This window comes from Equus caballus, chromosome 9 (genome assembly GCF_041296265.1).
Source record: "Equus caballus isolate H_3958 breed thoroughbred chromosome 9, TB-T2T, whole genome shotgun sequence".
NCBI lineage: Eukaryota > Metazoa > Chordata > Mammalia > Perissodactyla > Equidae > Equus > Equus caballus.
This window is the reverse complement of record NC_091692.1, coordinates 57,551,126-57,695,304: the sequence shown is the minus strand read 5'-3', so window position 1 is coordinate 57,695,304 and position 144,179 is coordinate 57,551,126.

The window sequence follows — 144,179 nt, the reverse complement described above, 5'->3', positions numbered from 1 at the left end:
GAACAGAGCATTTCTCTTTAAATCGTTATCTACTCCTCTTCATTCATTCTTTTGACTCTTAGGACATTCTCATATATCTTGGTGTATTTTGAGCAAGGCTTGGGACTCAATTGTGTCTTCTACTCCCAGCTTTCTCACTGCCCTAAAGAGGCCTGGCAAAGCTCATTTTCTCTGCAAGGTGGTGTCTATTTGCCTGTCTAAATAGGGGAGGGGCAGGAAGGGTTATTGATAGCATGGGAGCTTGTCAAGCTTTATTTGATTGCTTTAAGCATTGAGTAAAGGGGATCAACATTTGGAAATCTTGGAGTCAGCTACCCTAAAAGAGGAAAAGGGCTTTACAATTGGGTGAGTGTGAGTGAAACCTGTATGTTTCATGTGTTTTTTTCCTTAGACATGTAGGTGTCAGTTGTGAGTTCCAAACCTGCCACTTTTGTCCTGACCGCACGCAAGGCTGTGCCGTGGTGCTCTCATAACTTCGATGCCTATTTCCTCTCTGTGATGTTTCCTGTTTAGATCTTTCTCCTCCAACTCCCCATGTATCTAAAAACAGAAGTTAAAGTACTTTTTGTCTCTAAATTCCTCCCAAACTCAATCTTCTCTCTAAGGCATAAGTTACTGTGCAATTTCTAGGATCACAAAAGCATCTTAAAATAAGCTAGAAATTGGTCATGGTGATACTAGATTGTGTTCCAGGCATGGCAGATCCTGTTTCATCCTTTGCCTGAGTATCTACTAAACATAAACAACCAAACATGGAGATGATGTATGCAATTGTGGAAAACGTGGAAAATATAAAGAATGCAGAACAGGATAATCACTCTCAACTCCCACTCTCCATTTCCATCCCCCCTCCATCACAATGATAGATATGCATTTCAGCTTATTACTTTTAGTAGTTTTTTCCCTCTACTTTTACACGTAGCAGAGACCATTCTGTATTTTGCATTCTGATTTTTTTTATTTGTTATATAATGCTCATTTCCACATGCCATCTAAACTCCCTACTAACATAATTTTAAAGGATGCATAATATTCCATCATAAGAATTACACTATAATTTACTCAAGTCTCTCCCAAATATTGATAGTTTTGTTTTCTTTTCCTTTGCAATTATGAAGAATGTAGTAGTGAATGGGTTTGTGCATAATTTCTTGCCTGATTCTTAGGATTCTTGAATACTTTGCCCCATTTTTAACATAACCCCACAGCTCATTAGGAGAGTCCAGTCCTCTTGGTGGACACTCACTTCTGGCAGCTCATTCCAGGGAAAATACTTTGCCAAGGGAGTAGTAAATAGAATACTATATTTTGGTGCAAGAGTCTTGCTTTCAAAAAGAGGTAAGATTCTGAGAGTTTGGTAAGTGAGGAGAAGGTCCTAATTACTTTTTAGAGGAGGTTTACTCTTGTTCAGCTGGAGAAGTTCCGGTATGACATATGTGCAAACGCGTTTTGGTGGCATGGCACAGCTGGAGAGGAACGAGTGCTTTGGTGACACAGGTCAAGTTTACTCGACACTATGATGTTTTAATGCAGGGTGATGCCAGTTCAATTAAATGCCTCAGAACAACAGTGCATTTTGCAAGGCAGTTGTTTGACAAACAAAACAAAATAAATGTTTTCTACTTTTGAAAACAATGCCTACAAATAAATCAGATACTACGTAAAACAAACCAGCAGCAAAATAAAATGTATTAGAAAAACCAAGAGAGAAGCTTCTGCATAAGGGCATCGCTAACCACCCATTATTCCCTTAGCCATAACTGCCTACTTTAGGTTTTCTGTGAAATTAGTGTATTTTACTGCAACGTTAAAAATTATATATGCATTTACAGAACTCGGGAAAACATCAATAGCTAAGAATAAAAGGCCATGTTCTTTCATGTGATAAAATACTGGACAGTATTTTGATTTGCGTAGCTGACGCCTTTAAATAGTGGCATGTTTCTACTATTCAGTCCAACCTCACTCTCTCTTCCTGTGAATGTCAGAGCCAGGTGTATTTGGAAGCTAAATGGAGGAAGAGAAATGAGTTACTGCTTTTGCTCTTTCTGATTATTAAATTAAGACGGTCACTTATCACATTTTAGGGGAATGTTTCCTTCCCTCTCGATGCCAAAGAGCTCCCTTAGTGTAACTTCTGTTCAGGCCGCCAAGCCTAGTTATGAATTTTGTTAACTGACTTGGTTGATGGTTGAGTAAAACCGCATCCAGCAGGCGAGCAAGGGGAGGACTGCTTCGTTCTTGAATTGCTTTTGTGTGAAAATCTGGGATGATCAATGGATTCCACAGCTCGATGAGAAGGTTTGGTATTCAAAGCAGTCTCTGGGTCTCTTAGAGGTCCTGCCCTGGCACTCTAACTCTGGCTGGAAGAAGAGAGGGTGATGACTTAGGATGACCAACACTTCAGTTTGGCTGTGGCCCAAAAAATAGCTAGTCGAGAGGCATAGTTCCAAAATCAGAGGATGTAGTTTGATTTCCCACAACACCAGGGAAAACTCCAATTTACCTATCTGGAGCAACGTCTGGCCTAACCTCAGAGCCAAGAGAAGAGAGAAGCCTGAGTTCTTTGAAGATGAGAGTCACATCTTCTTTGTGTCCATCTGTCCTTTGGCACTTAGCACCATGCTTTGTATACAGTAGTTGGTCACTGAACATTTGTTGAATGAATCATCAAACAAATAATTAGGATCACGTATTAGAAACTGAAACATACTAAAGGAGCCAAGTCTTGTGGCAAGTCTAGGAGCATGTATTTTTGCCCTGTAGTACGTGAGGCCATAGGACACTGGGGTGAAGGAATCATAAGGGCTCCCTGTGTATCGTGGTTTCAGATCTGCCAAGCAGCAGACAGAGTGGGTGACTTGTTTTGAAGTAGGTTCTGAGGAGGGGACTGGGCAGAAGGTGGCCACCTGGTCTGTAATGAATTCTCACCAAGCAGGGCCTACTATAAACAGGAATGTTTTAAAATAGCAGGATGATAATGTGAGGGATTCCACAAATGGTCACTTCTCTCTCGAGTTCTCTCTTCTTAAATGGGTTATGAAGTAATGCTCTTGTCTATGCACTTTCCTTTCATTTTGAACTTCCCATCTCAGCCCGAGCAAGAATTTTGCAAGCTTTGAAATATGTCAGCATAAAATAAGCTTTGAGACAGCTTGAAAAATGTAAGATTCATAATGGACTCCACTAAAAATATGGTGTGTTAAAAAAACAAACCAGGCTCGATCTTCCTCACTTGGAAAAACAATCAGATGGAACTTGAGCTATCACCATCCTTTTATAGATTCCTGCATTACAAGGAGTCAAGCATTTCTCAATTAAAGCAGGCATATTTGTGATGTTCCTTTCAACCACTTGCCCAATGACCTCTGTGACCTCTTCAAGTTCTACTTGACATTCTTCAAGGTTCTAACAGAGGCTACCTATTCCATGAAGCCTTCCAGACTACTCCTCACATGACAACCTATCCATCTGATTTTCCTCCCAGCTGTGTATTGGCTTGTATTATTCTCTGATTGGTTCATCAGTATTTTTCCCCATCTTCCTAACAGACAAGGTCCTTTGTGGTAGGCCGAAGTCTTTTACTTAATATGTTAGCACAACAAAAGTTTATTTCTTATTCATGCAAATGCCGATGCTGTTTGCAAGGGCAGGTAGGTGGGGGGCAGGGGGAGGTTGGAGAGCTTTCCTTGGAATTTAGGCTTCCTCCATTTTGTGACAGAACTTTTTCAAGTGGGACCTTTCAAGATCATTGCAGCATGAGGGAGAGTGTGGAGGTGGTTGCCAGCTCTTAAGTGCCTCAGCCTGGAAGTCACACACAACGTCACTCTTATTTCAATTGCAAGGTGGCTGAGAAGCGTAGCTGTCACATCGGCTCAGGAAGGAGAGGAAACTATGTGGGTGATCCTGAGCAGTGTCTACTACATGGCTAAACTATTCTCCTCGGCTCTACTCTTACTCGTTCCAATCCAGCCTCCATAGTTTAAAAAAAAAGGCAAATCAGATCATCACACTTTCTGAGTCATCCATTACCTATAGGATAAAGGCCAAACTCTTTAAAAAGTCACAGAGACCCTCCAGAATCTGCCCCCTGCCTCCCAGCCCCTCAGCTGTCTCTCAGTTGCTCATAAAGTCTCCTCTTTGTCCTGCCTGTATGCCTCTGCCCATGTGATTCTTTGAGCCTGGAATGTTCTTCATCTCTGCCTACCTGGAAAATTCCTGCTTACCTTCCATTTAGAAGTCTCTTCTTTGAAGTCTCTTTTCTCCTCTTCTTTTTTGACCTGGCGGATTTAGGGTCCTCTTCCTTTGACCTCCCATGGAATCCTCTATAGTGGCCCTTCTCATGCAGCTGTCAGTGTTCTGGCTTAGGGAAGATGCCACATTCTCCTCAGCCTGAACATCAGGCGTAACGATGTGCCCAGCACCGAATGGGCCTCAGGATATATTTGTGGGTGACTGCATTTAAACTGAATATACACATTGACTCTACTCATGTCAAAAAATCATGAGAATAATTTGGGCTGTTTTAGGACTCGTAAGGATTTTGGGGACCTAGATTGGTGAGAAATGATGGGGTTTGGCTGAGGGTCAGGAAACTGGGGGAGTTCACATTTTCGGTTTAGTGTAGGCAGTTAAGGGGATGAAACAGATGTTAGCTATTGGAAACAGGTGAAAATACAGAAGGGAATATAGTTTAGAGTTTGGTCTATTTTCACCTCATTCATTTTCCATGGTAGTCTATTTTTTTACCTCATTGATTTTCAGTGCTCATTGCATTGTGTTCTCCTGTACTTTGGAGAACATTCTGCCTCCACTGTTTTTCTCATTTATGGCTGTCTCCTTCCCCTCTGCTATTTAGTGCTCCTCCACATTAGTTAAAGCATTCTCAACATTCACCCTAGCTGAGCTCCACGGATGTAAAATCCACCCCTTTACACCCACTTCTGTCCTTCAAACTTTAATTCAAGACTCTTCTGCTCCAGGGGGCATTGCCAGATTTTCTTAGACACATGAGGAGAGTTCTACCCATCATTGTAATTATACAAGTCATTTGAAAGGGTCAGCAAGCAGGTTGGCTTAGCTGGACAGCCTGGAGAGTGTTGAGAAATCAGGCTGGGAAGAAAGAGTCAGAGATGGTAAGAAGAATTCTTTTTTTTTTTTGAGGAAGATTAGCCCTGAGCTAACTACTGCTAATCCTCCTCTTTTTGCTGAGGAAGCCTGGCCCTGAGCTAACATCCATGCCCATCTTCCTCTCCCCTATTCATGGGACGCCTACCACAGCATGGCTTTTGCCAAGTGGTGCCATGTCCTCACCCAGGATCCGAATCCGTGAACCCCGGGCCACCAAGAACGTGCGAACTTAACCGCTGCGCCACTGGGCTGGCCCTGGTAAGAAGAATTCTAAAGTTAGGCTTAAGGAAGGGGTTCTCAATCCCTGAGGCAGAATAGAATCAATTAGGGCACTTACACACCTACCCCCCCCCCCCCACACACACACGCACACACACACCCTGGCTCCAGCCCTGAAGATTCAGATCTAATTGGTCCAGTGTGGGACCCAGGCATCACTGTTTATGAAAGCTCCCCCAGTGATTCTATCATACAGACAGATTTGATAGGCTCACTGATTTGCAGAACCTTTGGAATCCATATGACGTTATCTAAAACCCAGTAGAGATGGTCATTAGTACAGGCTACTAATGGTCGTTCACATTTTCTATTGCAGTAAATCTCTCTTCTCTTCCTTCTCTTTCTTTTCCACCAGAGCTAGAAAGAAACATAGGGATCATTGGATTTTGCTCAGTAGTTTCAGGGCTTAGCAGAGGTGCCTCAGACTCCGGGTGCCCCCTCCTCCTGCAGCCAGAGAGGACTCACATGTATTTATTTATTTTAAATTGGGGTTCTGGGTAACACTGCATTTGAAAAATTTGTTCTGCTCTTACAAAATATTTAAAAATCACTGTATCGAGTTCAATTATTTTAGAGATGAAACCACTTTTTAGAGATCTGTTGCAGTCACACAGATAGATTATAGCAATGTGAGGACTACAGAGTGTGTGATGGAGCAGGAAAGAGAGATTGTTCCCGGCTAGGCCACTTGAGTAGGCACGTGACCTTAGCACCTAACTTCTAGGAGCCTTTGTTGTTTCCACATCATAATATTAATGCCCTGTCCTCAGCTGAGGGTCATTTTGGATGAGAATATATGTGATGGCATGCTAGCAACACTCTACAATATACCGTGTGAGATAGCCTTATTAAAATGCAGGAACTTTTCTCCTTTTTACTGTGATGTTTTAGATGTGTCTGTTTAGACAGAAGCTACTTAAAGCTAAGTCCTTTTGCAGGGAGGGTATCGTTAAAATTAACAGTCAATATAAGGAGATTTGAAGTTCCTTGTTTATTCATTCAAATGCATTTATTGAGCACCAATGTACCAAGCATTGTGCCCATTTCTGGGGCTTCCACAGCCAACAAGATAAACAAGGTCTCTGCCTCTATAAGATTTGAAGACAGACTCTGAAGGCAATTTCAAAAGGGGTTCCTGACGGCAAGTCTGCTGGGGTCAGGGTGCCGCTCCCTTCAAGTTGCCGAAAGTGTATTACTTTTGGTTAGACTCCTATTGTGCCTTTCTTTCCTTTCTCCTCTGTATTAGGTTGTTTTAAAATTGTGATCCCAAGCAGTAGAAGGAGGCAGCAGGACTGGGTTTACACGTTACTAAGTCCCAGAGAAAATCTCTGTGTGCCTCAGGCAGTGATAAGGATGTACAGGGTGCTTTCAGGGGCCGGCTTTCTGAAATGTGCTGTCACTGCATTGTGTCCAAACTTGTCAATGATACGGAGTCGTCTTAGGTGATGGATAAGCAAAATAACGACATCAGTAGCAGCTTTCTCTTTTATAGCAAAACCATGAAACTATGTATGCAGCAAAAAGTAAATTAGCTGGCTTGCATTTATTCCCCTTTGCTTTAGGTAACAACACTCCAGTTTCCTTTTGGGGATACCCCTCTCTCCTCTGTCATGCAATTCCGGTAGGAGTCCACTCTCCAATCCAGAATAGACATGAGACACAGGCCGGCCAATCAGAGAACCAAATGCCCCCAGTCTCCGTAATTGGCTCAGGGTGGTGAACCAGAGCACCAAATTCTCTTGGTCCTGGTAATTGGTGGAGGGAAGAGAATAGGTTGCAAGTCTGTTTAATCAGCGTGAACTCTGACACTCTCATGTAATGCTTTTCTTTGCTGGGGTTGCAGAGAGGAGCATGTATTCCTGGAGTGCTGGTAGCCCTGGACAGAGCATGCTTGAAAATAGAGACATTCAGAAGAAAGCGACACCGAGAGATGGAGAGAAACCCCATCCTGATGGCATTGTTTGTATTACTTGATCCATCTGAGCCTGAAACCAGCCTTGCCCTGAAATTTTTTATTAGATGAGAAAATAAATCCTTTTTTTTGCTCATAAGCCAGTTCAATTTTTCTTTATAAATCACCACAACTGAGAAAGTCTGAACTAATACAATACCCTAAACATTCATTCATTCATTCAACAAATATTTATTGATGGGCAAATGCTTAAAGTCAAACAATATGACTGGGATAAAATGGGTGTGTAAATAGAAACATATTTATATAAAATGGGTGATTATGACCTATAGTTGTAACTAGTCTGTGTTTGGATTTTTAAAAGATCACTTCTGTGCAATGGTTTAACCTGGGAAGGCCTCCAATCTGCAAACACTTCGTGGGTCACAAAGTTTAGATTAATTATGTCGGTATGCAGGGGGACGTTTTGTTAGTGGCTGTGTTAAATACTTGCACATTGGTTTGACTCGAAGTCTTGGTTTTTAATAGATCATATCATATGAAACTTTCACATTATCATTTGGAAGAAATTCAGATATTTTGAGATGGAGTGATATCCAAAGATACTCTCTATTTCTGGGAATTTTGGTTTCTGTATCCTGTGCTGGTTTGCAAGATCCGTGAGTGAAACTCTCTTCAAGGGAGACCTGCCACACTGCATGAAAGTGGGTCACAACCACTAATTTTAATAAAAATCCAAAATGACAGGCAGGAAGATCTGCTCACGTGAGCATCATTCAAAGCTCGGGGATATCTGAGTTCATGGCTGGTTCATCAATACTGACGAGGAACTGATTTGCTTTCCGAGAGGTGTCAGCTTGCCGAACTGGATCATGAATTTGTACTGGATCCCTGTTGCTTACAGCTCCTGAAGCATTCACTGGTGCTTCCTATTACATTCTACAGGACTTTTTCTAGTTATGTTTTGTCACATTGTGTCACATTTTGCTGCATTAGCTGATGCTTCATAAAGGGAGGAAGCAGGATATAGGACAATATAGAAGATGAATAAAATGGAACATACATTAGCATTAATTCGCTTGGATCTTTTAAAACAAGTTCCATATCATTTGACCAAAATGCTATTTTTTTTAACTAAACCACAATATCATCATCACACTGACCACAATTAACAGTGTTCCCTAAATATCTTGGATACACAATTTCTTTTAAAATATTCTTATTTTCTCAAAAATATCATTTTACAGTTGATTCATTCAAATAAGGATCCAAACAAGGTCCATCCATTGCATTTAGTTACTATGTCCCTTGTATTCTTTCATCCATATCCATTCTCCCTTTTTCTCCACCGCCATGCCCCATGCTGTTTACTTGTTGAAGGAGTTGGGCTGTTTGTTCTGTAGACTGTCTCACGTTCTAAATTTGGCTGATTGCTTCCTTTTGGTATCCTTTAATTTATTATTTTATTCCTTTTATTTCCCTATAAAATAGTAGTTAAATCTAGGGTTAATTAATTCATGTTCATTTTATTTAGGCAAGACTATTTGAAAGATGATATATTTCCTATTCTATTATGTCAGGAGGCATTTGCATATAGGGTATTCTACTCCCAAGACGCAAAGGGCACTGCTGAAAAGGATTGAAAGGATTTAGCAACTAGTCAGACCTACTATTTGCATGAACATGAAGGCAAAGATAATGCTGAAGTTTTAGCTTTGAGAAATTGAGATGGTGGTGATGCTAGAAACTCAATTTTTGCATGAAAGACAATGAGTTCAGTTTTAGACAAATTTAGTTTGAGATGCATGTGGACCATACAGCCACAGTTTGAGAAGCATGTGGATAGTCCAGCAGGTAGTTGGACATGTTGGGCTAGAGCTCATAAGAGATGTTAGGGCCAGAAATAACCTGACTCCACTAATCATTCAATAATTCTTTACTGGAAACCAATAATGTACTTAAAGCTGGAGCTAAATCTCAGCTCTGTGGCACAAGAAAATTACTAAATGCCTTCTTAAGATGCTAAATTTATATCCAGGGAAAAGTTGTAGTTTATTTGACATGGGTATCATCAGCATAAGCTTAATATTTGAAACCATTAATTCCCTCATGAATTCATTTGTATACTTGATGAGACTTTTCAGGAAGAGAAAGGACGGAATAGTGATTTCCATCTTAGATGTATATCAGAATCATCTTGGAGCTTAAAAAAATTGAATGGCTGCTCTTCACCCAGACATACTGAATCAGAAACTCTAAGAGCATGGCTTGGCACATATTTCTTTTCAAAGGTCCACAGGTAATTCTGACATTCAGCTAGATTTGAAAACTTACCAATGGAGTGAAAAAACACATCCTTGCTGAACAGCTCATTTAAGTGGGAAAAAGAGCTGGAGAAAGACACAGAACAAGAGGGGATCAGCAAAATAGAAGGTGGTTCAAGAGGGCGTAATATGGAAGCCAGGGGAAGAGACAGTTCCAATAATACTGTGTGTGTGTGTGTGTGTGTGTGTGTGTGTGTGTGTTCAGAAGGGAGGTGGAGGATAAAATGAACTTATAACCAATGTTAGTGGGGAGAAGTCATGGAGGAGGGGAAGAGCAGCATCAGCATGGCGTCTTTGGGTAAGAAGGCAGAGGGGTGGTGGCAAGGAGGCTCAGTGGAAAGCAGGATGTGTGTATTGTTTTTACAGGAACACAATGGCTCTTGAATCATATTAAATGGTAATTTTGGCTTCAGTCATTGAGTCCCCCTGGACAGGTGTGATCATTTGGTGTGCCATTGTCTGGGAAAGAGGCGTATCCTCAGACCCCAAACCAGAACCCGGAAGCCAGACTTCAGGCAGGTACGAGAGGACGTTCAACATCCCCTGATGTTCCCGAACTCAAGCCATCCCAAGGGAACTCCCATGGCTGGCATCAAGCTGCTTCTATGTGGATAAGACATCGGGCTTGGTGGGAAGCTCTGGTAGGATGAGGACCCCGGGCTGTTTCTCTGCTTGTATGGCTCTTACGAGTTCTGTGGGTTTTCCCCTTGTCATAAGAGAAAGTCTCTTTTGACAGTTGTAATCGCTCTCAGATGCAGAAAGGAATGAAGGAAATTTATTCTCTTGAGTCAGAAAATGAAGCACAGTGTCGCCAGCAGGGTGGTAGTAACGCTTGATGCAGCTTTGGGAGGATCTTTGGTCAGACTTTAACGTTGAGGGTTCTGAATAGTGCTTTAAATAGGGAGGCAGTATTTGCTGATAGGAACCTTCTAAGTCCGAGTATGTAATGAGGGAGCTGACACATTTAATTATGATTTCATTTTATTTCTTGTTAATTTCTCTAAGGAAAACCTCTTCCCTGGAGAGGTCAGAACTAGGCCATTATCTTTTCAACTCCAACTTTCTATTTCAAGAAATTTCGGAAAACTTGAAAGAATAGTATAGTCATCAACCATATTATTACCACCTAGGCTCAAAAGTGGTCAACATTTGGCCAATATTTGCTTTATCTATCAGTTGATAAATGTTTTTTCTGAGTCATTTGAAAGTAACTTGCAGATATCATGACATCTCATCCTGAAAATACTTCCTAATTCATCTCTCAGAAATAAGGACAATTTTCTACGTAACCACAATACTACTATTGTACCTAAGAAAATTAACATAAATTTGTGATTTCATCTAATATCAAGTTTATATTTAAATTCCCACTGTCCCTGAAATATCTTTTTAGCTGGATTTAAAAAAAAATCAGGATCCAATTAAAATCTAGGAATTACTTTCAGTTGTTGTGTGTCTTCATTCTCTTTTAATCTAATACAAATCTCCATGATACAGGCCACTAGCTTTTTGAGGCAAGGACCATATCTTAGCATTTTTGTCCCCAGTCTTGAACCTGACCAATGACAGGTATAATGGTAGATTACTGCTTTCGTCGCTGCCTTTGGGCGGACACCTCTCCTTGAATCTGGGCTGAACCTCCAACTGCTTTGACCAATAGAACATGGCAGATGTGATGTTCTGGAACTTCTGAGACCAAGCCTTAGGAAGGCCAGGAAGCTTCTAGGTTTACTCTTTGGGGGAAGCCAGCCCCGATATAATCGGTCTGACATCTAGATCATGGTTCTGTAAGAAGCCCAACTTAGTCACACAGAGAGGCCAGCTGGAAGAGAACTGAGACCCCAGCTGAGCTCCCAGGAGACAGACAGCACCATCTGGCCAGCCATGTGAGTGAGGTCATCTTAACAGTGGATCTTCCAGCCCCAGAGGAGCTGCCCCAGCTGATGCCCCATGGAGAAGAGATGAGCTGTCCCTACTCAGACCTGCCCCAGTAGCAGAATTGTGAGCAGGTAAATGAGTGTTGTTTTAAACCACTTAGTTTTGGGGTGGTTGATACTCAATAACCAAAGGAGGTACTCAATAGCTGTTTGTTAAAATGGACTGGATAAATGCCTGAACAGAGGTAATATAAGAAAAGTGGTTGGAAGATGTAGAAAAATAAAGTATTATGTCTGAATCAGCAGGTACTGTATAGTCTTCTCCTCAATTACAGTGAATAAAAACTTGGCCAAACCCTAAAATCAATGGCCTAAAAACAATGGCCTTCTTCATCCTTGCCTCCCCCCAAGCCACAGAGTTTCCTTTCCTGTACCATTCTTGGCTATCTCTCTGCACCCCCGCCCCAGCAGGCTTTTGTAACCCCATTTCTCACGCTACCTCCATGTGTGCTATGTCCTATCCTGTCCAGAACTTCCCAGGACATCTGATGCATGCTTTCCTCTCTGCATGGAATGCCGCACCATGCCTTCTCTTCATCTATCTGCATGTCAAATGCCACCCCTTCTGTGGAGCCATTCCTCTGGCTCTCTCTGAGCTCCTGCAGCAGTTTGTCTATTCTTCTCCTTGCGTGTCTGTCACATTCTGTCTTGCACAGCAGTGATTTTTACACGTCTCTTTCCTCATAGCCCATAGGGCCCTGGAAAGCAGGAACCACAGCCTCTCATTGTTCTGTTCCTCTCACCATGTTGCTTACAATGTCTAGCATGGGACAGGCACCCAAGATTAGGAAGTGGCACGACATGGTGGCTGAGTGGGTTTGGAGTCAGACTGACAAGTGTTGGTCCTCCACCTGTCACCTACTAGCTGTGTGATATTGAGCAAGTTACCTAACTTCTCTGTTTCTTGATTTCATCATCTGTAAAATGGGAATGGTAACAGTACCTAGCTCATAAGGATGCTGTCAGGATTAATGAGACATATAGCTTGGAATAAGGCTTGCCACATAGTAAAAATTGGATTTTAGCTATATCAACCAGGGAAATTCATTGAGTTGAATTAAGCATCTTTTTTCCATACTGTAGTGCCCTCTTCTCCACCCGCTCCCCTGCCCCCCAGTTTTAGGCTATATAATTTTCCACAGCAAGTGGCATTTTATTGGATTTAGACAGATAGGTTCAACCCTTGGGGTGGGAGGATATTATGATGTGAATAACATGATACACAAATCTCAGGAAGAAGTTGTACCTTAAGTGCCCAGAAATTTCTTCAACAATTTCTCAAAATAGATGGACTTCAGACTGAAAAGGTATTTGTGGACAGGTGCGGAGGAGGAGAAGGGTGGAACTGAGAAAGAAATAAGTCCCAGGTTTTGGCCTAGAATGACCGATAACAGCTTTTTAAGGTGAGAAAAGGAAACTGTTTCTTCTCTGCCCACGTCCCATGTCAAAAGCCCTTGGTTGAGTTGGATTCCGCTGGGCCCCACTCTCAGCCAGATGCAGTTGTTTATTTCTAGCTTCTTTTGGGAACCACATAAGAGAGGACACACCCTTTGGGCCCCCTTGAAAGATCCTGTAAAAATGAAGGCACTCCCTTGTAAGTAAAGTCTCCTTGAATGCAACAATATTTGGATAATTACAGTCTCCCAGGAGCATAATCCTTAAATGGCTGAGATAATTATAGCGTCCCAGGCCTGTGGCACTTCTCTTTTAAGAACATAATCCCATGAGCAGAGGGAAGTGGGGACCCCAGGATGCTTCCTGTGCTGAGTCCCCCTAGCCCACACCTATGATGGGTCACTCTGCTAGGCAGCAAGCCCCATGAGTCTTGCAACTGACTTTCTTGTTCCCACTAGGGTATAACAAAGAGTCGGGCACAAAGCAGTGTGCATGAGTGAGTGCAGTTTTTTTGACAAATAGAAGGCAATCCTGTGTGTAAACAAATGAGGTGAGAAACGATTCTTTGGAACCTCTGATAGTTATTAGCTGATGGTTAGTAGATAGTTATTATGACGGTTCTTTCTGGGATGGTCTTGGGCAGGGAGAGACCAAGTCAAAGTTCATGGTTGTTGGTGTGACTTTCATGTTTATCTTCTAATCTAGCTTGGGAAACTAGCTGGGGGAGTGTGGTATTTCAGTTGTATGTTGTCTCTCTCTAAAGGACAGATACATTTGAAGGAAGACAAATGGGGATAAGGACTGTATCTCTAACACTGGTCAAGGAGTCTCTTTTTTGAAAGTCCGCACTCATAAGGAGGGATGGTTTGGTGTAGCCCATCACTCTTACTGGGAAAAGAAGCCAAAGTGAGTCTTTAACAGATGAGCAGTCAGAGGTTTCCCGCTTGTCGGTGAGTGACACTCTCTCTGTCAAAGGATAGTACAACATTCTTCTATTCCTGGATGCCTCCCCCTTTATAACTTGCATTCTATTAATTTGCTCTTGATTGAAATGCTCTCTTGAAATGCTCTCTGAGTGATTTAAAGTCAAAGTGAGCACTGTATATTTTGTTTTATTAACTAGATTGTGCCTCCCCAAGGACAGTACCATGGTTGATGAGACAGAAGAGAACACTCACAAGCCTGTTGCCCGCTGTCTCTGGGACTCACCGCATGGTTTATGGGAACATGCTGCATTTTCCTTTTACAATCTGCCACTGTTTGGTTCCCACAATTAGAAGGGGTTGTTATGACTCACTTTGCTCACAGGGCTCTTTTCTTTGGAGGCTTAGCAGGGATGCTTTCTCTAGTTCAGCTGACTTCTGTGGGCCCTGGGATGATTTTTATAGATAAGGATAATAAAACCCTTTAATGACCCCTATTCCCTAGCTGGTAAAGGAGGGGGCTGCACAAATTTATCTCTAAGATCCCTGTAGGTTCCATACAGCATTTTTTTGCATCCACATCCTTTGTAACATTAATTAATTAATTAATTCATTTGCTACTCTTTGTTTCATTCTACTTTGCAGCCATATGCTGGACACTGGAAGAAGAAAAAACTAAGCTATGTATCTCATCCTTTCACAGCAAATTCTGTACACAAGATACTTGAGAACTAGAGTCCATGTCTTGAAACACAGCCATGTATCTGGATTACATTATTATGAATTGTTTTATAACCACCAGTGGATTTAACATCAGCTTTCTTGTGCCACAGGTATTTTCCGCAGTGACATCTTTTTGCCATTGTTCTGCTAAGGTGACTTGGAAGAGCATGTTGATGGGACCCTACCTTTTCTGACTTGTTTTATTTCTAGCTCTTTTAAGAATGTGCGTGTCAGATGAGGTACATTTCCTGGGACTCATGTGTTGTGAGGGTGCCTGTTTGGGTCTCTGTGCATTGTACAAAGAAGCAGCAGTTGTAGCAACAAAAAGCAAGACTAGAAGTGCTAGCAAGACCCAGAACAACCCTCCAGGAAGCTTTTGGACAGCAGCAGAAACACAAATCTAGCATGAATAGTATGTCAATGGTATTTCACAAATGGGACATACTGACTTGTCAATAGACACCAAGTCAAGTTCTTCCTTAGGTTGCCTGCAAATTTGAAGGAGTCAGAAAGTATAAAGGTCCTATACTTTTTTTTTCTTTAAAGATTGGCACCTGAGCTAACAACTGCTGCCAATCTTTTTTTTTTTTTTTCTGCTTTATCTCCCCAAATCCACCCGGTACATAGTTGTATATCTTAGTTGCAGGTCCTTATAGTTGTGGCATGTGGGATGCCACCTCAACACGGCCTGATGAGCGGTGCCATGTCCGCACCCAGGATCTGAACCTGCAAAACCCTGGGCCGCTGCAGTGGAGCGCATGGACTTAACCACTCGGCCACAGGGCCAGCCCCATAAATGTCCTATTCTTAAGATTTCTCTCTATTTTTATTGTGGTAAGAACATTTAACATGAGATATACCCTCTTAACAAATCTGTAAGCGTACAATGTAGTGTTGTTAGCTACAGGCACGATGTTGTACAGCAGATCTCTAGAACTTACTCATCTGTGTAACTGAAACTTTATACCCATTGAACGGCAACTCCCTGCCCTCCTCCCCCCAGGCCCTGGCAACCACCATTCTGCTCTCTGCTTCTACAAGTTTGATTAGTTTAGATTCCTCGTGAAGTGGAATCATGGGGCATTTGTCCTGTGACTGGCTGATTTCACGTAGCATAATGCCCTCACGGTTCATCCGTATTGTTGTGTATGGCAGAATAACCTTCTTTAAGTCTGAATAATACTGCATTGTATGTAGATGGCCATTTAGTTTGTTTCTACATCTACATTTTCCGTAAAGCTTTGACATCTAGAAGATGAGGGTTCCTTCATTTGATATATTGTATTCTTGTCAATACCTAGCTTAAAATGCTTTAAAATTCTAGGAGAAAAAAATCAAAGATCCCTAACATAGGCTATCAAGGCCACCAAAATCTGGCTCTGTCTGCATCTCCAGCCTCATTTCGCACCTTTGTCTTCCTTCCCTTTATGCTCGAGCTTCACTGAACTCCATGGGTTTCTGCACACATCAAGTTGCTTTATGTCTCTTTGCCTCTACTTATCTTGCTTTTTCCCAAGAATCTCTTTTCCTCTCTTCAACCTCTTCACCTGGTGATTAGTATACAAAGTTGAAGACTCAGCTCACAAGTCACCTCCTCCAGGAAGCCTTCCCTGAACTTTTGTCTCCCCACTTTCCCCCTGCATTGTAGCTCTATCACTGGGCTTCCTGTGATATATTATAATTGTCTGTTTCTCTGTCCATAACTCCCCCTAGACCTTGAGCACCTCAAGGGTAGTGACATTTCATCTCTGTATCCTCAAGGCCTAGCAAAATGCCTAGCAAAGTACTAAGTACTCAACACACATTTGTGGACTGAATTAATAAAAGTTATTCAATTTTTCTGAGCCTCAGCTTCCTCATCTGCAAAATATGCACAATAATATCTTCCTTGCAGGATTTCTGTGGGGACCGAGAGAGTGCAGGTAAAGTGCTTAGTGCAGCATCAGCAAATGAAAGGAACTCAAAGAAGGGTGGCCCTCGTTCTTGTCAATGGAAGTGCAATGGACACATCACGAAGGCGGTGCTCTGATTGTGGGCTGAGAATCATAGTCATAGAGTGAAGGCTGGGGTTTGCTGGGCAATGTGTGGTCACCCACACTCTCAAGCTGGATCAGTGAGATGACACAGAGGCTAGGCCCCAGCTCACACACACAGCCACTCTCACTGACAGCTGGTTGCTGGTGATCGTGGCTCACAGATTCTTGAGGAAAGCATCTTCCATTCATTCAACAGATCCTTCGGGTGACCCATGAAAGCCATGTAGCACAGTGGAATTAGGTTGAGCGTGTTTACTTTCTGCCTCCTGCAGGACCTGTGGTTCTCTTGGAGGTGCAGCAAATGGTCCTGGCTGATGCTGCTTCAAATACTCAGCCTGCCCAACGCTAGATTTGCAAGCTGTTGTTGTTTGCATTCAAAAAGAGAAGTGCTCTTCTGAATTGGTATGGGTAAACTTCAATTAACCAGAACTCCAGCTACTTTGAACCCTCAAATAACCGAGACTTGGAGTCTTTCCAAAGAAAGGTAAATAGAGTACACAAAGCAAGATCAGAATTTCACTAAAACAAACAGCAGAATAAAACCCCAATGAACAGACAGACAAAACTCAGGAAGAGCCACTCACGAATGAACTTGATTAGATTTAGTCTAGAGTTCACGTCAAACTTCTACATCTTTGATATGTATAGAATAGAGATTCGGGTTTTTGAGTTAGAGAGACATGGGTTTAAGTCCCAGTGCTTCCACTTACTATTTTTGAGATATTGAACAAATTATTTTACCTGTCTAAGCCTTTGTGTTCTCATATATAAATTAGGGATAGCGATGATGACTACTTATTTTGAGAATTAACTAAGCTAACACATGTAAGGACTTAACATAGTGTCTAGCGCATGGTAAGTGCTTCATAAATTTTAACTATTATTAACAATGTCTTGACTGTGAAAAGAAATACTTAGGACCATTACATATAAATATCAAAAGCTAAATTGTGTCCAGCATTCTTTATTTATAAAAGCAGAAAAATGGGTATTTTTGAAAGACTATCAAAAATAATGTTTTATACAAAAATTAACCCAAATACCTCAGCTTGGATTATACGGTGGGACCAGAGAGCATGTAGAAAAATAATGTAACAGATTCCTGTAGAGGATCAGGTGTTTTATACTACGCATAAGTGAGAGAGAACATTCAGAAAATCTTACACAAGTTGTCGCTGTGATTATTAAAAAAGCAACGACCTTCCAGTTTTTTATTGTTCAGCTTGTTCAAAAGATATGTAGAGGATGCGCCAAATGACTGGCCTGAGTTCAAACCACCAGAGACTTCCTGCTAACCTTCCCTGCATTCAGCTTATTGCTACAAATGAACTTTTATGTTAGTAAATACAAAGCTCAATTTAAAAACTGTAATGGTCTGTATTAGCTGCTAGCTGCTATAACAAATTGTAAAAAACTTAGTGGCTTCAATCAAAGAAAATTTATTCTCCTACAGTCTGGAGGTTGGAAGTCTGCAATGGCTCTCACTGGGCTCACTCAACGTGTTGTCAGGGCAGGTTCCTTCTGGAGGCTCTAGGAGAGAGTCTGTATCTTTGCCTTTTCCGGCTTCTGGAGGTCGCCCACATTCCTTGATTTGTGACCCTGTTCCTCCATCTGCAAAGCCAGCAACCTTGGGCGGAGTCCTTCTCCCACTGCCGCCTGTCTGGTTCTCACTCTTCTGCCTCCTTCTTCCACTTATAAGGAGTCTTGTGATTAACTCCAAGGGCCCACTTGGAAAATTCAGGATCATCTCTCTATCTCAGGCTCAGGAGACTAGCAAGCTTAGTTAATTCTCCTTTACAACATAACCTACCATATTCACAGGTTCCGGTAATTAGGATGTAGACATCACTGGGGTTGGGGGGGAGCAGCATTATCCTGCTACCACCAGAGTATTAGAAGTTTTATAGGATACAAATGCTAGAAAATTGGCTAATGAAGATGTTCTCTCTCCCTTTCCCTCGAGAGTACTTTGCTTGGTTGTTAAGGGAAGGATGTCTAAATATTTTACATGAGTTTTTAGAACCTCCATGACATAGAGGGGCGTGTTGAAAGAGTGAAAGTCATACATTACCACATGTAAGAAACCTGTCACTATGACAGAGAGTGAGTATGCATGCATGCACATAGAACGTCGTCTGGAAATCAAGTTCATTTTCCTGACTCACTCTACAGCCTTGGGCAATTGCTCAACTCTCCATGCCCATCTCTGAACTTCAATGCACACATTTTCTCCTTTTAGTCACACACACAAAAGAAATTGTTTAATTTGAGTGGTGCTTCCCCGAGTGTAGACTCCAAGGGGACTGTTATATGATTCCAGACACTTCTTGTTGTCTGTGACAAAAAACTTAACCCAAACTAGCTTAAACAATAAAGGAGAACTTTTAAATCAGAAAATATCCAGAGAAAGTGTCAAAAGTGGATGAATAATCATGGCCTCATCTCTGTTTCTTGGTGATTTTGTTGTTTCTGCTTCCCTCCATGATCAGCACAATTCTCACACTGACCTACCTCGTGGTGGCCTAAATGATTGTAGCACTTCGGGGCTTCAACACTTCAAAGCAAGTGTCCTTAGATTCACTCTGATTGGTTCAGCATGTGTCACATATGCCGCACGCCCACCCTGAATCAATGACGATGGCCAGGGGAGTGGAATATACAGATTGCTTATGCCAATCAAAGCTGGAGTTGGCGGGGGGTGGGGGGGGGGGGTAGGGGAGGAAGGTCAGTTTCTGGGATGGATACCTGGGTAGGGGAGAGGAGATGACATGAATGAAAATCTTAGAGGGATGAATGGACAACAAATATCCGTCATAGCCATGAGGGAAGCTGTTATTTGAAAGAAGGTGTAGTTTTTTTAAAGATTGGCACCTGAGCTAACATCTGTTGCCAATCTTTTTTTTTTCCTTCTTCTTCTCCCCGAAGCCCCCCAGTACATCATTGTACATTCTAGTTGTAGGTCCTCTGGTTGTGCTATGTGGGACACCGCCTCAGCACAGCCTGATGAGCGGTGCCATGTCTGCGCCCAGGATCCAAACTGGCAAAATCCTGGGCCACCGAAGCGGAGCGCACGACTTAACCACTCGGCCATGGGGCCTGCCCCAGGAAGGTGTAATTTTTGAAGGCTAGTTGAATTTGGTCAATTCAGTCTCTGTAACCATATATCAAAAACATGGAAAATACCACAGAAGACTTCCATAATGCCAAAATAATTGTGAAATAGATAATCATAAGGCTCATGAAATTGTGTCATCTAAATAAAAGTGATTATTATCTCCTTCTGTTGAGGGATTATATAGAAAAAATTTGGCATCTCATCAACATCTCATGGTTTTAGAAAGAGATTGAGACCTTTTGCATCAAGTTCCAAGAGAAGATTAGTGGTTAATGGTTGAGTTATAGAATACTCACGAACCCAGGGCTCGTTCGTAATGTGTACAGATCTCTAAAAGCTAAGTGTAACAATCCTCTGTCCAGCTGCACCTCAGCCCTTCCCTTCTGTTTTAAAAATAAAGCTACCAGTTTATAAACAACTTTCATACCAAAGGCTTGACCCCCTGGGTGATAAGTGACAAGAGAAGTGTACTAATGGACATTTTAAGAGTTCCACATCAGCAGACTTATCCTGTCTCAAACTGGCTTGGGGTTATCAGTGTAATCTTTTAAAAATTACTTTCTAAACAAACTTAACAACTAAGATGATTGGTATAAGGGAAGGAAAGTTAAAGCCAAAAATATTTCAAATGTAGCTTTAAAAGAATGACGGCACATACATTACTGATCGGTTTCTGAGCTCTGGACATTTTCCTGTTTTCTTTGTAGAGCAGAAGAGTTTTCATCTGCTCTCGTGCCTTTGACCTCCTGCCACACATCCCAATCTTAAAAAAAAATGTGAGTGTTGTAAACAGTATTCAGAACTACTCTTGCACATGGCACCATGTTAGGTGTCATGGTAAACAAGATAGACAGATATAGTCTCTCCTATGAAGTAGCTTTTAAAATAAAATAAAATAAAATAAAATAAAATTAAATTAAAAAGAGTCTTTTTTTAAACAAAGGCCTGAGAAATTTTTTTGTAATGCTTTTTTTGGCGAGGAAGATTGGCCCTGAGCTAACATCTGTTGCCAATCTTCCTCTTTTTTTTTCCCCCAAAGCACCAGTACATAGTTGTATATTCTAGTTGTAGGTCCTTTTAGCTCTACTGTGTAGGATGCCGCCTGAGAATGGCTTGATGAGTGGTGCCATGTGTGGGCCCAGGATCCCAACTGGTGAAACCCTGGGCCACTGAAATGGAGCGAGCGAACTTAACCACTCAGTGACGGGCCGGCCAGCAAGGGACTTATTGAATTGAAATTATGCAAAGGGAAAAATTGAACCCCAACATCTCCTCCCTGATGCTGTGTAAGCAGATTTTATCCCCAAGAACAATAGTGAAGGTTTATTCTTTTGAGTCATTCAGGGACACCAGGCACAGGGAGGGTAGGGAGGGCGTTGAGCTGAAGCAGAGGACTAAGTAAAAACCTCTGTAAAGAAATGTGGGACCCATAGGGTGCTTCCCTCCTTTCTCCTCTGAAAATGTACATAGCCCGGGATATACTCCTCAGGCAGGAGACTGGAGAACTTGTCTTTGGAGAAATGAACCTCTCCAGAGAAAATCCTTTCACATACTGATAATTAGGAGTGCCTCGACCAACAGCTGGCCTGCGGACCTGTTTTGCTATAGTTGAGGCCGCTGATCCACAAGTCCTGACCACTCACAGAATTTCCAAACAGCTTAATTTAAAATCTTTTCTTATAGAAAATCTCAAACACATATAAAAGCAGAAAGAATAGTATAATAAATCCTCATATGCCCATTGTTCAGGGTCAACAATGAGCAGCTCAGGGCCACTTTTTCCTCCACCTTTACCCACTTCCACCCTCCTGTATTATTTTGAAGCAAATCCCAGACATATCATTTCACTCCTAGATATTTTAGGTCGTATTTCACATTTTTCTATCATATATTGACTCTTAAAAAACATAACCATAATACTATTGTCAGAACTGAAATAAATTAACAATTCTTTAATATCCTCTAATATCCAATCAGGGTTCAAATTTTCAATTGTTTTAGAAACGTCATAGTTTTATTTTATAGTTTGTTTGAAACAGGCTCCAAATTAGGTTCACTTACTGCAATTAGTTAACATGCGTTTTAATTTCTTTTCATCTATAGGTCCCTCTCTTTCTCTTTTCATTTGCGATTTATTTGTTGAAGAAACCAGAGTTTCTCCACAGAACAGTTTCTATACAGTAAGATTTACTGGTTGTACCCATGTGGTCTAGTTTAACGTGTTATTTTGTTCTCTTGATTTCCCATAAATTGTAGCTAAAGGCCTGATTAGATTCAGGTTGAATTTCTTTTGGAAGGAAGGATTTCCAGGTGGTATTGTATTCTTCCATTTAGGGCACATAAGATCTGGTTTTCTTTCCCTTTTCTGATATTAGCAGTTATGGATACTTATCCATTAATTTATTAAGGGATGCAAAATGACGATACTCTAATTCCATCAATCCTTTATTTATAAGTTGAAATGCTCCATAACGAAAACCTTCCTCTCATTTGATATTTGCTTATATATATAAAAGTTCTGATAAATGATCAGTTCTTCCTTTATTTGCAGTTTTCTAAATTATGAGTTGATTCATTAATATCCTTCAATGATGACCAATTAGACGTTGTTTTCATTCACTGTTCTTATGAACTCATGGATTTAAACATATTTAATGTCTTCCAATCTATTGATGTCATTATGCTATTGAAGCTTAAATTGTCCCTTTTTTGTTCAGTGAGTTTGGCTCCTGAATCCTTCGGACATAAAATTTAGTGAACATTGGCAGCTTCTTTGCTGTCTGGAATGATGGGGTGATCAGGCTACTCTGACAGTTCTTTCTTTAAGTCACAGTCACAGGAGAAAAGTACCTAACAGGAAAAAGAGAGATATCAAAAGAGAAAGACAAAAGAAGCAAAGGTAATACAGACAACCAAAGAAACCTTCAAAACATACCTCTGTGAGATCACTAGGATGGGAAATAAAGCAAAGAAAATTTCCCAGGGGAAAAAGAATTTAAAAAAAGGGAAAAATGATCACACTGAAGTCCAACATTCAACAAGCTATAAGACCAGGGAAAAGAATAGAGAAAAGCAAAGGAAGGAAATTAGTTACAAAGAACTCCATTTCCCCCACCTGCCCCAATTTTTCCAAGATTAAAACTAAGAACCTTTAGACTGAGAGGGTCCACTGAGAAGCAAGTACAGTGAATGAAAATAGATCCATGTGAAAGCACAACATCATGAAATTTCATGAAGTTCCAGAACACCAGAAATAAAGAGAAGATCCCCTAAAACCAGTTACATACAACAAAACAAAAGTGAGAAAAGCTTTGGACTTCTCAACATTAAACACTAAAGGACAAGAGAGGGACTTCGGCTTCCACCTAGGATGGCATAATAGGGACTGGGTTCATCCTCATGCCTGAAACGACTGAAAACTCAGGTACAGTATACGAACAATTTTCAAAACTTCAGATACCAGGCAACAAAGTACCCTGATCCATGAGAGATGGGAAACAAACAAGGTTGCCTCAGCTTCCTGCCTTGAGAGAGTTTTCAGGCCAAGGAACTGAACTTAAGGAGATTAAGCTAAGGGTTAAAGAGATTAAGTTAAGAGTGTGGTGAGACCAAGGTAACTGGAGTTCACAGGGCAGAGTCCTGGAGAGAAGAGAGCTGCACAGAGTGAGAATTCCAGAGACCTACCGAAGAGCTCTCTTGAGTATTCAGTAAAGTACTGATCAGTGTCCTCACTGAGGCTGGGGAGAGAACCACCATGTAAAAGAATTAGAGGGAACAATACCTTGAGCTCACATAGGTCTCAGAATATTTCCTGTCTTCACTTCATTAGTTAAGGACTGGAAAACCTTATTAGTTAAGAGTATTCAGAAGAATCTCTCCTCCTTAATGGAAAATAGTTAGTCCTAGATGAAATGTCGATCTGATCTTGCATACAAATATTAAAAACAACACCCAAAAGGATCAAACTATTTCTCAGTAATTTCTAGCATAAAGCTCAAGAATATTTATTTATAAGGATGCAAAAATATCTAGTACCCAATAAGAAGAGATAGAGTAATATTTTTAAAGTACTGAAAGAAAAAATTTCAACCTAGGCCTCAATACCCATAGTGCTATAAACTAAATGTTTGTGTCTCCCCTTAAATTCATATGTTGAAATCCTAACCCCCAATGTGATGGTATTGGGAGAAAAGGCCTTTGGCAGGTGATTAGGTCATGAAAGTGGAACCCTCATGAACAGGATTAATGCCCTTACAAAAGAGACCCCACAGAGCTCCCTTGCCCCTTCCGCCATGTAAAGACACAGTGAAAAGACTGCCATCTATGAATCAGGAAGTAGAGCCTCACCAGACACCAAATCTGCTAGGGGCTTGATCTTGGATTTCCCAGTCTCCAGAACTGTGAGAAATAAATTTCTGTTGTTTATAAGCCACTCAGTCTATGGTATTCTATTATAGAAGCCCAAATGGACTAAGACATAAAAAAAAAAAATCTTTCTAAGAGGAAACTGAAGTTGGATTAAAGAACTTTTCAGGCATACAAAAGCTGAAAGAATCTATTACCCACAGACCCACACTATAAGAAATGTTAAAGGAAGCCCTCAGGCAGAAGGAAAATGATACCAGAGGGAAACATCAATCTAAGTAAAAGAATGTTGAGCACCAGAAATGGTAGCAACATGAGTAAATATGTGACTTAAAAACGATTATTTACATCTCTTTAAAAAATAATTTATTACTTAAACAAAAATGATAACAACATAGTGAGGGGTCTATAATATATGTAGAAGTAAAATGTATGATAGCAATAGTATAAAGGCTTGGAATGGAAAAATAGAAATATACTATTGTAAGTTTCTTATATCATATTGAAGTGGTATAATATTGCTAGAAGGTAAACTGTTATAACTTAAAGATGTATACTGTAAACCATAAAGTAACCACTGAGGTAACAAAACAAGAGTTGTAGCTAGTCAACAAAGGAAATAAAATGAATCAAAACAAATATTCAATTCCCCCAAAAAAGGCAGAAAAAAGAGGAAAAAGTGAACAAAGAACAGTTTATACAAATAGAAAACAAATAGCATAATGGTAAATTTAAACCTAAGCATATCAATAAATGTACTAAATGTAAATGGCGTAGACATATTAATTAAAAGGCAGATATAATCAGACTGGATAAAAAAGCAAGAACTTAATTATATCTTGTCCATGAGAAACCCAGTGTAAACGTAAAGACATAGCTAGGTTAAAAATAAAAGAATGGAAGAAGATATACTATAGTAAAACTAATCAAAAGAAACCTGCACTGGCTATATTAATATCAGATGAAGTAAACTTCAGAACAAAAACTATGACCAGGGATAAAAAGATCATTTCTTAATGACAAAAGAGTCAATAAATCAAGAAGACATAGCAATGCTCAGTATTTCTGCACTTAACAACATAGCTTCAAATTACAGGAAGCAAAAATTGATACAACTGCATGGAGAAATAGACAAACCCACAATCCTAGTCATAGATTTCAATAGTCTTCTTTCAGTTTCTGGAACAAGGAGACAGAAAATCAGGAAGGATAAAGACAACTTAAACAATGCTATCAACCAACATGTCCTAATTAATATTTATAGAACACTCCACCCAACAACAGCAGAATACAAATTCTCTTCAAGAACAAGTCTGTCTAGGGGCTGGCCCAATGGTGTAGCAGTTAACTTCATGCACTCTGTTTTGGCAGCCTGGAGTTGGTTGGTTCAGATCCTGGGCGCAGACCTATGTACCACTTATCAAGCCATGCTGTGGCGGTGTCCCATGTATAAAATAGAGGAAGATGGGCACAGATGTTAGCTCAGGGCCAATCTTCCTCAGCACAAAGAGGAGGATTGGCGGCTGATGTTAGCTCAGGGCTAATCTTCCTAAACAAAACCATAAAAAACAAAAAAAACACCAAGTTTGTCAGACACCAAGTATGCATAGAACAAGTCAACCCATGGTCTACCAAGACAAACCATATTCTAGATGATAAAATATGCCTCAATAAATTTGAAAGAACTTAAGTCATACAAAGTATGTTTTCTGACCATAATGGAACTAAATTAGAAATCAACAACACAAGGAAATCTGAGAAATTCACAAATAAGTGGGAATTAAACAACACACTAAAAAATTTACTTTTCATTCACTTTTTCTGAGGAGGCTAAAAGGAAAATTAGGAATTAAGACAAGCAAGGGAAAAACCTGAGCTTCAGGATGCAAGAAGTCCTGTACAAGATCTTGTCAAAAAAAGTTTAGGATGACAGCTATCCATGGACCCAGAGAGCAGCCAGATTGGAATTGAGAAAGAGGAGGGAGATTTTAGTAAGGGAGGTCTCCGGGAACAAAATAAAAGTGATCCATCATCTGGCATGTTTAAACACAGGCTCATGATGGATGGAGAGGTTTAAAATATCAAAGGATACATTTACAGGTAATTACGAGATAAAAGGGAGGTAATTGGGTAACACCAGTAAAAATAAAAAGTTGTGTGAGAAGCATAATTATATTATACTATTTGGCTGTGCAGAGGACAATATTTTATGTTGTTATAGTAATGGAAATGATAGCTCTTGATTTTACTAAAAAATATGTGGTAGCTGTATTGGGAGGGTAAAAGTATGTTGGTGTAAGAGAATTTAACGTCTATCATAACATCAATAAATAATGCATCTATTTGATAAATCAAGAGGTAGGACCACATATTATTTAAAATAATGGAGGCAAATCTCAGAAAAAACTGTTTTCAAAAGTCAAAAGTGTTGCTTCTGGAAGTTACACTAGGAAAGAGGAACAGCAGAGAGTGAATCAGAGGACTGCTATTCTCCACTCTAAAGTCTCCTTGGTCTTTAGTCAAGACAAAATTTTATAGAGGTTTTTTTCCACTGATATATAATTGACATTCACTATTGTACTAGTTTCAGGTGTGCAACATGGTGATTTGACATTTATATACATTACAAAATGATCACCCTGAGAAGACTAATAATCATCTGTTATCACACAAAGTTATTATAATATTGTTGACTATATTCTCTATGCTATACATTACGTCCCCATGACTTATTTATTTTATGACTAGAAGTTTGTGCTTCTTATCCTCTTCATTCAATTCACTTTCCCCCACCCCCTTCCCCTTTGGCAACCAACAATTTTTTCTCTGTATGTATGAGTCTTCTGTTTTGTTTTGTTTGTTCATTTGTTTTGTATTTTTAGATTCCACATATAAGTGAAATCATATGATATTCTTCTTTCTCTCTCTAGCTTATCTCACTTAGTGTAAATCTACCCTCTAGATTCATTCATGTTGTTGGAAATGGCGGAATTTTCTTTTATGGCTGAGTATATATATATACCACATCTTTTTTATCCATTCATCTACTGATGGGCACTTAGGTTCTTTCCATATCTTGGCTTTTGTAGATGATGCTGCAATGAACATAGGGTTGCAAGTATCTTTACAAATTAGTGTTTTCATTTTCTTTGGATGAATACTGAGAAGTGGAATTGCTGGATTGTATGGTAGTTCTATTTTTAATTTTTTGAGGAACCTCCGTACTGTTTTCCATAGTGGCTGCACCAATTTAAATTCCCACCAACAGTGCACGAGGCTTCCCTTTTTCCCACATCCTCACCAACATTTGTTATTTGTTGTTTTTTTAATAATAGCCATTCCAAAAGGTGTGAGGTAATCTCTCACTGTGGTTTGGTTTGCAGTTCTCTGACGATTAGTGATGTTGAGCACCTTTTCATGTATCTGTTGGCTATAAGAGGTGTTTTTTGATAAAATATTTTGTAATAAGAAGTTAAAGCAACTAAGCAGGAAATCGCCATATCTCCTATTACTCTCTGCTTTGCCTGAGGACAGGATAAGGGGAAAATTTCTTACAGTTGCTCACTGGCATCTGAGCTATAGCAGAAAAAGCAGAATATGCCCTAGGTGTAAAATTTAGACATATTTCTACAGAATTTAACTAAATTTACTAACTAGTAATGTTGGGTTTTAAGGGTAATGATTTTCAAAGTAAAATTTAAAAGGGTAATGACATTGTAGTGGACAATTAACGGACTGGGGGGGTGCAACAAAGACACTCCGTAATCAAAGTAACATTTTAACGCAATATTTTAAAAATAAAAATTAATGTAAAAAATCTACAATGAGCCAAATATAAAAAAATTTAGTAAAATGACAAGACTGTATTACTTATTTTTCCTTCTGGGTCAGGTTCCAATAGAGCTTGGCACGGCACTGTTTAACAAATAATAAGTGTTCTAGGTACTGGGATAATAATAATTATGTCCGCTTTCTTATCTCAAAATTCTGTGTGAAGATAAACTGTCATCACAAGGGAAAGCTTTCTGAAAACTTCAGTGCACTGGATAAATGTGAGTTGTTTCAAAGAATTTCCATAGTACTTTATTATCTGTTAAATTGTTAGTTCTGATCAAAGGTGTATTGGTTTCTGAGACCTCCTAGCAAAGTCAACAATCCTCTGTGTCTTTCAATGCCCTTAGCAAAATGAATAATTCTTATGGATACCATTTTCTTTGCAGGTGACTAGTGTTTAATGTAAGTATCCATCTGTTTCATAGATTACTCCTCACAAGAAAAGGGCAATTTGTTCGAATTCCACTGTTGGTTTTTTCCTGTGTTCACAGCTTGGACTGTAACAATGGGGAGGGACTAAACCCATTTTCTCTCTGGAAGAAAGTGCTCCTGTGAGAGCATGAGCTGTAGAGTTCCATTTTGAAAGTGATTGGGAACTTGGACCAACGGAAGTCCTACCTCTGGGTTGGCACCTTCCTCAAAGCCCTGTTTCTCTCAAGGTCCTTCTAATTGCCGACTTTGCGCAGACTCCAAAACAACCTGCATACCATAATCTGAAAGGAAAGGTCAACCTAAAGGTCACAGGTTTTAAGGGTGCTACTTCAAAGACATTTATCTTCTTTACAACACCATTAGTCTTGGGTAATGGTCTATTGTCTTTCATCATCCTACCCTCTTCACCTGCCTGTTTACTTTGAGTCCAGCCTCAGAATTCAAGGCCCAGCACAAACCGGTACTTTTTTGCTACTTAATACTGGCCCAGTGGAAGCTTGTTCATAGTCTGGTTTCCAGTTGTCAGCTGTTTAAAGGAAATACAGTTACTAAGGGAGGGATATGGTTCAGTCTTTTGGATAAAACATGGAAAAGATCTTCTTGAGGGAATAGCTAATAATGAAGAAAGGAGCCTAATGCATTAATATGTTTATTGTAGTTTTATGTATGTCTAAAACAAACCAGGAACATAAATATCCAACAATAAAAATAGCCACGTTTGTATAGTACTGATCTAAATATTTTATATCTGATACCTCACTTAATCTTCATTGTGACCCTATGAAATAGGTATGTTATTAGTCCCACTTTACAGTTACGGAAAAGATTATTAGCTAGAGATGAATACTTTTTCAAGGACCTAATAAATAGCAGAACTGAGGTTTGAACCCAACTGGTGTGGCTGCAAAGCACAGGTCTTTAACCTCTACGCTATGCTGCATGGCATCCAAAAGAATAGTATAGCAACTTGGTGAATTATTATTCAGCCTTTAAAATAGTATAAGGTCTGTATGGCAACATAAAGATTGAATATAAATATCATGACCCTATGATTTAAACACTATAAAATATATACAGTGTAGGTAAAGATTGAGAAGTAACAGGAAAAATTGTCTGAGGCCAAGGACCCCAAGTGGTCATAAGAAAAAAAAAAAATCACAAGACCAAAATATGACAAAAAAGGCCCTTGGTAGAATTTTTGCATTGTTGCTAAGAACTCTGTTCCTGACTCAGTTCCATTTCCCAAACTCAGGTTTGTCTGTGGATTTTGACTTTTTGGAAACTTTTGGAATGGTTCTTAGGTAAATCTCTTGCTGATGCATGTTACTAACTCTCTTTGGCTCCTCAGATCAGAGACTAATTCACTCTACTATGACTGACACTCATCATATATTTCCTCCCTTGCATAGCTCTCCTCACATCACAAACAATAGTGATGAGAATAGTTCTTGTAGTGTGCTAGTGAGGTTATGTTGACCATTTTTTCTTATTAGAAATAAGAAAAGAAAGATCTTAAACTTTTTTGAGAAAAAAATGTCTTGAACCTAGTTGTAAGAATGATTGTGATATATAGATTTATTTCTTTAAAACATTTATCCTGATGGATCAAATGTGTCATGTTTTGTTAATACCTGTTGCAAACACAATAAGGTAAAATTGGATGTGAGCCTATAAGTTAAAAGAAAGCTTTCACAATTATGGACAAGGTGATATTTGGAGGAACAAACTGTACCGGGCAAAAAAGAAAATGATGAATTCCAGACAGAGTCAGTGATCAATCTACATCAATCCATTCATCTATTCAACAAATATTTATTGAGCACACACCATGTGCCAGGCACTGGGCTAGGTGCTGGGTATCTAGTGGGGACCACAATGCACAAGATCCCAACACTCGTGGATTTTACTATGTAGTTAGTAGTGGAAGCAGGCTTTAAACAAGTAAATATAATATATAATTATTAACTGTTGAGCATTATGAAAGAAAAAGCAGAGTGTCATGACAGAATAATCTGGGGACCTACTTTAGACTGTGCACTCAAAAAAGATCTTCTTGAACAGGTGAGGCTTAAGAAACACCTGAAGGATGAGAAAGGGCCAGCCATACTAGAAGTCACCATAAAAACACTCCAGGTGGAGGGAACAACGGAACCTGCAAAGAAAAATGCCAGAGGCTGGATTGTAGTAAATGGAGAGGGGAATAAGGTAAGTGAGGGGTGAGGTATAGGTCATGAGAGAGTAGTGAATTTAATTATAAGTGCAATGGGAAACCACTGAAGATCATTGCTTAGAGAATAAACTTGAGAGTGACAAGCATGAAAGTAAGGGGGCTACTGTAAACGTCTGAGCAAGAAATGGTAGACATTTGGATTAGGGTGTAGGTAATGAAGATGGAGAGGAGAGGAAGAATTGAAGATATATTGTAATGAAAGAATTTTCAGAATTTGGATATGGGAAGGAAAGCGAGGTAACAAAATCATGTATTAATCAGGGTGATAACTGCTGTAACAAACAGCTCCTTCCAAATTTCAGTGCCTAAACCCACTAAAAGCTATTTTCTTGCTCACATCAGTCTAGTCTGGGTCAGCAGGAGAGTGAAGGAGGTCGACTCCCCACATTTAGGTTCTTACATCTTGTGGAGTCTCCATCTTCAACCGGTGGGCTCCAAGACACTAGGAACAAAAAGAAAGAAAGCATGGAGGACCACGTGGAACATTTTATGAGCCAGGCCGAATGCGGAGTCCATCACTTTCACCAACATTCTATTGGCTAGAGCTCAATAACATAACCACGCTTAACTGCATGGCAGTGGGGTAGATCAGAGTGTGTGTGTGTGTGGTGGGGTGCTGGGTAATGTGATCTGGCTGCCTGTTCAGGAAGAATATGAAATAGGTTTGTGAACCCATAGCATCATCTCTGCCCCAAATGACTGCCTAGTTTGGCTTGAGGAACTGCCTGGAAGGTGCTGGCACTACCTGTATACTGAGTTGGAGAGGATGCTGGGAGGAACAAGTTTGTGGGAGGAGATCAAATAACTGACTTTAGATTTGCTAAACTTGAGATGCCTAATAGCCATCCAAGTGGAGATGTCAGGTAGGCAGTTTGACGCTCAAGTGATGAGTTTAGTTTTTGGCCTGATAATAAACCACTAGAAAATATCTAGATAAATTAGGCAAGGCCATGTGTATTGACTGTGTATTTGCCTGGCTATGTATTTATTATTTAATATATGTTCCCTGGGCACCTACTCGGGATTGTTCTAGGCATGGGGCAAATAGCACTGTATGAGACAGATGATATGTTTGGAGCTCATATTCTACTGGAGACAGACAAACAATAAGAAAGATAAATAAGTAAAATACATAGTATGTTGGGTGATGACAAAGTCTAGAGAAAAATAAAAGAGAAGGGGGAATTGGGAGTGGAGTAGGGTGGCTAGTGCAATTTTAGATAGGATGGTCAGGGAAGACCTCACTAGGGAGGGGACTTATGAACAAAGATGTAAAAGGAGATGAAGACCATGGTATGTGGTTAATTGGCTAGTGGGGATTTACCCTGAGGGAATACTAAATGTACATGTCTTGGGAAAGGAGTGCCACTGTGCCTCTGGCTGGACTGGAGTAGGAGAGGGAGGCAGAGAAGGAGTGGGTGAGGTCACAAAGGTAGGGAAGGGACCAAGCCAGACCATGCAGGTCCTATAGGCCCTTGTAAGGACTTTATCCTTTACTTCAGCCATGCAATTTATATTGACTTAAAGTTCTCTTCTTAAAGTTGAATAATCACTCACTTTTCAACATTTCCTTTAGTCTTGCTCTCCTAGTTTAGGACACAATATAAAATAGGTAGAATCACATTTCTATATAGTAACACATTGGTTAGAGTTCTTGTTTCTGCTAGGCTAGGTACTATATTCACAGATGCATTAAACAAGAGTCACCAAATGCATATATTTTTCAATTACCTATTATTTAGTAGTCACTAGGCTTGGCACTGGGGATACAAAGATAAAAGAGATGCGGATCCTGTACTTAAAGGGCTTCTTGAAACAGATGATTTTAATTTATAATGTGCTAAGTGCAATGATAGATATATGCAGAGAAAGGAAATCCCATTCTGCTTAGGCGAATGGAACATGTGCCTAGAAGAGTTCAAGCTTGAGCTAAAACTTAACAAATGAATTGACATTAGCCAGGCAAAGATGGTGGGAATAGGAGCTGGTGAAATGGAAAATAAGTGTTCAGAAGGACAGTTTAGGCGGAATGGACAGTGTCAAACCGATGAATGTTCTCTCTAATCAAAGGTAAGAAAATTAAAATCAGGGAATGTTTTGGAAAGGACATGACAAAATCCTCATCCCACACATTCCTATTAAAAAACACTACGAGAACTTCCAATCTGAAATACACACATAAAATACTGGAACTAAAAAATTATCTAGACGTCATTTTACAGATGAGGGAACTGAGACCCGAAGAGATCAACTGACATGTTCAACACCAGAAAGCAAATGAGTGGCTGTGTGAGGACCCAATGGCATGGGATGTCCAAGCAGAAGCTGTCACCAGTGCTTCAAGGACAAACACACTTTTTTTTTGCTTTTTAAATCACTTGGACTATCACTCTTTGACCATAAGTATATTTCCAAATTTTTTTGGAGACTTTAGCATGATCCTAAACTCGTGAATTCATTTTCAAACACTTGTTAGAATTGGTCTTACTCACTGGTTTCTGCTTGGAGGATTGCACCCAGCCCAAACTGTTCTTCTGCAGAAACTTTCTCCGGGAAACACAGCATTCATTGGTGCTACTTAATTTTGGGTTTTGTTCTGTTACTCTTTCTCCCTTGGTCTTGGAGAACACAGAGAACTTATGAGGCTAATTTAGGGCAGATATGCTAAAAGTCAAAAGCAGTGTTTTCTCTTTGCAGAAAACACCCCAGGGGCAGAGAATGCAGGAAATTGTGTGTCACTGTGATGAAAAACAAATGAAAGCCTTTACACCAGAAATGTCAGTCTCCAATCATCCAACACGTCCATCACTGCATGCCAGGGCAGATGTGTTGTGTAGGCAACAGCTAATTGAGCATACAAAAACCGAATTCCACCCACCCCCCCACCTCATTCCCTTCTTCACCATGTCCTCCACAATGATTCTCAGAGATCATAAGAAAGCAGTGAGTGTGCTCAGAAAAATAATGTGAGCGCATGCGTGACTTTTAAGATAATTAGATTAGAATACAACATATGACCCTTCATAAGGAAACAACTCCTTTGAGACCATAGAGTGTTCTCTTAATGAATGAATGCCATGGTTATTTTATTATATTCAGATCTGGTTATCCTGGTGAGATCATTCTTGTTTCAGTTATCCAGAGGAAGAGGAATATTCTTAGACAAGTAACAGGAATTGAGACAGAAGACCCTGAGAATGTAGGCTGGAGAAAGGACTCTTGGTCTAGTCTTCAAGGATTCCATGTGTCTAGACAGATTTTCCTTTGACGAAGGTTAAAGGTGGCATCCATCAAGAGGAAGCAACCAGGAGGTAGGAAGAAATCTCAAAATTTCATTTGTTTGCCTGCCCTTTGGTCAGCTGCAGCTTGTAAACCAGATTAGTTAGATTTATGCTCCTTCTCTGAATTTATATTTTCTTTGTTATACCCCAGAAGCAAGGTATTTTGGGCACACTTGGCCAATTTTAAAGGATTGAACAGTTTCCTTCTGTGGCCAGAGATAATCAAAGAGAGATCCTAAAGTAACGGTTCCATCTGGGGCAATTTTGTCTCCCAGGGGACATTTGGCAATGTCTGGAGACATTTTTGTTTGTCATGACTAGTGGTGGTGGTGGTGGGGGAGATGCTATAGGCATGTAGTGATTAGACCAGGGGTACTGTTACCCATTCTACCATGCACAGAACAGTCCCTACTACAAAAATGTACACAGCTTAAAATGTCCATAGTGCTAAGGTTGAGAAACTGTGCCCTAAAATGAAGATGAATCTCAAGAGAACAGAGTTGGCATCATGTGGCCCAACTGTTCCCAACTTCCAGGAGATTTATGTTCCAACGCTACCTTGCAGGTTCTGGGGTTTTACCGCTATTGAGACAAGTAACATTTCCTTACTCCAGTCTCAGGCAATCTGCTTCCCCTATCCCCAAATCAGAGAAACCTCCGCAACTCCACCCACTCTCTACGTCATTATACCAAATCTTTATTGAGCTTATACTAGTCCTATAAACTAAACTATGCACTGGGGAGACAAAGAAATGTTCCTTCCTATAGATGATTAAAGCCTCAGCTGGGATCTCTGAGCTGTCATTGTCTTCACAAAAGTCCTTTTATAAAGGAACTTGAGGCTTTGGGAAAATGGAGCAAACCTCCCACTGTGTTCAGGTAGACTTCAGTCCTCTCCTGGGTTATTCCCAGACTCAGGAAGTCATTCTTGAGGTTTGTAACAAATACTTGTGATATTAAGACATTTACAATCCTCTTAATCTAACCAATCATGGGATCTGAAAATTCCTTGATATTAATTGTTCATGAGTCTCAGCTTGTGTTCTGCTTTGATTTCTTCCTGGGTTCATTTTTATCTTTCAACGACATTTTGTTCATTGTATTCTCCCTTGAGAGGCTGAGGATTGGCTCATTTCTTGAAGAAGATCCTTTAAGTAATGCTCTTTAAGAGCATTACTTCTGAATCTTGTTTTTTTTAAAGGAGAAAAACAGGGTTGGAGGATGTCAACATTCCTGGGGACCGCTATTTGCCAGTTCTGAACAGACCTAAATTTTTCTGTATGTATTTATGTTATTCCCCCTCCTTCCACACACAAAAGAGCAGAAACTACGCGGTTGGTTCCCTCATCTGGGAAGGGGGAGTTGGAGGAGAGGAGGCAAACCCATAATCCAATATTCGTATAAATTTTACAAAAGAAACAGGAAGGAAAATGTAATTTGGCATAAAAATTAATACAATACTAAGCGACATCTTAGCATTTCAGAACTGTAGGTAGTTTTTCCTATAAACATAATACTTATCTTCTATTTCTACATATACATTACTTCATTTATTATTTATTTAATTTAAGTTTACATAGTGGACTTCTCCCCTTTGTGTTATCACCATGGGTAAAGTCCGAAGTTTAAGCTTTGATTCTGACTAATTTATTCATAAGAATGCCAAGAGCTATTATTTCTACAAGGTAAAATGAAGCATATCAGAGAATTTATCCAGCCAAGATCTCACTAATAAAGCAGTCAATTAGGCTAAAGCTATCCTCTTCCCAGAAGAGAGTGTTAAAGTGGGAAGTCTATCAACGTGCAGCAGAGTGGGACAGCTTTCGGGGATCAGGAGTTAGCTTGAGAACCTGATCACAGGAGAGAGTTCAGTTAAGTTGATGTCTACACATATTTATTGAGTGCCTATTACAGATACTGAAATTCAAATAAAATATAATTTTAACCAAGAAATTAGTGCAACAATTTGGCTCAATTTAAAAATTAAAATTTTTTCCATTAAAATAAAATTAAAATTTATTAATCTTGTCATGAGGGTGCCTGGTAACATTTTCTGGAATCAACACATCAACAAATTGAAATTAACCTAACAAATATTTAATTAACAAACAAAAATCAACAAATATTTATCGAGTAGCTACTATGTATAAGCAACTGTTTTAAACACTGTGAGGCTAAAGTCGGCTTGGGAGAAGATGTAAAGATGGGTAATGACAGGCTCCTAACCGCGCTTGTACAGTTTAGACTGTTTTGGAGTTAATTCATTCCCATTATTGTCAACAAATGTGTGTGCGTGTGTGTGTGTGTGGTGGGGTGTGTGTTTTTACAATGCCATTGTCGCACTAACCAGTGAACCGTGTCCAACTGAGAAGGAAATCTCCGAGGGAGTAACATTGATCTTTCCTTGTAAATTCCTTCGTTAAACTACTGATAGGATGCACAGACCAAGTTAAAGATCCCTCATAAAAAATTGAGATTTCTTTAGAAACCGTGAACAATTACAGATTTCTGGAGAGCTGTTAAAACAAAAGCCAAAGCAAGAAATAAAGATTGCGTATCAAGTGCTACTAAACTGTGGCGGAGGATTACTTCTTTTCTCGCTGCCTCCCTCAGTCTCCCACCTCCCTCCCCCGCAGAAGTTTGAATACAAAGAGAGAGGGAAGGTATCTGGCTATTTCCATGAAAAATGACTCTCCCCTACAATCACCTTCTGTCAATAAAATGCTTATTTTCTGACATGTCAATTAGGTGATTCATAATCCAGATGACCATCCCCTTCCATTTAGTACTGTTGGACTGGGTTAAATGTCTTAAGTGTTTACCCTTTATGACCAGTGGCTTGGATCTGTTCTCAGTCAAACTGGGCCACTCATGACATGTTTGCCTGTAGAATTTCTCTCGAGGTAAAGTAACCATTATTATCAGATTTTAAACTGAACAGCAGATTAGGACAGTGGCTTTACCATCAGCAGTGAAGAATGCTTGTTTTACAGTACGGTGTATCCAAAATATGGAGTTTGTGAGAAGAGTTCAATGCAAAATAAATAGCCTGTAATTTGCAGAAGTACAGTGGAGCAGGCTTACTGTGGCCAAGCTGGGACTGCAGAGATGGTCTGCTGCTCAAAAGCCAGCTATTGGTGGGACGTTTGTCCTAGAATCTCAAGCTAATTTGAAAAGATCTGACTGATAATGAAGTAATCATTTTTTCAAAATTGAGATAAAAGTTACATAATATAGAATTCACAATTTTAAAATGTACAATTCAGTTACCTCAGTAGATGAAATAATGAGTTTTCAAGAGATTACTGATTAAGATTCTAAAGATAAGGGGATAAAAATAACCATGTTTCATTTTTCATTCATAAATATATCCAATTTTCCCTAATAAATATTAAATAAATGCTAAATGCTCCTTTCTACTTCTACAAAGCAATCTACAAATAAATGTTTCTGCTCTACTGAAGGCACTAATTATTAATCAGTTTTGCAATTAAAGTTATTAAGGCATTTAAGCTTTAATTCTGAAGAAAGGCAGATGGAGTTTAAAATATCCGCACTGTCAATTTTTTTTTTACAAAGATGATATTTGGAGAACATTTGAAAGGAACTTTTAAAAATTGTTCTGGAAACTAGAAAATATACTTTTACACAAATGAAAATAAATGTTTGTGAGAACGTTTTTGCAAACAGGCTGAGTTTCAGATAAGACTGCTTTTTGCTATTTTGGAGTAGATGTACGAATAACACAGATATCTCAACTTTAAAACGTGAAAATACTATGTAAGTAAAATAGTCTGATTAAATAAGCCGATGAGAGACTTCTGGGTAAATTAGTAGAGAATAGACAATAAAAATTTGTTTGGGCTGAAAGTAAATCCTCTTAACTAGTGATTCTCTAAAGGTGGAAGCATGTTCCCAAAGAGGGAAATGCAATTTCATTGAGCTGCTTGCAAATTACAAGCTCTCAGTGGCCTTCTCCCACCCCCTCCCTGCCAAGATTTTCATTTGTCCTCCTGGTGTGCCCTGAGTAACAGACCCCGCCCCAGTTGAGACCAAACAAAGGAAGATAACCACTGCTCTAACCAACAAGACTTGGGCTATTATACAAAAATAGCTTTTTATTTAGATCACACTCAGTCAGAATTTATAATAATTAAGTAAAGAGGTAAGGATTATCTATGAACAAAAAGGTTTACTAATGAAAACAATGTGCAATAAAAGTATTAAAGAAAGTATTTAATTTAACCTATTTAAGAGCCTTAGTCATTTACAAGCACATTTCTATTTATATAGAAGTCTGTTTCATTAATATAGAGCAGCCATCAACTGCTGCTTGGCTCTCTGTTTTACACTATAGCTATGTTTCCTAAAGCAGTTGGGCTGGGGGAGAATTTGATAAACAAATATGGGACACATTGGATTAAATAAATTGAAATTAGTTTATGCACTACAAGACTTCTCAGAGACTTTAGTTTGCTCTTGATGCTCCAAAAAGGGCCTGTCTGATGAACAAACCTTGCCATTTCATTGGCATTTTGATTTGTGTTTTTCTTTTAAATAGTAAAATTGTAGAATATCCTTTCATCTTTCTATTTTTCTTTCTGTACATTGCCTCTTTCCCTACTGGGTTGTTGGTCTTTATCTCACTGCTTTGTAGCCCCTCATTCCTTCTTCATTACACATGTTGCAGATATGGTCATTCTGTCATTTATCCTTTGACTTGATCATGCTTTTCTTGAAACAGAAGTTTTTATTTTTGAGTAGTCAGATTGGCAGTCTTCCTTCTTATGACTTCTGGGCTTTGAATTTTAGGAAAGCTTGCCCCACCCCAAGATGCATGATGGTGATACTAGCAACATGTGGTTGTTGAGCACTTGAAATATGGCTAGGGAAACAGAGGAGCTGAAGTTTTAATTTTATGTAATGAAAATTTAAATTTAAATAGCCACATGTGGGTAGAGGTTATGTATGGAGCAACACAGATAGATCTTTATCTGACATTTGTTTTCACGTGCACTGTGGGGTAGAGTTTTTCCTATATGAATCTCCACTTATTCCAACACTATTTATTGAATCAACCTTATTTTCTCCTGTTGATTTGAAAGGTCCTTTATATCATATGATAAAATCCCATGTATATATAGGTCTGTTTCTGGACTCTAATTTGTTTCATCCATCCATTTGTCCATCTTTGAGCCAACACACCATGTTTTAAATTACTTTTTAGCTGGTAAGACAGTCCCTTTGTCATTTTCTTCTTTTTAAAAATTTACTGGTATCCCTTGCATATTTTCTATTTACATTGGCCTTTTAAAGGAATTTTTGGTTTTATTCTATTTATTATTTTTCTCCTATCTTAATTTGTCTATACTCTTGTGTTGAATGCTTAGGTTTTGCTTTTCATTTTTTGTCTTTCTTACTTTTTGAATAAGCATATGTAAGTGTATAAAAAGCACTTGAGCTGCAATGCAAAGATTTTGATAGGTTGTTCCCTTTGTCATACATTTCTAAATAATCTGTAGTCTCTATTTAATTTATTTTTTTATCTAATAATTATTCAGAAAAGTGCTTAAAATTTCCAAATCACATAGATATATGTTATTTTATCTTTTTGTTGTCATATTTACTTTTATTTTATTATGCTTAGAATCAGCACCCAGCATGCTTTCTTATTTATAAAATTTAATGAGATTTAGGTTTGATGATGAATTCTTTTCATAAGTACGTCATGGGTATCAAGGAAGAATATATATTTTCTTCCTTTGTTGTGTGCAAAGTTTTGTGGCTATCTCTTAGAACCTGCATGGTAGTTTGTTATTCAGAAACTCTGAATGGTTTGCTGATTTCAGAGCCAAGTGTTTTAAGATCTCCTTGCAGGATTGTAATTTGCATTTCCTATAATTTCTTTCTTTCTTTTTTTTTTTTTTTGAGGAAGATTAGCCCTGAGCTAAGTGCTGCCAATCCTCCTCTTTTTGCAGAGGAAGACTGGCCCTGAGTTAACATCCATGCTCATCTTCCTCTGCTTTACATATGGGATGCCTACCACAGCATGGCTTTTGCCAAGTAGTGCCATGTCTGCACTGGGGATCTGAACCAGCGAACTCCATGCCGCCAAGAAGCTGAACGTGTGAACTTAACTGCTGTGCCAACGGGTGGCCCCCGAATTTCCTATAATTTCTATTCTCTGTATTTCAAAACTATGCTGTTAAGTGCATGGCTATTAACATTGTAAAGACTCACTATCCTTGATCTTTACATTTTCTTTGTGGATTGTAACTTTTATTAAAAGCCAAAGTAATTTTTTTTTGCCTGTTTAAGCGGTATGAGCAAGGAATTCATAGAAAAAGAAAATCAAATGGCCAATAAACATGTGAAATGAAATTCAACCTCGTTAATATTCAGGAAATGCAAATTAAAATAACAATAAAAATCATCTTTTGCAAAGAATAGCGAACATCAGAATAGCCAAAAATAAGAAGATTGATAACTCACTGGTAGCAAGGATGTGGTATTCTCAAGCGCACTGAGTATAAATATAGATAGATCTTGCATGTTATGACCTCTTTTGCCAGAGAGGAATGACTGTCTCTGTCAGCACTTTTCAAATAAACCCAAAGGACTTCGATTGGACCAAGACTGGCCAGTACCTACCCCAAACCAGTTGGTTTTGATGAGGTTGGTGGTTGGGCAAAGAACGGAGGGCTATCATTGGCTCAGCCTGGGTAGATGCCCACTCTGGACCCATCGATTATGGCTTAGGAGTAGCATCAGGTAAGATCATGTTACTTGCAGGGTTACGGGACAAGGGAGAGCAAGGGATTAGATCTCAGGAGAACATGTGGGTGGGGTTGCTGCATAGACTGTGTCACAGATGCCAACCAAATTTTACTTTACTGTCTGTAAAATGGGGGAAATAATATAAAACATCAGATACGTGAATGCATGAATTAATTTCACTGTTCACTTTCTCCAACAAATATAGCCATTTAGAAAGCTTTCTTGATTTCAAAGGAAATGAAGCCAGGTAAGTAAGCCCTTGTATATGATATATCTTGCAATGTTTAGATGACTGGTAAATAAAAAAACCGGAGATGTTAATTACTTCTAAAATCATTAGGGAAAATAGAAGCACATGTAGCAACTCTAAGAAGGGAATTGATCAGGTCTACGGACTAGAATCCTGAATTCTTAAAAAGAGAAGCTCATAAAAATGTCGCCTTGCCAGTTGAGGCATTTCAGCAGTACTGAAGTGAAGGGGAATTTCAGATTGTTCATTTATCAGGCTTCGCACTCAAATCTGTGTGGTGTATTTTGCAATTTGGCTGAAATGACCATACTTTCTTAATAAGTACTCCTGCAAAGCAAACCTTTACTCATGTGGAATAAAAGGCAAAGGAAAATCACAGAACCATGTAATTTAAACCTAGAAGAAAGGGAGGAAAGAGGCGAGTTCTTTTTTAGTTAACAACCTGAATTATGGAAAATATTTAAATACGCATAATTTTATAGATCTTAAGTACATGTGATGAACTCAGATACAAATAGACCTCAGTAAGAAAAGTGAGGCAAGGAAGAGTCACAGTTTACCTGGGTTTCATATCGCACAATAAGACGCCAGAGTGTAACGAAAGATGCCAGCGGCCTCAAGAATTTTCACCAGCCGCATATGCCCTCTCGGGAAATATGTGCTTTTGGTATTTGAATATATTGCACTGTAATTACTTGGTTTCATGTACCTCACCTATTAGCACGCAGACTCTTTGAAGGGAGGTATGTGTCTTATTCATTTTTGTAACTGCTCTGCCCAGAGCTGTGATTAGTTCTCAAATTGTAATTGGTGTTCACCAAAGTCTGCTGAAAGACTGAATGAAAAATTGGATAGAGAGGATTTACAGAGACTGTTCAAAATTCATCATGCCTCTGTCCCCAAATATTCCAAACTGTTGGTGGATGAAGTAATCAAATTAAGTATGAAAATCATCTGAATTGTCTGCAGTTTGCACAAACTAGGAGATAGTAGGGTCCAACTTAGAACTTTCTGTGTTTACTCATCAGTGTGGGACTGCATGAGGACAGAGTGGTAGACACAGCCCTAAGTGCCTCCATCCTTGGGGAACCTTAGGTACTGGTGTGCCTGGGATAGTCCCAGTGTATGCTGTTGTCTCAGTGTAATTATTGTTATTATATTTTCAATTGAGATATAATAGACATATATTATTGTATTAGGTTTAGGTGTACAACGTAATGATTTGATATATGCATATATTGCAAAATGATCATCACAATAAGTTTATTTAATATTCTTCATTGCACATAGTTACAAATTTTTTTTTAGTGGTATCGTTGCTATTATCTTTATTCTTTTTTCGTATAACATGGGAAAAGCAAATGAGACATTAAGGGATATTGTAATTCTATTATTCTTTGTGTTTTTTAAAATAATTTATTAATTTTAATTTTTACTTTCATATTGAGGTCACATTGGTTTATAACATTATATAAATTTCAGGTGTACATCATTATATTTTGACTTCTGTATAGACTGCATCATGTTCACCACCAAAAGTCTAGTTGCCATCTGTCACCGTTCACATATGCCCCTTTGTCCCCTTTGCCCTTCCCCCACCCCATTCCCCTCTGGTAACCACCAATCCATTCTCCATATCTGTGTTTGTTGTCTTTTGCATATGAGAGAAGTCATATGGTAATTGTTTTTCTCCATCTGACTTATTTCGCTTAGCATGATTATTAGTGTCTCACTTCAAAAGTGTTTCTTTTGGAAAATAAACTATATAGTCACCTTACTTATAGCATCTTTTATAGCCCTATGTTCTTGAACCTACATGCCTCTCTAAATATTGGAGATTCTGTTACATTGGGATAGTACTTTTTTCAACCAGGATGAACTCTTTTTCTGTGCAGGGCTGCAGAAACATCTTAGAGCTGTGGGAGAGTTGAATTTTATAGCTTTGGGAGATGACATCTTTGGTTGCCTCAACATGCTAGAACGTCTTTGACTTGAGCAAGACTCTAAGGGGCCAAAATATCTTGGTGCAGTTTTTACAAACTTGAGCCTTTCTCTGTTCACTGCTTGACATTTAACCCATTTGAAAAGCAAGAAGTATCAGATTTCTCTGAGGTTTTAAACATGAAATTCTCCTGTACTCTGGCAAAACCCATTGTCAAGAAATCTGACATAAAAGTGATGAAGGCAGTGATAACAATTTGGAGCTTCATATGATTTCAACTCCAAGTATCGGGCATTTGGTAAAGATAGGTTAGAGGATGACTATTCTACGCCCTGAGTCATGCATGTAGTTACTAAGTTAGATATTTCTTCAATACACACTTATCAAATACTTTTCATGTGCTAAAAGTAGGAACATATAGGTTTTTCAAAAAGTCTCTGCATTCTGGGAACTGACATTCCAGAAAATGAGACTGAAACATAGGTAGATCATTAAATTGTAGCATGATAAGGACCATAATGGTGGTCGATCTAAATGGTTATGGAAACACTGAGGCAAGAATGATTGCTTAGCAGTTAAATTTGAGGTATGCTGTCAGTATTCAGGCACAAATGCTTTGTAGGCAGTTAGGAATATGGACCTGGGCCCAAGAAAGAAACTGGAACTAAAGCTGGAGAAGTCTGTCATTGACAAAGAGGTCATGGTTGGCGTCTACTGGAAAGGCACACAGTGTAGCATACGGTTTAAAAATGCAGCTTCTGGAGTTAGACTATTTGGAGTAAAACCCTGCTCTGGTAAGATACTAAAAAGAGCTTTTTGCTTCTGTTTTTGAAGTCTCAGTTATGGTTTAGGTTAAATCATTTTTGTTGGAGGTATCTAGACTTCATGTCATATGTCAACAAATGTATACAAAACTCCTCCGAAATCTTCCCTCAACTGGGCAAAGGAAATTACTTGATTTCTATTTAGGGTGAAAATGGATTTGCTCTATTATATATCATTAATGCTACTGTAATGAGATTCTGTCTATCTATCTATTTGTCTATATCATTTATCTGGAACAATTGAAAGTGTTATGTTCCTAAATGGAGATCATGGAGAGAAAAATTCTGGTGGTGAGAAAAAAATCTGTCATGTAAATGAATACGTTATGGAACTAGCTCCAAAATTTCCATTGATCTATAAATATTCCCTCTTATCTCAAGGTGTGTGAGATAAGGCAATCTAGGTTTTGTCTTGGAAAAGACTCAAGGACGCTAATCCTGATTGGAGACATCTGGACAAAGAATGCTTATCTCTCACCCCTTTTTGCCCTCAGGGCACAGAATGAGAATGATACCAAGTTTTATACCCAGCATCTCTCAAACAAGGACCCAAATCATTTGATAGTTCTTTAGTCTTACAGGACTGAAGAACTCCATTCTACTTCAGGGATCATGGAATTTTCTGGTGGCAGAAGATTAGAGACATTACTTGATCAAATGACACAGGAAGACAGTGTGCAACTAGAAATAGTATGCAAGATTCTCTCCAAGATCCTTCTTAAATAATGTTTTTGTTCAGGGAGTGGATGATTGAAGATACAGGAATGATTTGCTTTAAATAGCCTTGAAAGAGAAGACAATTGGGAGGGGATATATGTGTTTATATGTCCTGGGTAGATCCCACATGCAGAAAATAAATTTTTAAATTTTCACATGTATATGATCTTATAGGGAAGCAAAGGCATGGATAATGATAATAATAATAATAATAACAACAACTAGAATAATAGTAATAGCCAACAGTTATATAGCAATTACTGTGTGCCAGGTACTCTTCTAACTACTTATTTAATCCTCATCATAACAACCCTTTAAGGTAGGAATATTATTGTCACCATTTTACATATGATAAATCAGAGGCAATATATTCAAGTATGCTCTTGAAGCAAATCCAGGATTCTAATTTGGTTAAAATAATTCTCTTTCAGGAGTAGTTTTTCTTGCAGGTGCATGAGAAATGTTAAGAGAATCATCAGCAAAATGTGATACCAAAAATTTTTTTTAAAAAGCAATTTTTATTGCTAATTTGCCATTAAATTAATTTATTTAATATATATGCACTTGAAATATTTTTCATCTTTTGTTATAGAATTGTATTTGGCTTAAGAGTGACGCAAAGAAACACATTCCAAGTTAGTTGTGAATGCTTCTCTGGCTCCCTCAGTCTTGGCTGCCGCCGGACACACGCTCTTCCTGCACCAACCTGGGGTTCACTTGGGCAGGAGAGAGGAGGACCCTCAAGGAATCTCTTCAGTGGAAAACCACCCCAGATACTCGAGAACTTGCTATAGTTCAAATCATGTTTACCAAGAAGACTGAAGAAAATATCTCCTTTTAGAAGTCCTCAATTTGAAACTCGGTAGTATATTTAAAATTGAGTCCTGGGGACTTTTAAGCATGTTTTTGCTTCCTTTTATGGTTTTGGAAGGGGAAAGAAAAGCCATGTAAAATACATTTTCCTTACCTCTTTAGAGAGGAATGAATAATTCTAAGCTCCTACTGTAGACGTTTTTCTGCACAGTGTTGGTAGCTGGGTCAAGCAGTTCTGATGAATCAAGCCACCAGTTGGAAGGGCGGGAGGTAGCTGCCTCGGCAGCTAGTGTGCTGGATGCTTGGTGCAGAAATGTGAACGTCTGAATGACGGAGCTCATGCTCTGTGGTGACTGCTAAGAGGTCAATGCATGGAGGGGAAAGAATACTGGGGTTGAAGACAGAAGCCCAGGGTTGGAGCAGCAGCTCTACACTATAGGGGAGGATGACTGTGAACAAACTGCCTGAGTTCTTGGGGCCTTGGGTTTTTCATCATGAAATGGAAAAAATATCCAGTTTACTGTTAACCACGGGATTAACTGAGAAAATGCAGGTATTTTTAAACTCTTAGTGATAAATTAATGTTTTATTGATGGTAAAAATAGTAACAGACACTTTATTTGTTCTGAAAATATCTATTAAGTGACTAATATATACTAGGCAAAGTTCTAGGCACTGGTAATACAAGAGTAAATGAGTTAGACTTTCTAGTTGGGAAGACAGACAGTGAATAGGTAACCATATATATTTTCTTTTGATAAGAAACTCAGCAGCTTAAACCAACAAATATTTATTATCTAACGTAGCTTCTAAGGCTCATGAATCCCGGAGTGGCTTCGCTGGCAATTCCGGCTGAGTTTCTCTGAGATTGCAGTCATCTCCAGGCTTCACTGGCCTGGAGGATCAACCTCCAAACTTACTGGTGTGGCTGCTGGCAGGAGGCTTTGATACTTCAGCACCTGGGACCCCGCATAGGACTGCTCACAACATGACATCTGGTTTCCTTCAGAACGAGTTATCCAAGAAAGGAGAGAGAGAAAGAGAGCAAGATGGAAGCTGCCAGTGTCTTTTATAACCTAGTCTCAGAAGTGACATATCATCACTTCTATATTCTATTGGTACACAGATCAACCCTGATACAGTGTGGGAGGGAACTACAGGAGGATGTGAATAGTGGGAGATAGGAATCATGGGAGGCCATTTTCGAGGCTGGCCATCACAATACCATAATACATGCAGTAAAAAGTGCTGCAAAAGTACTAAAGTGCTGTGATAGATATGGCAGAGGGGTGGGACCTAATTTAGATAACCTGTCTAAGTAAGTGACCCCTAACCTAGGATCTGAGAGCAGAGAAGGAGCCAGCCATAGGAAGGTCCAGGGAATAGCTCTGGGCCTGGGCAGAGGCACTTCAGGCAACAGCAGGTGCAAGGCGAAAAGAAAGGTGAAAGAGGTTAGTATTTTCTAGGAATTGTTAGGAGGATGGATGGTGTGAATGTGTAACGAGGGAGAGAGAGAGAGTGGCTTGAGACACCACTGGAGGGTCAGGCAAGGGCCAGGTTGTAGAGGCCATGGAGTTGTGGTAATAGTTTGCATCATTTTCAAAGGGTAACAGGAAGCTATTTAAAGCCTTTAAGTCGGACATAGGTACAACCTGCGTTTGAAAAAGATCTGTCTGGCCCTTTTTGGGGACTGAATAGAAGGAGAGCACAAGTGGAAGCAGGGAGATGAGTTTGAAAGTTATTTCAATAGTCCTTAGTCCAGATGAAAGGTGATGGTACCAGGTACAAGATATGCTAATGGATTGAAATTACTCTTTCTGTGTAAGTGTGTGTCTGTGTGTGTGTGTGGGGGGGGGGGCGGGGGGTAAGGGCAGGGTCAAGAATCATCCCCAAATTTCCACTGGTGCCATTTACTTAAATGGAGAACAATGGGTTGGAAGTGGTTTGTTGCGGGTAGGGAGTTATGGACCAGGGATTGGAGAGAATTAAGAGCAACTTTTTGGCCATTGTACCTTTGAAATACTTATGAAATACAACTAACAAAAAGGCAGTGTACATATGAGACTGGGGATTTGAAAGGAAGGAAAAGAAGAGAAGGAAAGAAAGGAAGAGAAGGAAGAAAGGAAGGAAAGATCTGTCAGAAGAGGAGCCAGCTAAGATAGCAGAAGGAGTGTCTGCGAACTGAGCAGAAAACAAGATGACGGTGGCACCCAGGATAAAGGAGAGAAGAAGAGAGTGGTCAACTGTATCAAAAGCTGTTGAGACACAGAAGGGTTCTTTGGATTTGTTTACAAGGAGATCATTTGTGACGTTGCCAAGGGAGGTTTTGGAAAATGATGGGTGAAACCATAGTGGACGAAAGAGTAGATGGGAAATGGGGAAGAGAAAAGGGGATAAGTAGACAACACTTCCAGAACTTTTGCTGCAAAGGGAAACAGAGAAATACTGTGATAGCTGAAGGGGGATGTGGGAACGAGAGAGGTGTGTATGTCAGGATGTATTTCAGGATGCCTTTATGTTGCTGGAAATGAGAGACTTCTGCCTCCTGAAAGAGAGCACGAGCGAACAAGAGAGAAAGAACAAGAGAGGGTGACATCTAGATAATACATGACAAACAAAGTCAACATAGAAAAAATTAGCTTAAACTTTTAATTCTTTTGTCCTCTTCATCACTACCACTCTCCATCAAAAAAGATTCTAAAAGTTGACTTTTTCCAGATTTATTTAGGATGTGGTAGTACTTTCTTCTTTCAGTTTGTAAGTAATTTTTTGCCCAGCCGGCTGAGTTACTCATTCTCAGTCTGACTCATGCCTGGATGGAGGATCTTGAAAAATGACCCCAGCTGGGTGTGGAATAATATCTTCCGCACAACATAAAGGTCTTGTGATACTCCTTGTAGAAGAGTGAAGAGACCATCCAAACAGAAAACAAATAGGATTTTCTTGGTTTAATGCCAACCCAATGCTGGTGGGCAAAAGGCAAGAAGAAGAAGAGAGAGAGAACTTTATTTAATGTACTGGAGATCCTCAATAACCCTGACATGTGGACAGGGTCCTCGTTCTTCTGATGCGTAACGTAAATGTCAGTCAAGTTGTTGGGAGAAGAATTAGCTTGTGCAGTAGCTTGTTGAAAAAATTGGTTTATTCTTCCTCTCCTCTCCTTTCCCCTCTGCTCTCCTCCCCTCCTCTCTTATTCTTTCATTTTTTCTTTTGTTCTTTCTTTCTTTGATACATGTTCCTGGCACTAAGGAGAAGGATTGGAGTGACAGTGTTGACGGCTGAAGTCATCTATTTATCCCCAGAATAAGCACAGAAATAGGCAAGAGATTACGCAAATTAACACGGATTGTGCATCCAAAAATACTTTGGCATTTATCTAGAAGGAGGGCGCTTGTACTGAGCCTTGACCTTCCCTTGGACTGCCTGGGCACCCCCGTCAGCAGGAATGGCGCTAACTTCTACTCAGGGCCAGGAGTCATGCCAGGTGTGCATTATTTCATTTAATCTTCTTCAAAGTTCTGAGAGGTAAGTATTATTATGTTCCTGTTACTGTTGAAAAGAATTGTCACTGAGATATATTAAGTAACTTGGCTGAGCCTGGATTATATTTATTTATTTTTATATACCTTAGCTCTTTCCATGAAGGATGCAAGATGGTATAAAATCATGGGGAAAAAAAAGCATTGAAAGGCAGAGTGGTCTTTGGTGATTTAGACAGTTATTCACTTAGGACCCAAACCTATTAGCTATGTGTGTTTGAATCATGTGAGTCCCTCTCTTCTCATCCATCCTGCTTCTCCTCTCCCACCGTAATAGGCTAGAGTCAAAGAGAGTTGTTTAACCTCAGGCAAAAGAGTGATTGAGGCCGTTTTTATTTCTGTGCCCCTGGCTTCTAATTTCTTCCTCCAGTGCTGTCTTATGCCCTCCCCCATTTGTAGGTGCCTCTCAGGCCTTTTCTCCTCATTAAATCCTGTTCTAGAGAAAGACACAGATGAACTCATTCTCAGTGAGGTGCAAATTGCTCATCCGTCTTGGTATATAGCCTCTCTTAGGGATATTTTCTTATTTTAAGAGGGGAAGGAAAGACAAACAAAAAGAATGAAAAACTTTCACGGCAGAACTTTTGTAATCAGTGGACAGTTGAGATACATTTTCACCTGAGAAATTTTCCTATGCTTGGAGAGCCTCCTCCACGCCCTGAGGTAGCTGCTGTGGGCAGAGGCCAGCTTGGCACTGACAGGACACACCTGTTGAAGACTCCTCCTTTCATCCTCATTTGGTTTACTCACGTTCTGAGATTTCCAATTTTATAAATATGTTCTTAGGTTTGGACGGAGGAGAAGAATTTGGTTTACATGTAAGAATTGGTTTACATTGGTAATCCAGAAGAAGAAAACTAGAGGGTCCTGTAAGCTGCAATTTAAGGGAATTGAACCATTTTTTGAAGGTAAGGTATAAAGTCAAATAACCTAACCATTTTCTAGTTTCTGGCACTTAAAAAAAATATCTGGGACCATACACCATTGTATAAGGGAGTTTTGGTAAAGATTATTGGTTTTGGTTATTTTGGTTTTCTTTTTTGATGAGGATGATTTGCCCTGAGCTAAAACCTGTGCCAATCTTCCTCTGTTTTGTATGGGGGTTGCTACCACAGCATGGTTGACTGACGAGTGGTGTAGGTCCACACCTGGGATCTGAACCTGCAAACCCAGGCAGCTGAAATGGAGCGCACTGAACTTAACCACTATGCCACATGGCCAGCCCCATGTTGGCGTTCTTTTTAAATTCACTGTTCTCACAATTAAATAAATGTTAAATATTACATATTTATGTAAATGTAAAATAAATATTAAATAAATGTGTAAATGTGTTCTTACAAGCATCTATAAAGTATACATATTATAATAAATGTATAAATACATTTGTATATACCCTAATAAATAATTTGTATATAATAAATAAAATATATATATGCATCTACATGTACATATATATACTAGTACACACATACATAAATGTACATAGTAAGGCTTACTTTCTAATTTCTGTAAATAAAAATGGTATCATATTAAATAAATTACCTATAACTTGCTTATTTTCACTAACAATGATCCCAGGATCACTCTAGTTCAATACAAACACACCTAGTTCATTCTTTTTTAATACGATATTCCACGGCATGGCAATGTCATAATTTATTTGACCGCTCCTCTATTGATGTACATTTAATTATTTCTAGCCTTTCCCCTTGGGGGGGTGGATTATAAACTCTAAGTATAAAGAACATCCTCAAATGAGGAAGAAAAAAAAGTCCAGTAGTAAATGGGCAAAGTTTATAAACAGCTAATTCACAAAGTAGGAATTGAAGATTTCTAAACATATATGAAAGGACGCTCAACTCTTTAAAGCAGTAGATATGGAAATGGAAACAATTCAGTATACTTTTCACTCATTAGGTTGACAAAAATAAAAAGATTTGTCATCACTGATTGGGAGCTAAGATAAGGCAGACTGATAGCCTTGCATCTTCTTAGCCGGGATGTGGATCGTGGTCTAGTAGTGTCTTTCACAAGCAGGACTGCTTATCCCCTTGGCACTGCAATCTTTCATTTGGAATTCTAGCTGACATAATAAGACCACCAGCATGTTCAAAGATGTTTACAGTCCACCTGTGGTTTTAGTTCATTCTGACGCTGTGGTTTTAGTTCATTCTGATGCTCGCAAGAGGGAAGTCCACAAACTGATTTTATCAGAAACCTTAGAACAGGGCCATGTTCATAGTAAGTGCTCAATAAGTGTTTACTGTTATTGTTATTGGAAAACTAGAGATAAAACAAAAAGTAAAAAACAATAAACAATAAAAATAGAAAAGGGAAAAACAAACGAGAAGAGCTAATCAACCGCAAAAAGGCATCAGTTAATGTTTGTGGAATATTTGTGGAGGTGAATTCCTCACAGATGTTCTACTCTCCTGACAAATATAAGCTCCAGGAAGGTGGAGGAGCCATGTGTGTGTTCTGGCTATGAGGTAGTTTGCTGCGGTTATGTACTGAATGTTAACAAAAACAAAACTCCCCCAAAGCATGGCTCTAATTATTTTCTTCAAGTGTATATACCTGTACTTCACTCTGATTTCATCCTTAGAAAGAAATTCAAGCTTTACAATCTTTCCCTTACATTTCTTAAACTACTCACTCTCTGCTCAAGTTGAAATTTCAGAGCGCCATATTCCAACATGCTCCTTTTTGTGCTCTGGACAAATCATACAAACCCTAGAGCGTCATCTAGCAAATATGGATAGTAAACCCATTACAGTGGCTGAAAGTGCTGAAGTGATGCCCTGGATAGGTGTCAGCTTTACAGGGTTTAGCAGCCTGCCCAAGATGTGGGCGATGCAGGGCAGAAAGGTGTGCAGAAGAGAGGGTTGCAAGTTATTAGAATGTAATGTGATCAAGTACTAAAAGGAAAGAATGAATCTCCTTAAGAGGTGGTGACATTGAGTCTTGAACGATGAGTGGACTTATTTCGGGGAAGACGGGCATTTCACATAGAGTGAATAACATATGCAAGCACATAGAGGTGGGAAAGGGCGTGTGGAAAGGCAATGATTTTGGAGTGATTGGCATAGTGCATGATGGGAAAGTAGACTGGGATGTTACGTTGCATCTGGGTCACAAAAGGCCATGGAGGCTCTAACCAGAGAAAGTCAGTGGGGATTGTAAGTGGGGTAAGGATCAGAGTTACTCTTTTGTGAAATGAATACTGGAGAATTTCTTGAGACTGGATAGAGAGCTTGTGGCCTGGATGCCGTGAAGGACACTACCGCGATTGTATTGAAGGGACTCCGTGGTGTAATGGTTATGACCGCAGTCTGGAGCCAGACTGCTTGGGTTCAAATTCCAATCCCATCATTTATTAGCCATGTGATCTTGCGCAGGTTACTTATTGGCTCTGTCCTTCAGTTTCCCAATCTATAAACTGGGGATAATAAAAGATCCGTCTCATAGGATTACTAGGAGAATGAAATGAGTTAATATTTTTAAGGTGCTTGAAATAATACTTAGTTCACAGTAAGGGTATCAAAGATAATTGTTAAGTAAAAAAAATAAATAATTCTTAGTAAGAGATACTGAAGGTCAAGACTAAGTAATTGGCAATAGAAATAGAAAGAAGGGCTGGAATTGAGAAATACTTATTTTTGAGGTACAGTTTAATTGGTTTTGGTGACCAGTTGGATGTGGGAAATGAAACAGGAAGCAGAAGGTGATTTGTCCAACATGGGGGTGAACAGCTAGCCTCTGAAGTGACATAGGCCCAGGATGCATGAACACACGATTTAACACTACTCTAAACCTCATTTTCACTCTGTGAAATCAGGTGGTTAATGTATTGTAACTTCACATGGCTGTTATGACGCTAAAATCAGAAAATGCGTGTAAAACGCTCAGCACAGTGCCCAACAGCTAGTTAGTCCTCAATAAATGTTGCTTATATTATTATGACTCAGAGTTAACAATGAAGTTGGGGGGATGAGAGTGATTTATGGTGTCATTCCTGAAGGTGGTAGGCACGGTGTTGAAGTATTGGAGGAAAGATGGCAAGTTCTATTTTGAACTAAGTTTGAGATACCTGCAGGGTAGTGTGTGGGATATCTAGTTGGGAATGGCTCTGGATCTCTTGTGAGAGGTTTTGAAATTGTCAGTCCTTAAGTTATGGGATGAGATGCATCACTCATAGAGAGTAGAGGGAGAAAAGGAGACCAAGACAGCACTTTGCAGACCCCAACATTCAAGGGTCAGTTTGCTGGGAGAGGAGTCAGCAAAGGAAACCAAGAAAATAATTGTGTTCCTAAAACAGATACACTGATAGATGTGTCCTATAATACTGTGAAAGTTGGACGTCCATCCAGAAGATTGGTCTCCTGTTTGAAGTGTCGTTCGCAGTACTTTCATGTGAATTACCCACTTCAATCCTCCTGGCAACGCTCTAAAGTCTTCCTCAGTTATGTACACGGAAGCTCAGGCTTTCAAACGGCAGAACTAAGACCTGAAACTAGGTCTTTCTGTTCCAGATCCAGGCTCTTTCCATTGTTTCCAGCTTTTGAAAAAACCAAAACCCAAACCAAAACAAAAAGCCAAGTGAAATGTAGGTTTGTGCCGTCTTGTTCTTATAATTCTTGAGATTAGGAGACCTTTTGATCATCTGCTTCCCATCTCTTAAATGTCACCAATGACTGGAAGGCTGTGTTGGCACTTGCTCTTGGCACAGCCCCCAGGTGACTTGGAAGATCTTTTCTGGGTCAGAGATCTGAGGAATAGACCCCCTTCCTTGGGGAAGGTGATGGAAAAAGCGTGGAGTACAGAGGTTCTCGCAGGCATCCTGAAAGTGGTTGGGATTTTTTTGTCCTCATCTTGCCCCAGGTGAAGGGCAAATGCTGGTTTCTTAGGCAGTTCTGTCCGTTTCTCCTTCACTGGATGAGAGGGCATGAGCTTTAAAGTTGGGCTAGTCTGGTTTAAAATTCTAGTTCTGCCACTTGCAACCACATGACTTTGGGCATGTCACAATTCTTAAAAGACTCATTTTCACTTCCCAGGACTTGGGTCTAGTAATATCTTTCTAAGGGAAGAATTATTTGTGTTTGGCAATTAATTGATGCTCAAGAAAAATTGGGTGAGCCTTGACTGAGATTAAAATCCTTCATTGGCTCCCCATCACTCTGGGATAAGAATTACTTTCTTACCTAGGATCTTAGAAAGCCTTGTGAGGTCCAGCCTCTACCTTTCACTCCAGCCTCCCCTTGCAGCATGGATTTCCTATGCCCTCAGCTCCAGCCATACGGGCCTTCTTTCCATCCCTCTTCACCATGCACACTCTTACCACAGGGCTTTTGCACATGCTGCCTCTTCTGTCTAGAATGTTCTCCTTCCCCTTTTTAGCAAGTTGACTCTGACTCACCTTTTAGAACTCAGTTCTCATGTCCCTACTCGAAAGAAGTCTTCTGTGACTTCCAGACCAAGTTGACCCCCATATACTTCTCCCTCATTGTACTTATTATAGGTACAATTTTCCCATTGACTTGTGGGGTAATCGATGAGGTCTGACAGGGGCCAGATCATGTAGGCTTTCATGGGTCATTATGAAGACTTTTACTGACTGAGTTGGGGAGGGTTTTGGATAGAGTAGTGGCATGCATTTTAATGGATCACTCTGGCTGTTATGCTCAGAATAGATTGCAGGGAGATCAGTTAGATGGGAGATGCTGGTGGCTTGAATCAGAGAGGGAACAGTGGAAGTGGTGAGGAGTAGACAGGTTCTGTATGTATTTTTAAGGTAGAACTGAGTTGGTAATGACTTGGATGTAGGGTATTAAAGAAAGAGAGGACTCCAAATGTGAATTCTGATCAACAGGAAGAATGTAGTTGCTATTTACTGAGATGAGGAAGGTTTCGGGAGAAGTCAGTTTGGCACCTGGAGTAGGAATCAGGACTTTAATTTTGGACACCGTAAATTTAGGATGCCAAATGGAGATATCCAGTGGCAGTTGGGTATGTAAATCTGGAGTTTGCAAGAGAGGTCTGGAGTGGAGATATGAATTTGGGAATTGTCTGCAAGGTGGTAGTATTTAAACCCATGAGACTGGATGAGAACAATATCCAGTCTAGTGCTGATAAATGTAGATGTCAAAACAGAGAGATTAGATGTACGGACTGACATTTAGATGTTGGGATGTTAGGGGATGCCTGCAAAGGAGTCTGATTGCCAGGGAGGTAGGAGGAAAACCTGGTGAGTGTGGTATCCTGGAAGTCAAATGAGGACAGTGTTCCTGGGGGAGGGAGTGACCCATTAGTATCGAATGCTATTAAAAAATCAAGTAGGATGAGATCTGAGAATTGAACATTGGATTTAGCAGTGTGAAAGCTAGTGGTTTTGTTCTTATATGTATTTGTGTGTGTAATGGAGGAAAAAAAAATTAAGCCATAATGACTTTCTAGGAAGGCTTCATTTCCTTGGTGGGAAATCCCTTTGCATCAGCTAAGTCTGGATTAATATATGCGAGGGTGTTCCTGGAGCCTTAGGTAGTAGGATCTGAAGTAAATTGGACCCTTTTCCTTAGGGAGTGAAAAGTATTTGTACTTGGGGTTGGGCAGGAGTGATCTGGAAGGAAAGAGATAAGGAAGAGGGATGAAAGAAGAAGGAGTGTGGGAGATATTGGGTGATCTGATGCTGGGGTTGTCAGAAGATTACTGAAAAATGTCTGATGGTCAGGGCCAAAAAGACTTGAAGAACTGAAATGATAATGTTTAAGTTAGGGAGTGAATTGCTAGAATGAAACCATCTCATTTCTGGCTAAATCTTTGATTAAGTCTATCACACACACCAATAACTTTTATGAGTGTGATTTTTTTCTTTTGGTAGAAACTGAGGGAGAGTTTGAACTCCATGCTTGAGTTGATGTGAATGAACCGCATTTGGATGTATGAGATAGAAAGATGATCCACCAACTGGATGAACACAGCAGAGGCAGGAATTCAGAGCTGCAGATGACCATGGGAGCGTTAACCTCCTTGGAAATTTGCAGGAATATTTGCAGAGAAGGCTTTGGACATCCCCAGGGTGTGGAATGGGAGGCTTAATGTGATCTTACCTAAATGACAATATCCAGGGATATCTGAGTTTCAACTTATAAGGCACCAGACATACAACAGAGTCTATCCAAATGTTACTTTCATTCTCCAATCTCATCTCCTTTCTAACCAAATGTAAGCAGGTTCTCCAGACATTTTATTCATTAACTACTATGATTAACTACTCAAAAAAGTGCCAGCTGCAGTAGGCACTATAGAGTAGAAGGTAAGACAAGGTCTTTATTTCCCGGGTGCTTAAAGTTGAGATGGGGAGGCAAAGCTAATGAAAAACAGGATGAACTCAAGGCCAAGTGGTGTGGCTAAGACTATTAGACCTGTGGAGTTGCTTGGTTAGTTGATGCCCTGTATGTTTTTGGCCTTCTAAATATTCAACTGCTCTCTCAATAGGGCAATGAATTCAACTGGACTATATTCAAGTTGGACAGTATTCAACTCCTCTCTCAATAGTGCAATGACTTGTTAATGTAAGTAATGCTATAACAAAAAGCCCCCCAATTTTAGTGACTTAATCTAACAAAGACTGATTTCTTGCTTATGTCCCAGTCCAATGTGGATCAACTGGAGTTGGAAGAGTAGGGTACTCTGTTCCATACTATCATTCAGGAACCCAGGCTCTTTCTTTCTGGTGGCTCCTCTGTCCCTTCAGGCCTCAGAATCCTCTGCTGAGTCTTTTGCATCTGGTTGGCCAACAAATGAAGAAATAGTGTGTGAAGGATCCCTAACCTTAGTTGCCTCCATCAAGTGGTGACACGTCACTTCCACTCATATGCCAAGGGGGAAGACTGGTCATGCGGCATCACCTTGGTGCAAGGGAGATGGAAAGTGTGGTTTAGCTGAGTACCCACGAAGAGGAACTGGGTCTAGTGAGCACCCAGACTTGAAATCCCTGCTGTAGGCCAGGAGAGGAAATAGCATAATTATATACGGAACTTTTTAAACAGAGGGCATGTCAAAACCTGGGTGCAGGAAAAAATTTTTTCAATACATTTTACTTCATAAGAGACAAATTAAGAACACAAATGAGATGGCAAAGGCATGAAATCTACTTTACAGCTCAGCGCCTGATGTTAAAGGATCCCATCAAGCCTCTTTCACTGACATTTTAGCTTTTATTTATAGACATAACTGTGTGCCTGCTTAAGTGGCAAAAGCAGCCTCTTCTAAATGGGCTTCTGGACCAAGTTGAGTTCTAAACCACTTTTATTGTTGGACTAACTTTGGGGACGTTGTAGTTTCTTAAGCAGAATTTGGGAGCTTTGAGGGCATTTTCAATGTAAACTTTCTGAAGGAAAAAGGAACCTAAGCAGAGGGAAGTATGGAGTAAAGGTAAGAGTTTTTTTAAAAAACTTTTTTAGGAGATAGACCAGGTTTTCAATCCAAGGGATAATTTTCAAGCATGAACCCAGTGTTAGTTACTGTGGATATAAAAATAAACAATTCTTATTTCTAATCCCAACAAGAGAATAATCATGTTGAATAACATACAAATAAGAGGTTTTAGAGTTGGCTGAAATAGCATGGTTAGCCAGACTTTCTCGTCCTCAAGCACAAATGTGGGACAGGCATCTTTCTCCTCTTTGTGGCTGCGCTAGAGCGAGGAGAAGCAAAAGCAGGCACTGTAATAAGGTAGGTGAGCCAGAGATGAATTCCACAGATGGTTTATAAACCATGCACACCGTTTTCAAAAGAATACTGACATCTTGGGGTAAAAGCTTGTATTTCTGTCATGTACTAGTCATATGCCATTGCTTGGAAGTGTATCACCAATACAGCCTTGAAATATGAGATTTCTTTTAATTAACATCCTCATGAACCTTATCACCAGGTTCAATGTGATTTTTTTCTTGATATACTCACTCTTTTGCCTGAGGCTACCTACAGGAGGCCATGTCCCAACTTTCCCATAAAAATGACTTCCACATTCCACATCCCAATTACTCTGAAGGACCTGCCCAAGATGCCTATAAAACCCTACTACAGTCTACACCACCTTCTAACTAATATTCTACATGTGTTTTTGATCATTGAATCAGATTTTCAAAAGTCAGAATGGTTTTCCATGTGGAGTTTGTGTAAACATTTAAACCTTTGTTATTTATATACATGGTTCAAAAAATAATATATGAGGCCAGAGTTGTAGAAAGAATATTGGACTTAGAGTTGGTGGAGCTCAATTCTCAGTTCAGCCACTTATTCTCAGAGTGACATTTGGAGAGGTTAGGTAATCTTTTTGCGTCTCAATTTCCTGATTTGTAGGTACCTCCAGGGTTGTTGTGAGACTTATGTGAGCTAATGCATGCTAAGGGCTAACGTAGTGATGAGCTTATGGTAGATACTTAGGAGATAAACTTGCCTTTGCTTTTATTTGGTGCTTTTAGGTGCCAAGGAAGAAACATTCAGGTTAAACCATTATTGGGAGTGCTTTTGGTTACAATTGACAGAAAGCTTCAATCAAACTGGTTTAAACAATATCAAAAATTTATTGGTTCATTTATGTGAAAATTCCAGAAGTGGGACATCAGGCATGGTTTAATCCAGAGGTTCAGAATGTTATCAGGGTTGCTGGTCTATTTCTCTTGACCTCCTTTACGTTTCAGCTTCATCCTTAGGTTGGCTTCTCTCATGTCACATGGCTGCCTGCTGCCCCAGGATTGTAGTTTCCTCATTCACATCCAGGAAGAAAGACAGCTTCTCCTGCCTCAAACATCTGACAATAGTTATGAACTTCTTTCTGGTTGGACTAATTTAGGTCATGGGCCCATCACTGAACCTATCACTGTGACTAGAGAAATCTGTTTCTTTGACTGGCTTAGATCAATCAGGGTTCACTTCCAGAGCTGGGAGTGGAGTTAAATCTTCTCAAACTGTGAAGCTGGGGAATTTCTTGTCTTCTTAAGGATGAAGGAGAGGAATGGATATTGAGGAGACAATCCATTGGTAAATCTACTTCTTTAGTTTCCTCTTTTCTTCCTGTACATACACCTTCAAAAGTTCATGCCTCTGTGAACCACATGCCTCTCTTCTTCAAAAGGAGACATCCCAAGTCTCATCTTGAGCTCCACATCCAGGATCTGTGGCTGATGTGCCTTCCTCTAAGACAGCTTTTGGATGAAACTCTTCACAGTCTGGTAACTTTTGGCTAAATAATATTTTTCACTCCTGTAGAAGAGCCTGCAAATAGTTCCTATTATCCAATCTCCCACTCTTCACTTTAGTAATAGAACACCTGCGTTTTAACTGGGCACAGCTGCCCAGCTAGATGCTACCTTTCCCAGCCTTCCTTGCACCTAGGTGTAACCATGAGTCCAAATTCCCAAGAAGGGAACGTGAGCAAAAGTCACATGTGCAACTTCTCCATTATGTCCTTAAAATATATTATCCATTCTCTATTTCCTCTCCGTCTCCTTTCCTGACAGCAAGAATGCCATGTGGTGGTGAGTCCATCAGGCAGAGGAACATAGCAACCCAGGGAGTGGTTCCCAAAGAGCATCCACATCACCTGAGAGCTTAGGAGAAATGCATATTTTGAGGCCCCACTTAGAACTACTGATTCAGAAACTATGGGACTGAGGCCCAGAAATCTCCGTGTTTTTTTTTTTTTAAATTAGTCAATAGTTTTATAAAGATATTGCTGGGGGCCGGCCCGGAGGCACAGTGGTTAAGTGCACATGTTCCGCTTTGGCGGCCTGGGGTTCGCCAGTTCGGATCCCCGGTGCTGACATAGCACCGCTTGTCATGCCATGCTGTGGTAGGCATCCCACATATAAAGTAGAGGAAGATGGGCACGGATGTTAGCTCAGGGCCAGTCTTCCTCAGCAAAAAGAGGAGGACTGGCAGCAGTTAGCTCAGGGCTGATCTTCCTCAAAAAAAAAAAAAAGATATTACTAATTTAGATGAGGATGAAAGAAAGTGATTTTTAATAATCTAGAATTATTTATGAGACAGGGAAGCAGTGAAAATGGATGGAGACAATGCCTGCTCCTAAAATCATTTTCTAACATTGCCAAATTCATTCACTCTTGCAGCAGAACAAGAATTTTATGTTTCAATAAGGGAAGATAACAGAAATTTCTACTTTAATATATAATGGAAGAGCTGGTAGCATAAGAAAATTGTCACCAAGAAAAACTTGAAAGTTAAATAAAATAAAAAAGACCATCTGTACAAAGGCTTCAGGGAGTTGCTAAGGCAGCCATGGCTCGAGAAATCTCTGTTTTACCAAGCTCTCTAGGTCATTCTGATACACACTCAAGTTTGAGAACACCACTGGGAGGGATGCTTTGTCCACAACTTCACAATATTAGGCAATATTTTTGATTGTCACAGTGCAGGTGGGAGTGGCAGGGGGATGCTGCTGGCATCTTGTGGGTAGGGGACAGGAACACAATGGTTGTGTCTGGGAAAACATCCTACAATGCCCTAGATAGCCGCCTATAGCAAAGATTTATGCAGTCTCAGTAATAGTGCTGAGGTTGAGAAACTCCACTCTAGGGGATGGTAGAATAACAAAATAGAAGAAATGTGGGTCCCTGGTTAACCTTCTGGAGCAGAACTGTCTAGTTGCTCTGGACTGCCCTCCTACCTCTACCTCTGCACTGTCCAAAGGTCACCACTAGCCATGTGTGGCTATTGAACACTTGAAATGTGCCCAGTCTGAATTGAGATGGGCTATAAATAAGGACAAAAGAATAGGAATGTAAACTATCTCAATAATGTTTTATATCAACTACATGTTGAAATGATAATATTTTAGATATATTAGGTTAAATGAAATATATTTTTAAAATTAATTTCACCTGTTTCTTTTTTTAAATGTAGCTGCTAGAGAATTTTAAATTACAAATGTGACCATTATATTTCTATTGGACAATGCTGCTCTAGACTGTTACATGAAATAGAAGTAAACTTCTGTCTCCTTTGAGCCGCTGAATTTTTAGATTTTTTTTTTTTTTTGCAACAGCTGAGCCTGGACCTCTTTGTAACACAGTATAGTAAATATAAAATGGTAGAGGATGACTGCAAGGAAAACTTTCATCTGAAGAAGTGGATGGTGAGAAAATAACACCTAGTGGTCATTGGTTCATTGCATATATCACAACTTCCTTGACAGGGACAATCTCTGCCTGGGCAATGCAGAGAGTTCTTTGGTCAGTCAATACGGCAACCCCTGGCCCTGCTCTCTGGGAGGATCTCCCTTGTCCATTGTCCTTTTTGGCTTATCTGAGACAGATATTGACGCATATGCCTTTTCTGGAATCTGTACTTCTTTGGAGCCCATTACTTTTTGGTGGAAATTTGGAGGGCCTGGGAATTGCCTTTGGAGTTGAGTAATTACAGGCTGTTGTCAGCTAAGCTTGGGTTTCTCAGGTTGAACCAAATCCTTAAAAACTTAGAAGGCTTCTTGTTTATTTGCTTCCCATCAATTCTATAAGCTGGTAATCAAAGCCAGAGTTCTTGTCTAGCCATCTCTGAGTCTGGGAATTCCTGTCTCTTAGCAACAGGCTTCTGCACTCTGCCCTGCCAAGATGACCATGGATGAGAACTTGGCCAAAATTCAGCCAAGCACAACTGTTCAGCAGCCTGTGAGGCAGCCAGCCCAAGGGTGCCAGCCCACAGGGATACCCGGTGGCGAGTGGTCAAATTGCAGGGATCCTCCCTGTGAGTTTCTGTTCAAGGCCTATGGAGAGTCCGCTGGTCAGCAGTGGCAGAAGGAGAGGCAGCAGATGCCGAGAGGTGATGGGATCACTACAATGACCGAGCCCTGGAATAGGAAACAGTAGTCCCTGCTGATGAGGGGCAAGGTCAACAGGCATGAGAACTGTTTATATCCTGAATAAGGCTCCAGCTTCTGGATATCATTCTAGGCTCTATAAAGCCTGGCAACGTGGCCATGGTGGTGGGTTTCATGATGGAGAGCAGAGTGACCTATCTATGTAAGAAATCTTTATAAATTCCCTTTCTTGGGCTACACTATACCACCCCAAGTGAGCATCCAGCCGTGGATCCTTGCCGTGTGTCCAAAGTACAGCTCATTCCTGGTGAGTATTTATCAGGCACTCTGGGACCCCTCTCTTATGAAATGGACAGAATAAAACTCCTCTCTTAGATTTGTGAGTAGATTTTTCTGGCAGAATAATGAGCCCCTCTTGCCATTAATCTTAATAGGCTTTGGGGCTAACAAAATCCATTTTCCCAAGGTTGGAATGATTCTTAAGTGGACTTTGGGAAACATTTTAACCTTTTTGTCACTCAGGCTAAAGAATTAAAACACATTTCTGGAATTTTTTTCTGGGGTTACCAGGAAGCCAGAGTGGGGCATGGCTACCTTTGTGTATTTTTCTTTATAAAAACCTTGACATCAGGGGACATAGGCCCTTCTTAGCTCTGGTTTGTGTTTGTATTTCCATGTATAGTGCATATTCCCAATGGAAATTTCTAGGAAAAGAAGAAGTGGTATAATGATGGACCAAGGAAAGTAAAAATGTTTTTATGAAGCAAATATGCCAAAACTGAAAGAATAAGAATGACTCTGGTATACCACCCTGGTTATAACCCAGGCAGCTGGGTTACTGGCTTTGTATGAGTCTCAGACTAATTTCTTCTAATATAAAACAGTGCATGGCAACCAAACTCCCCGTTTTCTTCCAGGTAGAGTGACATAGTAGGAGATGTCACTTTGAATACTCCCAAATGAGAAAGAAAGATGACAGATTCAGCTGCTGCATGGTTCAAAGATGCAGGAAATGCATACGATACATGGTGTCGTTTAGATTTAAAATAAGGGTATTTAAGTGTTCAGTGTTACTTGCAATAAATATATTAGATTTAAGCCTCAATTTGAATGTAACCATAACTGGACTCTTAACTATCTGGTTTAAATGACTGGTAACATGAGGCATTTCATAATTTCTGGTCCATTAGATGCGATCAGGTCCCAATTAACATTCCAGGACCTGGCTTTAGCCAACCTACATGGAAAACTTGAAGTGGGAGCACATATTTGGATAGCCTGTGCCTTCAGTATGGTGTTTTTCATGTAGTTTGTGCTGCTTTTTTTTTTTTCAGAGTTGGACTGGTGGAAGTCATCTATATTTTCTTTCTTTAATATTAAACTGAGCTATACAGTTGTCTCTTGGTACTCACCGGGCATTGGTTCCAGGAACCTCCGCAGATACCAAAATCTGCAGTTGCTCAAATCCCTGTATAAAATGGCTTAGTACAATGAATGCAGTCGGCCCTCCATAACTGCAGGTGCAAAACCTGTGGATACCAAGGACTGACTACGTATTTCCTGGTCCAAAGATGCTTTCTGTATGTAATGTAAGAGAAAACCCTTCTTTAGGGTGGTAAGATTCTTATCGACTGATAGGTCAAGGCTAAAAGCTAAACTTCACTTTTCTGCTTCACATCCATGCCTCAGCGAGAAGTGAAACACTCTGAGCCCCATGTATGCAGACTCCTCTAGAAAATCCACACCACGCACACCTCACTCCTCCCACACCATTCCAGCCTGCTTCTGTGGGGCTCACTGACCCTCTCAGGTAAAGCTGGTAGGTTTTTCTTAAACTCGAACTCATTCAAGAGGCGATGTATCTAAATGGCTTGAAGGAGACCATCAAAAGGATGTTGATACTCCACCTAGAAGGATCTGACAGGCAGGGTCATCCCAGGTGGGCTTTGCTCAAGCAACAGCCGTTAAAATGGCCAATACTAGGCTTGAGAAGAGGTAAGTATTGTCAGAGGCTGACCTCGCTTAGTACTCATAGTCCCGCCAGGCTGTAGAAAATGATCTTGATGCAACTAAAAAACATTATCTTTTTAGAAGAGTAGTTTCCAACTTTCATTGAAACCACTCCTTGTTGCAGAATTGGGCACTAATTCCCATGTATCTCCTTGAATTCTCAGGTTCCTTTTGGCTGGAAAGAGCACGTAAGAGGTGCAGTGGCCTCCCTGAGATTGGTATCAGCACTGGGTTGTCCTTTGCCAGTGTTTCTGAGGATGAGAATAAATGAGCACTGTGACCTTTGTTTGCCTGATTCCATGTTGGACATCACCGTAAATCAACCCACTTCTTTCTATCCCACAGACACTAAGCCTGTTAAAGACCCCATCACCTCTTACCTGGACATCTGTAGTCTTCTCATAACTGGTCTTCCTAGACTGCAAATCTGACCATCTATCTTCCTTCCTTAAAACCCTTACATAGCTTCTCACTGCCTTCAGGATAAAGCCTGAAACTTCTAAGATGGCCCGTAATGCCCTGTGTGAGGGAGCCCTTCACTCTCTCTCCAGCCTCCTTGGGTCCCTTTGCCCCTTTGTTCAATGACAGTCTTTTCCCATCAGACTGCAACATCCATGAGGGCACACTGGGAATGTCTTGCTCACTGCTGTGTCCCTACTGTTGGCATGGTACCTGCACACAGAGCAGGTGCTCATTATTTGCTTGTGAATGAATAAATGAATGAATGAAAGAATGAGTGCAGGGCCAATGACCAGGATTTATGTAATCACTAAACCGGTTGCAGGCATGGGTTCATCCATTGAATTATCTGTATGTTAAAAGACAGCTAAAACCTAGAACGTCAAGGATTTTAGCTCTTTGGGAATGAAGGCAGGTGGAAAGAGTTGGTATATCTGACTGGTCATAGAACAACACATTAAATAGGATTAAATAAAAATTGCAAATTGAGGATGTAAATGAAGTGTTTTTCTTCTCGTCTAAAGTGGGGTACGAATGGGTTGCTGGTTGCCAGGATACATCTCATCTCTGGATGTGGTTTGACAACCTGCAAATACTTTCAGACTCAGCAAGGTGGCTGTCTGTGTTGTCATGCCTGCCTTTCCATGTTTGCGTGGCTATTGCATTTGTCACCTGAAAGCTTCTCTGTAGATTAATGTGTCTCTCTGGTTCTACTCCCATGCCATTTTGGAAGGTCTAGAGATGAAAAGCCTTGCTTGACTGCATGAGACTTCTTCTTTAGAAGAGTCAGGGCAAATGCTCCTGGTGCTTACTAGCTCCCATAAGAACAAGAGGTGGAGGATGTAGGCATAGGCTGCAGAGAGACATTTGCATGCTCGACAAAACTTTCTGAGTGGAACTCATATAACAAACAGATCTCTAATTTCTATGCCACAAAGAGTCTAGATGGATGGTATTGGAAAGGAGAAGGATCTTCCTTCCATTTTTCCAGCATCATCTAGAGTCAGATGCATATCACACTTTTACTGAAATACCACTGCATTTAGACAAATGTGTCTAGAGAAATAAAAACTTCCATCTACTTCTACCTACCATAGCATTATTAATGACCATATATGATTGTTGCTATCTTCTAAATAAAGAGGATCAGAATATTATGACATTTTTTGCAAACACATTCCAGAAGTAGACATGATTCCTTTTTATTTGGTCCTCCGGGGATATGCAATTTAAATTACTGGTAGACTGCTAACTTTTCATCTTAGAGGAGATGAATGGGGAGAAGAGGCTGCTGAGCCATAGATAGAAAAAGGAAGAGCATTCATTTCCTTTTCTTTCCCTCTCTTCTGACAAATTAGTGTACAGATACGAGTGAACATGTACAAGAGACTGCTCGTTGCTTATCCTAACATCTATTTTCCCTTCCTTCTTAATGAAAGATCTTGATATTTAGCTAGGCGCATTGCCTCTGAGATGAAGGACTATTATCATGCCTCTTTTGTAGCTAGGTATGGTCATGTAATGAGTTTCAAGCCAACGAAATACAAGCAAAGTATTTTGTGGAACTTCTAGGAACTCTCCTTAAAAGTGAGAGACCGTGCCTTTCTTTTCCCTCCTTTCTTCATCCTGCTCACTGGAACTCACATGTGATGGCTGGAGCTCTAGCAGACATTTTGGACCCTGAGGACAGTGGAGAGAGGAACTGGAAGAAGCCTGGCTCCTTGATGTAGGTCAGCTCTTGTGACGTATTTCTCATCCTCTTTTATATGAGAGAGAAATAATCTTGTTTAAGCCACTACGTGTGTGATATGTAACCAAATCTAAGGCTAACTGTTATACTATGAACAAGGAAAGAGTGTGTGGAATGTGTTCTTGTTCTTGTCACCTGGTGTCTCATTGCAGCAATGAAATTTTCCTGGAGCACATTTTTTCCTGGGCAATATATAAGTTCTATATGAGGCAGACACTCCTCAGACTAGGGTCAAAGCAACAAAAGGCAAACTTTGTTTGGTTGGGCTCTGTGTAAGGGTTTATGAGAGCAGGGCTTTCTGTCCCAGCCCAGAGGCAGAGGCACAGTCCCGCTACCATCAGGAGAACACATGAAGAGGGGGGATATATATTGGGCATTTCACAGTATGACTCCAGGTGTGGTAGGTATTTTTATTAAAGATGCTGCTATTTTGAAATTTAGTTAGTGTTAGTGGTGTGCTAGATCTGGCTTGTACTAGCTTATGAGAGCATCTCTTCCCACCTCTATACTCAGTGATGTCAAGTTGGTAGCTTGAAATTGGCCTTGGTGGGGGTATTTACAGCACGGAATTCAGCAAACGCTAAAAGTTGTTTTCTTCCCCCAGAGATCCTGTTTATGAGCAGACCGCCAGCTAACACTGGACTATTACTCTTAAAAATTTTCCTCTTTCTCATTGAACTACAAAGAGTCTAGGCATAATAATAACTTAGCTCAGAGCTTTATGACCTACGAAATGCTTTCCCTGACACTGTATCATTTGGACATTACAACAACCTGTGAAACAGGCAGGGCAAGTCTTATCATCCTCCTTGTGTAAGGGAGGGCCTGAGATTTAGAGAGGCACACAGAATGAGCAGCAAAACTGGGATCAGAAGTCAGTGCTGTTGTTTCTTATTCTTGCTAATCTCACAGGAATCAGCTGGATTTCCCCTAGAACATAGGACAGGAAAGAAGACTAGAAAGATCCAGTTCTGAAGGATAAGGTGAATCAAGGAAGATGGGAATTTTTTCATCTTCAATGTTATTTTTTCTAAAATTTGCCTACTTGAAAGATAATATATAAGGAATCAGTGAGAGCTTGGAAAACAGCACAGTACTTTTCTTTGAGTACTAGTGCTAAATATAGTCACTTACTAAGTTGTAGTGGGACCCGGTGTGCTATTGAGGAAAGAGCATGAGTTTTGGAGTCAGATGCCTGATTCCAGACCTGGCGTTCTCATTTTACTGCTGTGTGAACTTAGGCAAATCACTTTTCTGCATGCATCAGTTTTCTCATCTGTAAAATAAGTGTAGTAATGACTGCTCAGGGCTATTGTTAGGATTAAATGAGATAACTATGTAAAGCAACCAGAACAAAGCCTGGCACATAGTGGGTACTCGTGAAAATCTATGCCCCTAGCTGCTTTTAGTTTTTGAGATACTAATTATCATATAGTAAATCGTGAGCTGCAATTCATAGCTACATTTTTCTTAGAATTGGTCAAAATGTCTCTAATCTAAAACCATGTGGATTATAAATGTTTCAAAGGGACTGTGGGTATCCGAAGCCGGAACCAGCATTACAGGTTCATAGGAGACTCAGAGTTCAGAGGGGAATTTTGTGAGAAAAGGCCAGCAGTCTTTAATTTTACTCTCTGTCTGCAGTACATTCCATGCTGGCTTTTGAGACCAAAACCAAATTTGGCAGCAGCAGGCAATCATAGGGTTTTCATGTAATTCAATAATTTATCACAAAAAATATTCATTTATAAACAATGACTTGTTTTGGAATGATAGCAGCTGTCAGTTGGGAGGCCTTTTTTCCCTCAGGGACAGGAGTCTGGTTTCTCCTTTGCTAAATCCTGCAGGGTCGCTGGGTTCAGAATCTGGGGCTGAATGCACTTTACAATGTGTTTATGTTTTGGTATGTGCGTTATTTCATTTTTACTTTGTGGTCATGAAATCCATGTTGCCAGATGCCAAAAGTGCCTCTGAATAGCCCCTGCTTGTGGAGAGGAAAGAATCAAGCTCATAGTTGTTATTGCACCTGAAAACGCTTGGACCAGAAGACGTACAAACGTAACCCTCTACCATGACAGACACACAACGTCCTGGTGCTCCTCTGTGTCATCGCTTAGATTTGCTTCAACAAAAAAGAATCCTGGATCTTTTGCTTTTTGGAAACACTATTGCCAGAATGATTTGTACGTCTGAAAGTTGCGATTATGTCTCTCCAGCGTCTTGGGAAATTCAGTGTTTTGAGTTCAAGAGATCAGACTGCCTGCCGGGAATAAAGCATTCAGCATCCTGTGAAACCACTTGATACCTTGCACTACTTTTTCACAACTTTACATCCGTTTCACTAAGAGCCAAAGATCTCTAACTTCTCTTAGACCTCCCCAGGCTCTCTTGAGAGCTTGGAAAGCTATCAAGCAAATAAAGAGGGGGGACTTGCCCAAGGGCTGGAGGTCTCCCACTTCCAGCATTCATTTTCATTGCCTGCTGTGGCATTTTCACTCGCAAGTTAGTCTTTCAAAGTTCAATCAAGTTCATGCTCAATGGCCACTTGCTAACTGTAGCCAACTAGAAGACCTATGACATAGTCTACTGGGGGTTTACTGAAAATTGAATTGTGCGCCCCCCAACCCAAAAAACATGTTGAAGTCTTAACCCCTGTAACCTGTGAATGTGACCTTATTTGAAATTAGAGTCTTTGAAGATAAATCAAGGTAAGATGAGGTCATTAGGGTGAGCCCTAATCTAATATCACTGGTGTCCTCATAAGAAGAGAGAAATTTGGACATAGGCACACAGAATGCCATGTGACAACAGAGGCAGAGCTTGGAGTGATGTAGCTGCAAGAAATACCGGGGATTGATGGCCACCATGAGAAACTAGGAAGAGGCAAGGAAAGCTTATCCCCTAAGAGTTTCAGAGGGAGTATGCCCTGCTGACACCTTGATTTCAGACTTTTATTCCCCAGAACTATGAGACAATAAATTTTTGTTGTTTTAAGCCACTGCACTTTGGGTACCAAAATCTGTATTAGTCTCCTAGGTCTGTCGTAACAAAGTACCACAAACTACATGGCTTAAGTTTTCCCTGTGTGTCATAAGGATCAGAAAAGCCCAGTGGAATCCTGCAAAGCATACTCTCCCATCGCTTTAGCACTGCTCTCCATTCCTGCCCTCATCCGTCAATATCTTACAATGCTCTTCCCAACTCTTTGCTGCTGACACTGATAGCGTCATATCGCTACTCCAGGCACAGGTGCTTGGGCTCCTGACTTCCTGTCCCCACCAAAATTTCTGCTCTGCGTCTGATTTCATCACTCATTAGCCCTCTGTCAATGAGTAGCAATCATTTAATAGGACAAAATAACTTCCCAGTGGAGTGACTTCTCTATGATATTCTTTCCAAGGGTTTTGCAGACTTAACCTAGACATCTTCTCAAGAATTTCCTTAAGAAGCACAAAAGAAGTCTCTTAAACATTTTGATGGACTGGTGGGGAAGATGGTATCAGGAGGACCTTTAAAGCACATGAGTGGTGCTATGTTTTTATTTCCATTTTACAAACAAAAAGTCAAGGAAGAAAGAGACACATACCCAGGTTCTCTCTCTTAGTAGTAATGCTTCAACCAGGGCTGTTTTTGCCCAGATTTTGCCTCAGGAGAAGGTATTTTCCTGTGCAGTCGTATGTGGTTTCTAGTAAGCAGGCCCTTTTAATGGTTCATTTTTTGTTAACAGAATAGATCTTCCAGGCTGACAAATATACACTTTTCCTTCAAGGAGCTTCAAATAAGTTGTAAATTTGTGATGATATTAAGCCAGCCCCTCTTATCCATTTCTTTTCTCTGAGTTGGAGAGGATTGAGCCACCTTCATTTGGTTGGCCTGTATGCAATGAATGGTCCATGAGAAACTCATGGCACAGTGAGGCATGCGATAAGTTTCCACTCCTGGTTCTCCTTAAATATGAACTTCCAGCTGGTTTTTTCCCACCTGAAGTTTTATTTAACTTTTTTTCAAATTGTTAGATTGCAGTAAGCAATCTGGGGCACTTTAGAATGGGGATAGGGATAAGTGGGTGGCAGAGAGAGAGAGAGAGAGAAAAAAAAAGCATCTGGAAATCTGGAAGAATGTGGTGCGTTTGAAACCTGATAAGCTGCTGCTGGTGTTACCAGACCAGAAGGTTTATAACAGCCATGCAACATTTATGGCCAAAGACATGTGCGCCCCTTACACACGCACAGCACACTCACACTCTAGGGCAGACCAGGGACACAGCACTTGGGATTTGAGCCTGGGGCTGGCTGAGCCCTGTGCCTTGTGACTTTCTCCCATCAGGAGCAGGACCTTGCACCAAGCACCATGTGTGGGAGCACAGTTGGGCTGACATCACAAGCAGACCCATTTTAAGTAGCTGCCCAATCTGTATCTGTAAGCTATCCAGGAAGCGTGGAAAATTGGAATGAATGCAGAAGAAGAGATTGAGAAACTCCTGAACTCCTCAGTAGTATAGTATACAATACTGTCAGGTGAGACCACGCGCTTTTTCATTAATGATAATAGCCACCATTTATGAAAGTTTTCTATGCATCTGGCATTGTGCTAAGCACTTGATGTGTATTATCTCATTTAATCCTTATAGCAACCCAATGAGATGTATTTTATTATTAGTTTCTTTTTGTAGATGAAGGAGCTGTCTTAGAGCTTAGCACAGTGCCTGCCACATATTGACCCTTCGCAAAAACACATTGATTGCATGGTGAGAGGTAAAAAATGTACTTAGGTTCACATAGTCAGTTATTGATGGAGGCCACATTTATACCTGCTCTGCAAGGTATTTTCAATTATAAAAACCAATGCATGCTGAACAGAATTTCAGATTGAAATAGCAGAGCTGGAATGAGGACTTGCTCGTATGAAAGTCAGGAATCCAAGAATGGCAGCATTGAAATACTTTTTTTTGGTGGAGTAGAGGAAAGAGAGTTGGAGTTGATGGAGGTAGTAGATTAGGGCAGTCAAGGTAGGGCTGTGAACAGTCAGGAAGGTTCCCTAGGACACAGTTTCAGAGGACAGACTTGAACCTGTATCGGGGTCCTTGGGTGTGGCTGAGGTAAGGGTAGGGAGGTTTGGAACCCGACAGGGTGTGAACACAAGGAATGAAGTAGCTGAATAAGGGCAATTCTGGACCAGCCAATGCCAAGGGATCAGTGATAATGATCTTGGTTCCTTTCTTCTTTTGCTTGGAGGAAACTGCTAGGGCTACAAGTTACTGAATGATTCTTCAACTCCAGGTTCTATTTTAGAATCACAAGGGCAGTCAAGACAACACAAGTCTGGTTCCAAAAAGGTTATATCACTCTGGCCAATCTGAAGATGACCACTTCAGAGTTTGGAAACAGTCTGCATCACCGTAAGCAAACATGGCCCTCCAAAAGGCAGCTGCTGCTTGAGTCAATGGAAAAAATATCGTGAGCAGAAAAATGTGAGCCATGTGCCTGTGCCCACGCCCACCTAGTTGTCTTTCCCATCTGAGAAATGGCTTGCCCTTTGAAATACTAGGAGTGAGGAGTTTGCACGCAGAGGTCTGAGTGCTTTGCAACATGGGAATGTAGATGTTTGCCACTTCTCTTAAGTTTAGACAAGCTTTCAGGCCTGGTTGTTACTTCATTATGCTGCCCAGTGGGAGCAGAATGGACCCAAAGGGCCACAATACCTTTCAGATGTGATCCCCATAGGTCAAACAAAGCTCTCTGGATCCTCCATGATCCAAAAAGGCTATAGAGTGGAACTTCATGATTAATTATTTCGTACTCTTCCATTTATATCAATGTGTCACCCAAACAGATAAAGGGAACTGACATAGAACTTAATCTGGAAAATACCTAATATGTCTAGTAGACATTGTTGATTGCCTACCCAGCATCCATTCTCTCCTTTCTTCACAATGGTATCGCAGTTTTGTTCATATGATTTACAAGAAAGTTACCTCATTTCCAGCTTCAGAGGTAAGACCCAATTAATCCCAGCCTGTCAAAGGAATCAAATTCACTTACCCGTGAATGTTTTGAGATTGGGCATATGATCTAATTCTCGTCAGAAGAGGGTTACTGGAAACTTCAGGGAAAGTTTTTCCTTGTCCTTAAGAGAGCGGGACAGAAGTCAGCTTCTTCTTTCAAAGAATATGAATAAGGAAGAATGTTCCCCATCTCTTGCTGCTGGCTGCCATCTTATGGCCAAGGGGAAGTCAGATTCAGGATAAAGGTAACAGATGGAAGAGGGCAGAATTCACAGAAAAATGGAGCCCTGAACGTATCATCAGCAGAACCTTTCTACCTCTGGTTTTCCAGCCAACACAATTCCTTGATGTTTTAGCCAGTTGGATTTCTGCTTCTAGCATCTGAAAGCTTCTGGATTGATAAACCATAAAATTGGTAATAACATGGGAGAGAGAGAAATAAGTGGTAGTGGGTGGTTAGGGTGAACGATGAGTATGAGAGTGAAGACTGGGGGCATGAAAGATACAGAAACATTCACCTTAAATAGCTGATTGGTGCATTTGGGACTTTTAGTAAGTTTTACCCCATATTTTTCTTTATTAATGGTTGTAGGTGAAAGGAGGAATGGTAGGCATCAGAGTTTCTACTGCCTAGTGGATCATGGCCAAGGATTTGTCCAAATCTAAAAGTATAGCCTCTGTGTCAAGGTCAGACGGTAGAATGCCAGAAGAAGAAGTAGATGAAATGGCCCTGCCTATTGGCCTGAAAAATTTGTATGATCTCCTTCTTAATCTGGATGCATAGTATCCTCGGTCTACACTGTGGATTTACACAGCTATCTAGAGACTGGTAATTATTAAAATGCCACTACAGACAGCTTTCCTTTGTCTCCTTGGCAGTAGGTGTTTGTGTGTGTGTGTGAGGAAGATTGGCCTGAGCTAACATCTGTTGCCATTCTTCCTCTTTGCTCGAGGAAGATTGTTGCTGAGCTAACATCTGTGCCAATCTTCTTTTATTTTATGTGGAATGCTGCCACATTGTGGCTTGACTAGCAGTGCTAGGTCTGCACCCGAGATCCAAACCTGTGAACCCTGGGCTGCTGAAGCGAAGCACGTGAACTTAACCACAATGCCACTGGGCCAGCCCTGGCCGTGGGTGTATTTGATTATGAGTTTGAGGAATATTGAGTTCTCAGTGATCCACATTGATTGTCAGGTTTGATCTTTTGGTCTAGGTTGTAACTATAGCCTGTATTTGAGAGATACTGGCTGAAGGCTAGGGTAGGGGTAAGGCTTAAGGGGCCCCCAGGCTACGGCTATAGGATATTATAAAGTTGAATAGTCTCAGTACACAGATTGAACATGGAGACATGACATTGGCCTCGTTAGCATTCCATCTCTAAAGCACTTCACGCTTTTCCAGATCTCAGACACGGTTGTGCCCATGGTTCAAAGAACCAGTAACTCTTTTTCTACACTAAGCAGCCAACCAATCAACCAACCATACACTCAAACACGTAAACACACAAACACACATGTTCACACACAGAGGCAAGGAGGGAGAGAGGAAGAGAGCAGAAAATTAAATTAATGTCAGTGCTGTTTCCTAATTCTGCTTTACTAAAGATCATGCTGTATAGGAATGCTGCTTTGGCCACTAAAACTCTTGAATATCCCTTTCTGAGTGTGAGTTTGCTTTACATACTGGTCGGGGCTAAAAAGAATAATTAAATGGAATCTCTATATGTTAACAAGTGACAAGGAGCTGTACAATTTTGGCCATGTGATGTACTGAGACCTTGAGCACAGTGATTCCCAACTGTTTCCTGTCTCAATATGCATTTTCATGCAGGACACATTCATAAGAGCGTACACATAGTGTCTCTATGTGCAATTCCAGGGGTCTTTGAGGTAACATGAACCCTTTCTTGCCAACTCAATAAAGCTTATTGGGGAATGTGGTGATTTAAAATGACATGATTATAGGGATAATCTCAAGGCTACTTCTAAGTTTTATTTAAAAATGAATCACTCACAAACATCAGTACTTTAACTTATCATCAACAGATCCCTTGTAACATATCTCACAACTGATTCTGATATACAACTATGTCATTATACCACAGTTGAGAAGTGTCACTCACACACAATCATGCCTCTTATATTCCCAGAATGAAGCTGTCTTCCTTACTTAACCCCAGTGTGTGTTTATTCAGTTAGCAGATAGTGTTGCATATGATTCTGAGAAGTCTTCTCCTTAGGGACTCTAACATGTAACTCCCAATATTCCACATCACTCCACAAAGGTAACTTTGTGTTAAATTTTCTACATGTATAGGACTTACTCAAAAACTATGAAGAAATGGGACAATTTGAATCTACAGGAAAAGAAAATTTCATACAGAAAATGGTATTGATATATGCAATTAAAGTCATCACTCTGAGTATTATGAGAAGTAGCAGAATGCTAAATAACTAAGATTTCAATAGACTCTTTTTAAAAGCAAGTTTTGGGTTTGATAGAGTTTAGGTGTCAATGGCCCCCTCTGACTCCTGAGGGACAGGCGGAAGAGAGCATTTATCATTCGACATGGCAATCCTAACCTGGACTGCGGGGCAGCCTTAGGCAGACTAGGTCTTTTTTTCTAGCTTCCATTTGGGGGAGTTCTGGGTGGATCGGCACGATGCCAGGATCCAACACAACTGCAGTGATAGTGATTGTGCTCCTTACTTGTCCGTGCTGAGAGTGGATCTGCCCTGCGGTCATCTGTGTGCCCTCTCTCTCTCTGGGAATAAAGCTGCCTATATAGGAGAATGCTGGGAGAACTCCCAGAACTTGAGTTCTTCCTCCTGTTTCTGAGAGCTCCTGCTTCTCATTTTTCTGCTCCTGGTTGACAGGTGGATAAAACCCAGCACAGTAGAAATTCAGTCCAATTCCCCACTCTCGAAGTCAGCCAGTTGGTCTCATTACAGAGAAGTGAAGCCCACCCATAGTCTGAATAAATGCCACAAAACGTGTTTAATCACAGCCAGTCAATGCACACACATACTCACAAACACACACACTCTCGCTCACACACCATAACAATAACAGCTCAATCAAGTCAACACTGTGAATGAGAGGAGACATTTTGCCAAGCCCACAGTGGACTGAAGTACCAGGGGGTTAGGAATTTGGAATGCCTTTCTTCTCACCTCGCCCGGCCACCCGCCGCACCCCCCCCCCCCGCCCGCCCAGCCCAACTTCACTCCTTCGACCCCAGGGAGTAAAGCATGTCATCTCTTGGCTAAACAAGACTTCTTGATATTCAGGGAAAAAGGGTTCAACATGGCACACCAGTGTGGAACCTGTGGGACATGACAGCCCTGACAAAGGAGATTTGATGAGTTAAGTATAAATGAATCAGAAACAGATGGATGAGATTTTTGTTAAACTACACACGGGTTTTACAATTAAGGGAGGAGGCGGGTTGTGGAGAAAGCTTTGGCAAAAATGCCTTGGGCTCTGTTGGACCTTACCAAACTGTTCAATGAACCCAGAACACAGCCAGGGTCAACTTTCCATCATTAATGGATAACATACCGCCAATGACCACATACAAGCCACAAAAGAGAAGTGATCCTAATAAATACGGCCATGCTTTAGCAAGATTTCAGTTTGTGACAAGAATAAAACGGCTCATATTGTGTCATGTAGTTGCATGACATGTATCCCACAAGCCAGCAGTTGACTTGATCTTGGAATGTGAGAGGGATGGAGGTGTTCTCTATACTTCATCCCCTTTCTGGGTCTAGGTACTCTTTTCTCAAAGTTTTCACAGGGTATTAAGAAGCAGGGCTTTTGAATTCTAATTTGCTCTCCTTTTCTTTTTGCCACATCTCTTTACTAATTGAAAACTGACAGCAAAAATGCCCTCAACCACAAACATCTAGAAGAAAATGGAGACATTCGGACAGGCTGAAATACTTTGAGTTTTATGAGTTCTAATAAGGTTAATGAAGGCTCTGGAAAGAATTTTGTTTCATGGTGGACTCAACAAAACAATGAGCTGGGATCTTGAGTGATTGGCCGGAGGGGGAGGCCTGGGAGCCTGGGCCTGATGAGCTGCGGGTCAAGTTGGGTGAGGCCGCGCCACAGCTTCTTTCCACGCTGACGCAACCTTGGTGGAACTTGGACACTATCTGTTGCTTGGCCTTCAGACTGCTGTCAGTCTCCAGTCGCTGTAAGTCCTAAATAAGCCTCCTCTGAAGTTCTCACAGCTGAGTTTATCCCTTAGTGAGTTTGTTTTCCGAGGCATGTTTCTCTACCTCCTTTCTTTATGGTGACATTACATAATCCAGACTGGGGTGTGTTTTGGTTGGGTGAGGAGCAAACAGGAAGGGGCTACTTAGCAGGAATGGCAAGGAGAAAGTGGAGTTGACAAACCAAGGGGGGTGGTTCCATCCTGGTATTAGTGCCAGGGTCAGATTCCTCATATCCTGGGAAGAATGGGAGTGGAATCCCTTTCCCGGACCCATCCTTCATCCCCCCCCAAAGGCCTCTTACGGAATGAGGAAGTTATAGCAGCCATCAGGTTCTGAGGACTGGCTGGCTCCCTCCTAAGGACGAGGCTGTTCTAGGTGGGTGGGCTTTACCTTTACTTGGGCTGGTGCTGCTGTAGTGGTGTCTCCACAGAGAACTAGGAGGAGCAGAACTTTATCCTCAATGCCCCCATCCCCTTTCCTAAAGTGCTCCCCACCTTTTTTCCCCAAGTATCTTCCATGATTTTTTTTTCTTTTCCTGACATTCTAGGACTTTCTTCAACTTCTCAGGGGAAAGAGATTATAAACTCTTCTGGGATGGAGACTGTGTCTAATCTGGTTTTGTAACCTTAGTTCCAGCACTGTGCCTAGCACATAATGGGCCCACCAAAAATATTGGCAAACTTCTAAGACTATGGATCTCACTTGAAGCTCAGGGCATTGGCTGTGATGGAGGCATGAAAAGTTATGACCTGATGTCCTTTTTTAGTCCATTGACAGTTTTCTTCATTTCCTCCTCTTGGAGGTGTGTGCTCACATGCTCCTGCCCCTATGCATCAGTAAACCCTTCCCCCGCAAGCATTCAATATGACACTTACTCGTCACACTCTCACCCCCAGTAGTGCACTCAACTTGAAGCGTCAGAATTTAACTGTGACATGTTCTGTTCCCTCTATTCTGGAAAAGAAAAAAATGTCCAATAATTTCCTGCTAATGTGGCCTAAGTGCTAATGGATTACTTAGCTATGTCTCCCAGATAACATATTTCCGTTGAGATAATGCCCTAAGCCTAGCAGTGGCTCTAGTGGTGGGAGCTCCAGGCACCACATGGAGGTCCTTGGGGCATGCTTTCCAGTGCCTTTCATTCAGCAGGGAGTGGTTCGGGGCATCAGCAGGGCATGGCCTTTTGGTCAGACAGATCTGGGTTTGTTCCCTGGCTCTCCCATTTACTAGCTGTGGAAAAGAAGGCGATTTACATAACATCCCAGAGCCCATTGGATATGAACACTCATCCTTGGGGTTATTGCAAGGCTTAAATGAAATGATGCACGCAAATCTTAGCACAGTGCCAGGCACACAGTTGGCGCACAATAAATCCAAGTTTCTTTCCTTTTCTTTCAGTTATTAATTTGCTGCTACAATGAACTATTACTAAAAGCCTGCTCTTGCCAGGCGCTGTGATCGCCCTGCAAAGATGCTGCCTGCCCTTGGTAAGAATTGTTTTCCATTGGCATTAGAGGCCTGGGGCTCGCTACTTCTCAAACAGGCCCCACCTTACCTGAGTAATCTCCTGCCGGCCAGGTGCTCTTTGGCTGCCGAGGTGGGATGGCCACTCTCCAGCGAGTTCTCCTTACAGATGCATGATTTCTGTGGTTATTTTCCATTCTGCTATCGCAGGTCTCACTGGCCGTCCTTACCAGGCTTTGAGGGTTCCCTCTCTCCCTGAGAGCTGGTTGGACTCCTTCACAGTTGCAAGTCCAGCTTCCAAGGGAGAGGGGAGCATCCGAGCTTCCTTTTCCCACGAGATAGTGTCCCTCAGTTACCATCTCCTGCGCCCTCAGACTCTAGCTGGGAGTTGCCTCAGGAGAAACGTTGGTTAGCTGAGTAGAGGAGGGTGGAGCAGGCCATGAGGCTGGATTCAGAGCTTGTCCCCTGGAGTGTGAATCTCCGCTGACCAGCTTGCTGCTGCGCTAATAAATATCAAACCCTTCAACGGGAAAATAAATTATCCCCCTACTGCTAGGCAAAACAGTCGTGATAAATTGTCGTTTTAGCCAACAGTGTTTAAAGTAAAATCAGTAAAGTGTGAGTAATGGTGGTTGAGTCAAAAGTCCTGTATTAAACACAATGGTCTGACGAGGGCGGGGGCAGCGTTCAGAGAAAAGTGAATGCAAGTTTAACTAAAACAACTCTTGTTCAGAGTGGGAAAAAAAAGGACTTGAGATTTATTATCCTATTAGTTTTTTCTGTAGGAGCAGCTCGCAGGGTGTCCGGGCATAAAGTCAAAATCTCCATTTACCAGATATGTTTAGAAAACATGCTCTTAAAAGTGGGAACTACCAAGTTTTTGACTGGACGACAGAAGTATGGTTGAATTCTTTCAGTGTATGTAGTGAGGAATCCTGAAAGTTACATGGTGTGGCCACGGTTCTCAAGAGTGCTGTCTGGGAAGGATTTCTGGGTGAGGGAAATCTAGAGGAGTTTTGCTTAAAAAAAAAAAAAGCACAGTGATTGGTTACTTATGTGACCCTGTTTTCAATAGTTATACATTATACTGTATAATGTACAGTCAAACCTCACTAATTCCAACAAGAATTAAAGAATTGGAATGATGGGAAGTTTAGGGAAATAAATGAATTGGCTTTGAAGTTCTAGAACCACGATAATAACAATGGATAACACTTATCATTGAGAGCTTAATGTATTCCAGGCCTTGTGTGGACCACTTTACATGAATTAAACATTAAGTTGCTTTCCTGGAGTATCTAAGTAGCAAGTGGCGTAGCAAGGATTCAAACTCAGGTCTGCATGTTCCCAAATCTGCATCCTTAACCATTATGCATAAGGCCTCTATAGTCAAATTAGAAATTCTATTTTATTGTATGCTGGCACATAAGACTACTCAAAAGAATTAAACAAGTGTCCAAATGGACTTCTTATGGGTTCGTGTTTAAAGACGGCAGAAATTTCGCTAGTAATATTACTAATTGTCATGTTAACTGTTGATCAGCAAATGTGCAAATAGCTAACCTGCTAGATGCTTAAAAATAGTTTATTTTCAAGGACTCAATGCCCTTGTACTCTTATTTTTTTGGTTTTTATATCTGCTTTACTTTTTACTTCGGTGGTATAAACTGCAAATATTTAAAGTACAAAATTAAGTAAATTTTGACATAGGTCTACATCCATGAAACTATTACCACAATTAATATAGTAAATATGTTCACCTCCCTAAAAGTTTCTTCATACTCATTGCTATTATTGAGGTATAATTGACATGTAACGTTACAGTAGTTTCAGGTGTACAAAGTAACGATTTGATATTTCTGTCTATTGCAAAATGATCATCACTATAAGTCTAGTTATCATCTGTCCCCATACATAGTTACAAAACTTTTTTTCCTTGTGATGAAGATTTTTAAGACCTACTCGCTTAGCAACTTTCAAATACACAATACAGTATTATTAACTGTAGTCACCACACTGTACGTTACATCCCCAAGACTTATTTACTTTATAACCGGGAGTTTGTACATTTTGACTCTTTGTACTCTTATTTATGTTACAGATATTATGAACTTCAGTTAGTTGAGGATTTGAGGCAGCTTCGTACATATATAGATTACAAAAGAACATGCATCCTACTCTGATCTCAAAGTCAATTCCTCCTCCTTTGCTATTGAGTGTGTTCCCTTCAACTTTCTCAAGGGGGATTTTGCTCAAGAGATTATCTCCTGTCTCATCTTCATCTTTGCCCTTTCTATCTGTGATGGTCAACTGTTACTTTTTTGTCTGTCCAACATCCCTATGTTTTGGGAACTGTTTTTCTCCCACTCCATGTGAATTAGATAGGGCTGCCAATGGAAAGGCCCTGTCTTCTCTGACACTAGAGTAGGCACATGATACAGTCTAGCCAATCAGATTATCTTGTATCTGTGGACACTGTGATGATCTCCAGGTGACCATAGGTCCCAAGCATGCCTTGAGTCTTTTTGATGGAGATTTGTATAAATGCTAGGGGAGAGAGAGAAAGAGAGAGTGAGAGGAACTCTTTTAGACAAAAGGGCTCTAAACTCTTTTAGGACAAGTTGATTATAGCTATCTGTAAATATACATGAATAGATGCTAATAATGAAGCCAATGCAGAGGAATCAGGGCTGAGAGATGGAGAGAAGGAACCCTGAGAATATTTTTGAATCGCACCCCCATGGCTTACATCAATAAGCTCTTCATTTCTGATGACCATAGGTGATAATTTAATTAGCTGCTATGCCTGATTACTATCCCAGAAGTGGATGGAGTAATGGAATTTTCACAAACTTCGTCCCAATGAGGTCAAATTTCCAAACCTAAATTCCCTCCATTTCCCTGAGGGTCTGTGCAAATTACTCCCTGGTACCAATTTCTGTACAAGTCCAGGCTCTTGATTGCAAGAACTTTAGCAGAGACGAATTTGTTGTTGAAGTTCTTGGTTGCTAAATTTAGCAGAAATGTGTTTATTGAAAGATCTTTGGGTAGTTTGAAGAATTGATCGAAAGTTAGAATGCCAAAATAAACAATAGGCAAGACCAAGGGAAACTTGGTAACAGAGAATAGCCAATGTCTTCCTCTAGGAATAATCTGGTTGGGGAGCCATCGTCAGCATTGTGGCTGAGCAATTGCTGCTGCTGTAACTCCTCTGCAGTTGGATGAATATCCTCTAATTATCCTTGCATTATTAAATCGCTCTTGTCAGAATTAAAGTTCTGGACGGTAGCATCCTGTTGTCCCAGTCCAAGTCATACTTCAACTCCCATTTCTGTTAAAAAGTTTGTGTTGGGGCCCACCAGGTGGCACAGAGGTTAAGTTTGCATGCTCTGCTTCGGCGGCCAGGGATTCACCTGTTCACATCCTGGGTGTGGACCTACACACCGCTTGGCAAGCCATGCTGTGGCAGGTGTCCCACACATAAAGAAGAGGAAGATGTGTGTAGATGTTAGCTCAGGGCCAGTCTTCCTCAGCGAAAAGAGGAGGATTAGTGGCGGATGTTAGCTCAGGGCTAATATTCCTCAAAAAAAAACGTTTTGTGTTTATGTTCAAGAGGGATATTGGTATATAGTTTTATTGTAAAGTCTTTACTTTTTGGTGTCAGCACAATGCTGGCCTCATGAAATGAATTGGGCAATATTTTCTCATCTTCTATTTTCCGAAAGAGTTCATGTATAGTTGGTATTACTTCTTCCCTAAGTTTGGTAGAATTTGCCAGTGAAACTATCTGGGCTTGGATTTTTCATTTTGGGAAGGATCTTAATTAATGAATCCAATCATTTAAACAGAGAAAGGACCATTCAGACTTTCTATTTCTTCTTGGGTTAGTTTTCGTAATCAGTGTCTTTTAAGAAATATGTCCATTTTATCTAATTTGCCAAGTTAATATTTCTTTATTATCCTTCGAATGTCTGTGTGATGCCTACTGATGTCCCCCTTTTCCTGATCAATCTGTCTAGAGGTTTATCAGTTATTAATATTTTCAAAGAATCAGCTTTCGGTTTCATCGATATATCTCTATTGTTTTTCCGTTTTCTATTTCTTTAATTTCTGTTCATATCTTTATTTTGTTTACTTTGGGTTTAATTCACTTTTCCTCTTCTACAATCATAAGATAGAAGTTTAGATCATTGTTTGAGTCTTTTCTTCTTTTCTCCCCGCCCTAGTGTTATTGAGATATAACTGTCACATAACATCATATATATTTAAGGTGTACAGTGTAATGATTTGATATATGTATATATTGAAAAATGATTACCACAGTAAGTTTAGCTAACATCCATCATCTCACATAGTTACAGACTTTTTTCCTTGTGATGAGAACTTTTAAGATCTACTCTCTTAGCAACTTTCAAACATACGATATTGTTAACTATAGTCATCATGCTGTACATTACATCCCTAGGGTTTATATATTTTACCACTGGAAGTTTGTATCTTTTGACCACCCTCACCTAATTCCCCCACTCCCCACTCCCCACCACTGAGAACCACCAATCTGATCTCTGTTCCTATGAGTTTCGTTTCTTTAGATCCCACATAAAATGGGAGTCTTTAATTTTAAAACTCTTCTTCCACGTTCTGAAATTTCATTGTTATAAGTCAATGTTTGGTCTATAAAATTTATCCTGTTCAGAACATGATAGAATATTTTAATGTGAGGACTCTTGTCTTATTTAGTTTGGGGAATTTTAGCTATTATTTCGTGAGATACCGTCTACTTTTTATTGTTTTATTTTTCCAGTGACATTGGAAATTCTGAATCTATTCTTCATATCTTAATTGTTTTTTCCAAAACAACTGTTTTCTTTTCCATTATAGGCACGTCATTAGGCCCAAATTTCAACTCACTCATTTGCTCCTCATTTGTGCCAGCAAATATATTCAATTTTTACTTAAACAATTTCCTTTTCCATCTCCAAGCGACATTTTGGTGTCAAAATCATCTTTTCCTGTTTCGTATATGTAATACCTGCCTTTATGACTGCAATGTTATTAATTATGCTGAAATTATAAATTTTACTCTATAATTCTATTAATTATGCCTCTCCATGCCTCAATTTCCTCATCTTTATTAGGAAGAAATTACAAATAACACCATATTGATATATTTCTTGTGAGGATGAAGTGAGATCATACATGAAAAGCCCTCAGAACAGCTGGAGGTTCTCTGCCAGATGGAACATGTCCTCATCCCACGGAGGTCCACTGAAGGAGTGGGGAGAGTCGTTGCAGGGGCTCGTGCTCCACACTGTTTTCAGGAAGAGTCGGGGACTGATGAGGTTTGCTACTGTGCAGGGTACCTGGGTTACGTCTCCTCTGGTCTTGGACATTCCCTGTTTTTTCCAGGCAAAACTAACCACATGGGTTATTGCTCAATCCCTCTGCACTAAACCTGGCTATTATCGGGAGACATTCATTCTTTTCGATACCAACTGGCCCTCAGGAGTTAGAAAAGATATGCAGAGGTCAATTGGCCTATTGTTATGTCAGTACCCCAACCAATCCTGTGGTCAGTTGCCCCATGCCTCCTCCCGATGGCGGCTTTCCCCACGGGATGTGAATCATCATGTCTTTCCCACCCTTGAGATAATCTCTTGAGGAATCCTGCACATATTCTGAGTGATCTTTTCTCTATATAATAAACCCCATATATCTCTCAGGGATGCCTCACTGATAATTTTCCCTCTGATGCTTGAGTACAACTGTATATTCAGAATATCATTTATTGTTGTGTAATAGATCACCTCAACACTTAGTAGCTTAAAACACAAACACTTATTTAGTTCATGCTTCAGCTATTCAGGCTGGCTCAGCTGGGTGCCTGGGCTGATCATGGCTGACTGAGCTTGCTCAAGCATTTGCTGGCAGCTGCCTGGTCAGCTGGGGGGTTGGCTGGTCTAAGATGTTTCAGCTGTGATGGCTTGTCTCCGCTTTACATGGTGTCCTGTCATCCAGCAGGCTAGGCTGGGTTTGTTCATAGGGCAGCAGTAGCAGGGGTTCCAAGAGGAAGAGTGGAAGCCTGTATGTAAGCCTCTTAAGCCCCACACTTAGAACTTGGGCAGTATGGCTTCTGCTGCATTATATTGGCCAAAGCAAGTTTCAAAGCAAGTCCAGATTTAAGGAGTGGACAAGTAGGCTCCACTTGTTGATGGGAGGAGCTGCAAAGAACTGTGGTCATTTGTACAATCTACTACTTTTTGTTATATAAAAATTTATCTTGTCGATAACTTTTAAGTCTCTTTGTCCTGGTAATGGTGGTAAGCTTTATTAACACTTCTCCATGTACTCAGTTCTTCATTTTCTATTTGACTAATTTCATCTGCAGTTTATTTTGGTATATGCTGTAAGAGCTCTTTCTAATACATTTCCTTGTAAAACGTTTGTATATCTGAATTTCAAATCATGTATTAAAAATTATTTTATAATTAGAGAGCTTACTTTATCACATATTGAGTTTTTATAGATAATTGGGTCTACTTCTGGACTCTTGTTTTATTGAGTGGTTTTAATTTTGCTTAAGTACCCCTTCATTTTAATTATCATCTTTTTATCATAGGTCTTAATGACTAATAGAGGTAAATACCCTATTGTTGTCTTTTCATTTTTTTTGGTCATCCTCAAATGTTTATTTTGTTTATTTATTTATTTATTTATTTACTTACTGCTGAGGAATATTCGCCCTGAGTTAACATCTGTTACCAATCTTCCTCTATTTTGTATGTGAGTTGCCACCACAGCATGGCTGCTGGCAAGTGGTGTAGGTCTGCACCCAGGCTGCCGAAGTGGAGCACACCAAACTTAACCACCAGGCCACTGGGCTGGCCCCCTCACATGTTTGTTTTTCCTTGTAAGCTATCAGCATTTTCTCAAATTTCATGCTGATTTTACATTCACTTACAAAATAATATGGGCAGCAGAGTCAATTTGTGCAATTTTTAAAAATACTGTCTACTCAGAAGATAAATCTCTCTGTATATTTAAAATTTAAAAAAAATACTCACAATATTTAGAATTTTAAAATAAACTCCTTAAATTTCTTTCATTAAGTTTATTCCAATTTATTGTTTCCTTCCTATTGTAAAAGGGATTTGGATTTATTGTTTTCTAAAATTGATACATTATTTAGATAGTTATTGCCAGTAGAAAGGAGTGATACTGAGTTTTCAGAATTTATTTTGAACTTTGCCACTTTACTTAAATTTCTTTATGACTTCTAATGGACTTTCTCATGATTCTTTCAGACTTTAAAAAATGTATCGTGATGGTTAATTTTATGTGTCAACTTAACTGGACTAAGAGATGCCAACATATCCAGTAAAACATTTTTTCTGGGTGTGTCTGTGAGGGTGTCTCCACAAGAGATGAACACTTGAATCAGTAGACTGAGTAAGGCGGACGGCCCTCACCAATGTGGTGGGCATCATCTGATCTGTTGAGATTCTGAATAGAACAAAAAGGTTGAGGAAGGGGACATTGCTTTCTGTGCTTGAGCTGAGACATCCATCTTCGTCTACCCTTTGGACATCAGTGCTCCTGGTTCTCAGGCCTTTGACCTTGGACTGAATCACACCACCAGCTTTCCCGGGTCTCCGGCTTGCAGCCAGCAGATCGTGGGACTTCTCAGCCTCTATAACTGCATGAGCCAATTCCTATAATAAATCTTGTCTTATGTATATCTATAGATATCCCATTGATTCTGTTTCTCTGGAGAACCCTGACTAAGACATTTATACAATCATGTCATCTTCAAGTTTTAATTTGTCTCTCCCTTTATAATATATATTCATCTTATTTGTCCTAACATTTTGCTTTAGTAAAAATCTCCAATACAGTATTAAAATAAAAATGATGGTGGTGGGTTTCTTTGCTTTGTTTTTGAGTTTGAGTACACCATTGAGGATAAAATTGGCCAATTTCAACATCTGCTGAACAAGTGAATTTTATTTGAAAGATTTTGATGTGGTTATCTTATTAGATTTTTAAATATTGAATCATAGTCATGTTTCTGAGATAATAAGTAGTTGGTTGTGATGTTCTTTTCTTTTAAACTGTTGCTGAGTTATTGTTGAGAGTTAAAATATTAATTAAAATTTAGATTTTTGTATATTTATAAAAATGTCTAAGCACAACATGATTTTTGTTAATTCTCTCCTTTTCAACCTCTTTTTCTGTCTGTATATACTTTTGGGTTGTAGATTATTAGGTGCATAGAAACCATTATTTTAATGTTATGTCTTTAACTTACATCTGCTATCATAACATAATCTATTGTGAGAGTTTGTTAATAACATTTGCTCATATTATATTTTAAACTCTTCAGTATCTTTTTATGCATCTATAAATTTTTCTTGGATTTAAATAATCAAATAGTACGTCCTTTGATGAATGAACTAAATAACTTTAGGTTCTTTATTTTATTTGCTCTCTCCTCTGTTTTCCTATTTTATGTTTTTAAAAGTGGGATTTCTGTGTTTTTCCTTTATATTATAAATTCTGATGAATGGATTGTAATGCTTTCTTTTTCATATTAGAATAATTTAGAATACTAGAACAACTTATAATACTAGAATAAAATACTAGAATAATACATACTTGGGTAATTTATAAGTTAAAGTCCTATACTTACTATTACTTATGATTCATTTAAAACAAGTCATAGACACTCTTAATTGCGGTCATCATTAACTCACTACTATGAAATCAGTCATAATTACTTTTGGCAGATGTTTAGTATTCTAATCACTAATTTAGATCTGTACATTTAAACACAATTACTTTGGTCTCTCCCCTTGGAGGATAAGACATTTTTGTGCTTCATGACTCCTTCTTTTTTCTATTCTTTTTTCTATTCATCATTTGCTTAATCTGAGGTTCTTATGCCTTCGTTATTTTTGATTTATTTTGTTCTACTTTTGTTTAAATAACTACTCCAATTAGTTAGATGTCTCAGCAATATCACGCTCCTCTCTTTCTCCCCCTTACATATTACTCTTGTCCTACCAGTATTGACTCACTTCCTTTTCCTATTGACATTTGCTTATTGTTAAAAAGAAAGAAAGTAAGCTTTGGCTTTACAGGACACCATACACCATTTTCTGCGTCGACTTTCTTGTTCAAGGATTTCTTCTTATGCCCCTACCTGGGGTTGGTGAGCAGGTTAACACCCCATGTTGTCTCGGCAGAGGGGCTGTTCAGTAGGTTTTCTAGAAGATTGGCCATTTGAAACTCTTGTTTTTACCTATGATTCACAGCTTGGCTGTGTATAGCATTCTTAGATTGGCCTTTTTGTCTTTAAGAATTTTGGAGCTCTAAATCCATTATCTTGGCTTAGCAGTAAAGAAACTTGAAGAAAGTTTAATTGAGATTCATTTAAAATTGTGAAATCTTTATTCTTAAAATTTAAGATTTCTAAAATGTAAGAATTTTAATAGTTACGTTCCAGAGTTAGTTTCTGTTTATTTAACTTGAGACAATAATAGCTCTTTTAATTCATAGCCTTGGTTCTTTTAAAATCCTCAATTAAAAAAATTATACCTTGATTCTTAATTCTGCCCTTCAGGTACTTTTATAGTTTACATGTTGGATTTCTGTTCTTTATTTTCCATGTCTTTCATGTTTACTGGTATTCTTTTGACTTAATATCAGTGATATTTATTGAGCCTCTAAGAATGTGCAATATTTTCAAAATCTTTAAGTGTTACTCCTGGGTGATTTATATCAGAGTAGATGTTGACCATGCTGCTTTTAAAATTTAATTATTTTACTTTGAGTTATAAAAATTTCTTTTAAAAGTATGTTTAATACTCTTCCTTCTCCTTTTATTTTTTGTTCCTGAGGATGCAGAGAATTTAACTGTAGGAACTGTAAGTGACCTGTAGAAAAATGACATTGTAAGATGCAGTGTTATTCCCTCTCAGCAATCTTCCTGTGTTGGTTTTCCCTGCATTCATGTTGGAGTCTGCATTCCTCCCACTAGTAGCACAACAAATGCAACATGGTACCTGCAAACTTAGACTCCTAGACTCTCCATATCTTCACCTACTATAAAGATCCTAGATTTGCAATTTATCAATATTTGTCAAGGAACTTGGAGAGAAAGGGGTTTGCCTGTGGGCAGAGTCTGACTTATTTAGAAGGGTTACTATAGTAAACATTCTGAATGGAAACAGGTGTGTGCTTCATAGCTCGTGTGAGAGCAGGACAGCAATGAAAATGTATAGGGAAGGGGCTTCTGCTGCAGCTACCGCTAGTCTAGTCCTGTTGCAGCAAGAGGGCTGCACTCTAGTCCATGAGCTCTGACCCATTACTGGTAAATTCAAGGAAGGTAGTCAGGCTTGGCATGCCAACAAAGAGCTTCAACCCCTTAGAGCTAGAAAGTGAAGTAGGCTGCTTCTTAAGAGGTCTCCAGTGAGGCAAGACTCAGGGCATGGCATTACTTGACTTGGATTCATCTGGGCTTTCTGCTCTCTCTGCAAGGCCAACTTTTCTTGTTGCATGTTGAGGCTCTGGAGAAAGCTCAAGTTCTCTGAGGTAACAAAAGTCGGCAAGGACACTTTGGAAGGGCCAGGGTGCTATTACAATATAAAGAGATTTTACAAGAGGATTTTTCAGCAGTGCTTTTCAAAATGTGGTCCCTAGACCTGCAGCATCAGCCTGATCTGAGAAATTGTTGGGGAATGCACATTCTTGGGGCTCTGCCCAGACCTACTGAATCAGAAACTTTGAGGATGGGATCTAACCATCTGTGTTATAACAAACCCTCCAGGGGATTCTGATGAAAGCTCAAGTTTGAGAACGGTTAACTCCTACAAGATAGAAACGTTAGGTCAACTGAAAAATTAGGCTGGGTTTTATTCACTTCAGGAGTACACAACTATATTATTGTGACAAAAAATCTGTGGTCTTTATTTTCTTTTTAAGCCATTGTAGCTATGTGGATTGGTTCTTTTAGATGCTTTTAATTACATTTACTCGTAAATCAATGTTTATTGGACACCTGCTGTGAGCTAGGTGCTATATCAGGAAATAGCCATGCAGCAGTGAACCAATACATACCCTTACCATCACCCACCCTCCAAATTCACAAAGCTAAAGAAATAGTGCTTTATCATATAGTCCCAGTGTTTCAAATTGGTGGACCCTCGGGTCAAATTCACCAGGGAAATGTGATATGTTTAGCCTATAGTGTCTTTAAAAAAAAACTACTGGTCAAACATTTTAAATCAAGCAGTTCCACATGAAAATCTGGAATTCTGACCTCTCTCGGAAAATAAAAAACTCTAGCAGCATCAATCCATGCTCTTCACTGAAAGCAACTAGTTGGAGCTTAGTTGTGGCTGGACTCTAACAGTGGGCACTTGTTTTCAAGTTTACTTAATTTTACTATTTGTAGTTGTTTCTCAATCTGGTACCAATGGCCAGTTGCCATTGGTCATTGTTTGGGGGCTGTCTTTTTCTTACAGTAGAGTAGAAGGAGTGTAATATCTCTTACACTTGCGTATTTATCACAGTGATAAAGTAAAAGATTTAGAGAGTATCATGTTTCAAGAAAAATAAGAAATAGCAGATTTCTTTGTTGGAATGAAGAGTACACCTGTCTTAACTTGGGTTCCATAGAAATCAGAGCCTGAGGAAATAGATTATTTTATTAACAAGTACAAATCCAGGGAAGCAGAGACAAGGGAATCTATTACCATTTATCAGCCTACAAAACCTGTGAACAAAGATGAAGATTTTGTCAGCTGCTGATTATATCTATCCTGAATATACATTCAACTACCAGGTCTAATTTCTATTTCTGATATGATCTCCATAAGCCCCCACTCTACTAGAGGACTGTGATGGCATTTTGGATCTTCTGGTATTAGTATCATCTCAGACCCCACATCTAAAAGTCCTCAAAAGAAATCTGGGCATTCCCTTTTTCCCAATGCACAGTTACCCCAGCAAAAGGCCACAAAGACCTCTTGTAGGTTGGAAGGAAGGACTGATGACTGCTGACCACTCATATTTGTGATAGCATTGAATTCCTCTTCTTCTAGAGGACTCAGCCTCACCTTGAATCAATGGGATCTGGGCCCGTGAACTGACTGAAATCTGAAAATCAGGTTTTTCACTTTGGTGGCTGCTGTTAGCCTTCTACCCATCAGCTCTTGTTTTTTTCTGATTACACAAATTGAGCCATACCTTAGTAGTTCTTCATTTATCTTGTCCCCAGGAACACCAGGATCTATTCTTTATTGGCAGATCCCTGCAGGTTAAGTCATTACGATAATTACATCCCTCTTGCCTCTGACATGTCAGTCCTCCTACTGATTACTCACTTTCTGGAATCCCGTCATTCTAATTGATACCCAGTACCATTAATCGCCTATCCTTAATACTGGTTTACAGAGAACAGCCATCCCCTATTTTCTCAGTTATGCCAATGGCCGTCTTACCAACATGTGCCTTATTGCCTTAGTGAATTGAATGTTCTCTGGGCCCTTCCAGGAATAGTCAGGTAGAAAGTTCTCAGGTAACTCAAGTAACAAGAGTAGTTCATGTATTTTTTCTTTTACAGGTTTATTGAGATATGATTCACCAACAAAGTATACAATCAATGGCTTTTATTATATTAACATAGTATATTATCACGCATCTATCACCACAATTTTAGAACATTTTTTTGCCCCACCAAAAAACCCTGTATCCTTTAGCCATTACCTTCCAATCCTGTCAATGCCCCTAGCCCTAGGCAACCACTAATTTGCTGTTTCTATAGATTTGCATATTCTGGACATTTTGTATAATTGGGATCATATAATATGTGGTTATTTGTAACTGACTTCTTTCACTTAGCATGTTTCCAAGGTTCATCCATGTTGTAGAACATATCAGTACCTTTCTTTGTATTGCTGAATAATATTCCATCATGTGAATATACCACAGTTTATTTATTCATTCTTCAGTTGATGGGCATTTGAGTTATTTCCACTTTTTGGCTCTTATGAGTAATGCTGCTATGAACATTTATGTACAAGTTTTTATGTTTGTGTATGTTTGCATTTTTCTTGGATGTATATCCAGGAGTGGAATTGCTGGATCAGATGGTAACTCTAGGTTTAACTGTTAGAGGAGCTATCAGTCTGTTTTCCAAATGGTGGCACCATTTTGCATTTCCAATAGTGGTGTATGAGGGTTCCAATTTCTCCAGATCCTCAGCAACACTTGTTATTATCTTTTTTATTATAGTCATCCTATTGCATGTGAAGTGGTATCTTATTTTGGTCTTGATTTTCATTTCCCCAGTGGATAATGATCTTGAGCATCTTTTCAGGTGCTTTTTGACCATTTGTATAACTTCTTTGGAGAACTGTCTATTCAGATCCTTTGCCAATTTTTTCATTAGGTTATTTGTTTTTCTTTCTATTATTAAGTTGTAATAGTTCTTTGACTATTCTAGATACAAATTCTTTATCAGATGTATGGTTTGTAAAAATTTCTCTCATTCTCTGCATTGTCTTCTCACTTGTTTAAAGGTGTCTTTTGAAGCACAAAATCTTTTAGTTTTGATGATGTCCAGTTTATCTACCTTTCTTTTGGTGCCTATGCTTTTGGTGTCATATCTAAGAAATCATTGACTAATTCAAGGTCACAAAGATTTTTACTTATGTTTTCTTCTAAGAGTCTTATACCTTTGGCTCTTACATTTAGGTCTTTGACCCATTTTGAGTTAATTTTTGTATACGATGTGAGGAAAGAGTTCAACTTCATTCTTTGGCATGTGGATATCCAATAATCCCAGCACTATTCGTTGAAAAGGCTGTCCTTTTCCCCATTTCAACAAGGCACCCTTGTTGAAAATACATTGACTATAAATAGTCAATGCATTCTTACATCCCACCTCTCTCAGCCATCTGAATTCTTTCTCAATTCCATTGTTAAAGAAAAAGTTATTCAGGCATTTGTTAACATGGCTAGGAAGACTTTATTCAGTACTACAATAAAAGCATTGCAATGGGGAAGAATGATCAGGTTCAACTCCAAATACAGCAAAGAATGCTGAGGATTTATAACCAACAAGCAGAATGAGGGGCTCAGTGGATGGAAAATTACTAAGAGGTAACATCAGGGGTAGGGAGATTCTTGCTAAAATAAGTTAACAGGATTCTTGCTGAAGGCAGGCTATAGGGATCAAATATTAAGGATGGAGGATGAGGAATTTGATCAGATATCATGAGCGATCAGATATCAAGGTGGGGGAATTCTTTTTTTCTTTTTTTCAAGATGAGCACCTGAGCTAACATCTTTTGCCAATCTTCTTTGTTTTTCTTCTTCTTCTTCTCCGCAACGGCCCCTAGTACATAGTTATATATTCTAGCTGTAGGTCCTTCTGGTTGTACTATGTAGGATGCCACCTCAGGACGGCCTGATGAGCAGTGCCTTGTTCATGCTCGGGATCCGAACTGGCAAAACTCTGGGCTGCCCAAGCAGAGTGTGCAAACTTAACCACATGGCTATGGGGCCAGCCCCAAGAGTGGGGGAGTTCTTGCTAAACTGAGTTAGCAGGATTTTTGCTAAAATTGGACTCTGCAAGGATAGACACAGAAGCCCAAAGTTGAAGACTAGTTGATAAAAGGACTTAGAGGAGCCTGACTAAAGTTTGGTCAAGCAGAGAGTCTTTGTTGCTATGCCAATAAAATCCTACCATGTCTATTTCATATACCTAGGCCATTATCATAACAAAGTTTTAGGTAACCGTCCCTGCAGAGTATTAGGGCCAGCTCTAGGTACCCTTGCCAAGTCCTGAGTCAAAAGTGAACGCTATCAATGAATTCTCAACTATTAAGTTTTATAGTCCACTTCCAAATCCAACATCCTTCAAATCTACTTCCAAACATATTCGCCCTTTTCCTGTCATTCGTATTAGGCTGATTCTGCAATTATTTTGGTGTATAAGCTGTTTCACCCCATAGGGATTATACTATCCCTCTTAGACTATTCTGAGGCCTAACCCTTATTAACAGTCTGGAGGCGATGAAGGGTGGTGGGGGCAAACACCACGGGGAGACCAAGTATCGCTTTGTGAGGCCCCTGCTTCAACTGAGCTCGTTGTGTGATATTCAGGCAAGGGAAACTTTCTCCTCTGGCAAGATGGAGAGAGCCACTTTTGCTGGCCTGGAGGGCAGGGGAATTGAGGGTTTGAAGATTCTCAGACTTGTCCATCCAAGTATCTCTATTCCATATTTGAGGGTACTATGTTTCCTTTCGGGACCCCAACTTTGACGTGAGACTCCTGTCAAGGCTATGTATCCAATTTCCTTTGCAGTTCTGCTATCCTTGCAATCAGATCCTGGGTGTGATTTTCAGCGCAATCTGCCCTGCAAGTGAAAGAGATAAGTCTCCTTAAAGCAACAACAAAGCACTTCTGGCTTTTAATGGATGCTCTAAGCCTATCAATTTATGTTTTCAAAGCTTCCAATATAATCACAAGAAGTCAGCCCTGCACAAATTTGTTATTCTCATTGCTCACATATTATTCAAGTGCCACAGAACTGAATAACTCAACATTTTGCCTTCTATATACACCTCATCCCAATTAACCACAGATAAAATCCCTATTAATTGTGATGCCATTCAAGCATAGGGTTGTCACCACCTCAGTTATCACCAGTAGTGATGTCTTTATTGCTTTCAGACCACTAAGTAATCTAACTCTAAAATCCAGTCTTGAAAGTCTGCTTAAGAGGGTCACTTTTAGTGCCGCCTGTTTTACACTAGGTTCCCCTGGATGCAGAGTCCAAAATAAAACCCTATGTGCTACTAATATATTAAGGAATGAAATCCCTGGGAAGCAGGAATTACGCAAAATGGGAGTATTTGGGAAAGGAGCGAGTGCAGATACGAAGGTACACCACCGTCTGGCAAACACTTGATGTCAAGTGCAACTGACTGTTCAATCTCATAAGATCATCTACTAAGGGTTGTATAAATTCTTGTGCCTCAGAATAGTGCATTTGTGGAGATCATTAAATCTCCCATGGTCAAATTCTTGCCCATTAGTTTGGGCACTAATGTTCCCAAACTCTGGTTTGGGCATGCATGGGGCATGTATAGATATCAAATGGGTCCTGCGGCATCTCATGCCTCAGCAACAAGAGGGGTACTCTGAGGCTGGAGGTGGGAGGCAGGTGACATGGGAATGAGTAAAGGTGCTGTTGGGTTTGTGCTTTTGTGACATTTACTGCTGTGGTGGTGACTAAGTAGACTCCATGTAGAGATGACCACTGATGAGGAAGCTTGGGTGAAACAAATGGTCAAGGGTCCCAGGTAGGGGAAGCCAAGAGGAAATAAGCTGGTGAATAAGACATGGAGATATAACGCCTACCAATTCAACATGCAATCAAAATATGTCTATGTCAAAGAATATAATTTAAGGTGCCAGTATGGCGCAAACCATAGTAAGACCTATGATTGGTATGCACATAAAAAATATGTGGGATGAAAAGCTTATTAAACTGAAAAAGGCAACAGTGTTCTCAAATGTAAATGAACCAAGTGATGCTGTTGTAAAATGATGTTTTGTATCAGAGGAACAAAATGCGCCCAGTGTCCTTCACCCATTTATATTTCTCCTTTGGTCCCATGAGGCATTTATGTTTTCGACTCCTGTGAAAAGGAGTAGTAGTAGTAAGTACCATTTACTGAGAGATTATCATGTTCTGGGTGCTTTATGTAACTTATTTATTTACTTACCAGTTTTAAAAACTATGTATTGCTTCTGTTTTAAAGATAAGGAAACTGAGGCATAAGCAAATGACCTTAACTTGTCCTATTTATACAGCTAGCAATGGTAGAGCAGGAATGACATCCAGAAACATCTGGCCATGAAGCACAGCTGCTGAGCAGTTACTGTATGCACTGATGGATAGATAGCACACTGTATTAGTTAGGGTTCTTCAAAGAAACAGAACCAACATTTATTTTATGTATATATACATGTCTGTAGGTATGTTTATATATATATGTATATACAGAGAGAGAGAGAGACTTATTATAAGGAATTGGCTTATGCACGTGGAGGCTGACAAGTCCCGACATCTGCAGGGTGAGTTGGCAAGCTGGAGACCTAGGAGAGCTGATGATATAGATCCAGTCTGAAGGTTGGCAGGCTTAGACCCAGGGGGAGTTGATGTTTCAGTTGGAGTCTGAAGGCAGGGAAAAAAGCCCATGTCCCATTTCAAAGGTCATCAGGAAGGAAGAATTCTCCCTTGAAGGATGTCAGCCTTTTTGTTCTATTCAGCCCTTCAACTGATTGGATGAGGCTCACCCCACATTAGGGAGAGCAATCTGCTTTACTCAGTCTGCTGATTCAAATGTTAATCTCATGCAAAAACAGCCTCACAGACACACCCAGAATAATGTTTGACCAAGTATCTGGACACCTTGTGGGCCAGTCAAGCTGACACATGAAGTTAACCATCAGTCACCCCTTGCCTTTTTAGTCCTCATGGCTGCCTATGGTTCCTATTTTATAGTTGAGACATGGCGGGTAATAGAGATTAACTGATTCTCCCATAGTCACTCTGCTAGTCATCAGAAGAGCTGAGATTCACACTCAGCACTCCTGGGAGCCAATGCTGGAGTTGTTTCCCCCACATATCACACTTCTTTCATCAAGAAAATTTCTGTTCTACAATGAGGGATTGTTGAGGAGAAGATGACGAGGGTGTGTATTCAGCTGTGCTTCAGGAAGATTAATTAGCAGGGAGTATGGAATGGATTCGAGCTTTGTCAGGGGTAGGAGACAGCTGGGAGACTAATGCTCATTCTAGAGCCTCATTTCAAATACTTTTAGGTCATTAACTATGGATGGATTTAATTGTTGACAATTTGAAGCATAATCCTAGGTTGAAATATTGTATTAAGTCTCTTCTCAATTTACTAACAAAATGAATTTTAAATAATTTTTCTTTTATAGTAAATATATCCTGTATTTCTATAGTGTTTGTTTAATTTAGCTTAGTTTTATTTAGTTGTTGAATTACTTTCATTTTTCTTTTCTAAACACTTAAGATTAAATATATATTACCATTCACTTTTTACAGATTGGAAAATTAATTAATTTAAGTATATGTTGGTACTTACTATTGAAAGGCAGTAGAACGCAAGGGTTAAGAACTGAACTCTGGAGCCAGACTGCCTGGATTCAACTCCCAGATCTGCCACCTACCAACTGGGTGACTTTGGGCAAGCTGGTAACCTCTCTGTGGTTCAGTTTCTTCTCTGTGAGTGGGTGCTGTAAATGAGTCATTGTACGAAAAGCACTTAGAACAGTCCTGGCACAGGTTAAAGTACCTGAGGGTCAGCTATTTTTATCATCATATGGTAGACTCTATTCTAGGTGCCAACGATAGAGCAGCGACTAAAACAAATGAAATCTTTTAGTCCTTTGCTTTTGTGAAACTTACATTCTATTGGCAAAGGCAGACACCTATTCTTATTGTTTATCAAATAAGCAATTTTAGCTAAAAATATTATTTTTACAATAGAAGAAACACACGTGGTATGTAAACACAAAACTTGTCTAACCTCAGTGGTAAGTAAGACATGTGAAACAACTAAACATTTTTTGCTGATCAGTTTGGCAAAGAAGAAGAAATGTTGCTGGTGAGGTTGTGGGGAAAGAGGATTTATGGCACACTAAATGCCACGACTTTTCTAGATGGCATCCTCAATTGCCTCCTTCTCCCTCATACTCCACATCGAATCTGTCTGCAAGTCCTGTCGTCTCTACCTTGAAATCCACATTCAGGAGCCACCCCGTTCTCTCCCTTCTCCAGTGCAGGCCACGCTCGTCTCTTGTCTGGACTATTACAACACACACCTAACCAAACCCCTACTTCTCATCCTCCATTCTCCACCCAGCAGCCCGCGATGCTCTTGGCAGGTAGCGCTGATCACATCACTCTTCTGTACAAAAGGCTTCCCACCATGGGTAGAACCCTCGTGAGCTGAACCGCAAATGCCTGCCCCACATTCCTCCTCTCACCATTCCACTCCGGCCGCCTCAGCCGTACGAGTCTTCAAACCTGCCAAGCTCGGTCCACCCTTGAGCTCTTCCTATTTGTTCTCTCTATGTGGAACAAGTTGCCCCAGAGGCAGACTCCACCCAAGTGTCACATCCTCAGATCTGCCTCCCAACCGTGCTATCTAAAATACCAGACTTCGTCACTGTACCCTTGCTTTCTTTATTTTTCTTCAAAGCACTCATCACTCTTAACTCACATCATGAATTTAATTGTTAACTTGTGAATTGTCTGCCTCCCCCACCGTGTAAGCTGCATGTTGGCTGAGATCTCACCTGACTCGTTCACAGCTGTATCCCCAGAGCCCGGAAATGCCTGGGACTCTGTTTGTCCTCAATAAATATTTGATGAACAAATGAATGAGTAGCAAAAGCCTTAAACATACTAATACTCTTTTACCAAGAAATTCTACTTCTAAGTGTTTAAAAAGCAGACAAAGAGATGCTACAGGAATGTTCAGTGTAGCATCATGTTAGTTCCAAATTGGAAACAACCTCTCAGCCCAACAGTAGGGGATTGATTCATAAACACTCTACATTCATATGTTAAATACTCTGCAGCTATTGAAATATATGTAGTAAAATATTATTTCATAGCAATGGAAAATAGTCACAATATATTATTGAGTGAAAAAAACAGATTACAAGACAAAGTGTAACAGTCCATTTTTAAAAAGAATTTATATTTATTGTATATTTAGAAAAAATTTGGAGGATACGCAGTTCACCAAAACTCAGAGTGGTTATCTCTGAGGTGTGGAATTATGGTTCTTTTTAAATGTTTTTCTTTGTGCTCCTCTGTATTTTTCAAAATTTTTACAATGAAAACATGACACATCTACAATGAAAAAAAGTAGTAAAATATGTTATTGCCTTCTGTATTACAGAGTATATTTCTCAGGGTGATCTATGCAGGATCCATTATCTTTTTTCTAATTGCTCTTACTGAAGACTGAGTGCTATTTTTGCTTTGAGGTGGGTGTCTGTGACCTCGGGGTGGATCAGGCTGCTTAAGGCCTTGACTCCAAAAGAGACAGGTGACTCCAGGGGTCAGCACTTTCAGCCTTTTCCCAAGTAGAGAATGCGGTGTAGCTTCAGATAGATTCTTTCTACCAGCAGGACACTGCAGAGCAGTATTGCCACATTTTAAGTTCTCCAGAGCTCATATCCAGAGTTGCCTGTCATAGAAATTTTAGTATTATTGTTCCCTGTCAGCCAGCTAGGAACTTGATGGGTGTTATGGATTCAGTGTTGGTGTCCCCCCAAAATTCATATGTTGAAATCTTAACCCCTAAGTGATGATTTTGGAAGTGATTAGGTCATGAGGGCGGAGCCCTCACGAGTGGGATTAGTGCCCTTATAGAAGAGACCCCAGAGAGCTCTCTCAGCCCTTCAGCCATGTAAGGACACAATGAGAAGACAGCCGTCTGTGATCCAGGAAGTGGGCTCTCACCAGATACTTTGCTGGTGCCTTGATCTTGGACATCCCAGCTTCCAGAACTGTGAGAAATAAATGTTGTTTAAGCCACCCAATCTATGGTATTTTTTGTTATAGTATCCTGAACAGACTAAGACAGTGGGTTTTGGGCAAATTCATGAGTTGCCCTACATAATCCACTCTGTCTCACAAGTGGGAGATTCCTCTTTGAACAAAGATGAAAGAGCTGGGCGGCAAGTAGACATTTTATAAGTCAATTAAAAAAATGCATAGCAACCAGACACACTCACAACTAGAACATACAACTATATACCGGGGGGCTTTGGGGAGAAGAAGAAGAAAAAAAAGATTAGCAACAGATGTTAGCTCAGGTGCCAATCTTTTTTTTAAAAAAGTACATGGAATATCATGCCTTGTAGGAACAGAGAGGGAAAGAATGAAGAACTCAGTGTAGGGAAGGAGGTGTAAACAGCCTCTTCTCCAGAAATAAAAAAATAGAGATTATTTACCTTAATCTTTTTTTTTTTTTTTAAGATTGGCACCTGAGCTAACATCTGTTGCCAATTTTCTTCTCTTCTTTTTCTTCTCCCCAAAGCCCCCCAGTACATAGCTGTATATCCTAGTTGTGAGTGCCTCTGGCTGTGCTATGTGGGACACCACCTCAGCATGGCTTGATGAGTGGTGCCATACCCTCATCCAGGATCTGAACTGGCGAAACCCTGGGCCTCCAAAGCTGAGCACGTGGACTTAACCACTTGGCCATGGGGCCAGCCCCCATATTTACCTTAATCTTAAACTCATCATGAATTCACCCAAGTAGACCAATGTCAGGTCAACTTAAAATGAAACCACATTTCTTTCTTTATTTTCTCAAATCCATTCTTATGTTAACCTGCAAGTGTTTTGGCCAGAATCCCAGTGGATTTCGGTGAAGAATACATTTTCCCCCCAGTTTAAGTTTGCTCTGTTGATGCCACAGAGTGATATTACCCAAGAAGTAGCTATGAACCCAGGACAAATTTGTAAAATTTGTAAAACACACGGTTAGTGTGAACGATTGATGATGCCATTTCTTATGAGATCATCCTCTATGTAGCATAGAGTAGTTTCATTTAAAAAATAGGCAAATATGTACACTTTAAAAATAAATTTTATGCTATATTATACTGTTAAAAAACAAAAATTCAATTGAGTAAATTTCGAGTTCAAATTGGTTTTATTCCACAATTCACGTATTCGGTAACATCCTATCTAGCAACGGAAAGGAACTCCAAGGAGCAACAGGAAAGGAAAGGGCTTTAAAGGCAGAAAGTGGGAGGGGAAAAAAGTAAATTATTAGCAAAGAGTGCCTTTTTCCTGGCAAGGTCACCCTCCTACGGGAGCAGAATGGCTTCTCAGGTAGATGACCTCACTAGTGCTGACCAGGTAATTCCGTGTTGAATGGTTAGAGGTCACATTCCTGTAGAGGCTGAGATAGCACTTAAGTTAGGTGTTAAGTCTTGGTTTGCTGACGTGGGGTTTAGCACAACTGACTCCATTTTGGGCCTGTTATCTCCTTTTTAACAATATCATAATTTCTTGAGGACTTTTCTGTACATGGACTATAATACGAATTCTTTTCTTAAAGCAAAGAGTAGTTTTATAACAGAATTTATCCTTGTAATCAAAATCCTCAGGTGTGTATACAAGTTTGTAATATGTATTATTCTGTGCTTATAGTGATGCTGTAAGAACCCAAATTTCCCAATTTGAATGCAGTTTATGGAGTTGCAATACCTTGTGGGGGCTGAGGGGGAGTAGGGGGGCGGGGCTCATGTTTCTTTAGAAATAAGTGTCGTAAAGAATCCCAGTGTTGTGAAGTGTGGAAACGAACAACATTCAAGTAAAAAGCAGCATACAATTCTCTTTGCTGTTCTGCTTCCAACAGAAACAATGAAAGAACTGGAACTCTCTCTTATAGTTAGTTTCATGAGAAAATGGCCAGCAGTTGGAAGAGGGTTTCCAAAATGGAGGAACAACAGGTCGCAAGTTAATTGAAAAGAGTCTTGAAGGGCGTATTGCTTAGACCTTATATGTAGCCACCATATGGAAAAGTATGGTTAACTTTGGAGAACAGAAACCTGCAATGCATTTCCTTGTCTTTCTTTAGTGATTATCTGAGTTGATGGAGGAAAGTCTAGGAGAGAGAGAACATAGATCTTCCAAGAATGTCTCCCTCCTGAATGACATAGGTGGAATCCTCTTCCTATAGCACCCTTCGAATATCTAGCTTCTCTCACGCTCTGGAGCATCAGAGTGATAGAAGCTTCCCTCAGAGGTGGAAGGCTCCCCTTGGGGCAGCCTCCACCTGAGGGCTGACTTTGCTAGGGCTCTGTTTGTTGACTCAGTGTAGCCTGGCCATCTGTATTCCCTGCTGGGCAAATGTTCCTTTCAGGATTCAGCTCAGGTAGCACATGGAGACCCAGAACACACACACACACACACACACACTCCCTCATTTTTCACTTCTGGGGAAGCCCTTCAGAGAACATGGGCCGGTCTCTGACCCCCACCAGCAGATGTCTCTCCTGTGTCTGAACGCCAGTATCCTCTCACATGCTTGTGTCTGCAGCCAACTTGGGTCTTGATCCAATTCGACCCTCTCCCCAGTTCTTGGTCAGGGAGTCAGGGCTTCGCACTGTGCCTGCTATTCTGCTTTGAAAGATGTTTTCCTAAATAGGCTGTAGGAAAATAAGATATGTTTTGAAATTATTTTTAATACGTCTAACTGGAAAAGACAGATTCCTTCACTTTCAAGTGACAATATAACACAATAATTTCAGTAAGTTTTGCCACAAAACATTCTCAAAAAAAGAAGTATGTGCAGAAGACTTAGTTTTAAGCAAAATATCTGCTTTGTGACTCCAGGTAAGTCTAAAATGTATATATGGTCAAGTGGCTCCTCTACTTAAAACCTGTCTGGCATCCTTATTGCCCAAAATTAATACCAGAAATTAATTAACAAAAGTATTATAATAAAATGTAATAATATTTAGCCTAATATATGATATAACAATATTGTTCTGAGGATATTTTTCTGGATTTTGTGATGCCTGTGATATTTGTCACCTTTTAAAAATTGTAATTTGTTAGAATTACTTTTCTCCTTCTAAATAAATGTTAACTTTTGTATAAATGTTATATTATTAAAAAATAAATATAAAGATATTTCTTAAATAAAAACAGTAATTTTGCATTGCCTTTATTGAAGTGGAATCCGCAGTTGTATTCAGGCCCCACAAAACCTGGATCTGGGGCTGGCCCCGTGGCTGAGGGGTTGAGTTCGTGTGCTCTGCTCTGGTGGCCCTGGGTTTGCTGGTTCTGATCCCGGGCACAGACCTACACACCACTCATCAAGGCATGCTTTGGCAGCATCCCACATAGAAGAACTAGAAGGACTTACAACTGTGATATATAACTATGTACTGGGGCTTTGGGGAGAAAAACAAAAAGAGGAAGATTGGAAACAGATGTTAGCTCAGGGCCAATCTTCCTCTCTCACACACACAAAAGCATGCCTTTAAAAAAACAAACAAAAAAACCTGGATCTGTCCGTGGTCATACCTCAATTAGAATTCACCTAGAGTAGATCCTGTGACTATAAGCATCTAGAAAAACTAGAAGTAGAAAAAAAAAAAGGCCAAAGGTAAGAAGGTTCCTCATTTATCTTATCTCTCAATGAAAGAGGAAATTCCTTTGGATTTCTTGGGAGGAAGTTTTAACCTAAAGTTTGTTTCCTTCAGGGATTCTTAGGAATCACTTTTTCAACATGACCTTCTAATCCTGTGTCCAAACCATGGGCAACCTCAGGCTTTCCACCTGGGTACGTTTTGGATTCACAGGTGTGTCACAGCCAAGGTACTTTCTCCTTTGCAAAGGTCCTGCCCCCGACCTAGCCCTCCAGATCCTCTTGTAGAAGGTTGCCTACACTTCTCTAGTCAAAGCCAGCTTGTATTCTCCAACCCAGTCTCTGAACCCATTCCATGTGATACTGCAGAAAAGACAGATACCTCCAGGTGGAGAGATTGACAAATCCTGGTCTACCGTGGTGGGTGCCTCTTTTTAGAAGATTTGAAATCCTCCCATTCTGTAACTGGGCCCTCAATAAATAATAGAGAGAGCCATCAGCTAAATTTATATTATTACTATTATCTAGTATCTTTTTTTCTTTTTAGCCTCACAAGCTGTGTTACATGTTTTCCGCTAGAGTAAAGCTTTGATAATCCAGAAGATTTTTACCTCCAAAAAAAAAATAGTAGATTCAGCACAAAGACGTGACAACAAGGCTCCCCCTCAAAGCTCAGGAAAACTTATTTTAGGTGAAATTAGTCTTCTGAGAACATTAACTTTCTCTAAGCAATAATTTGAATATAAGTGTCTGAAACGTTGAATGAACCTGAATGTAGCCTCAGGCATGCGTTTGACTGTACTGGCCTGTCTAACGTGGAGACCTAGTCAGTTGTGTCTTTCCAATCAACTCCAAGGGATCGGCTGCATGAAGTCTAGAAGATGAGAAACTAAAAAGGTAAAATTTTTCAGAGCATCTCTATTACTGTGTAGAGAAGCTGGTGCTCTGGCTGATCTTTGGGGCCATTTCCATTTACTACTCATCAAGCACAGAGGGATGGTGCTGAGTGGGTGGATGGGTGACTCCTTGCTTATTCTATGCTTATCAAGCCTGCCTTCTGATTATAATCTTGTTTTCCCTGGAGATTCTCCTACTGAGAAAGTGCTGGCTACAGAAAGCTGGCAATTAAAGTCTTGGCAGTTATATTTTTATGGTTAATTAATAAGTTGGCATTCTCCCAACCCTTAGCACCACAGGACATACAGACCAAGTGGAATTTCTAGGATAGCAGAGCAGATCCTGGATGGCCTGTAGTGACCTCATTCGACACTGTCTCCAAGGTGGAATGACTTGAGTGGCCACTTGGGTCTCTAGATGAGCTCTTTATCTCCTTCTCTCTAAATGTAAGAGAGTTAAGTGTTAAGTTTGTCTTAGATCTGGTTAGTTGGATTTTGGTTCATAGGTACAACTAAATTCATGTTCTAAATGTCCTTTCTTCATCCATTCATTCAATTATCCATGTAACAAATTATTAGTATTGGTTACCACTCTGTTCTAGGCATTTTTTTAGATACTGGGGATACATTAATGCATACAGCACAGTCCCTCCCCAATAGGGGCTCTCACTCCAGTTGGAAAAACGCTTTTTTTTTTTTTCAGGGGAAGATTCACTCTAAGCTAACATCTGTTGCCAATCTTCCTCCTTTTTTCTTCCTCCCCCACGCCAAACGCCCAATATGTAGTTGGGTATAGTTGTTGTAAGTTCTTCTGGCTTTTCTACATGAGCTGCTGCCACAGCATGGCTACTGACAGGCAAGTGGTGTAGTTCCTTGCCTGCCAGGCTGCCTGAGTGGAGTACGCTGAATTTTAACTGCTAAGCTATGAGGGCTGGCTGAGAAAACCACATTTTTTAAAAAAACAATCACATGATATGTTAAGTACTATGACAGAGTTATAGAAAAAAAGTGTTATAGGAATGCTTAATTGTGCACATAGCAAAGTCAGAGAAGGTTTCCCATAGAAGGTAACATTTGAGCAGAGTTGCAAATGTTGGCCAAGAGTTTGCCAGGCAGATGGAATAATCGGAAATTTTCCAGGCAGAGTGAAGAACATCTTCAAATATGTGGCTCAGTCAGGATGGATTGCAGGATGTGTGTGCATGTGGATTGGGGAAGAGAGAGGAGGAAGATGGATGAAGATGGAAAAATAGGCAGGTGTCAGGAAAGGGCTCTGTATGTTAGGCTAAGGAATTTATATTCTTATCTTGCACACTAGAAGAGAGATCTTTGAAATATTTGCCAGGGAATATCATGGATCACAAAACACTTGTCTGATTATAGAAGATGGATTGGGTAGGGATGGGCCCGGCAGCAGGCAGACTAGTTGGAGACTGTTACCAGGGTCTAGTTGAGGGCTGAGGGTTTGAACTGAGGCAGTAAATACAAGAGTGGAAAGTTGAAACAGACTTCAAGAAAAATTGGGAGAAAAGCATCAGAGGGTTAGGATGAGGGAGAAGCCTTGCATGATTCCCACATTTCTCACTTGAGGGGATGGGAGTGTCTTCAACCGCAAATAAGAAATAAAGGAGAAAGAGCAGGAGGTTTGTTTATGGAGAAACGCAAGAGGTGTGTTGTATGTATTGACTTGGATCTATCCAAGTGGACATGTTCAGTTGATGATTGTAAATAGACATTTGAAGGTCAAGAGAGATATCCAGGCTGGATATAAATGTTTGAGGATTAAAGAATGGGTAATAAGTGAAGCCATGGGAATGGATAACATTGCCCGAGAAGATCTTGTAAAGGGAGAAGAGAATGGGGCCAAAGTCAGGACCCTAGAGAACTTTAGCTTTTAAGGGACGAGCTGAAGACTGAGGGAAGTGAAGGGGCAATTGATTCGTTTTGGAATATTCTCATGTTAAATGGTCCAGTTGATAATTACCAGGACTATTCCTCCTTGCCTTTTTTCTTTCTCCTCCTCCCCTCCACTTCATCTTCTCCTCTATCAAAACGTTTTCTTTTTCCTTTTTCTCCTCTTTCTTCTTTCTTTGTCCACCTCCGTCTCTGTCTTCTCATCCTCTCCTCCCTTCTCCTCCCCTCTCCTTCTTCCTCCTACTCCTCATTTTCTTTCTTAACTCTTGACTATTCCGAAATAAAATCTAGGGACACTAAAGAAAGATTTTTTTTTCTAGCAAGTTTTTTTCCTACTCAATCTCAGAATCTTAATATAGACAAAACACCATTTACTTACTTTGTAATTGCTACATAACAGCTAACAGTAAGACAAATGAACATTATTGAGCATCCATTAGGTCCCATGAATTATGTCACTGGAATCTCCCAAAATCCTGTGGGAGAAGTACTCTAATTATCCTCATTTTAAAGAGGATGAAACAAGGGCTCAGAGAGCTTACACAGCTTTACAAAAGTCATACAACCAGATGTGGCGGTTAAGATTCAAACTTACATCCGTGTGCCTAAGTCCTGTGTCATATTTCCTTTCCCCATTTCCTGTTACGTACTTGCTCCTCTTGCCAGTTCTAGTGTTGCAATGTTCCATCCCTTTGTACTCAGCATCTCTTTGAATCCTTCAAGTCTTAACTCCTGTTGGCCCGAGTCCCTTTCTGATTCGCCTTTCAGTGGCTTTAAGACGACTTGGTGGCCACTGGGTCTGTTTCAACTTTTCCTGTCTCTCTCCTACTGAAAGGTTTTGGATTTGTCCCTTGATGGTTGATTTTGCCACCAAGGCAGGTGACTTCACTCCTGAATAGTAATAGTAATAATAATAATTTAAATTATAATGATATGGTAATAATAATAATAATAGCAAAAGCTTGTACTTATTATGCATCAGGCATATGCTAGCTACTCTTCACCTCACAGCAGCCCTGCGCATCGTCTACAGGGTGTGCTGGACTCACCACAACTCCTTTGTATCAGGACTTGGCCCTGGGTAGCCTTCCAGGATTCTCACTTGGGGTCAACTCCCTACTCTGCTGGGTCCATGGCTAAGTCCCAGCTGGCCCCTCTCCTGCTGGCAGCTAAGATCTTCTCCCTGGCTAGGCCCTCCCACTTAACCCCCAAACATGTGGTCTCTATTCCCTGGGACTTTTGCCCTCGACTTCTACTGTTTTTGAAAACAAACACTCCAAAATCTACCTTAAGAAATTGCTGACAATGTTCCCAACAGAGTATTAATGGGTCTCACTGTCATAGACAGAGAGATAATCAGAGACTGCGTCTTCTGGCACAGACTACGAGGGAGGCAGCACTGGCCTGATAAACTATCCTCCCAGTTTTCTGGAGGCAAACGTTTCCGGACTAGTTGAATTTTATTTTATTTGCTTGGTTTCTCTGGCTGTAATAAACCGGGTAACCCCCAGCCTTCTTGTGACAGTGGTGGGGCTGGGGAATAAGTCCTGCCTCTCAACTCCCAGGTCCCTGCCTCCAAAATGGGAGCGTCCCTCCTCGGAGAGACAGAAGTGGCCTGGGGTTCACACCCCACGTGGGCTGTTAACGTGCTCCTGTAGCAGTAGGTCTACCCCATGGCAGAAAGGCAACCCCTGTTTACGGAGTAGAACACAAAATGCAGGTTAATTTTTAAGATGAAATGAGACTTCAGATTTCCTACTTGCTGCAGACTGGATTTCAAGGGTCCTCGCCTCTCTCCTCTGAGGCCAAAGGTACTTTGGTGGAAGACTCTGTGAAGCTCAGGTCTGGGGTGGGGGTGAGCTGCGGAAGGCCAAAGAGGCTGGTACATGTTAGGTGCTCAATAAATTCCTCCTGCCTCCCCCCCTCCCTCCTCATCTTTGTGTTTTATTCTCTTTCCCTCTTGCTCCCTATCCTCTCTCCCTCCTTCCCTCCCTTCTTCCCTTTTTCTTCTTTTCTCAGGCTCTAGCTCTTATTTTCTGTCCTAATGAAATGCTCTCTTTAGTGGAGAAAGTTTGTCACTGGTGTTTTCCAATCATAAATGAGTGTGAGAATTGTCTAACTGTCATAGCCTCTTAGACTGCAAGAGTCCACAGCAATCACAGAAGTCCACCTCTCCCACTTCCCAGGTGAGGAATGGGAGGTGACTCAATCAAAGTCGCATGGAAGCAGAGCCAGACTAGACCCCAGGGCTCTTGGCTTCTGGTCCAGAGCTCTCAGCCACCTAGGGAGAATTGTCAAAGGGGCTTTAAACCAGGGTACCAGCTCTCATTTCATGAACAGGCTGTGGGATTTGCACATCATCTGTTGCTGGTGCTGCTGTAAGAGCAAGATTGTGGCGATGATAGGAGGTGTCCACTCCAGATTAGTAATAGAACAGCCCTTCTGGAAATGCAAGACTGGAGGGTGGCTCTTGCCAAACCGTAGCAGTTAGCGCCCAGGAATCCAGATCTAGCCCAAACTAGGGCCAGCTGCTCCAGGGGAAGGAACAATTTGTTCTTTCCCTGCCCATCTGGGGAGCTGGGCATGTCCTGAGGCAGGCCACTGTTAGTTACCACAGCTGCTTTCTTGAGAGGGGAGACACCGTGAGCGCCTTCGCATCCCTGCATCCTTGCTCCCCCTGGCCACCGGTTAAATTATTTTTCTCAATGATTGTATGGTAGATTGATAACTAAGTGCTATTTTTTTTAATTCTATGGGCAAATATAGATCTCTTTCTTCAAATAAACTCTTGCTACCTGGACCATAGACCTAGAAGGATCCAGAAAATATGGGTGGACAAGATAATTTTGTATCCTGTCTTTTCTTCCACAAATATATCTGAGCACTGCTCCAAGATAAGCTTTGTGAGAGGAGCTTGGAAGACAAAATACAAAGGCATGATCCCTGTCTTTGAGGATCTGACCCTCTGTGGGGGAGATTATTTCATTTCCCATTGCTGCTGTAACAAATTACCACAAACGTAGTGGCTTAAACAGCACATTGTATCGTCTTACATCTCTGCAGGTCAGAAGTCCAAAATGGATCTCATTGGGCTAAAATCAAGGTGCTGGCAGGGCTGTGTTCCTTCTGGAGTCTCTAGGGGAGAAGCTACTTTTTTGCCTTTTCCAGCTTCTAAAGGCTGTGCACATTCCTTGGCTCATGGCCCCTTCCTCTATCTTCAAAGATGGCAGTGGTGGTCAAGTCCTTCTCCCACTGCCATTTTTCTGGTGCTAACTCTTCTGCCTCCTTCTTCCAGTTTTAAGGACGCTTGTGGTTACATTGGGCCCACCTGGGTAATTCAGGATAACCTCCTCATCTTAAAGCCAGCTGATTAGCAAACTTAATTCCCTCTTGCTATGTAACATAACCTAATTATGTTTTAATTTTAGCTTATGTGAGAGTCTGGCCAAGAAACGGGAAAAGGCATTCTAAGAAAAGGGAAAAGTGTACAACAGAAGCAAGGGTATAGCAGCACGACATGGAATGAAGCTAGGACTGGAGTGTAGGGTCTGCAGAGGAGAGTGGTAGATGATACAAAAGGCTGGAAAAGTTGTGCACTGGAAGGTCCTGGTGGGAAACAGATGGCCCTCTCAAAGGCGGAGATTGAAAGGCCCTTTTACAATGTTTGAATGAGAAGGCCTTTGCAGCGTTTGGGCTTGGTTAAGGGAAAGAAACGAAGGGTGATGAAGTGCCCCAGGACTAGCAACAACCAGAAGCATTATCTCCCCTAGGCCCAGGGGTAATGGGAAGGATTCCCTGAGAGATAGGGAGAGTTGTGACTATGGGAGGGGACCATCCTGCAGGAGCTATCATCTTTGATATAAAAACACAGCCATAGCCAAGCTACAGCCCACCTTTCAATCTGCTGCTCTTGCCTTTCATGGACAAACCCAACTAGAAAGCAGGGGACAAGGGAGCCTGATGGACACAGTCCATGCAATTTAGGTCTGTGGCTCAGAAGAGAGTAGATCTGGAGGGAAAACTGCAGGGAGCAGACAGGAGGACCTCGTATGTCATGAGTAAAGTATCTGAATTTTGTGCTTCAGGCCACAGGGAGCCTCGGATGTATTGTAGGCTGGCCAATGAATGGCTCTTTGAATCTTTCTTTCAGTTTGATCACCACTCCATTTCCCATATTGCCTTTATTCACAAGGTAAAGATTTTGTCTTGTCTCCATCTCTTGTCTTTATCTCATCTCTCAGAACCTTGACAAGTTGATCTTATATACTCTTTATCAACCAAGGTGTTAATGGCCAATAATACCTTAATGTGCCAGCTCTGTCAGATAGTGTTTAGATTTATTGGGAGCATTCAGTACCTGGTTCAGTTAGCTATTGCCATAACTATGCTGTGTTAGAAACCATTTCCGATATCTGGGGCTTCAAACAATAAGGATTTATTTAGCTCAGAAGTCTGCAGTTTGGTGATGTAGGTTCAGGAGTTCTTCTGGTCTCAACTGGGCTTGCTCACATATCTGGCAGTCATCTAGCCTGTTGGCTAAAGACTCATACTTCTGGGGCTAGTCAGCTCTCATACTTCTGGCAGTCAAATGACTTCTGATGCAGATCTTCTCCTCTGTTTCTCCCTCCCCTCCAGTAGGCTAACCGAGGCTGGTTCTAAGCACAGTGGCCTAGGTGCAAGAACAGAATCAGAAATGTGCAGCTTCTTTACCAAGCTTCTGCTTGTGTCACAACTGCCATCATCCGATTGGTCAAAGAGAGTCATGTGACTAAATATACTCCACTTCTTGATGGGAAAAACTGTAAAATTGCATGGCAATGACATGGGTAGAGTTAATAAAGAACTGGCACCATTAATGCAATTGATCTGCCAATCATTCTTGGGTGCCTTAACCCAGGCAATAAAGATTTACTTATTTATCAAATTATTTGTTTGTTTATTGTCAGACTCTTCCACTAAAATGTAAGCCCTGGTAGAGCACAGCTGTACCTCCTGTGATTCTAACATATGTGCTCACAGTAAATTTTCACTGAAACCATCAGTGAATGCTGCTGGCTTCACATGGGAATTATTTGGAGAATGGTCTTTATGGACCTATTCTAGTCCACTAAATTCTCATAAGCAGAGAAGTGTCCCTAAAAATGAATGAGCACAAATATGGTTTCCACTTGCCCATTTAGGCCTACTCCACTGCTATTTCGCTTTCTCTCTTTCTGGTTTCGATCAAGCTGGGTGAACCTAGTCAAAGGCATAAAGCACAGGGAGAAGATGAGTCATCCCTCCATCAGGGCCTTATCTTACCTTATCACTCCCCATTAAGGGTGGGGAGCTGACTCAGTTGTACAGCTTGAATAGATGACATCACTGAATGAGTGTGATGCTGCCTGCTATGGGCTGACCTGTGTCCCCCTAAATTCACATGTTGAAGTCCTAACCCTTAGTACCTCACAATGTGACTGGATTTGGAGAGAGGGTCTTTAAAGAGGTGATTAAGGGAAAATGAGTTTACATAGATGGGTCCTAACCCAATATGACTAGTGTTCTTATAAGAAGAGGAGATTAGGATCCAGACACACATAGAGGAAAGGCCATGGGAAGATACAGGAAGAAGTGGCGATCTACAAGCCAAGAAGAGAGACCTCAGAAGAAATGAACCCTGCCAACACATACCTTGATCTTGGACTCCCAGCCTCCAGAATTGTAAGAAAATAGATTTCTATTGTTTAAGCCACCCAGTCTGTAGCTTTTGTATGGCAGCCCTAGCAATCTAATATAACACCTTTCTTTTTAATTAATTAATTTTATTTTTTTATTTTTATTTTTAAGGAAGATTAGCCCTGAGCTAACATCTGATGCCAATCCTCGTCTTTTTGCTGAGGAAGACTGGCCCTGAGCTAACATCCATGCCCATCTTGCTCTCCTTTGTATGTGGGATGCCTGCCGCAGCATGGCTTGACAAGTGGTGCGTAGGTCCACGCCTGGGTTCCAAACTGGTGAACCCTGGGCCGCTGAAGTAGAACGTGCGAACTTAACCACTGCACCACTGGGCCGGTCCCTATCACACCTTTCTTAAAAGAGAGCAGCTGGAGGGAAATCTATTTGGAGCGACTTCTCCATCCCCAATCCCAGTGTGAGTCAGAGGAGCCCAAGCTGACTTCCTGGGAAAGGCTTGCTCAGAGAGGAAGCTCCTAGAGTTGCATGCACTGGAAAGCTCGTGGGACTCCTTCAGAGTGGCCAGTGCAGGCTGAAGACAGATGGTGCTGGGGTCCTTTCATGTGGCCTTCCCTGGGGCTTTGCGAGCAGTTCCAACTTGTTCCTGTAGGCTGATGCTAAATTCCATTCATTAGCAAGTTTCCCAGTAGCTTAATTTTATTAGCTCCTCAGGAGTTCCTCTCTTGCTTTTCAGGCCTCCAGTCATCTAAAATGTGGTATCTTCAGCAAATTCACCCACCTCATTATGTATGATCCCTCTTCTAGGCTATTTAGCCCTTCTCCTGGCTCCTAATAAATAAATACTAATTCTAAGACCAAAACCCAAGAGGCCATATGTTTAATTGCTTTCCATGCTGAGAAAGAATCATTTATTAGTGCTGTGCAAAGCGCTGTGTTTGAAAACTCCAAACCACATGAAACACCACAAGTTCTGTGCCAGAGCCTAACAGAGAAACAGCCAAGTTTCATCTGAACTTTGTTAGGCCTCATGACCTTTCACAAAACCTCAAAGCAAACATAATTCAGCCCCTGGATAGGCTCAAACTCTGACTTGAGTCCTGTCATTTGTTTGGTTTTGTAGCAGCTGCTTATATCACAAATCCACCCTTCTGGTTAAAAAAAAAAGAAGATCCGTGAGATGCCTTCAACTCCGTGTGATGTTCTGCTTTATTTTTGTTTTGTAACATTTCTACTAATTGTAAAATTCAAGACTCCTTTGGAAGGCTGGATCTACAGAACAACTTGTGGGTTTAGAATTGCCAGGTAGATTGGGACTGACAAATTTAAATGGAATTCAGTGAGAAACCAATTGTTGTGAATCTGACTAGAATAATGAGAGCAGGAATAGATGGGGGTAAAAGGAGGGACGTCAGAGGAGAGTGGTTTTATTTTGTTTTCAAGAAGAAAGATTTGTTGCTGAGGCATTGTCTGGACACAGTGGGTGCTTGGTAAGAATTTGTTGCTGACCTCTTCACATGTAATCTGGAGTTTCCTCTTGTGCTGAACTTAATTCAGAGATCCTTGACAGGAATTTCACAGCCATTTCTATGTCACTATGTATCCATCTGGGCCTGCTGGACCTCTGCGCATCTAAGTTAGAATGGCTTGACAGTGAACGCTCTTCTGAGAAGGAGGCCAGCCTGTGGCTCATCTTGTTAGAACTGGACTGAGAAAGAGCAGGGATGCAGCAGACAGACAGGGCTTGGATTTTGAATCAGACATGGCCACTGCTTTGGGACAGGTGCCTGGAGTGGAGGCAGACTCGAGAGTGGGTAATAGAAGTTGGATCGTATAGACTAAACACACTACCTGGAAATTATGGTAGTAGCTCAGACAAACAGAGATAACCAGAACAATACAGGGTCTTCCTCAGGCAGGTGGGACCTCCTGATAGATAGCCATTTTAGTGGTCAGCTGAGGTTGGCCTGACAGCAGGTGGCTGTCCTAACCATGGGATGGAGATTAGGGGCAGGATTCTGATCAGTATGTGTTAAAAGTTAGTGGGTAAGAGGGAATGGTAATGGTGGTGATACTTGAATAGCAGAGCAAGAGTAAATTCATTCGGGTTTCAGGATGGGAACTTATTTTTAACTGCTGGCAGATGCCTACCTGCTAAACTGAGTCTCCAAATCAGGTAAACTGATGCTGACTCATCTACGACTTAGATCAGAACTACTCAACGCACTTTTCTTTTCGTTTCATCCTCCTCCCGCAACTGTCCCCTGCCGCAGATGTTGAAAGGATGTGGAGCAGTGGAAGGAAGTGAAGTCACAGGAGGAGGGGATTTAGATCAAGTGGGGCCTTGTAGGTCATTGTGAGAACCCGTGAGGTAACGGGGACTCCAACTGCTTACCTCACTGTCTGCTCTTCTCTGCTTCAATGTCCCCAGCTCCAAGAAAAAGCCAAGCAGAACCCATGAGATAAGATTAGACACCTTTTTCTACATTTCGGGTGATAAATGAACCAAATCGAAAGTATTTGCATTGGCAACCTTTTAGTAGATATTCATCTTATTCTCAATAACAACTCCTTGCATTTAATAAACTAATGGTTATGTAATTTTACATCAGTCCCACAGAAAGGAGCAAAAAGAGCAAACAATATTTTGACCCTGCTGTTTTGACCCCACTGTTTTGGACTTCCATATTGATTCCATAGATATTTTATCTTTGTGTTTATGAACACAAATATTTTAATAAGAATTATACCAAAATTGGTGGATTTTTATTGAAAAAGCTTTTTTGGGATTAATAATTGTTAAATTGATTCAATTCTTTATTAACATTTCCATAGAATAATAAAGACATTTTTATTTCTGTTTGAATAAAAGGATTATCAACAGTATTGATTAATTTTCTGGTTTGATTCATTTATTTTGACTCAGCTCCTACCTAGTTGTACATTCTGTGATTGTGAGTTTTCTTTTGCAGAAATTATTTCTACCAAGCTTATTTCTCACATCAGATTTTATAAATTATAAAGATTTGATTCTTCCATTCACCCTCAGCTAACAAGCATTTTAAATCATGTGCAATTTTAGATTTTGCCAGTTTTGTTTTGAAAAATTACTTCTAGCAAGTCTGTTTCCCACTTTAATTGTTCAGTTTTTCATCTATAACAAATTTTACCACAAACAGTTTTAGCCAATGTTAGTTTTATTCCGTGTTGATTGTTTTTTCCAGTAATATTCAATAAGAATTAAAAAAAAGAAGTAGATAAAAGACTGCTAGTTGTTACGATTTTATTGGAGCGATGGGCAAAAAGCACAAGCATAGGAATTGGATGCAGGGCAGCATCTAAAGTGGGGTCAAAATTCTTGTACCTGGCCTACCCCATCTCTCACCAGCCCACAAGATGTTCAAGTCCATTAACCGTTTGTTTGCATGCAATGGACCTGTAGGGAAAATCCTTTGTCAGCTCTTTGACACGTGTGCCAATAGAAAGTAGTGGTGGGGGCTGGGAAGGAAGGATCTAAGAGACAGATGACTACTTCATTATGACAAAATTCCAGAAGAAAGCAAAAATATGCATATCTCTTTGACAATAAATTTTGACCCAAGATTGTTGTTCTCCAGCTTCCGAAGTTGCTGATATGCTTCTCTTTAATTTATCACAAAACTTTATGAGAAGCCTAAGAACTTACCAGACAGAACGGGGAAGAGACTGTTCTGGGCACTTTAGGAAAGTCTGAAATTCACAGAGTTGGAATAAAGTGAAGAAGACTGACCTAAGTGTGGAAAACAAAGACTGCACATTATATTGGAAAGAACAGGAATGTGGGACATGAAGGCTTGGTTTCTTGTCCCTGGGTATCTTCTTTCTATCTTGGGGGATTTAGGACCATTTACTTGGCTTCCTTGAGTCTCAGTTTCGTCACCTACAAAATCCTGAACATCTCATAGGGTGGTAGAGAAGTTTAAGAAGCATAAAAATGCTCTGACTGATGTGGAGGGCAAAGCAAATGACAGTTGTTATTGAGTGATGGTCATGAGCTTGGGAATGAATCACTCTTATTTTCAAAAGAGAGGTTCCTGTCCTGCTGTCTTTTCTCCTCTCCCCTACCATCCTGCCCCTCTTCCGCCTTCTCCTTCTTTCCCTCCTCCTTCAGGTGGCCATACCTAATAGTCTCAGAGTGGGGACTGGCCACACCAGAAAGACCAACTTCATGATTTAGGGTGGGTGCTCTGGGTCACATTATGTCAGTGTACCTAGAGATTAAGTTCATCTGTGTGGGCATTCACGTCTATGTAATGGAGCCTCAAACAATTCTGGACACAGAATATCAGGTGAGCTTCCTAGGGTGGCAATACTCTGAGTATTGTCACACATCAATGCTGGGAGGGTAACACATCCTGAGGACAATGAAAGCATCACATTTGGGACTCTCCTGGATTCTGCCCTGTGCGTTTCTTCCTTTGGCTGATTTTAATGTGCTCTTTCCTTGTAATAAATGTAATTGTCATTATAATAGCTTCCATTGAGGTTGTGAGTCTTTCTAGTGAATTATGGAATCTGAGAATGGTTTTGGAAAACACTTGAATTTGGTTGGTGTCGGAAATGAGGACGGTCTTACATGGACTCTTCCCTTTAACTTTGTAGTTGGATCCTAATTCCTTGCCTTTAGAGTCAGAAGTCTTGGGTGGCATTGGCAATCTGGAGGACTGTGCCCTTAACCTTTCAGTTTGGGTGACTTCAGATACCATCCCCACTGTTTATTACTTCTGCCTCAAAATTATGAAAAACCTTGATTTATTGTATCATCTTTGTCATCTTTGGTGATTTCTGGAATGGGAGAAAGAAAAGTATTTTTCAGATACTTACTCATTTTGAACTGTGGGTGAAATGCAATTGAGATGCTACAGTCTAAATTCCTTCAGGGAGACATAAAGAAAATTCTCCCCATATTATTCTTATGGCTAATTCACTCAACAAATGCTTGTGTAGTTCTTATCACGGTGCGGGCATTGTTCTAAATGCTTTATGTGTATTAACTCATTTGATATTGATAATGACGGTTGCGGCAGGCTTTATTATTATTATTCCCATCATCATACAAGTGAGCAAACTGGGGCTAGAGCAATGAAATAATGTACCTGAGCTCCCACAGCTAGCAAATGGTTGAGCCAGGTGGAAGCTCAGACTCCAGAAGTGTTCTGTAGCCACCTTGTTATTGAGGCTGTAGATTCAGACACTTGAGTCTTAGAAGCTCAGTCTAGTGGGGCAGACAGACTTAGAAGCAAACAATGATGTTATCATATAACAAGTTCTACAATAGAAAGGTTGCAGAAGTGAGAGGAACAAATTTGAGCTCCTCAGCCAGAAAATTGAGATTGTTTTTTACTTAGATCTCTTCCTTGTGATTCATAATAAACTCATCTCCACCTCTGTCATTCCTAATCTCCACCCCCACCCCAAATTATCTGGAAGCAATTCTTTGCTGCAAATATCTTTTCCCAGATTATAACTTGTCCTTTAATTTTGCTCATGGTGCCTTTTGTTAAACAGAAATTTGAAATTTTAGTTTAAAAACTTTTTCTTATGTGACCCTACTACAAGTCTTATTATATTTTCTTCCAAAAGTTAGAAAATTTTGCTCTTCACATTTAGGTCTTAGGTATACCATTTGTTAGACCTAGAATTTACTTTTGTGCACTGCATGTAGTAGGAATATGGTTGTATATGTTTTTCCCTTATGGATAACCAATTTGCCCAACTCCAAACAAAGATCTGAATTAGTATATTTATGGTTTGTTTCTGGGTTTTCTGTTCTGGTCCTTTGGTGTGTCTATTTCCACACCAAAAATCACACTTCACTCACAAACATTACAACAAAAAAATAACATTAAATTCATAAATACAATTTTATAATAACATAAATAAAACAAAATAACATAAACATCTCTTTACATTAAGGCTCGATGTTAGATAGAACAGATATCCTTATCTTGTTCTTAAAAATTGTCTTGGTTGTTCTGGTCCCTTTTCTTATGAGGGTATCAACTTAAGAAATGTATCAACATATGAGAGATTCACACACATTTGTACAAATACAAATGTGTTGAATTTTGATCACTGTCCCACTGACTTCATAGATTAACTATTTGGGAGAATTTACTTCTTTATAATATTGGACCTTCTTGTCTATGACTATGGTGTGTTATTCTACTTACTTTAGTTTTCTTTAATCTTTTCCAATAGTTTTCTAATTTTCTCCATATATTTCATGTACATCACTTTTTATACTGTTTTTGTAGGTACTTTATTATTATCTTTATGCTACTTCTGTAAAAAGTATCTTTTAAAACTAATGTTTGCTCACAATTAGCTATTGGTCTAAAGAAATGAAATTGATTTTTATATGTCATTCTATGTCCAGTTCCCTTGTTCAACTCTCTTATTAAATCTGATAACTTGGGGGCTGGCCTTGTAGCCAACAGGTTGGGTTCACACACTCTGCTTCAGTAGTCCAGGGTTTGCTGGTTGAGATCCTGGGCATGGTCCTACACACCACTCATCAAGCCATTCTGTGGCGGAATCCCACATAGAAGAACTAGAATCACCTACAACTAGGATATACAACTACGTACTGGGGCTTTGGGGAAGGGAAGAAAAAGAGGAAGATTGGCAACAGATGTTAGCTCAGGGTCAATCTTCCTCACTGAAAAACAAAAGTATATTAAAAAAAATCCGATAACTTGTTTATCAATTGCTTTACATTTTAAATATAAATATGTGTTTTGTGAATAATGGCAGTATTATTTCTATTTACCTCTTATTTCTTTTTATTTTCTTATTGCTTTGGCTAGGATCTCCAGTGCAAAGTCAAAGAGAAGCAGAGAAAAGGACACCAAGATCTCCTCGCCCTGGTGTTATACGCTGTATAACCTCTTCTCCTTGAGTGTGGGTAGGACCTGTGACTTGCTTCTAGCCATAAAAGTAATGGAATACTATTTCTATGATTAAGTAAAAAACACTAAATTAATTTAGTTAATTAAAATAATTAATTGATTCAGTTAGTTGATTAGTTAATTAAAAAATTCTCTTTGTGGAAGAGAACTGATCGGTGGTTACCAGGGGAAAGGGGGAGTAGGGGGAGGGCACAAAGGGTGAAGTGGTGCACCTACAGCATGACTAACAATAACATGCAACTGAAATTTCACAAGGTTGTAAACTATCATAATCTTAATAAAAAAAATTCTCTTTGTGGAGAAATTAAAATTAAAAGATTCTCCTTGTGGGTTCGAAGAAGTAAGCTGCCATGTTGTGAGAACCCCATGTAGAAAGGAATTGCAGGTGGCCTGTAGGAGCTGAGCATGGCCACTGGCCAACAACCAGTAAGAAAATGGGATCTCAGTCCTACAATTGTCAAATCATGTAATCCCATTTGGTTGTGGTGTATAATTCTTTTTATTCATTGTTGTATTTGATTTGTTAATATTTTGTTGAAGATTTTTGCATCATGTTCATGAGAGATATTGGTCTGTAGGTTTCTTGTAGTGTCTTTGTCTGGTTTTGGTATTAGGGTAATGCTGGCCTCATAGAATGAATTATGAAGTCTTCCCTCTGCTTCTATCCTCTGGAAGAGATTATAGAGAACTGGTATAGTTTCTTTCTTCAATGTTTGGTAGAATTTACTAGTGAATCCATCTAGCTAACCAGCACCTGTGTACGAAAGAGTTTTGGAAGGTTAGTAATTATAGGTTCAATTTCTTGAATAGATATAGGCCTATTCAGATGGTCTGTTTTTTCTTGTGTGACTTTTGGCATATTGTGTCTTTCAAGGAATTGGTCCATTTCGTCTTGTTATGTGCTAAGTCAGCTCCAACACCTAGTGACCCTGTGAATGAGTGATGTCCACAATCTCCTGTCCTCAACAGCCCTACTCAGCTTCTGTAGACTCATGCCTATGATTTTTTCCTCTGGAGTTTATCTATCTCATATTTGATCTTCCTCTTTTCTTGCTGCCTTCTACTTTTCCCAGCATTATTGTCTTTTCCAAAGAATCCTCCCTTCTCACAATGTGCTCAAAATAAGACACCCTTGGTTTTATCATTTTTGCTTCCAATGATAGTTCAGGCATAATTTGTTCTAGGACCCCTTTGTTTGCCTTTCTGGCAGTCCAAGGTGTCCACAGAGCTCTCTTTCAACACCATTTCATCTAGGTTATCAAATTTCTGGGCATAGAGTTGTTCATAGTGTTTCTTTATTATCCTTTCGATTTCCATGGGATCTGTAGTGATGTCCTCTCTTTTCATTTATGATATTAGTAATTTGTGTTTTCTCTCTTTTTTCTTACTTAGCCTGGCTAGAGACTGACAAATTTTATTGATCCTTTCAAAGAACCAGCTTTTCGTTTCATTGATTGTATCCACTTTATAATAACTATTAGGTAGTAATTTCTTTCTTTCTAAATCAGTCTTGAATTTCTTTTAAAACCCAAATTTAGTGTGAATTTAACACTTGCGTTTTTGTTGGCAAACACATGTAGAAGCCTGCTTGCAATATACATTATTCACATAGTTCTCATATGCACAAATGATTCAGGGCTCACGTTGTGTGTTTAAATACTTATCTCCTAATCCTTAAGGTACTAACTTCAGTTAAAGTTGTTATAATATTTAATTAATCTTTGTAATATCCCCCATTTTAAGCTCAAATAATTTTTTTTGTAATGTGAAAGATGTGACCACAATGTGCCTTGTCATAAACAGGAGTGTCTAAAACACACATCGTATTTTCAGTAAGGGACTTACCTCACACATTGATCATCTCAGTCAGTACCTTTCAGGACTCGAGGGAAAAATATTAGGAATATGTTGTGTGCTGTCTAGCACCTGATTATTGAACTAATAGTGTTCCATGTATGTCATTTATCACAGAAGTAATTAAAAAAACTTATTCGCCACTGAGTTCCCTGAAACCTACCAAATAATCATAATCTTGATTTTTCTTCCCAGAACGAGCCCTTAGAGATCACTTAATTCAGGCCTCTCCTTTTATGTTCAAGGCAACTGTGTCAGAAGAGTGAATGATGTGCCCCAGACGCAAGAAGCCTGACTGGGGCCTCCACTGCTGCTCAGCTCTGCTTTTGAAAGGAGCCCTGAATAATTCTTGCTAACTGTGACTAACCCTCCCCCACGCACATTGCTGTACCTGAAGGAAATGTGGAGTTTCCAGGGTTAGCTGCTCACTTGCACACCTGTAGTCAGGGCCTATGGGCAGCCTTTGCTGTGAACTGTGTGCCGCATATGGCCTGTCCTTCACAAGAAAAGTTCTTGGACTTGACGTCTACATGCCGACTTGGTCCTCACACATTTGCGGCTTGGCAGAGCTGGTTGATAGGATTACTGAACTTCATTCCTAGAAGATTCAGCTCTTCAAAAGGAATCGAGTCCAGGTGAAGATGTTCATCAATATTGGCTGATGTTTTTAATAATGGATGATCCAGACCTTTCCAAGTGAAGCCTCAGCTTGACCTGAGCTGGTTTCTTACTCCCTGTATCAAATCATACATTATGCTGCAATGCTAATATGGGGACGTATACCACATCTGCATCTTTGCTGGAGCCTCTAGAGAGGCTAAAACCCATGCAGCCCCACTCATCTTTCATTTAACTACCAGAACTGAAGAGCAAAAGATGAGCTCCTTAAGAATTGCCCTGTTCAGTCATCTGTGGCCTCTTGTTCTGGGTCTTGTATTTAGGAAATTTCTGGACAGAGGAGCCTAGACTAACTTCAGGAAGTGTTTTCCCGACATGATTTCTGGGCATTCTCTGCTAACTTACCCCAAACACTCACCGGGCAAGGGGGCTCGGCTCCTGTGTCCTAGTTCTGTAATTGGCAATGCGAAACTTCTGCTTGTGTCCTACATATTACTGTGACTGTCCATTTTTGTGGAATAGCTGCTCCTCAATGCCCAAGTCCATTGGTTCCTCTGCTGTAAATACTTAGAAAGAGGAAGGATCTAAAACAAATACAGCAAGGCTGCTTGTTTTGACCAAATTGGCAATTAATTAATTCCATGTGCTAGAAGTTGCAATCAACATCTGCAGCAAGAGCAGCATCTTCTGGATGAACAGAAGAAATGAAAAGAAATGAATATGGAAAGGGTCTGAGATCTTGGTGCATAGGCTTCATGGCTGTGTATGTAGGGACTGATGTTTATTTCCAGGTGTGTGCAAGCAAATCTCTGAGAGTAGGAGCTAACCAGCATCTGTGTATGAAAGAGTGGGAGGAAAGCCTTCATTACATCTATCATTAGATGGGAGATGGAGATGGAAATCTCAGCACCTCCTATGGTTCAGGAGTGGCACGAAGCACCACCCTAACTCTGTTCATGTGTATGCCTTTCAAGAGAACTATGTTTCCAACAGGAGTGGTTCCTGGGGAAATTTATCTTTTTATTCATAACCCCAATTGCTTGAGAGGTTGAATACATATGCACACACACATCCCATCTTTTATTTTTTTTTTTTTGAGGAAGATTAGCCCTTAGCTAACATCTGCTGCAAATCCTCCTCTTTTCGCTGAGGAAGACTGGCCCTGAGCTAACATCCGTGCCCATTTTCCTCTATTTTATATGTGGGACACCTACCACAGTATGGCTTGCCAAGCAGTGCCATGTCTGCACCCGGGATCCGAACCGGCGAACCCTAGGTTGCCAAAGTGGAACGTGTACACTTAACCGCTGAGCCACTGGCCAGCCCCATACATCCCATCTTCTTCTCTTATTACAGGGATGCTCATTCTCATGGCCTCCACTTCTGGGGCAGGGATGGTGATTCCGTAGCCTTCCTGGTGAGCCCTACTCGTGCTGTGTGGCGGCCTTGTGCTCTCTATCCCTGTGCAGCAGCTGCTGCGTAGCAGGGCACCATTCTCCTTGGGGCCATGACTTGTTTTTCTTTCATTTATTTTACTTCCTATATTTTTTCTTAAATGAACAAAATGTTGGCAAAAGGCCTATCTTTAAGAAAAAAGAGGCTGTTCTGGTTTCCATTTTTAAGAGAATTTTGGCAGTAGAAGCCACAGTGTTAGATATTTTACTGCATTTATCAATCGAGCACTGAGCATATGGAAACAATCCTATCTAGATAACCCTCAGAGCAATTGCTGTTCACAAGAAGCCATTTCAAAAGAATGATTTTCTAACCCCAAGTGGAACAAAAAAGAAAACTGTAAGGAATGGGCAAAAAGAAAGATTCAATGACCAAGAGGAATGATACACGAAATAAAAATAAAAGTTCATAAAAATAAAGACATAACTCATGTGTAGTCAGGTCTGATAAATCTGATTTTTAAAGTCAGGACTCCATTGTTTACAAATCTAGACACCAAACTCAAACCATTTTAACTAAAACTGGGAATTCACTTTAAAGATCCTTGGTTCTTTCAGGGAATCCAAGAAAGAGTTAAAAACTCTAGCTATAGAAGTGGCAAGGATGAAGATGGACCCCCATTACAGCTGGAACCATCTTTCTTGGTGCTACCTGGCTTTCTCCACATGGTGGAAATGATGGTATGAATTTCCCTCTTTACCACTGAGAAGAGACTGATCTCACTCCTCCAGCCCCAGATCCAAATACGCAATGTGGGACTTATTGGCACAGCTTGGTACAGGTGCTCACCCCAAAGGAATCAGCTGCAACATGAGAAATCGGGCACTAGATTGGCCCAGCTTGGATCTGGTGCCCACCTCTTGGTCTATGGACTATGGGTGGAGGGTCGGGTTCTAACGTACTCATGTGGAGGTTCCTACGTTAACCATGGGAACTGAGGAAAGACTGAGCAGAAAACATCGTAGTTGTCATCTACACAGTTCAACACTATTTGGAGAACTGCCCTCTGTGTGCTTGTTTTCCTTACAACTTTACTGATTATAGGAAAATAATATGTTTCTTCAACTTAGAGTGGAATGGAACCCACGTTTGTATTTGTGCCTGGGGGATATTTTTGGCTCTAGGAGGTTAGGCTCACACTCGCCCCAGAGTGAGCTCCGATGGCATTAAATATTGGCCTTTGTAAGAACCAAATACAAATGGATGTTAGCCAACATCATGGTTTGAAGAGTATTGTGTTTCTTCTAAGTAAATGCTCTTAGGCAGCAGCTGGGCTGAGGAAATGCTCAAATCAAAGATCAACATCCTATAGCATGCTAATTTTAAGTGAACTGTGAGCTGGGATTCATTGCCACACACCTCTTCCTGCCACTTGTGAGAGTCATTGCTCTCTGTTGTTTCCATCTTAATAAAAGTGTGGCCAACATGGCATTCTCAACACTCCACTCTCCTTATGACATCATACAAGAAGGATTGCCACATTGATATAAACATTTGAAACTTTCTCATCCCTAACTTAAAGATTATCAGCATGACAGATTAATAATGCCCAGTTTGTTTTATTATAAGAACACTCATAAAAATCATTGAAAATGATACAATATTTCAATAATAGCAATAGAAATACTGGTAAAGCATCTTCCATTTCGCAGGAAGAATTGGTATTAACCTAATCATACATAGAATCCTGAAAGATATAGCATGGTCAGGAAGAAACACATTGGGAATTCCCAGCTACTTCTCCTGCTTACATTCACAGGTAATACAATCACATTCCAAGGAGGAAGTGGACAAAGAGGCACAAGAATCAACAATGGAAAAAAATCAACAACTGTCTTGTGAAAATATCATGTAATATAAGAAATGGTAACTGGTTCATTAAAAATAAAAAAAAATTGTGTAAGAAAAACCAGTTAACTAAAGGAATCCAAAGTAAATCTTTGAAAGCATCTGTTTTGTGTTCTCAATAAAATTTTAAAAAATGTGTCCTCTATCAAACAAAAGAGGAAAGAGAAAATGATAAAAGAATAGAGTAAGATTAAAAGGGAGTTGCTTAGGATGTAGAAAGAGATTAAAAATTCTCAATGAGATAAAGGTAGTAAAGAAATTTAGATGCTTCATACATTTTTAAGTTGCTACCATACGTTTAAATAGTTGCAAAAGATCTACTTTCTAGTGTATTATGGACATTGGTATTTCAAAACAAAAATAAGTATCTTTATTTAAAACTTGTCCAATCTAATCTAAATGCTCTAATTATTCTGATAATGACCATTATCTACTTTAAAAAATACTTGAACAAGCTCATCTTTAGGAATTGGAAATTTAAAATATTTCCTCACATTTCAGTTCAATTTTCCTTTCTCTGTAGGATTTATATTAATATGACATATTTAAGCATGGATTTTTAAATTTATCATATTTTCAACACAGGAACTATGAGTATACATTTAAACTTAAACTTTTAAAAATTTTCTATGACCATAAGCTGTAAGAGTTACACAAATTTCTTTTAGTTTGAGCTGTCATTAAATTGTTGGTATCTGACTGATCAAAATAATATAAATGTGTCACACATTTTCATAGTTATTAACCATGAGGAGCATAATTTCATTTGGAAGGCAGTTCCTAATGAAATGATCAGGGCTATTAATCTTTTAGTCAATCAGTTCATATGATCATGGACGAATATTATCTATTGTTAGAATGAGACATGATTCAGCATCCATTCTATTCTCTTTTTAAATTTTTATACATGAAAATGAGGAGAGCTCTTCACATAAATAGGAATAGAAGGAATTTTGTTATAGCAATGTATTGTATTCTTTGAATTCCTTCTGACTTATACACACAAAAAAATCACATAGCTACCAAACATCAAAAGTTATTTGAATTATCTAGCAGCTGATAAATCCATGAAGTCTTATGATTTTTCTGAAAGGAAAGAATTAGAAACCATGTGGCATACAACAATATGTGCTACCCAGTCACTCGGATCTTTGCCTTTATCAACATCTACACCAATATTTCAACTTGTCTCTTTGTTTGTCACCCTGGAGGTTTTTAAGCCCTGGGCTAATGTACTGCTTCAGTTACTTTTGCTGCATAACAAACTGCCCCCAAACTCAGAAGCCTAAAACAACCAGCTTGTTACGTTTACAGAGTCTTTGGGTCATGAATTTGATCAGGGTGTAGTAAGGTATTGCTTCTTCTTCATGGGTCTGGGGCCTCAGCTGAGAAGAATCAAAGCCTGGATGATTCTAAGACCTGGGGCTAGAATTATCTGGAAGTTCCTTCACTTATATGTCCAGTTCCTGGACTGATGCTATCCATCCGATGGTCCATACATAGCCTCTCTATGTGGCTTGGGCTACAACATTGTGACCTCAGGATACTAAGACTTCTTACAAGAGTAAGAGCTCCATGGCAAGTATTCCAGAGGACAAAACAGAAGCTGCATTGTCTTGTGACCTGACCTTGGAAGTCATATAACATCCCTTCTGCTGTACTCTATTGTCAAAGCAGTCATAATCTTGCTCAGATCTGAAAGGAGGAGACAGAGACTTCATCTCTCTACGGAAGGAGTGTCAAAGAACTTGTGGCCATTTTTTAAAACAACTATAGCACCTCATTAAGATTTGGATGAGTGACACATGTAAGTTTCTTTTCCAAAGTGGGAGAAAGGCAATTGTGAAAGGAAAGAAGAACCTCATGGTGCCTTGGCAGTCTGTCTTTTCCTAGGTAGATCAATTGTGGGAAAATTTACATATAGAAGCTGAGCATCTGGAAATTGATTCCTTTAAAGCTTTCCGTCTCCCGTATATACATTGGAAAGTCTTTCTACATAGGGGTAAGTGCACTTGAGTTTGAACATCATTGCTGCAGGATTCAGTTTGGCAAAGCTGATTTAAATGTATTCTATCAAAATTTAAAAATTATCCAAACATCTCACCATCAAATTAACAGCAACAACAATGAACCCTATAAATAAGAACAATGACAACACAAAAATTGCTTTAAAATAAAGAAAAAAGAAAGGAACCTCATATTGAATTTCTCTTTTGCAACGCTAAAAACTAGAGGACAGTGCAACACTGAGTACAGGACTTGAAACAGTTGAGATTCAAGAATTTTGCACTCAGCAAATTTTCATATATGAAAGAAATTCCAAGATAAGAAAGTGCTCAGAAAAGACATCATTTATGTATCTTTCTGAAATAAACTCTCCAAAAAACTACTAGGAGGCGGACTTGAGCTAATCAAGTGAGGATAAGTGAGTAAAATCTCAAGAATGGGATATTTGGCATGATGGCTTTGAGGGAGGCTGCATAGTTTTTGGATCTTCCTGAATTCCCACATGAAAACAGGCAGAGCATGTAGAGAGCAAGGCAAATTTCATGGATATCATTTACAACATGACTTGGTGACAAAGTATCTCCAAAATCCAAATATAGTGAGTGGCAGCAAACCACCATAGCCACAAAATTGTGTGCTATTCGTGTCTGTGTTAGAGAAAGCAGAGGGACCTATGAGTGGGAGAATGCATTGTCCAAGTTTTTCTACTAGGAAGCAAAGTTAGCTGATTTGAAAAGTAGATAAAACTGGGACGGCTCTTGCCTCTATGGTGGTGGATGAGCACAAGTTGCTCACTCTAAGCCTAAAGTGGCTGAAGCAGTATACTCCATGAAACCTCAAAACACACGCACCAGGACTCCCTTTAGGATAGGGCTCCACACCAAGAAGAAACAGCTGGGAGGAGCAGTGTAAAGGCAACAGAGCCCGGGAGAAAATAGTCCACCGTGTTTTAAATACCATACAAAAAACAGCAGAAGAGGCTGCCCTGTGCAACTAGAATTGCTCTCTGAACTAAGCTTCCTTCTAAGGGTTCAGGAAAACTAAATTCACGTAAAAATAAGCGACAGAAAAGTACTGAGGCCAAATCTCACGCAAAGCAATTATAGGAAGAAAAGAGATTAAAAAGTAGAATAACATCCCCACAGACAAGGAAAGCATGCCAGAAAGACATGTTCAAAAAACAGATAAAACTGTAATGGGTTATTTCAAAACAAACTAAAAGGATTAAGAAAATGATACTAGACATGAAAGAATAACATAAATAAGAATTAGAAAGCCTAAGAAATGAGATGACAGACTCAGTAAAGAATTAAAAATATATGAAAAACATCATTTTAGAAATGACTAAACTAGAAGGAAAACAAGAATCATAAACACAACAAATATCCAAAGTGAGATAGAACATGAAAAGGAGGAAACATTAAAATCAAGAGGAAGAAAGAGACAAAAAGAGGGTGGATAGAAAATGGCAAATATTGAAGAAAAGAAAAGAAGATCTAAAATACTGATAATAGGAGTCTCTGATGAAGGGAAGCAAAGGAACATAAAAATAGTGAGAGGTATAATTCAGAGATATTTTGCTGAAATAAAGTAAGATTTTAAATAACACGTTGGAAGAGTACATTGTATTCTTAAGAAGAGAGACTAACACCAAGACATACCCTAGTAAAATCGTTGGACGTTACAGAAGAAGAAAAAAATCCTTTCAGCATCTAGGCAAAAATAGCAAGTCACTTACAAGGGAAATAAAACTAGATTATCATTGAACTTTTTGACATTCATGCTTATGTCAGAAAAAAAATGGAACAATATATTTAAGACAGTCAAGGAAAGAAAATACAAGCCAAGAATTTTATGTCCAAGAAAATTGACTTTCAAATGTAAAAGATGCAGAAACTGTTATCAACATTCAAGAACTCAGGAAATATTGTTCTCTTAAGATTTTAGTAAGGAATCTACTGGAAAACAAACTTCAGACAAGCAAAATGACTAGTGAGACATTGATCTACAGACTTGTAAGTACTAAGCATATAGTTACTTGCAGAAATAAGACTAAATGAGGTTCAAAAGGAAGAAGTTATAATATGCAATGACTAAATGATCTGAAAATATAGATATAATCCAACTATAAAAATGTGGAGGACAAGGGAGAACACATGAAAATAAAAATTTTAACTGTTTTCAGTAATTATAATTGGTGGTGGTAATATTAAATTGTTGTTCTAAGACTGTTGTATGTGAAGAATGGATAAAACAATGAGTAACCACAGGATATTCTAATTCTATCATCCCGTGTCTTTGAGAGCCAGGATTCGCAGCGTGGAGTAAAAAAGATACAACTTTACAAAGAAGACATTAAGCAAAAATCCTGTAGTTCTGCACTTGAATTGGAAATGTCAGTATGATCTTACAAAGTATTTTAATATGTATGTAAAAATATATATAATTATATAAATAATTATTTTGTATATCATATCAGATAACAAGAAATCTGTCAAAGATTATTAGAATGTAAAAAAGAAAAACCCAAAAAACCAAAAGCCTCATAGCCAACACAAAGGACCAAAAACATGTTGAACTGCACCATGAGCATGCGATCAGAAAAAACAGGCTGTGGGAAACTCTACAGGTTAAAATCTTTGGTTCTTTAACACATAAATTATAAGGAAAGCAAAAGAATGGAGGGGGAAAATGAAGTTAAAAAAGACTTAACAAATAATGGGCAAGACCAAAGGAGGAACAATTGGGTGTTAAATCCTAAAGGCATGCAAGGAAGTGATTACAAGGAAAATCTAAATAAAGTTATTTTTTGGAGGGAAAGCTAGGGACTGTGATGGGATGGGACACATGGAGGGTTTTCTGGGGTATTTGGAAGGTTCTGCATTAATCTTTGAGTCTTAAACATTGATACTTAGAAAAATGTAGGCTAAAATATGTATGTTTTTAAAATATAAAGTAACTATGAGAATAAGTAAAAATTGCATGTGTTCTTTCCAATTCAATAAAAAGCAACAACAAACAATGAAACAAATAAAACTACATAGTCCTTAAAATAAAATACAGGACAGAAAGGAAAGAGCAGTGATAAATAGAAAAGAGAGAGCAGGGCCTGCCCGGTGGTGCATCGATTAAGTGCACACATTGCACTTCGGCGGCCCGAGGTTTGCGGGTTCAGATCCCAGGTGCGGACATGGCACTGCTTGTCACACCATGCTGTGGTAGGCATCCCACATATAAAGTAGAGGAAGATGGACACAGATGTTAGCTCAGGGCCAGTCTTCCTCAGCGAAAAAAGGAGGATTGGCAGCAGTTAGTTCAGGGTTAATCTTCCTCCAAAAAACAAAGAAACAAAAAAAAAAAAAAAAGAAGAGATAGCATAATGTGAGATCATAAATGACCAAATATAACTGTTTTTACATAAAGTAAATTTATTGACCACCCATTCTAATAGGTAAAGATGATCATTTTAGATTAACACACAAAACTGTACTTTGTGCTATTTTTAAGAAACATACTGTATTATCTAGGGTAATCAGAGAAACATGAGCAACAGGGTGTGTGTGTGTGTGTATCTGACTCTATCTCTATCTCTATGTGTAGAGAGAAAGATTGATTTATTTTAAGGAATTAGCTCATACAGTTGTGTGAGCCTTGTGAGTCTAAATCTGATTGGGTAAACTGGCAGCTGGAGACCCAGGGAAGGCCCATGTCACAGTTCAAGTCTGAAGGCCATCTGCTGGCCAAATTCCTTCTTGCTCAGGGAAGATCAGTTTTGTTCTATTAAGGTCTTCAACTGATTGGATGAGGCCCACCCACATTATGGAGAGCAATTTGCTTTACTCAAAGTCTACCAATTTATGTTAATCTCATCCAAAAAACACCCTCACAAAAACATCCAGAATAATATTTGACCAAATATCTGAGCACTGTGGCCCGGTCAAGTTGAAAAGTAAAATTAACCATCATATACACCTAAAAACAAAATGATAGAGAGCTGTTAAATGTAACAGAAGGGGAAAAATTTATCAGGCAGTAATGGACGAAAACTAACTGATTTGACGTTATCTATTTTAGACAAATTAAAATCAACTGCAAAAACATCAAATGAAACAACAGGTCATTTTATGTCGCTTATAAGCTGTAAAATAAACAAGAAAGATACAATAGCCATGAAGAGATTTTTCACTTAATAACTATATTGAAATATAACCAAAAAAACACATAAAAAATCAAACAAAAATTATATATATTATTAGAAATCAACAGAAACACAATAATAGTGAGTCAGTTTAATATACCACTCAGAATTTGATACATTAAATAAACTAAAAATAAGAATGAGACATTAAATATTATTAATACAGTGATTTTATTAACTAATAATGTTCTTATTAGTAATATAGTATTATTAAAAGTTATCAATTGAACTTTGTGCCCTGCCATCAAAAAATATACCTTCCTTTTTTTTTTATGATTGGCACCTGAGCTAATATCTGATGCCAGTCTTTTTTTTTTAATTTCTTTTTCTCCCCAAAGCTCCCCAGTACACAGTTGTATATTCTAGTTTGAATGCCTCTGGTTGTGGCATGTGGGATGCCGCCTCAGCATGGCCTGATGAGTGGTGCTACATCCACACCCAGGATCTGAACTGGCAAAACCCCGGGCCATCGAAGTGGAGCACGCGACCTTAACCACTAGCCTGGGGCCGGCCTCATGCCTTCCTTTTTGATACTTATGGACCACTTACAAAAAATAATCTCATTTCAGACCATAATGAAAATCCCAATACATACCAAATATAAATAAAAACAACCCGTGTGGGCTATATTCTTTATCTACAAGGCAACAAAACTAGAAACTAACGGCATAAGTTTAAACAACAAAAACAAAGGACATCCTATACATTTGGAAAATATCTCCACTCTCCTAAGTAACTCTTGGTCAAATAATTTGGAAATGAACAGTAATGCACACAGTTTATAGCAAAATTTAAAGGATGTAGTGAAAGCTGTATTCATGCCCTCAGTCACACACTTAACATTTTTCATCATTAAAACAAATGTTATTCAGAAGTCTTTTGGATGAAAGGGAATCTAACTTGAACTAGCTGGAACTACAAGAAATGCTTACGGGTTTCTTGTAAACACAAACTGGAAGGATGGCTACTGCTAGGGAGGACTCAGTTCTCCCAGGATTTTCCTTCTCCTTCTCCTTCCCTGCTTCCATCTATATGTTAGCTTCATTCTCTCCTACTGCAGACTGAATTTCTCCATGGAGTGGCAGATGTCACATTAAGTTTCCACCTTTCCCGTCTCAGAGGACAAGGCTCCCCACTGACTCACTTCTTACCCCAACCCAAACTCCCCTTAAACATTCCTTTCAGCTCCAGTTTGAATAATCCTGGAGCAGAGCTCTGATTGACCTAAGTTGGGTTAGAGACCTACCTTTTGGGCAATCTCAACCCCTGGGCCAGAGAAGCAGGTTCATTCTAGCTCCTATTCAGAACACACACTAGAGAGGGAGTGGGGGACGATAAGGAGCCACACCAAAGAAGGTGGGTGCTCCTCCTGAAAGAAGAGAGAGCAGCATGGCCAACAGAAGTACCAGTGCCTGCTATAAAGAAGAGTGAAAACATATTCAACTTGAGAATTTAGTAAAAGAAAAAGAAATTTAAAAAGCAAAGAAAGGGGCCAGCCTGGTGGCATAGTGGTTAAGTGCACGCACTGCACTTCAGCTGCCCGGGGTTCATGGGTTCAGATCCCGGGCGTGGACCTACACACTGCTCATCAAGCCATGCTGTGGCAGCATCCCACACACAAGATAGAGGAAGATTGGTACAGATGTTAGCTCAGGGCCAATCTTTCTCACCAAAAAAAGAAAAGCAAAGATAAAGAAGAGAAATAAAAAGAGATAAAAGAGAAGTATGGGGCAAAACATAAGAAAGTAAAGAGATGAAAAAAAAAATATATATGCGAGGAAATTAGTGACCAAATAACAGAGATAGTACAATACTAATACTAAAATAAATATTAAAATATAATGTTAAATTATTATAATTGTGTATTTAAATTATTATAATGTATATTAAATATCTAATTATTATAATATTAAATCAATATAAATTTTTTTTGAGGAAGATTAGCCTTGAGCTAACTACTGACAAGCCTCCTCTTTTTTTCTGAGGAAGCCTGGCTCTGAGCTAACATCCGTGCCCATCTTCCTCTAATTTATATGTGGGATGCCTACCACAGCATGGCATGCCAAGTGGTGCCATATCTGCAACCAGGATCCGAACCGGCGAACCCCGGGCTGCCGAGAAGTGGAACGTGCAAACTTAACCGCTGCACCACCAGGCCAGCCCCTAAATCAATATAATATCAAAATAGCATTTAAGGCAAAAATATCACCAGGGATGAAGTTATTATTTAATAATAAAAAGAATAATTTACTAGCAATGTATTAAATTCTGAATCTGTATGCATCTAAACATTTAGCTTCAATATGGAAAAAATTACAAGGAGAAATTGAGCAATCCAACATTATGGGGGAGATTTTAATATACTTCTCTCAAAAACTAATAAGCAAATATAACTTAGTAAGATATAGAATATTTGAAAAATATTATCACGTCAGTTCCAAAGGACACATATAAAAACTGGGATGCACATATTATTTCCAAACACATGTAAAACGTTAAAAAATTTATGTAGTTCTAGACCACAGCTAATCTCATCAACTATTATATAAAAAATTTAATAAAAACAACATTTTCTAACCACGGTGTAATAAAATTAGAAATCAATATAGCAGTAGTTTAAAAACCCCATAGAAATAGAAACTACTAATTACTCTTCAGGATAGTTCATGGGTCAAATAAGTAGTCATAAAGGAAAATATTAGTTATTTAGAGCTGAACAAGTGACAAGAAAATCATACAAATAAAAACTCGTGGTGCTTAAGACAGAAATTTATAGTATCAAGTGCATATATTTTAAAAAAGGACTGAAAATTAATGGGCTGAACATTCAACTCAAAATTTAAAAAAGAATAATAGAATAAATCCAAAGAAAGCAAAATTAAGAAAGTAATTTTTAAAAGGGTAGAAATTCATTAAATAGAAAACTACACACTGGTTTTGAAAATTGACAAACTATTGGCAAGATTGATCAAAAAAAAGGAGAAATACACAAACAATATTAGGAAGAAATAGGGACTGCAACTAAAGAAGAATAGAAGTTTCAAAAATCGTAAGGAACTTTATGCCAATAAGTTTGAAAATAAGAACAATTTTTTTCTAGAAAAATATAAATAAAATTGAATTAAAAAACATAAGCAACCTGGATATACTTAGAATCGTTAAATAATTTAAAATAGTCAAAATTTCACCCATGGTACTAATTATCTATTATTTATTATATGGTATTTATTATTGTGTTAGGGTTCTTCAGAAAAACAGACCCAGTAGGATGTTGTGTGTATGTGTGTGTGTGTGTGTGTGTGTGTATTAATTTTAAGGAATTGGCTCACACAGTAATGGAGGCTGACGAGTCCCAAGATCTGCAGTCAGCAAGCTAGAGACCCAGGACAGCCGATGTGTAGTTTCAGTCTAAGTCTGCAGGCCTGAGAAACAGGGGAGCTGATGGCATAAGTTCCAGTCTGACAACTACTAGGCCAGAGACCCAAAAAGAGCTGATGTTTCTGTCCAAATGCAGGAAAAGACCAATGTCCCAGCTCAACTACTTAGGTAGGAGGATTCTCTCTTGTTCAGTCTTTTTGTTCTTTTCAGGTCTTCAACTGATTGGATGAGGCCCATCCACATTAGGGAAGGCAATCTGCTTCATTCAGTCTAACAATTCAAATGCTAATCTCAGCCAGAAACACCCTCACAGACACATTCAGAATAATGTTTGGCCAAATGACAGGGCATCCCGTGGGGTGGTCAACTGACATATGAACTCAACCATTATAGTTATTTATTTCACTCGTAGTAGTATTTATACATAGAAAATCTAAGATAACGTATAGAAAAGTATTAGATCAAACAAAACTTCAGCCAAGTCAGTGGATGTTGGATTAATAAACAAAAATCAGTATTGTTTTTACAAACTAGCAGCAGTCAATCAGAAAATGTAATAAAAAGAAAGCCACAAAATTTATTGACAGTTACAAAAATTGTAAGGTATTTGGAAATGTCTAATAAAAATATGCAGAATTTTTTTTTTTTTTTAAGATTTTATTTTTTCCTTTTTCTCCCCAAAGCCCCCCGGTACATAGTTGTGTATTCTTCGTTGTGGGTTCCTCTAGTTGTGGCATGTGGGACGCTGCCTCAGCGTGGTCTGACGAGCAGTGCCATGTCCGCGCCCAGGATTCGAACCGACGAAACACTGGGCCGCCTGCAGCGGAGCACGCGAACTTAACCACTCGGCCACGGGGCCAGCCCCAAAATATGTAGAATTTTTATGAAGAAAACTCTAGCAATTTATTGAAGGACATAAAAGAAGACCTACATAAATGGTGAGATGCTATATACATAGATGAGAAGAGTCACTTTTCATAAAGAAATGTATGTTTACTATAATTCCAACTCTAAAAAATCAATGGGATTTTGCATAAAATTGATAACTTGATGCAAAAATTCTTTTGAAAAGGTCAAGTTCAGTCTACTCAAGAGAAAAACATCAGAAAAATTCCCATAGAGGGGCATCCTACAATACAGATGACCAATACTCCCCAAAACTGTCAAGGTCATCAAACACAAGGAAAGCCTGAGAAACTGTCACAGCCAAGAGGAGCCTAAGGAGACATGATGACTAAATGTGTCTTTGTTTCCTGGATGAGATCCTGGAACAGAGAAGAACATTAAGTAAAAACTGAAGAAACTACGGACTTTAGTCAATAATAATGTATCAATACTGGTTCATTAATTGTAACAAATGGGCCACATCAATGTAAGTCATTAATAATAAGGGAACTAGGCTGGCCCCAATGGCCCAGAGGTTAAAGTTTGGTGTTTGATATCCAGAGAGTAAAGAAATTACGTACATAACTTAGACAAAACTTTGTATGTGTACACAGACATATACAATATTGTTTGTAGTAGTAAAATTATGTAAACAATCTAGATGTCAAAGACTAAGAGAATGGATATGTAAAAATTATATTCATCTAGTCAAATGTTTATTATACAGCAGTTAAAGAAGATGAACTGACTACATGTGTAACACACATATAGCTTGGAAGCATAAACTTGTGTGAAAAATTACAATAAAAACATATTTGATATTATACCACTAAAGTATATATGAAACACAAACATAACATTACTGTCATAAAAGTAGAAAACATGGACAAGAAAGGCAAATAATTTTTATAATTGTGGTTATAATTAGGTAAAGTTGTAATAAAGGTTCAATTATTTCTGTAAGGCTTTATCTCCTTTGAAAAAAGATCTAGATCAAGTATGGCAAAAATAATAACATTTAAAAAGTCCGTATGATGGTTAAATAAATTTTTGATGTATCATTCTTTGTAATTTTTTGTATTTATAAACATCTCATTATCTTAGATGAATTCTGTTTAAACATTTTCAACAAAAGCACACGTTTTGGCTATTAAGGTGGAACCACACCAACTAGTTTTCATTAATATTTGCTGACCTTAGGAACTACAGCCTTTGACTTTGAGGCAAAGAGGACCATGATTTGAGCAGTTTCCTTCCTGAGCATTGTGATTGTCACTCCCAACTGGGGAAGAGAAGCCCTAAAGAGGTCAGGAACCATATAGGACTCAATCTCTCTTGGTCCTAAAGAAAGATTTCCTGTAGAGTGGGAATGCTGCCCTCTGTAGAACTAGTCATCACAAAAACTTTAGGTTTGAGTTTATTAAGAGGGCACCTAGTTGTCTAAGAGGATAGCTCTAATTAATAAATCATTAATTCATTCAACAACAAATATTTACTGAACCTCTATTTTGCTTGATTCTGGAGATGCATAATCAAACAGGGCATGTGAGGCAGATGTGTAAGGAAATAATTCTCTAGTGCAGTGAAATTTTTATTATTTTAACAGCTGTTATTCAAATTTCTCTCAGGGAGTGAACTACCTTCGACAAATTCCTTTAAGTTCCTTTAAGTAGAGGATATCCTAAGCAAAAAGCAAACAAATGAAAGCCCTTCTGCATGAGAAAATGTGAAGTCCCCCCTAAAAAGAGGAGTCGGAAGGTTGAGGTGAAAGAATAGAGGGCTGAGTATGGAAAGGGGAGGAGAGGGAAACCAACAAGATAGCAAAAGGCTAGATGCTGCACAGACTAAAGTGACCATAAGTAGCCCTTTGGTACCTAAAATGAATTTTAAGAACAAGAATAAATGTTACAAAATTGCTCTTTTTCTCCAGAATAATGCAATGCAACTGCTCACAATGATGCTCATATATTTAGTAAGTTACTATAAGGACAAATGCTCTAAGGGAGGGACATTTTTGTAAAACTTGGAGACACAGCTTGGGTTCACGTTTGGATCAGGGCTGTCAGGAACAAAGGCAACACACACAGTAGCTGGATCCGAGAGGGTGAGTTGACTGTGAGCATGAAGGTCTTCCCAGGGAATGCATAGAAATATTGGAGAAAGGTTTTGGTATTCCACTGCCTGAAAAACTGGAGGTATCAGCCAATGTTATCTAGATCTCAAGAGGGCAGTAGAATTCAACTTGAGAGCAATAATAAAAGAATGTGACATACGTTTGCTGGGAGGAGATGTATCTATCTCCCTGTGGGAATGATGAAGGTTTCAGGGGATGTAATAGTTGATCTGGGTATTAAAGCATGTATATGTGTATGCTGTACTGGGAAGGCGAGAAAGAGCAGGGAGAACAGAATAGGCAAAGTCATGACAGTAGTGCAGTGGTTAACAACACAGATTCTGGGATAGATTGCTTGGTTTAAATTCCAGTTCTGCCGCTTACTAATTAGATCATCACGATTGTCACTTACCTTCTTTGTACCTCAGTTACTTTTTCTGTAAAATGGGGATAATAATAGCATCTACTCTCAAAGAGTTGTTTGTGATAATGAAATGAACCACCAGCACAAAGTAAGCTCTCAATGTGTTGGCTATTATTATTATATTTGGGAAAGATGAGTAGCTCAACATGATCTGCATTGGGGTGCCTAGCGGTGAATATTGAAGGCAGATTGTAAAGGCCTTATCCACCAGGGTAATTTAAGACATTCTTCTGTTGGTGATGTGGAATACCACAGTTTTTAGTGTGGTCAGAGTTGTGCTTTAGAAAGATGTCTGTGTCAGTTCCATGGGAAAGGATTGAAAGTGAGTGAGGGTGAAGGCAAGGAGAATAGTAGCTGGGAGGTTTCTGCATCGTTCTGCAAACAATGGCTGCAAAGGAAGAGACAAGTTTCTCACCTCGGGCAGTGCTGGAGCAGCATGAGGGGAACTGTGCTTACACTATAGTTGGCAATTTCTCATGCAGCCTTGTCCCAGCCTCAAAATCCACAATACTCTAGACCAGAGCTCTCCAGTAGAAACATAGTGCAAGCTACAAGTGCAAGCCACTCACACAATTTAAATTTTCTAACAGCCACTTTAAAATAAGTAAAAAGAAATGGTGACATTACTCAATGATATATTTTATTTAACTCAATATATCAAAAATATCATCATTTCAACCTGTAATTAAGATGATAATTTATTAGTGAGATATTTTACATTCTTCTTTTCATGTTAAGCCTTTAAAATCTGGTACATTTTATATGTACATCACCTATCAATTCAGACTAGTCATATTTCAAGTGCTCAATAGCCACGTGTGGCTAATAACTACTGGACTAAGCAGAAAGGGTAAAGCTTTCTGCCATCCTGATTGACTTTCAGCTTAGAAACTCTCCAGAAGTTTCCAGAAAATCTGTCAACTTCTTGTTCTGGCCAGAGATGCAAGGAGATATTTTATCATATATGGGGTCCCTTCAACTCGTGATAGGCAGATTGGGCTAACACTGAGGTCAGTAGTGTGTGTGCTAAAAAAAAACTTTGTTATTTCCAAATGCTCTGATGTCCTGAAGACCATTAGTAACTGCAATTTCTGAGAATTCGTCTTACTTTCTACAAACTCACAAGGCTTGCCTGTATTGTATCCTAACTCTATAGTCACTTAGAAGCTCTAAAGTTGCCTCATAAATATAGAATTAGCTTTTATGTGGATAAAAAGCAACCTGAAATGTTTAGGCTAGCAAGGGTAGTGGTGAGATTTCTTTTATATTGAATTATTTATTTATTAAGAAATATTAATTAAGTGCCTACCATGCATCAGGCACTCTGCTGGGATTTGGGGACACAGTGCTGAACCAGAGACATGATTCCTTCTCTTATAGAGCTTCTGCTCAGTTAGTAAAATTTGGAATCATTTGTACTCAAGCCACTTGGTCCTGGAGGCAGTGGTATGGACTGCATGGCTCCAGAAGGGTTCTTCTCTTCTGGTTATTCTAGATACCTGTCCTTGTCTGGGGGAATTATTTGAGTTGCAGGTGACAGAGTTGTGGCAAACAATTACCCTGCCCAGTTGATCACACAGTGGGTCACACTCTCTGATACTCCCCTATAGCGTGTTTAATGGTGTACCCCCAAAAGATAAGACCCTATCTTAACCCCTAGAACCTGTGAATGTGACTTTATTTGGAAAGAGAGTTTTTGTAGATGTAATTAAGTTCAGGATCTCAAGATCATATCATTCTGGATTATCTGGATGGGCCTTAAATCCCATGACAATTGTCCTTATAAAAAATAGAAGAAGTGGGCAGTCAAGATGGTGGCATAGGTAGACTCGGAACTCACCTCTTCCCATGGAGACAAAAAATTTACAGCTACTCTTAGAACAATTACCCCGGAGAGAAAACTGAAAACTGGATAAAAATAATCCCCACCACAAGAGACAGTGCTGATTGAGGTGGAAGACAGAAATTCTTTTCTGGAGAGAAAACAGCCACCTTTCAGCCATGGTGCTTCCTGACCCTCCAGAAGCAATCAAAATGTATGAAACCCTCCCTGGAGGAGTTGGGGATCTGAGCAGGGGAACTTTACCACAATAAGCAACTTTTGGACTCAGCACAACCAAGATGAGTCTTATAATATCTGGCTTTCTGGCTATTAACAACAATGAGAAATACCCCTAGAAATGCTGTCAGACATAAGGGGGAAAAAACCCTGCTCTTAAAGGGCCCATGCACAAGTTAACTAGTTTCAGAAAGTGACCTAAAATCACCAGAAAGAAAGGGACACAGTCCTTTGGTGAAAACAGACTCACTGGATAGGCTCTGGGTGCATAGCGGTGAGAGGTGAGACCTCTCCAGGGACTGAGACATTGGCAGCAGCCATTACTGTGACATAGTATAGGTGGGCTGACGCTGATGCTGGCAGATGCCATTGGAGTTCTTCCCCTGCCCTGTTAGCACAGGGATCTCCCTTACCCACTAGGGCACTGATTTAATTCAGCTCAACCAGGGCAGGCAGCCCACCCTAAGGACTGGCCCCACTCAACAACAACCCCTCAGGCAACTTGTGTGTCTACATTGGCCAGGTTCCTGGACCCTCTGCAGCCAGCAGAATGGGTCTGCCTCTGCTGGCAGGGAATGCATGAGAGGTGGGCCTGCATTGGTAGAGTGTGTGGGGTCTCTGCAGTGGGGTGACTGGGTCTGCTGCAGTGGTTGGGGCACACACACGAGGCAGGACTATGTTGGTGGGGTGTGAGGCCTGTGGATGGTGGGGCTTGTCAGCTACAGCAGACTTGTGCTTCTCAAACAGCCAAATAGGGGATTGGCTCCACATTCCAAAGCCTGAAACCACTGGGTGCCCCCATGCCTGAGGCCAGCCCTACTCAGCTGCAACCCTGAGAGAGCTAACAACAGCCTTGCAGGCTGGAGGCCTACAGCAATTGTAAGCCCCTGAGCCTAGCAACCAACCACACTGGGGGCCTACTCACTTAACAGAAAAACCACAACAGGAATGTGCTATTAGATCTTGCAGCCAACTGTGCTGGGTATCCCCATGCCTGATAAAGTGACTGAAGGGTCCACAGCAGCCACACACAGCTGAGCATTACAACCAGCTTGCCATGGGGACAGCCTAGCCTCCCCGGGCACCTGCTGCAAGAGCAATCCTGACACAACAGAAGGACACATGTAACCTACACAGGGAACACTCCTGGACCATTTGGAACTGGTGATGAGAGGGAAGCACACTGCTGGGCCTCATGAGGCACCTCTTACATAAGGCCACCTCTCCAAGATCAAGAGGCATAGCTGACCTACTTATTATGTAGATAAAAGCACAGAGAAAGAGGCAAAATGAGGAGACAAAGGAATACACTCCAAGTAGGGAGAAAGGATAAAACCCAAGAAAAAAGACTAAAAGAAACAGAGATAAACAATCTACCTGATAAAGAGTAGAAACTAATAGTAATAAGGATACTCACTGATCTTGGGAGAAGAATGGATGAACTCAGTGAGAACTTCAACAAAGAATTGGAAAATATAAAAAAGAACTAATCAGAAATGAAGAATACAATACTGGAAATGCAAAATTCACTAGAGGGACTTGATAGCAGAGTAGATGACACAGAAGAGTAGATCAGTGAGCTGAATGAAAGACTAGAGGAAATCACCCAAGCTGAATAGATAAAAGAAAAAGAATTAAAAGGAACGAGGACAATCTAAGGAACCTCTGGGACAATATCAAGTGCACTAACATCAGTATTATAGGTGTCCCAGAAGGAGAAGACAGAGACAAAGGGGCAGAGAATCTATTTAAAGAAATAATAACTGAAACTTTCCTAACCTAAGGAAGGAAACAGACATCTAGGTACAGGAACCACAGAGAGTACCAAAGAAGATAAACCCAAAGAGGCCCACACCAAGACACATTATGATTAAAATGTCAAGAATGAAACGTAAAGAGAGAATCCTAAAAGCTGCAAGAGAAAGGCAACAAGTTACATACAAAGGAAACCCCATAAGGTTATCAGCTGACTGCTCAGCAGAAACCTTGCAGGCTAGAAACGAGTGGCATGATATATTTAAAATGCTGAAAGGATAAAACCTACAGCCAAGAATACTCTACCTGACAAGGTTATTGTTCAGAATGGAAGGAGAGATAAAGAGTTTCCCAGACAAGCAAAAACTAAAGGAGTTTATCAGCAAGAAACTAGCCTTACAAGAAATGCTAAAGGGACTTATTTAAGTGGAAAAGAGAAGAACACAAATAGGAATATGAAAATTATCCAAAAAAATTGCAAAAAGCAATAAAACCACTAGTAAAGGCTAATATATGGTAAAGCTAGCAGATCAAGCACTTATGAAGCCAATATGAAGGTCAAAAGACAAAAGTACTAAAATGAGTACTAAAATGATTTATTTCCATGATAGGAAGGTAATGGATACAGACAGAGAAAAAAGGAGATTAGATATGATATCAAAAACATAAAATGTGAGAGGAGGGGAGTAAAAGAGTAGAGCTTTTAGCAAGAGGTCAAACTAAAGAGACCATGAACTTAATGTAGATTGCTATATACATAGGTTATTATAGTAATCACAACCTTATGGTAATCACAAACCAGAAACCTATAATAAATACACAAAATATTAAGAGAAAGGAACCCAAACATAACACTAAAGAAAGCCATCAAACCACAAGGGGAGAGAGCAAGAGAAGAAGAAAGGAACAGAGAAGAACTACTAAAACATCCAGGAAAAAAGAAACAAAAGGGCAATAAGTACATACTTATCAATAGCTACTTTAAATGTCAATGGACTAAATGCGCCAATCAAAAGACATAGGGTGGCTGATTGGATGAAAAAAACAAGGCCCATATATACGCTGCATACAAGAGACACACTTCAGACCTAAAAAGACTCACAAACTGAAAGTGAAGAGATGGAAAAAGATATCCATGCAAAATGGCAATGAAAAGAAAGCTGGGGTAGCAATACCTACATCAGACACAATACACTTTAAAACAAAATCTGTAACAAGAGACAAAGAAAGGCACTACATAATGATAAAAGGAAGAATTCAACAAGAGGATATAACACTTGCAATGTGTATGAACCCAACATAGGAGCACCTAAATATATAAAGCAATTATTAACAGACATAAAAGGAGAAATAGACAGCAACATAATAATGTTAGGGGACATTAACACTCCACTTACACCAACGGATTGATGATCCAACAGAAAATCAATAAGGAAACATTGGTCTTAAACGACACATTAGACTAGATGGACTTAGTAGATATACACAGAACATTCCATCCAAACCTCACAGAATATACATTATTCTCAAATGCACATGGAACGTTCTGCAGGATAGATCACATATTAGGCCACAGAACAAGTCTCAATAAATTTAAGAAGATTGAAATAATACCATGCATATTTTCTGACCACAAAGGTTAGAAACTACAGATCAACTACAGGAAGAAAATCAGAAAAGTCACAAATACGTGGAGATTAAACAAAATCCTACTGAACAATTATTGAGTCAATGAAGAAATCAAAGAAGAAATAAAAAATACCTGGAGACATATGAACATAAAAATATGGCATGCCAAAATTTATGGGATACAGCAAAAGCAATTCTAAGAGGGAAGTTTATAGCAATACAGGCCTATCTCAACACACAAGAAAAATCTGAAATAAACAATCTAACAGTGCACCTAAAGGAACTGGAAAAAGAAGAACTAACAAAGCTGCAAATCAGTAGAAGAAAGGAAACAATAAAAATGAGAGCAGAAATAAATGAAATAGAGACTAAAAGATCAATGAAGCAAAGAGCTGGTTCTTTGAAAAGATAAACAAAATTAACAAACCTTTACCTAGACTCACCAAGAAAAATGAAGGGATGGCTCAAATAAATAAAACGAGGAATGAAAGAGGAGAAATTACAACAGACACCTCAGAAATACAAAAGACAATAAGAGAATACTACGAAGAGCTACATGTCAACAAATTGGATAATCTAGAAGAAATGAATAAATTCTTAGAAACATACAACCTTCTGAAACTGAACCAAGAAGAAGTAGAGAATTTGAATAGACCAATGACCAGAAAGGAGATCGAAACAGCAATCAAAAACCTCTCAAAAAATAAAAGTACAAGACCAGACGGCTTCCCTGGTGAATTCTACCAAACATTCAAAGAAGACTAAATACCTATCCTTCTCAAACTCTTCCAAAAAATTGAAGAGGAGGGGAGGCTTCCTAACCTAGTCTACAAAGCCAAGATTCCCCTGATACCAAAGCCAGACAAGATAACACAAAAAAAGAAAATTACAGGCCAATATCACTGATGAACATTGATGCAAAATTCCTTGACAAAATACTAGCAAATTAAATACAACAATACATTAAAGATCATACACCATGATCAAGTGGGATTTATTCCAAGGATGCAGGGATGGTTCAACATCTGAAAATCAATCAATGTGATACACCACATTAACAAAATGAAGAATAAAAATCACATGATCATCTCAATAGATGCAGAGAAAGCATTTGACAAGATACAGCATCCTTTTATGATAAAAACTCTAAATAAAATGGGTATAGAAGGAAAGTATCTCAACATAATAAAGGCCATATATGACAAACTCACAGCTAATATCATTCTCAATGGAGAAAAACTGAAAGCTATCCCTCTAAGAACAGGAACCAGACAAGGATGCCCACTGTCACCAATCTTATTTAACATAGTATTGGAAGTCCTAGCTAGAGCAATCAGGCAAGAAAAAAATAAAAGGGATCCAAGTTGGAAAGGAAGAAGTGAAACTGTCACTATTTGCAGATGACGTGATATTATATATGGAACACCCTAAAGAATCCACTAAAAAACTTTTAGAAATAAATGAATTGGTAAAGTTGCAGGATACAAAATCAATATACAAAAATCAATTGTATTTCTATATACTGACAAGGAAGTAACAGAAAGAGAAATTAACAATATAATCCCATTTAAAATTGCAACAAAAAGAATAAAATTCCTAGGAGTAAACTTAACCAAAGAGGTGAAAGACCTGTACACTGAAAACTACAAAACATCGCTGAAAGAAATTGAAGAAGACACAAAGAAATGGAAAGATATTCTGTGCTCTTGGATTGGAAGAATTAACATAGTTAAAATGTCCATATTTCCTAAAGTGATCTACAGATTCAGTGAAATTCCTTTCAAAGTTCCAATGACATTTTTCACAGAAATAGAACAAAAGAATCCTAAAATTTGTATGGAACAACAAAAGACCCTGAATAGCCAAAGGAGTCCTGAGAAAAGAGAACAAAGTGGAGGTATCATACTTTCTGATTTCAAAATATAGTACAAAGCCATAGTAATCAAAACAGCATGGTACTGGCACAAAAACAGACACACAGATCAATCTCCACAGAATGGAGAGCCCAGAAATAAACCCACATATCTGTGGACAGCTAATTTTTGACATGGGAGCCAAGAACATACAACGGAGAAAGGAAAGTTTCTTCAATAAATGATCACATGCAAAAGAATGAAAGTAGACCATTATCTTACACTATACACAAAAATTAACTCAAAATGGATTAAAGACTTGAATGTAAGACCTGAAGCCATGAAACTTCTAGAGGAAAACATGGGCAGTATGCTTTTCAACGTTGGTCTTAGCGGCATATTTTCAAGTACCGTGTCTGACTAGGCAAAGGAAACAATAGAAAAAATTAACCAAAGAGACTATATCAAAATAAAAATCTTCTGCACAGCAAAGGAAATCATCAGAAAATCAAAAGACAACCTAACAATTGGGAGAAGCTATTTGCAAACCATACATCTGATAAGAGGTTAAGATCCAAAATATATAAAGAACACAAACATCTCAACAACAACAAAACTAACAATCCAGTTAAAAAATGGACAAAAGATCTGAACAGACATTTCTCCAAAGAAGATATACAGACCAACAACAGGCACATGAAAAGATATTAAACATCAGGGAAATGCAAATCAAAACTACAGTGAGATATGACTTTACTCCCTTCAGAATGGCTATAATTAACAAGACAGGAAATAATAAGTGTTGGAAAGGATGTGGAGAAAAGGGAACTTTCGTACATTGCTGGTGGGAGTGCGAACTGGGGCAGCCACTATGGAAAACAGTATGGAGATTCCTCAAAAAATTAAGAA